Here is a 143,853-nt window from a genome sequence, read left to right as displayed (position 1 = left end):
AAAACAACAGAATGGGAAAGACTAGAGATCTCTTCAAGAAAATTAGAGATACCAAGGGAACATTTCATGCAAAGATGGGCTCGATAAAGGACAGAAATGGTATGGACCTAACAGAAGCAGAAGATATCAAGAAGAGGTGGCAAGAATACACAGAAGAACTGTACAAAAAAGATCTTCACAACCCAGATAATCATGATGGTGTGATCACTGACCTAGAGCCAGACATCCTGGAACGTGAAGTCAAGTGGGCCTTAGGAAGCATCACTACGAACAAAGCTAGTGGAGGTGATGGAATTCCAGTGGAGCTATTTCAAATCCTGAAAGATGATGCTGTGAAAATGCTGCACTCAATATGCCAGCACATTTGGAAAACTCAGCAGTGGCCACAGGACTGGAAAAGGTCCGTTTTCATTCCAATCCCAAAGAAAGACAATGCCAAAGAATGCTCAAACTACCACACAATTGCACTCATCTCACATGCTAGTAAAGTAATGCTCAAAATTCTGCAAGCCAGGCTTCAGCAATATGTGAACTGTGAACTTCCTGATGTTCAAGCTGGTTTTAGAAAAGGCAGAGGAACCAGAGATCAAATTGCCAACATCCTCTGGATCATGGAAAAAGCAAAAGAGTTCCAGAAAAACATCTATTTCTGCTTTATTGACTATGCCAAAGCCTTTGACTGTGTGGATCACAATAAACTGTGGAAAATTCTGAAAGAGATGGGAATACCAGACCATCTGACCTGCCTCTTGAGAAATTTGTATGCAGGTCAGGAAGCAACAGTTAGAACTGGACATGGAACAACAGACTGGTTCCAAATAGGAAAAGGAGTATGTCAAGGCTGTATACTGTCACCCTGCTTATTTAACTTATATGCAGAGTACATCATGAGAAATGCTGGACTGGAAGAAGCACAAGCTGGAATCAAGATTGCTGGGAGAAATATCAATAACCTCAGATATGCAGATGACACCACCCTTATGGCAGAAAGTGAAGAAGAAGTAAAGAGCCTCTTGATGAAAGGGAAAGAGGAGAGTGAAAAAGTTGGCTTGAAGCTCAACATTCAGAAAACGAAGATCATGGCATCTGGTCCCATCACTTCATGGGAAATAGATGGGGAAACAGTGGAAACAGTGTTAGACTTTATTTTTTTGGGCTCCAAAATCACTGCAGATGGTGACTGCAGCCATGAAATTAAAAGACGCTTACTCCTTGGAAGGAAAGTTATGACCAACCTAGATAGCATTGAAAAGCAGAGACATTACTTTGCCAACAAAAGTCTGTCTAGTCAAGGCTATGGTTTTTCCAGTGGTCATGTATGGATGTGAGAGTTGGACTGTGAAGAAAGCTGAGCGCCAAAGAATTGATGCTTTTGAACTGTGTGTTGGAGAAGACTCTTGAGAGTCCCTTGGACTGCAAGGAGATCCAACCAGTCCATTCTGAAGGAGATCAGCCCTGGGATTTCTTTGGAAGGAATGATGCTAAAGCTGAAACTCCAGTACTTTGGCCACCTCATGCGAAGAGTTGACTCATTGGAAAGAGCTCTGATGCTGGGAGGGATTGGGGGCAGAAGGAGAAAGGGGACGACAGAGGATGAGATGGCTGGATGGCATCACTGACTCGATGGACATGAATCTGAGTGAACTCCGGGAGTTGGTGATGGACAGGGAGGCCTGGCGTGCTGCAATTCATGGGGTCACAAAGAGTCGGACAGGACTGAGCAACTGAACTGAACTGAATAAAATAATAAAAAGAGAAAAAATCAAAATTGTAAAAAATTTCAGTCAGCCAGGCAACACGTATTCATTGAGCCCTGGCTATGTGTAACGCTCTGAGCCAGAGTTTGGGAGCTTTGGTGCTGAGGGGGAGATAGATAATAGACAAGGGTGCAGACCCGCTTGTTTCCACATGTGATCAGCACCATGAGTAGATTTGAGAAGGTGTGTATGCTCAGTTTTGTTTGATTCTTTCAGGCTCCCATGGACAGAGCCTGTAAGAATATTGGAGTGGGTTGCCATTTCCTCCTTCTGAGGATGTTCCCACCCAGGGACCAAACCTGCATCTCTTGCGTCTCCTGCATCGGCAGGTGGATTCTTTACCACTAGCATCACCTGGGAAGCCCAAATGAGTAGACTGAAGAGAGTGATTTAGTGAGAAGGACTGGGGCCAGGGTGGGGAAGCTTCTTGAAAGGAGATAGTGGGAAACAGTTTCTCTGGGCTGAGATATGCAGGAGGGGAGAAGGCAGCCTTAGTAAGGTCAGGAGGAAGAGGTGACGATGGTCCAGGCAGTAGGAACAACAGGTCACAGGTTGAGAAAAAAAGTAAGCTTGGGCTGTTGAAGACAGAACAGAGGCAGGCTGGCTGATGAGAAGGAGAGGCCAGGAGCAGTCTAGGAGCGCGAGGAGACGACAAGACGACTTGGGAGGGAGGTGGTTCCCGCTCACGGAATGCTCAGAGGCTGTGGTGAGGAACCTGGATTTGAACAAGAGATGTAACATAACCTGATCTTTAAAAAGTTTACCGTTCTGTAGAAGGAGTTTTGAACAGGGTGAACAACTCATCCTAGGCTAACTTTTTGGACTAGGAACTCTGTCAGGACAGAGAGAACTGGGAAGACTGGTCACGTTAAGTATACAGTAGATGTCAATCTGGGTTCACATTCAGATCTTCAAGAATTATTGTTCCTAGTTGCCCAGCCTGATTCTGCCTTAAGGCCCTTCCATCCTAACAGGTCATTACTGACACTTCTTCCCTTTTCAGGACCATGAGGGAACCCTTATTAGGCACTCAGAAAATCGGCCAAGGGCCTCCAGTTGGCCTGGTTACAGCACATGATCGTTCAAGACAAGGATAGTCCTTTTGAAGACTCTGCCCCGAAGAAAGTCCCCCTTGGCACCTCAGGCCCCCAGGTTATCTGATCTGGTGACCCCCTCTTCCCTGGAGCCTTGTCTGGGCTGCTCACTGCTCTCAGCTGCCACCAAACTGTCTTTTACTTCCCAGTCTGGAAAAACCTCATCTCTGGCTCTGCTACTGGATCCAGACATATTCTCTAGCCTCCAAAGCCTCCAGCAGAGAAGCATCTGTGATTCAGGCTCCCACAGATACAGACATTGTCAGGCTGCTTTACAGCTTCCCTTTAATTCCAGGACCGTGGGATTATAAATCCTATCTACCAGCTTGAAAAATGATACGCCAGGCAGGGGAGTGAAGCAAAGAAGGGGAACATAGAGAACTTATTGGTAAAATTTTCTGCCACGTGTGAAAACAGAGAAAGTTAGGAAGTTATCGCATGTTCCAGGCAACAGAAGATGGTAGCTTCGGTTAGACTGATGGCAGTGCGGTTGGGGACCCTTGTAAGGGACCCTTATAAAACATATTTTGATGATAGGACCGGCGATACATACTACTGGAGATGGAAGCTGAGGGGACAGAAGGACTTAAGGATCACAGCTTAAGTAACCCTTTTGGTTTGAGCATTTGGTATCAATCACTTCCGATTTGGAGACTCGGGGCACTTGACCACACACCAAACAAGAGTGGAGAGCAGGTCCCGTATTTCTGCCACAAGTGGGAAAGCTCTGGAAGAGGGGTGGGAAATGGAAGTCCATCCAAGGGACGGCTCTGTCACATGACGGGGGCGGTTACAGCCAAGAGAATGAGCTGCCACTGGCAATTTTCTAGCTTGGAAGCTCTAAGAGGCCTTGGTTATATTTGTCTTCTGGAATGTGTGCCGGACACATGATGCAAGATAATGAAGACACAAGCTGCACTTTTCTCAGAAACACACCAAATGCACTCAGATCTCTTCAAAGAGTTCAGGAAATAAACACGATTTTAATTACCCATTACAACAACAAAAAAGAAACTTTCATTGTAAAAGACAGGGCAGTGGGAAATTTTCTTTTGAAATTTTTTCCTTCTGATTTTAATAGGACTTAGCCGTTGGTTCTTTACTGAGTCCTGAGCCATTGACATGCTGGTTTTCTGGAAAGAAGGGAAAGGAAAAGAAGGAAACAAAAAACCTATTAAAGAATTCCTTTCCCCCCTCCTCCCTGAAGAAAATTCAACACAACAAAACAACAGAAAAATCAAAGTTCTGTTTTAAAATGTGTCCATGGCCCTGGGGCTGGGATTCTGGTCATTGCTTGGAGAACATCCCACAGAGTTGGGCTTGGGGTCATCAGTGCGAGATGGGGAAGTAGGGAATTAAGTCAGCCAAGGGTTTGGGGGGAAATAGAGGACTTGGGAGAAGGGAATAGGGAGGGAGGAGCATGGGAAAGTGGGAAGAGGGCTGGAGGAGTCTCAAATCTCACAGCACGTGATAGCACGCATTAATCACTACCATATGCAGACCATCAGCTTGCAGCACAGGCTGGAGGCTGGCTTTTTTTTTTTTCCCCCAGAGAAGCCCTATTATCGTGGAGTCCAAACTTCAAAGTGCTGGCAAAACAGAGGGGTGTTTATCAGTCTTCCCTGAACAGGGATTTCCTCTGCAGGGCCCCTGTCAGGAGGGAGAGTCTCTTTACAGTGATTTGTAAGCCCAAAATATCAGGGCGAGGAATTCCCTGGTGGTCCAGTGGTTAAGACGTGCTTCCACTGCAGGAGGCCCAGGGTTCAGTCCCTGGTTGGAGAGCCTCGTCTTGGCTCTCACAGCGCCATGTCCCTTTCTGCTCCAAGCTCCAGCCCCGTCTCCCCCAGTCCCTGGCCTGGGCTGCCCACCCCACAGCAGCCAATGGGTGAGCAGCCTTGTTGGATCCTGGCCACGCTACTCTGGAGCATACTCTGGTCTCCATCCCCACCCATCCCCACCTTGTCATCACTTCTGCTTTAAAGTGTCTCCCCTGTGCCTGCAGGAGAGAAGGCTGGGACGCATGTCTAATCCACGGAGCTGGACTTTAAAGTAAAGGCTCTGTACACACCATAAAATTTTAAAATATGTAAGATGTAGAGTTAAATTTAAAAACTGGTCTATTTCTTTCCTACTCCATAACCACTCAGTTCTTCTCTTTGGAGGCAACCGCCTTCTCCCCCATAATAATGTCTTGTGTGTCCCTTAAGATATATATTACATATCTACAATCATAACCACATACATTATTTTAAAATTGTTTTATAATAGTAGCATATTGTACTGTCTGTAGCTGTTGTTATTTTTCCCACTTAGTAATGTATCTTGGAGATATACTCATTTTAGTACATATAGACCTGTGTTTTCTTTTAATGGCTTCATAGTATTCCATTCATACCTCTGATGGTTAATTTTATGTGTCAATTTGTATGGCCTATGGGGTGACCTCATATTTGGTCAAACATTATTCAGGATGTTTCTCTGAGGGTGGTTTTGGATGGGATTTATATTTAAATTGGTATACTTTGAGAAAGCAGATTGCCTTCCATAATGTGGGCGGGCCTCCTGCAATCACTTGAAGGTCTGAATAGAACAAAAAACTGACCTCTCTTGAGCAAGAGAGAATCTACCAGCAGACTGCTTTGGAACTTGAACTGCAGCATCAGCTCCTTCCTGGGTCTCCAGCCTGACCGCCTTTGGACTTGAGCTGCAACTTCCCAGTTGCAGGCAACTTTTTCAGGTGTGCCAGCCTTCTTCATCAAATTCTGGACTCATCAAACCTCCACAATCATATGAGCCAATTCCTTAAAATTTAAATCTCTTTTTATATGTATCCATATCCTATGGTTCTGCTTCTCTGGAAGACCTGACTAATATGACACTATGATCTATATAACCAGGCCTCTATTAATGTATAACTATTACGGTACACTTAGCTTTTTCATTGTTCTGCTATTACAAAGAATGCTGCAATGGATATCCTTGTATGTATGACATTATGCACATGCCACACCCATGTTTTAACCACTGTGGTATTTTGTTTCAGCATAAAGGAATTTAGAAAATCTTCCCCAAGCAATAGCCGGGCTAGCTGGAATAATATCTCACTAAAAATCTTATTCTGAATGTCATTAGTCACTCAGTTCAGTTCAGTCGCTCAGTCGTGTCCAACTCTTTGCAACCCCGTGAAGCACAGCACGCCAGGCCTCCCTGTCCATCACCAACTCCCGGAGTTCACTCAGACTCAAGTCCATCGAGTCAGTGATGCCATCCAGCCATCTCATCCTCTGGCGTCCCCTTCTCTTCCTGCCCTCAATCCCTCCCAGCATCAGAGTCTTTTCCAATGAGTCAGCTCTTGGCATGGGGTGGCCAAAGTACTGGAGTTTCAGCTTCAGCATCATTCCTTCCAAAGAAATCCCAGGGCTGATCTCCTTCAGAATGGACTGGTTGGATCTCCTTGCAGTCCAAGGGACTCTCAAGAGTCTTCTCCAACACCACAGTTCAAAAGCATCAATTCTTCGGCACTCAGCCTTCTTCACAGTCTAACTCTCACATCCATACATGACCACAGGAAAAACCATAGCCTTGACTAGACGGACCTTTGTTGGCAAAGTAATGTCTCTGCTTTTGAATATGCTATCTAGGTTGGTCATAACTTTCCTTCCAAGGAGTAAGCGTCTTTTAATTTCATGGCTGCAATCACCATCTGCAGTGATTTTGGAGCCCCCCAAAATAAAGTCTGACACTGTTTCCACTGTTTCCCCATCTATTTGCCATGAAGTGATGGGACCGGATGCCATGATCTTCGTTTTCTGAATGTTGAGCTTCAAGCCAACTTTTTCACTCTCCTCTTTCACTTTCATCAAGAGGCTTTTGAGTTCCTCTTCACTTTCTGCCATAAGGGTGGTGTCATCTGCATATCTGAGGTTATTGATATTTCTCCCAGCAATCTTGATTCCAGCTTGTGTTTCTTCCCGTCCAGCATTTCTCATGATGTACTCTGCATATAAGTTAAATAAGCAGGGTGACAAAATACAACTTTGACATACTCCTTTTCCTATTTGGAACCCGTCTGTTGTTCCATGTCCAGTTCTAACTGTTGCTTCCTGACCTGCATACAGATTTCTCAAGAGGTGGATCAGGTGGTCTGGTATTCCCATCTCTTTCAGAATTTTCCACAGTTTATTGTGATCCACACAGTCAAAGGCTTTGGCATAGCCAATAAAGCAGAAATAGATGTTTTTCTGGAACTCTTTTGCTTTTTCCATGATCCAGAGGATGTTGGCAATTTGATCTCTGGTTCCTCTGCCTTTTCTAAAACCAGCTTGAACATCAGGAAGTTCACAATTCACATATTGCTGAAGCCTGGCTTGGAGAATTTTGAGCATACATTAGTCACTAGGGAAGTGCAAATTTCAAGCGTAATTAAATATTCCCTTATACCGACTAGAATGGACTAGAATGGTTAATTTAAAATTATAAAGATTCACCAGAGTAAGTGTTGGTGAGAATGTGAAGCACTGGACCCTCCATACCCTGTCGGTAAGAACAGAAAAAATTTACAACTGCTTGGTAAAATAGTTTAGTAGTTTCTTAAAAGGATAAAAATATACTGATGATACGACCCAGCTACTCCATTCCTAGGAATTTTCCCAAGAGATAAGCAAGAATATATCTACACAAGGACTTATACACAAATGTTTGCAGAAGCTCTATTTGTAATAGCTACACACTGGAAACAATCAAATGTTCATCAGTGGGTAAATAAACATATTGTGGGATAGCCACACAATGGATATTACTGAGCAATAAAAAAGAATGCCCTACTGATTTATACAACAACAGGGATGAGTTCCCTCAAAATTATGAAGAGCGACAGCAAACAGACAAACATGTGTAAGTACTATTACCCCATGTATACAAATTTCTAGAAAATGCCAATTAATCTATACTGACTGAAAGAAATCGCTGGTTGCCTGGGACCTGGAGGTGAAGTAAGGAAACTTCTGGAAGTTATGAATAAGTTTGCTGTCTTTTCTTTTTCCTCCAGCAACATTGGGTCTTCGTTGTGGCATGTAGGACCTAGTTCCCTGACCAGGGATGGAATTCAGGGACCCCTGCATTGGGAGGTCAGAGTCTTAGCCACTGGGAAATTCCAAGTTCACTATCTTGATTGTGATGATGGTTTCACAGATGTATACAAAGGTCAAAACTCATCAAACTGTATACTTGAATATGAACATGTATAGTTATTATATTTCAATTATATTTTAACAAAGCTATAAAAATCTGGAGTGTCAAAAGGTAAATAGCAATGTTTCCTTCCTTTCCGTATTGCTTCTAGAACTTCTTCTCTCTCATGTAAATGAATGCCTCAGGGAAACTAGAAAATGTTACATACTCAGAAAGGCAAAAGGGAAAACACATTCAGGTGTTTCCAAATGATCATGCCCAGTGCGTTCCATGTTTATACTGTGAGTAAGCCCCCAACCCACACCCTGCTCATTTCCCAAGAGACCTAAAAGTCCGGGTGAGCCACACCATGCTGTGGTCACTGTGAGCTGTCGAGCTGGCAAAGCTGAGACCAGCTGCAGAATCTCCAGAGCAGGAGATCATTGCCAGCTGGGAGGGCAGAAAGGATGCCCGAGGAGCTGCAGCCCCTCCTTACTCCAAGCTGAGTTCTCTTTGCCTGGCTGCAAGATGTGGGAGGAGACACATGAGTCAGTGCCCCAGTGCAGGCTGCAAGAAGAGGCCAGCTGAGCGGCCGGGGCATGCCTCATGCTTGGCAGCCAGTGCGGTTGCCCTCCTGCCTGGCCCAGACAGGCCCCCAGCAGCTGCCCCAGGTACAGGGCTGGGTGCCAGCTGAGCAACTAGAAGCTCCTCTTGCGAAGCAGCTGGTCCCTCCTGCATGTCAGCACAGCCAGAAGCAAGAAGCAAACAGATGCTCTGAATGAAGGAGGAGGAGCAGCAGGCTCATCTTCGAGGCGGCACACTGGGGAGGAAAGTGTTACTCGTTCAGTCTTGTCTGACTCTTGGCAACCCCATGGACTGTAGCCCACCAGGCTCCCCTGTCCATGGAATTCTTCAGGCAAGAATATTGGAGTGGGTTGCCATTTCCATCTCCAGGGGATCTTCCTGACCCAGGGATTGAGCCCAAGTCTGTTGCATTGCAGACAGATTTTTACCATCTGAACCACCAGGGAAGACCCACACCAGAGAGGGCCAGGAGCTTTTTCAAAGTCTTCTGCTCACTGTAGCTCAGTAAGGCCATGCCCCCATGGCCTAGGATTGTCCGAGAGCAGAAGAAGATGCGGGGAAACTTAGCTTGTCTTATATGTAATTTTCACTGACACTCGCTGTTGGTGCAGGGACCCCTCACTGCTTATCCCAGCTCACTCCTAGCCCCTCATTCTCTAACAGAAGGATCTGCTGGGTTCACCGTGTTTCTATTGGATTTCAGAGGACAATATTCTCTGTTTCATAAACTGTACAAAAAAAGTTGACCTGTCCTGCTCACCCAACAGGGACAAACAGTAATGGAATCTGCATTGTTGGCTACTCTTTAAAATTACAGTACTTAGCAAGTTTATATTTAATCAAATAAAGAGAAAGATGCTTATAAACTCAGATCTTGAAAATAAAAAGGCAATGGACTCTGCATTCTTCAGTTTCATTTGCCCAAGACCCCTTTCCAGTCCCTGACTCCATGGTGGTGGTGGTTTAGTTGCTACATTGTGTCCAACTCTTGCAAATTGGACTCCCAAGGATGGTATAGCCCGCCAGGCACCTCTGTCCTTGGGATTTTCCAGGCAAGAATATTGGAGTGGATTGCTTTTTCCTTCTCCAGGGGATCTTCCTGACCCAGGAATCTAACCTGGGTCTCCCGCATTGCAGGCAGATTCTTTACCGACTGGTCTATGCGGGAACTCCCTAGATTTCATAGATTCTCCTAATTTGCCGGATTGTTTTAGCTCACAGACCCAGGAGCCTTGTGTTCGCTGGAGCCTCACATACTTGGCTTGTTGTTGCTGTTTAGTCACTAAATTGTGTCTGACTCTTTGAGACTCCATTGACTGTAGCTGGCCAGGCTGCTCTGTCCATGGGATTTCCCAGGCAAGAATACTGGTGAATGCATGCATGCTAAAGTCGCTTCAGTTTTGTCTGACTCTTTGTGACCCCATGGACTGTAGCCCACCAGTTTCCTCTGTCCATGGGATTCTCCAGGCAAGAATACTTGAGAGGAATGCCATTTCTGTCTCCAGGGGATCTTCCCGACCCAGGAATAGAACTCGAGTCTCCTGCATTGGCAGGTAGAGTCTTTACCCCTGAGCCACCAGGGAAGCCCACAAGCTTGGCTATGCTTGGCTATTCGTCTTCACTGTAGGTGTTCAAGAATAGCTGTTAAACTGAGTGGTGAAAGTGGCCAAACACTCCATTCTCAGTAAGATATATTTAGAATCTGAATTTAATCTACCATTAAACATAACATCTGGTGAATGAAACGTGCAAAAAGTCCCAAGATCAAGTACTGGATCAGGCACAAATACAAGTGAGGGACTGAAGAAGCAGCTACAAGTTACTGACCAAAACACCACTCTTCGCATTCTCAATTCGGCATCTTTGCGTTTTTCTTTCTTTTCCCCCGTTGTTTTTCATCAACTTGCAATTGATTCCAGCAGGGCAGTCCAGCACACAGACAATGCTGTGAAAGTGTCTGAAAAGCATTTTTTACTGCATGTTTTAGTTGCCAGATGGAAGGCATGCAGGCTTGAGGGGGCCCAATAAGGAATCATTTAGCTACTCAAACTCTTACATTACAGGAGAAGTATTCTAGTATGGTTTTGAGGTCTCATGCTTAAAAAAAAAAAAAAAAAGAAATCACAGAGAAAAATACCGTGGGCCTCTGGGAGAAATGTGAGCCTGGGCCTGCTCTGAGGCTGCATAAACGGTGGTTATGACCATGACTAATCCGAACCCCACACAGGGCTTTGTAGAGTGCGTCAGCTCTCCTTGCAGCTTGTGAAATCCTTGCTTAGAACTGAACCCTTTGGGGAAGTGGAAACTGACCTGAGCGGGAGCAGAAAGCTGCTGTGGGTCAAGCCACACTCCTGCTTAGAGACACCCCGTGTCATGAAAGGTCACAGTTCTGGACAACTCATACTCATACCAGATGCCAAAGCTGGGCAGAATCAGGTTTGCAGAGCTTCACAATAGATGCTTTTACAAGACTAAACAGTCCATTTATATATAATTCAAGGTTGATGACCCTGTTGCTGGATTGCCCATCCATCAGCAAACGTTTATCAGGCTGGGCTTAATGCTAGGTGGTTTGGCATATGAAAAGATTTACAGATCTGTCCTGGCCTGCCAGGAGCTGTCTAGCTGAGGTGGTAAGATAAACTTGTACAGGGATACTGGACAAAACCAGACTGGGTATGCACGTGAGTGGAGCCCTTTGGAATTGTGCAGCCATGGCCACTGTGGTCAAGATGGGGGAGCCCAGAGGAGAAGATCCCAGTGGTCTGGGCCAGTCTGGGAGGGTGGTTGATCAATGCCCACATCCCTCCTCGTCCTCTCTGTTGCTGGCAGTCACTGACAGTCACAGAGGGTACGAAGCCTGGTGATAGGCCTGGTGAAGCACCTTAAGAAGAAGGGCACCAGCATGACAGGCAAGCCGCCTCTACATTCATGCAGATTTCCTTGGGCTCTTCACTGCATTGTCCCATCATGACCGGCTGGGCCCTTGGCAAATGCCTACCAGCGGGCTTACCAGGGCCAACTCTCCATCATGCTCAGTGAGGCCTCTCACCACTTTCCATTTCTCCAAACAACTATGTGATATGAGGAACAAAAGTAATGCTAGCTTTTCAAGCACCTCCTTTGATGATTGATGCTTCTGAACTGCGGTGTTGGAGAAGACTCTTGAGAGTCCCTTGGACTGCAAGGAGATCAAACCAGTCAATCCTAAAGGAAATCAATCCTAAATATTCATTGGAAGGACTGATGTTAAGGCTGAAGCTCTGATACTTTGGCCACCTGATGCAAAGAGCTGACATTTGAAAAGACCCTGTTTCTGGGAAAGATTGAAGGCGGGAGAAGGTGATGACAGAGGTCAAGATGGTTGGATGGCATCACTGACTCGATGGACATGAGTCTGAGCAAGCTCTGGGAGATGGTGATGGACAGGGAAACCTGGCGTGCTGCAGTCCATGGGGCCGCAAAGAGTTGGACACAACTGAGTGATTGAACTACGACCCCTGATGATGCCTTTCCAGAGAGGAAGATTCATCTAACAATTGTGCTAAAATTTTACCATGATAGCTTAATTCCAAAGGAGTTAAGTGACACCCTCCTTGGCTCCCTTTTAAGGAATGCCAATAAGGAGGTAGGGATGCTTAAGTAGCTATCACCTTGGTGTGAATTTTTTGTTCAGTTTTGCTGCATCGGTAGAAACTCAGTCTCTAGGAAAGGCTGATGGGCCTCTCCTCAGGTCTGCCTGCCCCGGATTTTATTGGAAACTGTGTCCCCTGAGAAGCCCTCTGCTCTATGTTTGAAAGATCGCTAGCAGTCACCAGCAACAGGGCAAAAGGCATGGGACAAATTCTCCCTCACAGCCCTCAGAAGAAACCAGCCCTGCAGACACTTCAGTTGCAGACTTCTGGCCACTAGAGCCATAAGACAATCCGTTTCTGTTGTGTAAGCCCCTTGGTTTGTGGTTCTGTGTTACAGCAGCCTTAGCAGACTACATGGCTCCTCTGCTTAATTTGTGTAGACCCCTTCTTCTGCTACTCTGAAATTAATCAGTTTCTAGGAGGACTGCTGCCTTTAGTCCTGCTCACCCAAGTCTACCACCTCCTCCTTTCTGGCTTCTGTCCGATTTTAGCTATTCCTAGAAGCCCTGATTCATGTCTTGGAGGCTGTGGATCTGCTTCCAATTTTGCTGAACGTCAAGTTCATTGATTTGGTCATCTCTGATGCTCTTGTATGACTCAAAGGAGGAAAAACAGCCAGTTGCTAAACCTATGTCACCATGTTCATCCCAGAAGTCCTGAAGCTGCAGATTTAACTCCACAAGTCCAAGTAATGAGTTCGCCAAGCACATGGAAAGTTATTTTCCCACTGTGATAATCACATAGCACTTCTCATCTTCCTGGCACTTGGGCACCACTTAACAATGACTCCTTCTAATATGTTGGAGCAATTCAGAATAAAAATCACACATTTTTATTTGCCTAAATGAGATAATTACCAATATTAGGAGACAAGAAATACTTGAGGGATGGAAGCGAATAATTAAATTGTGGTATAAATATTTCGAGACCTGATGTGCCTTTGTTTTTATGACAGTGAAGAAGTTAAAGCTTCATTAGGAAGCAAATTTTATTTCTCTTTTACAGGTGAAAAACAGATTCTGACAAGAAGGTTCTTGTCCAGGCAAACAGTGATTAGCCAATAATCTATACTGAAATTAATGTGAGAACTGTATAAACTCAGAGTATTAACAATTTTGAAAATTCTTAAATCTACTTTCCTTCTCTATTAAAAAAAAATTGCTGATAGCAGCACTTGGTACCTCAAAGGCATCATTCCAAATACCAGTAACCATTGTCCACTGTGCTGGATAAAAGGCCTAGGTCAGTGGTTCTCAAACTTACTGGTTCCAGATCCCTTTATGCTCCTAAAAATTATAGGGGACCCCACAGGGTTTTTGTTTATCTGGTTATAGCTAGTGATAGTTACCATATTGGAATTAAAATTGAGAAAAATTCAAAATATTTATAAATTGATTTAAAAGTAACAATAATAAATCCATAAGATGTTAACAACATAGACAAAATAATTTTATGAAAAATAACTATATTTTCCAAAATTAAAAAGAAATAGCAAGAATAGTGGCATGTTTTATGTTTACTTACGTATTTCTCTCGTATATTTAGATAGCAAAGATACCGTACAATTTTCTATATATTATTTTCTAATGATATCTATAAATATCATTATTTATCACTCAATTTGCCCTTAGTTTATTCAACTTCTTTGCAACTATTACTTATTCCAAAGCTCAGTTTTGTTTGGGGTGGAGGGGAAATGAAATTGATTCATCACATAGCTTAAATGTTCTACTGACTTTTACTTATAGTCTATGAAGCAGAATTCAAATTTCCAGATTTGTTCTTGCAGGTATATAATAAATTCCTTAAGTAGTACACAGATTAATATACAAGGAAATAACAGTTCTATTGAACTGCAGTCTTTGGGCAGACCACTATTTCTTTAAAGTAGTTGTGTTGTTTTAAAGACTCCGTCCTCTGTGATTTCAACAAAACCACAAAATGTGCCATGTGGGACTTTTTAAAGATTCGAATGCCATCCAGAATTTATAAGAAAAAACCATTTGAAGTGATGGTTATGGGAGTCTTTTGAACAAATGAAGTTCGTTTTGCAATATTTCAAGAGAATATTAAAGGAAAGCAGCTGGGTTCTATTTTATTAAGGAGTGCTTCCAGCCAAAAATTTTTGCCCATGAAGGGGGTGCGGGGACAGACAAATTTGAGTATTCCATCCATATTTTTCAGATGTCTCACAACTGATAAAACAGTCTAATGAGGAGACTAGTAGGGATTTGAACTGATGTTTCACTAATCCTTTTATTTCTGGGATGTAATGAATACGTCATATTACAGATTCATTCATCTGCTATGAATGCTTTTATTTACAGTCAGATTTTTCTTGGTAGAAGTCTTTAAAAATTATTCCCTTCAATAGTGCTAAGATAAGAAACATAAACTGGAATCAAGATTGCCGGGAGAAATATCAGTAACCTCAGATATGCAGATGACACCACCCTTATGGCAGAAAGTGAAGAGGAACTCAAAAGCCTCTTGATGACAGTGAGAGTGGAGAGTGAAAAAGTTGGCTTAAAGCTCAACATTCAGAAAACAAAGATCATGGCATCCGGTCCCATCACTTCATGGCAAATAGATGGGGAAACAGTGGAAACAGTGTCAGACTTTATTTTGGGGGCTCCAAAATCACTACAGTTGGTGATTGCAGCCATGAAATTAAAAGACGCTTACTCCTTGGAAGGAAAGTTATGACCAACCTAGATAGCATATTCAAAAGCAGAGACATTACTTTGCCAACAAAGGTCCGTCTAGTCAAGGCTATGGTTTTTCCTGTGGTCATGTATGGATGTGAGAGTTGGACTGTGAAGAAGGCTGAGCACTGAAGAGTTGATGCTTTTGAACTGTGGTGTTGGAGAAGACTCTTGAGAGTCCCATGGACTGCAAGGAGATCCAACCAGTCTATTCTGAAGGAGATCAGCCCTGGGATTTATTTGGAAGGAATGATGCTAATGCTGAAACTCCAATTCTTTGGCCACCTCATGCGAAGAGTTGACTCATTGGAAAAAACTCTGATGCTGGGAGGGATTGGGGGCAGGAGGAGAAGGGGACGCCAGAGGATGAGATGGCTGGATGGCATCGCTGACTCGATGGACGTGAGTCTGGGTGAACTCCGGGAGTTGGTGATGGACAGGGAGGCCTGGTGTGCTGCGATTCATGGGGTTGCAAAGAGTCGGACACGACTGAGCGACTGATTTGATCTGATCTGAAAAAAAGTATAACATAGAAGAGCACATTTTAACCAGAAATTGTGGTGTGAAAAGTCAAATTAAAATAGCATGTAATGAAATAATATCAGTTGGGGTGGGAGTAGGGATGAAGTAGACATAGGCTTATAAAATCTTCAGGGAAGCTTAGAGCAGATGTAGAAAATCCTTTCCAGGGAATTAATATAATTTAAACAGCATCTATTAAAAATATAATTAGTGTGACTTCCCTGGTGGTCCAGTGGTTTAGATTCTGCACTTCCAGTGCACGGGGGCAGGGGTTCCATCCCTGGTATGGGAAACTCAGATCCCGAATGTTGCATGATGGAGCCAAAAAACAAAAAAAATAATAATAAAATAAATTGGGGTTTGCTTTTAAAAATGAAAATATATAATTAGCTCTTTATCTCATACTACTTTACAAATAAATTTCTAATCAATTATAGCTAGTACTTGGGCTTTCCTGGTGGCTTAGCAGTAAAGAATTCGCTGGCAATGCAGGAGACACCAGTTCGATTCCTGGGTGAGGAAGATCCCCTGGAGAAGGAAATGGCAACCCATTCCAGTATTCTTGCCTGGAGAATCCCATGGACAAAGAGCCTGGTGGGCTACATTACAGTTCATGGGGTTGCAAGAACTGGACTTGACTTGGCGACTAAACCACCACCACTATAGCTAATATTCACTGACGGCTGACCCTAGGCCCTGTTGAAAGGCTTAATGTGAATAAAGCCATGAAATCCTCACAATATTCCACTAGAAAAGTATTATTATCTTCTCCATTTCATAGTCGAGGGCAGGGTTGGGTCCTCAAATCCCTGGGCCACGGACCAGTACCAGTCTGTGGACTGTTGGGAACAGGGACTCACAGCAGGAGGTGAGTAGCGCACAAGTCAGTGAGCAAAGCTTCATCTCACAATACTGCCTGAGCTCCACTTCCTGTCAGATCAGCAGTGGCATTAGTCTCATAGGAGCACAAACCCTACTGTGAACTGCACATTCGAGGGATCTAGGTTGCATGCTCCTTGTGAGAATCTAAAGCCTGATGATCTGAGGTGGATCTGAGATGGTAATGCTAGCACTAAGTGACTGCAAATACAGATTACCATTAGCAAAGAGGTTTGACTGCACAGAGACCATAATAAATCAGATGCTTGCAGACTCATATCAAAACTCTATTAGGGAGAGGCAAGTGACAATTAAGCTGCATCTGGTGGCAGGCTTGACAGTGGAAAGTGAGTTGCTGTACTTCAATTGTACAGCTGCACGTGGTTGGCAGGCTTAAGAATCCAACACTTTTTTAGTCCATGTGTGGCCCACCCATTATTTTGTTTACCACTTCCATCCATGCCTCTCCAGCACTGTGTACTTGTCTCAGTCACAGTTTTGGTAAGTCCATAAGCTAACCCTAGCCAAAATGAGTAAAAGACAAACATTGCTGAAGAGGTTCTTTGAAAAGGAGGAAAGACCCAATGGTGAGACAGCAGAAGAGTCTAAAACTGCCAACAAAAAGAAAACTGCAGTTTAAAAGAAAATATCCAGAGTCCTACTTAAATTATGGCTTCATTGCAACAGGTGATTCACATTCTCTAAGTCCACTTTATACAATATGTGGTGACTGGCTATCCAATGAAGCCATGAAATCTTCACAACTGCTTTGCCACATGAAGACCAAGCACACTGTATTAGAAGACAAGCCTTTGGAGATTTTCAAAAGGAAAAGGGAAAAAAAAAGGTGAACATGAAGAACAGAAGCAATTATTGAAGGCCACCATGGTAAAGAATCCACCTGCAATGCAGGAGACCAGGGTTCAAAATCTGGGTCAGGAAGATCCTCTGGAGAAGGGAATGGCAATCCACTCCAGTATTCCTGCCTGGAGAATCCCATGGACAGAGGAGCCTGGCAGACTATAGTCAGTGGGGTTGGAAAGAGTCGAACGCCACTGACACACACACACACACACACACACACACACACACACACACACACACACACACACCACTTCATTAGATGTGTCTGTATGGAGAGCATCATTCTTAGTGGCGAACTATATGGCTAAAACTAAGAAACCTTTTATTATTGGTGAAAAGCTAATCCTGCCTGCTGCTAAGGACATTTGTTGTGAACTTCTGGGAGAGACTGCAGTTCAAAAGATGACATGTGCTCCTCTTTTGGCTAGCACCAGAGCTTCCCTGGTGGCTCGGATGGTAAAGAATCTGCCTGCAATGCAGAAGAGCTGGGTTTGATCCCTGGGTGGTGAAGATCCCCTGGAGAAGGGAATGGCAATCCACTCCAGTATTCTTGCCTGGAGAATCCCATGAACAGAGGAGCCTGGCAAGCTATAGTCCATGGGGTTGCAGAGAGTCAGGCATGACTGAGCGTGCACACATAGCTAGATGAATTGATGAAATAGCAGAGGATATTGAGGCACAACTGTTGGGATTAACGAGTCACCGTGGTATGGAATCCAGGTTAATGAGTCTACAGGTGTTGATAAGAAGGCAACAATACTTGTTTTTATGTGACATATTTTTCAAGAGAATGTGCATGAAAATATGTCATGTGGGCTTTTGTTGCCACCAACCCTACAGCTGCAGAACTATTCAAGTCTTTGAATGATTACCTATCAGGAAAACTGCACTGTTCATTTTGTGTTGGAGCAGATGGAGCGCTGGCTATGACTGGACAGCTTTCTGGTTTCACTACGTGCTTCAAAGAGGTCACTTCTGAATATGAGTGTACACACTGTGTCATCCACAGAGAAATGCTGGCTAGCCATAAAATGTCACCTGACCTTAACAACTTTTTGCAGGATGTGGTTAACATTATCAACCACATTAGAGTGTATGCACTTGGGCTTCCCTGGTGGCTCAGTGGTAGAGAATCTGCCTGCCAATGCAGGAGACACAGGTTTGATCCCTGGTCCGGGAGGATACCACATGCCATGGAGTGACTAAGCCTGTGCGCCACAACTATTGAGCCTGTGCTCTAGAGCCTGGGAATCACAACTACAGAAGCTAGCATGCCCTAGAGTCTGTGCTCCACAACAAGAGAAGCCACTGCAATGAAAAGACGGAGCACCAAAACTAGAGTAGCCCAGGCTTCCCGCAACTAGAGAAAAGCCTGCACAGCAACAAAGACCCGGCACAGCCAAAAGTAAATAAATAAAATAATAAAAAGTACATACCCTTAACTCATGTCTCTGTTCATGCAGCTCTGTGAGGAGATGGACGCAGAGTACACATGTCTTCTCTGATACAGAGAAGTGAGAGAGCTTTCTAAAGGTAGATCACTGGCCAGTTTTTGAGTGACAAAGGCTAATCCAGAGATTTCTTTTAGAAAAACAGTCACCACTGGCAGCACATTTCAGTGACACAGAATGGGTTGCAAAACTTGCTCCCTTGTGTGACATATTCACCCTGCTCAGGAAACTCATTCTGTCACTTCAGGGAAGAGTGACAACTGCCTTCAAACTGGCAGATAAAGTGGCTGCATTCAAAGCCAATTTGGAATTATGGGGCTAATGAGTGAGCATTGGGATTTTTAACACGTTTCAAACATTAGCAGAGATTTTTGGAAGACACTGAGCCAGGGCCTTCTTTCTCCCAGCTGGTGCATGATCATCTATCACGGCATTCCAAAGAATTGGAGCTTTACTATTCAGCCTCAACAGACCCCTGAACTGGGAAGGAACGGGTCTGTGACCCACTTGTGAATGTCAGGTGAATCGACTTTGTCTGTGCTAGAAAAGGATCAACAGTGTGCAATTGCAAATAACAGTGGCCTTGAAAGTATGCTTGAGACAACTTCAAATCTCCAGACATTCTGGATTAAAGTCAAGGTGGAATATCCTGCTGCTGCTGCTAAGTCGCTTCAGTTTTGTCCGACTCTGTGCGACCCCAGAAACGCAGCCCACCAGGTTCCCCCGTCCCTGGGATTCTCCAGGCAAGAACACTGGAGTGGGTTGCCATTTCCTTCTCTGATGTGTGAAAGTGGAAAGTGAAAGTGAAGTCGCTCAGTCGTGTCCGACTCTTTTCGGCCCCATGGACTGCAGCCTACCAGGCTCCTCCGTCCATGGGATTTTCCAGGCAAGAGTACCGGAGTGGGTTGCCATGGCAACGTACTCCAGTATTCTTGCCTGGAGAATTCCAGGGACAGAGGAACCTGGTGGGCTACAGTCCATAGAGTCACACAGAGTCGGGCATGACTGAAATGACTTAGTATGCATGCATGCATCTTTCTGAGCCTGGGTTATGTGCAGTAACAGCAACCAAAACAAGATTATGGAGTAGACTGGACTTGAGCAATACACTTTGGGTGTCACTGTCTCCCATTATCCCCAGATGGGAGCATCTAGTTGCAGGAAAAGAAACTCAGGGCTCCCACCACTGATTCTGAATTATGGTGAGTTGTACAGTTATTTCATTATATATCACAATGTTAACAATAATAGAAGTAAAGTGCACAATAAATATGCGATTGCTGCTGCTGCTAAGTTGCTTCAGTCGTGTCCGACTCTGTGAGACCCCATAGATGGCAGCCCACCAGGTTCCCCCATCCCTGGGATTCTCCAGGCAAGAACACTGGAGTGGGGTGCCATTGCCTTCTCTGAAATATGCACGTGAATCATCCCAAAACCACCCCCTCACCTCTGCACTATTGGTCTCTGGAAATATTTCCTTCACAAAACCCGTCCCTGGTGCCAAAAAGGTTGAGGACCACTGGTTTTAAGGATGAAATGATTGAAAAAAAAGTGATTAAATCCATGCATAGAACACAGTTAGGGTTATGGAATTTTTTTTTTTTTTGGAGCATGTGGAATTATTATTACTCCTTAGTAAGTGGAGAAATGTCATAATTTATTCTGAGTTAAATTGCTACCGCTGCATTCCATTCTTCACTGTAGCTTGGCTTTAGTATGGCCTCCGAGAGAGTTTGAGAGTATTATCCGAACTAGGATAATTGTCTGCAGACAATGCTTTCAGTGTCGCAGAAGTAAACAAGCCTCTGCTCTTCTAGAATTTATATTTAGTGAGGGAAATAAATAATCAACAAATCAATAAATAATTTCAGGCAGTGTTCATTGAAACCTTGCCCATGTAATAAACTTTACACTAAATTTACTGTGGTTTTCAGCTAAGAAAGGCAGAAGGGAAGGCATTTCTGTTTCCTAAAAGGAAGTGTATTTTCCGAAGAATAAAACATCTTTTCATAAAAAGATAAAAGTCCTAAGTCTCATACAGACAAAAAATGAACAGTGTAAAACATTTTATTTACTCATTAACGAGGGGATCAGTGAAATTTTATAGAGTCGGTTTAAAGGACAATGTAAAGTACCCACTTACATCATTCAAATCAGGATTGGGAAATGAATTTACAAATATTTTTTCCAAGGAGGGGGATTCAATATGAAGTTTAAAGGACAAGAGTTTCTCTTGCTATCAGTTAAAAACATTTAGAGTTGAATAGATGTTGCTTGAGAAAAATACACACAACCTAAAAGCTGAGAATTATCTTTTATTTGTTGGACTTAGCTGAGGATTGAAGCCCAGGAGACATTCTCTCAGACAGCTCTGAGGGCCTTTTCCAAAATGCAAACGGAGGAGCCAAGATACACAGGGGTTTGTTTTTTTTTTTTTGAGGGAGGGGGTAGGGGGCGGCGGGAATCACTGATAGCAGAACACCAATAGATTACTGCTAGTTAAAGATAGATCAGATAGCCCAGGCCAATGAATTAAGTGTTTTTCCATGTATGGGAAGATGCAAGAGTCTGGACTTACTAAAACTACTCCCTTACATCTAAGCCCAATAGCTTATTTTCCTCCATCCTGAATCCTGCATCACTGGTTGTGGCTGCAAAGGCCACACTTGGTTTGAGGGCCGCACTTCACCGCCACAATAGCCTCTGTTTACTTAAATGACAATTATGCTCTCTTGCCATACTTGACTGCACAAAAATGGAGAGCTCCCCTAGATTCAGAATACCCAGAAAGGTGAGCCAGACTATGGCTTGTTTTTCATGGAAGACACCCAGGAACCTCAGTGCATTTCATTATGTTTCACAATTTTTCCTTATAAAAGTCACTCTATCTGTAAACACCCAGCAGCTCAACAGTTCTGCCTTATGTTTTCTTCAATTCTTTTCTTCTCTGGCAGAGTAGCATGGTATTTCTTTGCTCCCAACAAAGAGGTGTCAAAGAGAGACAAAGGGGTAGGCTAACATTTGATCCCTCTAAATAAAGTTCAACTTACGCAGCCAGGAGGGCCCCAGAGCAGGGTTTAGCCCCACCCCCTTCTCCACAGGCACCTCTCCTGGCCAGCCCCATAATTGAGCTATGACGCAAAGGTCACGTGAGCAGCCGCGGTCCCGTGATGCGTTCGAGCTGTACGTGGCAGATTCACTCAGACAAGTCCTCCCTGCCCGGTTTCTTCCACCTACTCCATCTAGACTTTCTTTTTTCCCATTAAATGCCTCTCACCTCCTCGCTTTCACTTCGGGGAGGGTGAATTACCAGGCTCCCTCTCCAACCCGAACTACCCTAAGCCCAGGAACCAGCCCTCGCCGTCTAGTAAGAGGAGGGGAATCTATTAGCGCCGAGGCGAGTTGCGGCTCTGATTGGGTGTGAGATCCTGTCAATCTTCAGGCTTTTCCAATCAAAACCCGCTTCCGCCTAGCTTCCCGTTCTTCCATTGGCCTGAGTGCGAGGAAGGCGAGGAAAAGCGTAAATCGAGCTCTCGCGGGAACAGCGCTTTGCCCTCAGTGCGCAGGTGCGAAGGCTCTTGGCTTGGGGGCCCTGGCAGGGGGCGGTCTTGAAGACGCGTCGTTTGGTTTGACCTCAGTGACGGAGCTCTCCGTCTTCAACCGCTGGGCGGAAGGCGTTTGTTAGGGGCCCGGCCAAGAAAGAGGCCCTCGAGGTTCCTGATGGTGTCCATGACTTTCAAGCGGAGCCGCAGCGACCGGTTCTACAGCACCCGGTGCTGCGGCTGTTGCCATGTTCGCACCGGGACGATCATCCTGGGGACCTGGTACATGGTAAGGGCGGGCGAGGAGGGAGGGAAGGGGCCATGGTGGGGGGAGGATACGCCGGAGGGGGAAGCGGGAGAGACTCATATTTGACCGGGAGGATCCACTGGGAGGGAATGGGGCGGGAAGGCCTCGGGAACCTTCTTTTTAGTGGCCTCTTAAGTTTGGAGGGGGGAGACTTGTGTCTGGGAATCGGAGTGGGGGTGGGAGGGACCAGGGAAATTGTGGGGGTTTTTTTAGGCGAGAATAAGAGGAGAAAAGTGGGGGTTGGGGAAGGCACAGGCGTTGCGGCCTAGTGTGGAGGGGGCCTGCGGGAGGAGAGAGCTCGACTTTGGTGTGGTCAGTTCTGGAAATGACCAGGCTGCGGGATCTTTATGTGTGCTTCCGTGATCTGAAGGAACTGCCCCCCACCTCCCCACCCTCCGTCAGTGCTTCCTGGGAGTTTTTTCTTTTTACCCCCCTAAAGGAAAGAATTAGGAACGCACCTTCCGAGATGCAGCCTGGTTTTAAACATTATTGTTTTACCTGAAGGGAAGGCAAGAGATCCAGTTTAACACAGTTGTCTCTTGTTTCTGGAGCTTATTTGTTACAGTGTGTTTGGGATGTAGGCAGACAGGTCTCTGTTGAGAGTCTGGAAATTCTCTTGGAGGTAATACCTTTGGCCAGTATTTACTTACTATCTGCCTTTTTCCAAATGCAGTAGGTTTTCTCCTGCCCGCTGGTGAGAAGCTTTTCACCACAGACCCATTCAGGTTTTTGAGACCTTTGTCTAGAACCTGCTGTGTTTTGGTAACGTGCTAACGTTCCCGGGGGGGTGGGGGCAGGATTTGTGTGATTCTGTGTCATAACCAGGTTGACAGTGTTACTGATTGGTGGTTCACTAGCAATGCTGTTGTGATTTCTTAGCACCATCTCCACTACTATTCATTTTCACTAAAGCTCATGATTTGTAAATACAAGATTCCATTTAGGTAGTCTGGGGTTATGATGACTTCACAGAAGTTTTGAAAAACTACTCATATTGTCGGCTTGGTCATCTTCGCTAATGACTTTGTGATTTTTAAAGTTTTTATTTGTTTTTGTTTTGAGAGGTTGTGGCATAAGTGATAATGCAGTTTCTGATAACTTTGTGAACTGCAAAAAAGGAAGAACTTTATCAGATTTTTTTTTTTTTTTGCCTTTTTCTGTTCTCATTTCTTCTGAACCCAGAGGTTCCATTGAAATTATTACTGTTTGGTAAACAGCTGATGAGAATCATCTTCAGTTAGGCAGATATAGTTTCATGCCCACTCACAGGGGACCTGAACTCCACGTTACTCCTTATTTACATTTTTTTTTTTTTTTAATCATCTTGCTTCATTAATGTGCATTAAAAACAAAACTTGAATGGGTGGGCTTATTTGCTTATTTCTAAGCTTATTTTAATATTTCCTCTACTTTTATCTTCAGAAACATTGCTATAATTATGTCACCTTTCCCCACAAAGACCCTCACCCCTTTTGTATTTTAACTGATTTGTAATACTGGACATGCATTATATTTCTAATTTTGTTCTTCATTTTTTTAAAGGGCTGGGTCTTATGTTTCTTTTGTTTGTCCTTAGCTCTGCCTTCCCTAAATGAATAATTCAGATCTTTAGGGTCCTCAAGCCTCTTATTCAGCCCTGTTTCCCCCATCCCTGGAAGATGACCTTCCCTTTTACTTAATTGAGAAAGAGTCCAGCAACCTGGGACTCTTCCATGCAAACTTAATCTTCCTGTTTCTTCTCAGATCCTTCCCTCCATTCACAGAACAAAGGATTTCTAACTCCTTGAAAAGAAAATAAGCACCATCTCAGTTTCAGCCATCTGAATGTAATTGGCTGTGTTTCTTTCCAAGGCAGGTATTTTTTTGATGCTCTGGACTCTGTTCATAAAAAAGAAAGGAATAGCAAGCAAAAATGGGAGTTATAAACCATGAAACTCAAAATGCAGAGAGAAGGATTTTAGTAAGGGCATTTATTCTCTCAAAATAGGGAACAGGGAGTTTTACATCTGTTTCCCACTGGAGGGACTTGATGTGAAAACATTTTGCACAGAGCTCTGTTTTTCCATGCTTTTAGTTTCATAAAAAGATCCCATAAACTATTCTTTCTTTGCATGAATTTTTCTAGTTCATGGAATATAAAATGCTGCTTACATCAGTTCATCTGCTTTAAGAGATCTGTTGCTCATCTACAGTGCAAATGGCTGTGGTGCACATAGAAACGAAGTTACAGGGACGTGTGTTACTCATCTTTTGTCTTCCTATCAGCTGCTACACAGAGGCTCTCAAGTGTTTTCTTATCTTGACCGTGGCATCTGCCCTTAAGATACTGATGGCATAGCAATGAAGTTTGGAGCAAAGATATGAAAGTGCAGTGTCAAGGAACGAGAAGCTAATCAGTAATAACAGATTCAAATTAGGTTAAGGGTTCAAAAAGGCCATTGGTTTTGTTGATTATAGTATTGCTGGTGATGTTCAAAACTGTGGCTTCGGGATCCTGGCAACATAAAGACATAATTTCTGCCTAGTTGGGGAGACAACATTTAAAAACCAAGACCACCAAGACACAAAGAGGACTTGTCCAAACAGAGCACTTTTGTTTTTTTTTGTTTTTTTTTTTTGCCAGAAGCTTCTTTACTAAGAGTGAGTGAAGTCCAAGTACCTTGTCAGGATATTCTTCTTCCTGTATTCCAGGTGGGAGAATATTTATGATTCTCCTTGAGGTTGCCCGGTGCTGTTTAGAACCTTGGGTGCAGTCCTCAAGCTCCTGTTGGTTGCAGATGCTGTAGCAGTAACTTTCTGTTGGATACAGTGTCACTGCTTTCTAGCATCTGCTTCTGCTGAGGTCATGTTAGGTGATTGCACACTGTGTACCAAAGGGTTAATTAGTGAAGTGAAGTCGCTCAGTTGTGTCCGACTCTTTGCAACCCCGTGGACTGTAGCCCACCAGGCTCCTCCGTCCATGGGATTCTCCAGGCAAGAATACTGGAGTGGGTTGCCATTTCCTTCTCCAAAGGGTTAATTATATGGTAGTAAATAGTGCAGAAGACACAGAGAAGCCAGAGTCAGTTACTATATGTACCAGCCCTGAAATGCTAGCCTTTGGCATTTAGATTTAAAGAAGCATGTTTAGCTTAATGCTTAGTTTAAATAATAGGGAATTTCAGAATGAGTTCCAGATTAAAGTCTGGTGTTCATAAATTGTTTTTTCTATCATTTAGTGAAAAATTTGAAGCCAGATGATTTTTAAACAACATTTTCTTAGGTTGGAAAAGGCCATTGGTTTTGTCGATTATAGTATTGTTGGTGATGTTCAGAAGTGTGGCTTTGGGATCCTGGCAATCGAAGGAGATATAAGTTCAGATGTTTATTGAATGGTTGAAAATGAGCTTTAAAGTCTACAGCAGCAGTGTCCTCCTTCATGGTTGATGGTGTACTACAAGAAGGCATTTAGAGCACTGGTTAAAATTGTAGGTCTTGGAAAGGTGTAATAATATATGGCTAATTTTTTATGAATATCTTCACCATAAACAGTCTAAAAGTGAGGTAGCTAGGGAAGAAGTGAAGACAGGCTCCTCAAGCTGTATTCCTTCCCAGTCCTCACTCCTGACTCCTTTAAATCAGTATGGCTTATTTATATTTCAGAGTTAGTATGTTTCCCCAGACTTTTTAAAAACTTCATTGACAGAAATCTCAAATATACAAAAATAGTGAAATAGTATAAAAGCCTTTCTTTTACTTATACAACTTCAAGTACTAACAGCCATTTTGCCAATTACAGTTAGTTTTGTAATAGTTCAGTAGTTTCCTTGGCGAAGCTTCCTTGCTTCCCTGCCAGAAGAAGCTGGTTTCCTCACTGTTTATCTGGAAGAATTACTGCATACCTCTTGTGTGTGCTTATTAAAAATACTAATTACACATTTGAATTTTTCTCCCTACAACATGATATCCTCTTTGAGGGAGAAAGATGCTATGCCTTTCTCTATAAAATGTGTGTGTAATAGTAACTTATTAGAGCATTTGAAGTATTCATTAGACCATTGTTAAATGAATTGTCTCCTCCAAAAATAGTAGGAATATCTCATTCGTAACCGCACAAAAGGGTAAACAACTGTATGTGTACATTTAACTACATATACATTTAACAGCATTTTTAAAGACAGTCAGTTTTGGTTTTTATCTGATGACAGCTGTCTGCTGACTTGCCTGAGACCCTTATCAAGATGCCCTAAGACATTGTTCTAATTATAGTCTGAGCATAAGTTGGGTTGTGGCAGAATATACTGTGGGAAAACTAAAGAATAAGGATTAAAAAAAAAAAAAAAAAAACCAGTCCTCAGGAATCTTCTAGGATGGGTGTGGCTGTGAAATGAGAAGCAAAGAGGAATTACTCTCCTGGGGCTGCGTGCTTCCAAGGATCTGATCCTACTCCTTTGAAACAAGTGAAATGTGACACATCTGTTCTTTGTGATTGTTTGTTTACTTAAATAAAGTGTGTAAAAGTCTTATAACGCAGACCATATTGTTTATCCCAGTAAATGCAGTACCCCTTCTGCATGGATGTGTCCATTGCCCTGGCTGTTGACATATGTGCATATTGGCTGCATTCTGTACCACTCCGTGTGACTAGATTTAGAAGTCAGTCATTATTTTAATTACATTTTTGCAAATTTTCTTTCCTGAATGCAGTAAAAGGGAAAAATGAATCAGGAATAAATATGCTGGAGTTGTTTGTATGTAGTTGTTCTGTTCAGATTTTATATTACAAGATCACAAAGTTCATCTTATGTATGTTTTGAAAAATGCTGCATGGAACTTAGAAATACCAGTGGTAATCAGAAGTAAATAGAATGGAGTCTGTGAGCATAGGATAGGTGCTCAGGGGTGAAAATAAGATCACAGGATGAGTTTTCCAGTTGAGTGCTTTAAAATGTTACATTGAGGTGCTAATGAAATATAATTAATCAGTGAAGAGTTGAAAAATCCTTTGAGCTTGTAATGAAATAGTGCTGAAATTTATCATTTCTTGCTTCTTTTGATTAGACCTATGATTTATTTTGTTTAATATTCAGAGAATGACTCACAATGAAAAGAAACTTGAAGTGTCACTAATACTAGAAGATAATAGTGGGTGAGTCTGTGACTTACCCATGAAAGAGAAGAAAAGATTTCTATAAATCCTATATGTGATGCAAATATTTAAGAAAGGAAAAATAAACTTCTGAATATTTTTGATGTGTCATTTCCTTCATTTAGTAATTGAGTTTGCATGTTATTTTTCACATAAATATTTTTCATTCCCGTACAGAGCTTTTAAACTATGACAGTATTGTGCTTAGTAAAGAAGGGTTTGCTGAATTGTTTTTGAACTGATTTCCATGCACAGAATATACGGTGTCTTAGTAGAGATATATGTTCAATAGTTAATTCACCTAATTATATTAGCTCATAAACCACCTACCCTGTCCAAAACCCACTGCAATAAAAATGGGCAGTTAAAACATCAGCTATCAACTGGGGAGTCACCTTGAAAATATGATTGTCTCTTACAAGATCTTTCAAGTGTTGAAGGATGAAATACCTTGCTTTTGAGCAGTGCAAGGAAAAAGCATGTACCTGAATGTATTTAGAGAGTAACAAACATTTTGTGGCCTTCAGTTCAGTTCAGTCGCTCAGTCATGTCCAACTCTTTGCGACCCCATGCCAGGCCTCCCTGTCCATCACCAACTCCCGGAGTTCACTCAAACTCACATCTATCGAGTCAGTGATGCCATCCAGCCATCTCATCCTCTGGCGTCCCCTTCTCCTCCTGCCCCCAATCCCTCCGAGCATCAGAGTCTTTTCCAGTGAGTCAACTCTTCGCATGAGGTGGCCAAAGTACTGGAGTTTCAGCTTTAGCATCATTCCTTCCAAAGATATCCCAGGGCTGATCTCCTTCAGAATGGACTGGTTGGATCTCCTTGCAGTCCATGGGACTCTCAAGAGTCTTCTCCAACACCACAGTTCAAAAGCATCAATTCTTTGGCGCTCAGCCTTCTTCACAGTCCAACTCTCACATCCATACATGACCACTGGAAAAACCATAGCCTTGACTAGCCGGACCTTTGTTGGCAAAGTAATGTCTCTGCTTTTGAATATGCTATCTAGGTTGGTCATAACTTTCCTTCCAAGGAGTAAGCGTCTTTTTATTTCATGGCTGCATTCATCATCTGCAGTGATTTTGGAGCCCCCAAAAATAAAGTCTGACACTGTTTCCACTGTTTCCCCATCTATTTCCCATGAAGTGATGGGACCAGATGCCATGATCTTCGTTTTCTGAATGTTGAGCTTCAAGCCAACTTTTTCACTCTCCTCTTTCACTTTCATCAAGAGGCTTTTGAGTTCCTCTTCTCTTTTCTGCCATAAGGGTGGTGTCATCTGCATATCTGAGGTTATTGATATTTCTCCCAGCAATCTTGATTCCAGCTTGTGTTCCAGTCCAACGTTTCTCATGATGTACTCTGCATATAAGTTAAAGAAGCAGGGTAACAATATACAGCCTTGACATACTCATTTTCCTATTTGGAACCAGTCTGTTGTTCCATGTCCAGTTCTAACTGTTGCTTCCTGACCTGCATACAGATTTCTCAAGAGGCCGGTCAGGTGGTCTGGTATTCCCATCTTTTTCAGAATTTTCCACAGTTTATTGTGATCCACACAGTCAAAGGCTTTGGCATAGTCAATAAAGCAGAAATAGATGTTTTTCTGGAACTCTCTTGTTTTTTCCATGATCCAGCAGATGTTGGCAATTTGATCTCTGCTTCCTCTGCCTTTTCTAAAACTAGCTTGAACATCAGGAAGTTCACGGTTCACGTATTGCTGAAGCCTGACTTGAAGAATTTTGAGCATTACTTTACTAGCATGTGAGATGAGTGCAATTGTGCAGTAGTTTGAGCATTCTTTGGCATTGCCTTTCTTTGGGATTGGAATGAAAACGGACCTTTTCCAGTCCTGTGGCCACTGCTGAGTTTTCCAAATGTGCTGGCATATTGAGTGCAGCACTTTCACAGCATCATCTTTCAGGATTTGAAATAGCTCCACTGAAATTCCATCACCTCCACTAGCTTTGTTCGTAGTGATGCTTTCTAAGGCCCACTTGACTTCACATTCCAGGATGTCTGGCTCTAGGTGAGTGATCACACCATCGTGATTATCTGGGTCGTGAAGATCTTTTTTGTACAGTTCTTCTGTGTATTCTTGCCACCTCTTCTTAATATCTTCTGCTTCTGTTAGGTCCATACCATTTCTGTCCTTTTTCGAGCCCATCTTTGCATGAAATGTTCCCTTGATATCTCTAATTTTCTTGAAGAGATCTCTAGTCTTTCCCATTCTGTTGTTTTCCTCTATTTCTTTGCATTGATCGCTGAGGAAGGCTTTCTTATCTCTTCTTGCTATTCTTTGGAACTCTGCATTCAGAGTTTCCTTTTCTCCTTTGCTTTTCACTTCTCTTCTTTTCACAGCTATTTGTAGCCTTAGCTTATGGTTTATTTTGGAAAGATCTCAAAACAAGAGTTGCTTAGGAATGGTTGTAAGTGATCCTGTAGTAGTAAGAAGAAAGATGTTTTTAAAAGAACCAGATTGGTGTCCTAACTCTGTCCTGTTATCACCTCAGTGAGCTTAACACATGGTATTTCACTTTGCTGAACCTTAGTTTAACCGTCAGCAAATGAGCATAAGTCATACTTTCTTCACAAGGTTGTTGTGAAGAATAAAGTCAAATAATATATGTAAATTTACTTGATTTATAGTGTGTCTTTAGAAATCTCAATTGATTCCGAATTAGGTATTGTGACATTTATCTTATTTAAAAACCTTGGGCTGCTTGTCTTCGAGAATGTGAAATGCCTTTAGCTGATAAACGTATTTATCATTCAGGGTGGACAGGAGAGAGCTCCATGATAGAGATTGTTTAAAACACTATTGATAAAGAAGCTCAGATGTCCCTTGAAAGTATCCCATGTTCACGAAGGGAAGGAAGGCAGATGCTGTGGACTTTAGATAGGGAAGCCTACTCCAGTTCTTAAATCATTAGCAGGGTTGTTTTGAGCACTTAAAGGAAGTGGTGCCTCTTGGGATAACTGTGTAATTCACTAATAACTAGAGGCATAAAGAATCTCCTTTTTGAATTGGAGTTACACCCTGGTAGACCAGGGAAATTCACCAGATACTGGTGATGGGATTTCAGCAAGATGTTTGACAAAGTCTCTAGATGTTACTTTGGACCAGATAAAGACTTTATTTGAAAGCTGCTGACCAATGGGAAGAGAAGAGCCTCTATCTGGCAGCTTGTCCTCAGCCCTGTTCTCTTGCTAGTGACTTAGGTGGAGAATCTCATTAAATGATAATCATATTTTCAAATGCAGGAAGCTGAGAGAGTGTAAATCTATCCATAGGGTGTCAGAATTCAAACGGAGAAAATATTGATATGCAAGAATGTTATAAGATGAAATTTGCAGATAATGTATAAGGGCTTACGCTTAGGCCCTGAATCCAGCTCTACAGGTAGATATAGGTGGTAGCTTAGCAGGATCAAGTGTGAAAAAGAATTGGGAGTTTTAGGAAGTCACTCATGTGACATTCCAGTGTTCTTGCCTGGAGAATCCCAGGGATGGGGAGACTGGTGGGCTGCCGTCCGTGGGGTCACATAGAGTCGGACACGACTGAAGCGACTTAGCAGCAGCAGCAGCATGTGACATTTAAAAGATTTATGCAGCCAGTGCATAAAAGAACCAGACTGTGTTAATTGAAATTTGTTTCAGACACGTTGATTGAAATTTGTTAGTTAGGATGTGGGAACTGAGATTCTGATGTGCTGTGATCAGATTGCTCTTCTCTCATTTTACTAGTTTGTTGAGCAAAGTTGGCTTAAAACTTGGCATTCAGAAAACTAAGATCATGGCATCCAGTCCCATCTCTTCATGGCAAATAGATGGGGAAACAATGGAAACAGTGAGAGGCTTTATTTTGGGGGGCTCCAAAATCACTGCAGATGGTGACTGCAGTCATGAAATTAAAAGACACTTGCTCCTTGGAAGAAAAGCTGTGATCAACCTAGTAGCATATTAAAAAGCAGGGACATTACTTTGCTGACAAAGGTCCATCTAGTCAAAGCTATGGTTTTTCCAGTAGTCATGTATGGATGTAAGAGTTGGACTATAAAGAAAGCTGAGTGCCGAAGAATTGATGCTTTTGAACTGTGGTGTTGGAGAAGACTCTTGAGAGTCCCTTGGACTGCAGGGAGATCCAACCTGGATCCTACAGGAAATCAGTCCTGAATAGTCATTGGAAGGACTGATGCTGAAGCTGAAACTCCCAATACTTTGGCCACCTGATTTGAAGAACTGACTCACTGGCAAAGACCTGATGCTGGGAAAGACTGAAGGCGGGAGGAGAAGGGGACGACAGAGGACAAGATGGTTGGATGGCATCACTGACTCGATAGATGTGAGTTTGAGCAAGCTTTGGGATTTCGTGATGGACAGGGAAGCCTGGCGTGCTGCAGTCCATGGGGTCACAAAGAGTTGGACACGATTGAGCGACTGAACTGAACTGAGGTGTTAGAGGAGTACTTATTCAGAAGGGATAACAAAATATCTCAAACCATAGACTAAGACCAGCAGGCGGAAGTTAAGTGATGTAGTCAAAGTCTTTTTAAGCATTTGAGTGTAGCTCAAGAGGAAATAATTCCTTACCACTGTACAGGAGATACTGTGGAGAGGCCTTAGACTTACCTGATGGATCATTAACATAGCTAGACATGGAAATTATATTTATCTGATAGATCAGCTTCTTCAAATCCAGAAATTCTGAGATAGGAGTATGAATAAATATGTGACTCAAATGAGCAATTTGTGATCTCTCATTTTTCATTTTGGTGTCTTTTTATTCTGTTTTATTAATATAGGATCAGTCCAACATCTTTTCTCTGAAATGATTAAGTTTATACTTTATGAAATATTTAAAGTATTCTTAAAGTCATATTGTGTATTTTATCTCACAGGTAGTCCCCATTTTATGTCTTTATTACTTCAGGGAAGATGTTAGTTAAACAGAGGACGTCTGAAGATTGTGTTGGGGACTGCTTCCTGATTAATAATATAGTCGATAAAATGTTATCTTTCATAGGTGGTCAACCTGTTGATGGCAATTCTGCTGACTGTGGAGGTAACACACCCAAACTCAATGCCAGCTGTCAACATTCAGTATGAAGTCATTGGCAATTACTATTCGTCTGAGAGAATGGCTGGTATGTTTTTGGTTGAAACTTTAGCCTGCTAATCACACACACACACCTGTTAGGTAGAGGATTGATTGTTGTTATACTTGCTGAGGCACAAAATGTGTTTGCAGGCTTTTCAAAAATACTCAGAATTAAATTTGAGCATTTGTAGCCAGAAGATCTAGTGGACTGCTAGGAGATTTCTGAGAAATATGCATTGTCCGCATTGAAATACTGTGGAAAGAGGAGGGGAGAAGAAATTAGAAGACTGAGTCTTTGAGGGTCAGCTGGTAAGTGTAGTAGAGAATGAGACATTTGCTCATGGAGCACAATCCTACAGTAAAATATAGAATACGAATTATTTGAATATTTGGTGGTATCTTTTGCTCAGGGTCTCAATTCTTAATATATTTTTATTGTTTAGATGAAGATTTGACATTGGACTTTATTTAGAGTATTCCTAGAACATTCATGGAAATTACTTTTTTAAAATTATTTGTTCCCAATAGTATTTTTATTATTTATCTTTCTCTAAAATGCAAGTTTAATTTTATGTTAAAAATTTAATATTTGAATAGAAAATTATGCTTCAGACTTTTCGGTGTGAACAGTTTCTTCAGAAAAATGTTCCCAGTTCACATGTGTTTTATATTTGTAATATTACAGGATCTTAATTATATTTTTAGATTAGCTTTTGTTATAAACTCTACACATTTTTACATTATGATCCTCTCTTATCTGTTAATGAAGTGTTTTTTTTTTTTTTTTAATGGTTATTAATTCAAATGATTACTGTCCTCAGGCCTAACCTATTTCTTACAGCAGGTAGAGTTTTGTGGCCATCAATAATACATTATAGTATGATGACACTAACAGTTGTTCATATTGTGTTTTTTAAAGTGTTTTTGTTTTGTTTTTACATGAGTGTCCTAGTTTTACTTTCAAACATATATAATCTTTTAATTTTGTTGTCAAATTGATAACAGAAATAGCAAGAATATATGGAAACATTCCTTCTGGCATTTGATTTTTTTTTTTCCTGAATAAATCTGTTTTTAATTAAAAACCAGAATAGAACAATAAATGTTAGCTTCTGATGTTGATATTTTTTTTGTATTTATAAACTTTAGGCTGTAAAATTTTACTGAATCTGCTAATGTCAGCATTTTCCTTTGTCATGTATATTGCTCTTAAAATTGAGGTGTAGAAAAGATTTATGGTTACTGAGATTTTTGTAGGTCTGTGCAACTGGCTCTTTAGTCTCAAGTTTATTGTGTGTTGCATGAGTGTTGTCGCTGCTGCATAGAAAATCACATTATTCATTATATCTTTGTTGACCATATTCTACTGAAGCCCTCAGTTCAGTTCAGTCACTCAGTTGTGTCCGACTCTTTGTGACCCCATGGACTGCAGCACGCCAGGCTTCCCTGTCCATCACCAACTCCCGGAGCTTACTCAAACTTATGTCCATCAAGTTGGTGATGCCATCCAACCATCCCATCCTCTGTCGTCCCCTTCTCCTCCCACCTTCAATCTTTCCCAACATCAGGGTCTTTCAGATGAGTCAGTTCTTCGTATCAGGTAGCCAAAGTATTGGAGTTTCAGCTTCAGCATCAGTCCTTCCAATGAATGTAAGCAAATATAAAAATACATAGTTCTTGGTGATACAGTAGTTGGTATTTCTTTGGAAGGTAAAATTTGACCTTCCCACAGACCCGGTGTTGCAAAGGTAAGTTAATTTCTGATCACTGGCCTGATAACCAATTTTTTAAAAAATGAAGTTTGTGATTAATTATTTTTAATCAGCCAAACAGGCTGTAACACTCAGTTTATACTGCAGCATATGCAAACTGTTTTTCAAATAGGAATTTATCATTACTTATACTTACCTGGGGTCGCGAAGAGTCGGACACGACTGAGCGACTTCACTTTCACTTTTCACTTTCATGCATTGGAGGAGGAAATGGCAACCCACTCCAGTGTTCTTGCCTGGAGAATCCCAGGGATGGGGAGCCTGGTGGGCTGCCATCTATGGGGTCGCACAGAGTTGGACACGACTGAAGTGACTTAGCATAGCATAGCATAGCATAGCATACACACCTGGGAGATGGGTAAACACTTGGGATCTCCCAGAGGAGGTTCTGAATATGGTGCAAATCTGAGGTTCTTTGGGCATTGAGTCCCTCATGTTTTGCTTGCTTTATTGATTCACACCTACTGGAGTATCCCTTGTTCCTGGCATTAAATGTGTTTTGCACCCACCACTCCATCTCTCCTCGGTTTTGCTCTTTGTTGCTCCAGTGGAAGACCTTGAGCTTCACTTTAATTATTTCAGTATTTCAAGAAGTTTAAATCAACTCGTAGTCTTCCAGTAACGGATTTTTGAAAGCTAATTGTTTGAATTACACATTTTGCTTTCAAGTTTGTTTATATCTGAATTCTTCCCTTTGAGAACCATTGTGTGCTGCAGCAGGGAAGTTCTTTAAGTCTTTAACATTTAGTTGTCCTATATCCTCTAGGAAAATTTAGAGAGCTCTTCTTAGTTCAGTGCCAGATACTGATGCTGTTTGTATTGCCAAGTGACACAGTGATACGTAACACTTACCCACTAGTGCGAACACTGAGCAGGTAGTCTAATCATTCGTTATTAGTGCCTTTCTGGTTCTTGATATCTAGCCAGAGCCAGAGAATCAACTTTAGACTCTTACAGTGCTAAGAAGCTCATCAGGTCAAGTGTGGGTGCTTTTTGGTTTGTTTTGTTTGAGATTACATGAGCACTTTGTGAAAAAGTTTAGTGGACGTGGATTAATGTAGAGAAAGGCAGCAACTCAAGGACGGATTGAGGACCAGAGAAGAAAATAGACCTGGATGTAGCAGAGAAGCCACGGTGAAGGGATTTGGCGCAGGGAGTTTGGGTGTTGAGGTGGGAAAGGGGCATTGAGGGAGAACTTGACTTTCAGGTGATTTATTTTATCTTAGGCAAGAGGGGGTGTCTGTACAACTACGTGTTTAAACAAATACCAGCCTTTTGCTCCAGCTGAACCCTGCTTATCTCACAAGACTCAACTTGTGTTATTTCATTTATATTTTTTCCCTGATGCTAAAGGCAAAACTAATTGTTTTTTTGCTTCTGTTGTAGCACTTGCCACATTGCATCATAATTATCTGTTTGCCCATATTCAAAACTTAGACCCTGGGCAGGGATCTGTCTCTGGCAGAGTACCAGGTTCACGTGCTGTCCTAAATCAGTGGCCATGAGTCGTAGCAGTTTAACAAATAAGAAAGAGCAAAGGCATGAATTTCATAAGCTTCATTACTTAATAACATTTTGTCATAAAGAGTCTTATGCTTTTTGTTATATAAGTAGCTTAATTAGATTTTTGCTTCTGTTTTCATAGATAATGCCTGTGTTCTTTTTGCCGTCTCTGTTCTTATGTTTATAATCAGTTCAATGCTGGTATACGGAGCAATTTCTGTAAGTATTCTATACTTTTCGAGTTTTGACTTCACTGCGTGGTCCTTAGTCATTCCGTATATGTGATGTGATGTTGTGGTTATTTTTTCCTTCAGTATCAAGTGGGTTGGCTGATTCCGTTCTTCTGTTACCGGCTTTTTGACTTTGTTCTCAGCTGCCTGGTTGCTATCAGTTCTCTGACTTATTTGCCAAGAATCAAAGAATATCTGGATCAGTTAGTAAGTGTGTATGCTAATAAAACTTAAAAAATTTTTCTTTGTTGAAAACCAAAATCACCTTTTGGGTACTATTTTTATTTAATCTACTATGTTTTATTTATTTATTTTTAAGCGTTTTAAAGTATCATTACTACTGTTACTGACCATATTGAAACCAAAAAGATGAAAATAGAATATCTTCTTACATACCATGTGAATAATGAAATATTAAAAGTCCCTAAAGATGGATATCATAGAACTTCAGAAGTAGTTCAACTTTTGGGTGTATGAAAAGTAAATAAATAATTGGACTGTGTTTGGCAGTCGTTGGAGTTGTGCTCATTGGCACTCATTGGCACTGTCAAAGACAGTACCTTCTCTCTGTAGCAAATATGTGAGTGCCTCCTGTATTCTTCACTCTATTCTAGGCAAACTGTTGGTGTATGGTGTATAAACATAACTTCCTTCTCTTCAAGGAGCAAACCATGTATTTGGGGAATCAAGACATGAAGATCTTATTTGTAATAATAAAGTAGGGCTGTCTCGTGACAGCAGGCAGTGAGCAGAGGTTAATGCTGTGGGATGGAGGGACGGGGAATGCTGTGGCCCGAAATAAGGTCTGGTGGATGGAGGTGTGGGATCCAGATAAATGAAAATTAATTTCAAAAATGCGTCTTGTAGGAATTTTATTGAAACCTACTGTAGAGAGTCCATTTTGCATACTGCAAACTTATTGTTCGTTCATTCGAAAAAACATTTATATTGATTGCTTCCTGTGTGCAAGGCACTCTGCTTGAGGGCTCTAAAACTCCCTTCTGCTCTGCCTATTTGTCCCTGCCTTTTTTTTATAGCCTGATTTTCCCTATAAAGATGACCTCCTGGCATTGGACTCCAGCTGCCTCTTGTTCATTGTTCTTGTGTTCTTTGCCTTGTTCATCATTTTTAAGGTGAGTTACCGACTATTTGGTGGGGAAGGGGGGCATTTGGATTGTGAGAGTGTCCTTCCAGACCTTCTTGTTGCCCGTGTCTCCTCATAGCTCTCCTTATTCTAATATGGTAGAGATAGCTCCAGGGAATGTCTTCTGTCCTTTTTAGGCAGTGGTTGGAGATAACCAGGATTCTTCTTGTCTAGGAACATCATGTTTTTGGACATGGTTCATGGTTGGGATTGAAAATCTCTTAAAATTCCCAAAGTTCAGAAATAGAATTCCTTCTGCAGCATCGTGGTTATCACACGTGAATTGGAATCCCAGACTTGGGTTTCTCTGTAAAATAGTGGTAATAAAGCTTGTGACATTTAAGTGAGGGCACGTAGGGAAAACTCCTGGCCTGTACTTGGTCCAAGTGGATGCTGGTTCCCTTCTCTGGAGAAAATGCAGGGAGAGCATTATAAGACTCCTTAATTTTAGAGCAGGTAAATTTAAATTAAATTTATAAGTTAAAAAATAAAGTTAGTTGCTCAGTTGTGTCTCACTCTGTTCAACCCTATGGACTATAGCCCCCTAGGCTCCTCTGTCCATGGAATTTTTCAGACAAGAATACTGGAGTGGGTTGCCATTTCCTTCTCCAGGGGATCGTCCCAACCCAGGGATCGAACCTGGGTCTTTTACATCTCCTGCACTGGCAGGCAGGTTCTATACCAGTAGAGCCACCTGGGAAGCCTTAAAAGAAGAAAAAGGCAATCGCTGCCAGTGGCTTCACAGTGCAGCCGCATTAAAACTATAATTTTACATACAGTTGAGTTTGGTGTATATGTAAATTTTGTTTGTATTCCTTTAGGCTTATCTGATTAACTGTGTTTGGAACTGTTATAAATACATCAACAACAGAAACATGCCGGAGATTGCTGTGTACCCAGCCTTTGAGGCGCCTCCACAGGTGAATGATCTTTTATGATATTAAAGCTTCACTAGCCATTATTGAGAATTCCCAAAAGAATAATCTGAACCTTGATTTTCTCTTCAGTGCTGTAACTGTGGTTTAGGGCACGAATAGCTTAAATCTGCAAGTTTCAGCATTTCCCAGTTGGAATCCTGGGTATGTGAGCTGGAGACACTCTGTACTGCTCATCTCATTCCATCTGGCCAATGGTTTTGACTCATGATCAGTCTCCAAGTGTTGCATTTTGAGGGGGAGACCAGTCAGTGAACAGCAGTATGAGCGATGCCAGGCTCTTGGTTTCTGGAACTTCTGAGGATAGGGTACCATCAGCTGAAGCTTGTGGTGTTTTCCAAAAACATCCATAGGATCCAAAGGGGAAGCTGACTTTCCTGTAGGGAGAAGAATGCAGTACGTTCCGTGAGTCTGTTGGGAGGCCTCCTTCTTAGACCCTCTAGTTGCTGCTGTACTGTCTTCCAGGCTTCCAGCATGTAGAGTGTATATGGCCCATGTAGCGTCAGCCTGTCACGTTGGAGTCACTTAGCTTAAAAATGCCACTCTTTACCTAGGTATGCCCTTCACCTTAGAGCAGGCGATACAAGTGCTTGATGCTTTGACTATAGATTCTGATAAAATACAGCCTCGTACTGGAGGGTTCCTGTAGCAGGGTTCAGCGGGCCCTTCACCGAGATCCTCCATTCTTGAGGTGACTTGGCCTGGCTGCTTTATCAGTCACAGTGGAGCAAGGGAGGGCAGTACATACTGCCTATCAGGGTATCCTGGTGGCCTCAGGGTCTGTTCAGAAGCAAAATTGTCTCTGCCTTCCCTTCTTAACTTCCTCTTCTGTTATCCTCTCTAGTGATCTTGGATCAGACACATCCCCTGCAGGTAAAGCTCCAGGTTATTAGTTATCTCTACTCCAAAGAACTATAGTTGACCCTTGGACACCATGGCTTTTAACTAGAGAGTCCACTAATACACAGATGTTTCTCAGTAGTAAATACTACAATACTTACCCAGTCTGCATTGAGTCCATAGATGTGGAACCACAGATACGGAGGGCTGACTGTGCAGTGTTGGCACCTCTAATGTTCTCATTACTTAAGGGTCAGGTATCCTGAAGAGTCAGGTGTACTTAGCTAACAGTTTCTTTAGCTCTCCTCTGTGGGTTGGTATACCCCTATTTAAGGTATTAAATCTGAAAACAGTTATTAAGGTAGAAATTTAAAGGAGAATTAAGTCCAATATAATTTTTTCTTGTCTCTTTTCAGTATGTTTTGCCAACCTATGAAATGGCAGTGAAGATGCCTGAGAAAGAACCACCACCTCCTTACATACCTGCCTGAAGAAATTCTGCCTTTTTCAATAAACCCTATACCAGCTTTTTGTCTTGTTCATTTTACAGAATGCTGCAACACAGGGCTCATCATACTTGTTTGATACAAAGTTCATTTTCCTTTGTTTAAGCATTTATTTTCAAACACTAACAAGCTTTTTGGATAGTATTAAAAGTCAGATTTTGTTGTTAAGTATGTTACATTTTAGTAGTTTTTGAAGACAATCTAGGTTAAGCAAGAGCAAAGTGCCATTGTTTGCCTTTGATTGGGGGTGGGTGGGAAGGGGGCATTCTCTACACATATTCTTTTTTAACTTTGCACTTTCTTTATATAATAGTTTGCATTTTGGTTATTTGCTGCCCTGGATACTTTCAGGAAGAATGAATTAAATATTCAGGGTGAATGAGTTCAGTTTAAGATCTAAAGTTTTCAGCTATGAAAATACGAAAAATATATAACATTTTAACTTGACTGTGGAAGATGATGGTTGCATGTTTCTAATTTGTATGTGTTTCCATCTTTGAGATAAGATGCTTTAATAAATCTCTTAAATATTTATTGTTGTTTTTAATCTATTACCCTTTTTTTTGTTGAAACCCAGCATTTTCCATTATAAGCAACTCAGACTGCTGCAGATTTTTGGCACTTTGAGAACAGCCATAGCCAAGCTTGGTGGACCCAACCTGGCGTTGTTTTTCTCCTTGGAATGGGAATGGTGGACCATTATGGCCTGTGATCACTACTTCATTCAAGGCACATTTGTCTTTTGGGAAAGGACAGGGCTTAGACTTTATGTAGAGAACAGTCATAATATTAATCCTAATTATTGCCCCCAGGAAGGGGAGTCCTATGAGATCTGTGTTCCAAAGACTGAGCTCACCAGAATATACATTCTCTGTGCATTGTAAGCACGTTTGCTGTAATGAAAGAGCATGGACTGTAGCATACCAGGCTCCTCTGCCCATGGAATTCTCTAGGCATTCCACTGGAGTGGATAGTCATTCCCTTCTCCAGGGGGTCTTCCCAACCCAGGGATTGAACCCTGGTCTCCCACATTGCAGGCAGATTCTTTACCATCTGAAAAAAGATAAGCCCAGGGAAGCCCATAAAAGATTTATTAGTACATGGAAAATTCTGTGAATTGGCCATTTTCTCTGCTGCTGCTGCTAAGTCGCTTGTGTCTGACTCTGGGCGACCCCAAAGACCGAAGCCCACCAGATTCCCCCGTCCCTGGGATTCTCCAGACAAGAACACTGGAGTGGGTTGTCATTTCCTTCTCCAGTGCGTGAAAGTGAAAAGTGAAAGTGAAGTCACTCAGTTGTGTCTGACTCTTAGCAACCCTATGGACTTCAGCCTACCAGGCTCCATCCATGGGATTTTCCAGTCAAAAGTACTGGAGTGGGTTGCCATGGCCTTCTCCCATTCTCTGATCATCTGACAAATGAACTTCCAGTAAACTGGCTTTGGAGAATGACTTGTTGAGTTGGCCTGCCTCCTTTCCTGGAGTACTTACCTCCATTACAGTTCATGTGAAGTGTATCTGAGTCTCTGTTAATGAACAGCTTGGCAATAAGGCCTTTTTTTGTTCCATCTATAGCACTTAATTCAATGACCTACACAAACCGGAGGTGTGGAGGGTGGGGTGCAGTGGGATGTTCACTGAATGAAACAATTTGTCTCCACAAAATTTTCACTGGTAATAGGTTATTTTTAGTATAAATTTCCGTCAGATCAGTCATTCAGTCGTGTCCCGACTCTTTGCAACCCCATGGACTGCAGCATGCCAGGCCTCCCTGTCCAGTACCAACTCCCGGAGTTTACTCAAACTCGTCCATTGACGGTGATGCCATCCAACCATCTCATCCTCTGTCATCCCCTTCTCCTACCTTCCAGTCTTTCCCAGCATCAGGGTCTTTTCAGATGAGTCAGTGCTTCGCATCAGGTGGCCAAACTTTTGGAGTTTCAGCTTCAGCATCAGTCCTTCCAATGAATATTGAGAACTGATCCCTTTAGGATGGACTGGTTGGATCTCCTTGCTGTCCAAGGAACTCCCAAGAGACTTCTCCAACACTGCAGTGCAACAGCATCAATTCTTTGGAGGTCAGCCTTCTTTATAATCCAACTCTTACATCCATGACCACTGGAAAAACCATATCCTTGACTAGATGGATTTTGTTGGCAAAGTAATGTCTCTGCTTTTTAATATGCTGTCTAGGTTGGTCATAACTTTTCTTCCGGGGAGCAAGTGTCTTTCATGGCTTCAAATTTCATGTCTATAAATTTGGTATCATCTAAATGTGGCCACACCACACTTAAAACATTTAATTTTTTTTAAAGATTATTTATTTTGGGCTGTGCTGGGTCTTTGTTGCTGTCCACAGGCTTTCTCTTGTTTCGGCAAGTTGGGACTACTCTTCGTTGTGGTGCTCAAGTTTCTCATTGCAGTGGCTTCTCTTGCAGAGCACAGGCTCTAGGGCTTTAGTAGTTGGAGCCCACAGGCCTAGCAGTTGCGGCTTGCAGGCTCTAGAGCTTGGAGCTCAGTAGTTGTGGAGCATGGGCTTAGCTGTTCCAAGGCATGTGGGATCTTCTCTGACCAGGGATTGAACCCCTGTCCCCTGCATTGCAAGGCAGATTCTTAACCACTGAACCACCAAGGAAGCCCCCATGCCTACATTTAAAGCATGTTAAAAATGAGACCAAGAAACTTCTCATTGATAAACTGTACATTTTATTCCTTCTGTTGGATGGTGTACCAATCGCCCTGTTTTCCAATCTGTGACTAATTTGTTCAGTCATCATGGAACTTTCTTTAAGTCTAATCGTTCCAATGTTCCTTGTAGGCAAACGCTAAATGTGCCATTTTCAGGTCTCCTTTTGCTGAGAGAAGGAATATGTTATAAATAAGCCCAAGGGTTGAGTGAAAGAAAAAGTCGTAATTTTGCTTTTCTGAGGTTGCTTTGTTTTTTTTTTTTAGTAAAGTCATGACTTTTAAGTATGAGAAAATAATTTACTAGCAGGAGAATGTTGCCACCTAACATGGAATAAGGACACGTGAGAGGCAGAATGGTGGAATGAGCACAGGATCTGGAGTCAGAAAGTTGAAATTCAATTCCTCGTGTCACCAAGCTATTACTCTCTCATCTTGGGAAATTTAACTGGGATCTGAGCTTCAGTTTCTGCATCTGTGAAATCAGGAAAATGCAAATTCCTGGCCTACGGACTTCTTGGAGTTGTTCTTAGGATCAAGTGAGGTAACAGACATGGAAAGGTTGGCAGTTATAAAGCACTGTGCAAATATTATCATGAGGGGCTGTGTTGAGCAAGGAATGGGTAAAGGAAGGCCTGAAGAGGAAGTATTTGACCTGGAAACCAGAAAAAGAGTAACTGTTTTCTGGTCTGTTAGAAAGGAGTTTTGTATCTGTCATCATTCAGTTAGGTAGCTCAAAATCCGAACACGGCATCAGGAAAGCTGATTTATATTCCTGGCCCTCCTGTCAGTTGAATGAAATAAGTAAATAACTTTGCAAACAAGTGACTGCCCAGATTTCCATCTTTCTCTGACCTTCTATGACTTTTTCCCCCCAACAGTTAATTATCTTTTAAAGAGAAAAATAATTTTAAAACTTCCAAATATACGCATTTAGTTATCAATTCTAGTGCTCTTCAGTCTGTTCATAGGTACACATTTCAATTTGTTACCATTCTTCAGCCAGAGGACATGTGTTTTTTTTTTTTTTTTTTTTTTTTTTTTTCCAGCATGGTTCTGCTGCTGCTGAATTCTTTTGGCTTTTGCATGTCTGAAAATGTCTTTAATTTACTTCTGTCTTCAAAAGCTATTTTCCCAGGGTATGGAATTCTAGGTTGTCAGGTTTTTTTTTCACTTGGGACTTTAAAGATGTGGCTGCCCTGTCTTTCTGGATACATAGTTTCCACTGAGAAAATTGCTGTCTTCCTTAACTTTGTTCTTCTGTATGGAAAGCCTCTTTTTTTTTTTTTTCCTTCAGGTAATTGGAAGTTTTTCTCTATCACTGATTTTGAGCAATTTGTTTATGATGTTCCTTGATTGTACTTTTTTTTTTTACATTATGTACATTTTTTTATGTTGTGTGTGTGTTTTTTTAAACTTTTTATTTTGTATTGGGGTATAGCTAATCAGCAATGTTGTAGTTTCAGGTGAAAGTGAAGGGACTCAGCCATACATATACATGGATATACATGTATCCATTCTCCCCCAAACTCCACTCCCATCCAAGCTGGCACATAACATTGAGCAGAATTCCACATGCTATACAATAGGTCTTTGTTGGTTATCCGTTTTAAATATAGCAGTGTGTACATGACCTTTCCAAAATCCCTAACTATCCCTTGTGTGTGTTTCTTGTGGTTGGGGTTCATTGACCTTGGATCTGTGGGTTTATAGGTTTCATCAAGTTTGGAAACTTTTTCAGCCATTATTTCTTCAAATATTTCTTCTTGTCTTCCCCTCCCTCTCCTTTGAGGATCATACCTGGTTGGAAAGATAAAAATAGACTTCCTATAGTGATGTGATTTGAGATAAGCCTTGAGAATTGGACGTATATGAACCTGTGAAGATGTGGGGTAGATGACTTGATAACTTATTTAATACAAAAAGCTCAAGAGGGGGAAGTGGAAACCAAACCTTCATGTCTGTGTGGCTGGAAGGATCCCAGTATCACTAGCAGAAATGAGGAGAATAAAGGAGAGGAAGTTCATTAAAGAGGAGAGGATAAGTTCACTCCTGGAAATGCTTGAGCTTGGGGTACTTTTGTGATCTGTGAACAGAGAGTAGCACAGGCAGGGTAATTGATGGAGTTCTACTTCTCAGGAGCAGGATTAGGACAAGAGACCCAGATTTTGGAATTTCCCTGGTGGCTCAGATGGTAAAGAATCCACCTGCAATTTGGGAGACCTGGGTTTGATCCCTGGGTTGGGAAGATCCCCTGGAGGAGGGCATGGCTACTCATTCCAGTATTCTTGCCTGGAGAATCCCCATGGTCAGAAGAGCCTGGTGGGCTACAGTCCATGGGGTTGCAAGGAGTTGGACATGACTGAACGACTAAGCACAGCACCAGAGGAGTGGTAGCTGAAACCACATCAGATGAAATTCCTGACATAGATGGTACATAACCAAAGAAGCCCTAGTCATTCAGATTTCCCACCCCAGCAGTTTATTCTAGGGAAAGAACAATAAATCATCACAAATCTGTCATCTGGCTCTTCCATCTCTCCTTTTCCCCCTTTATCTCAAGACCAGCATATTCCAGATTGAGGCTGCCCCTTAAGTTTGAGTGCTGGAATGAAGATGTAGATCTATGAAAGACACATAACAGAGCAAGAAGTAAATTTTTGTTGCTAGAAGACCCTGAGGTTTTGGAGTCATTCGTTACCAGAGCATAACCGAGCTTGAGTGGAGTGATAAAGAAATAGTTTCTTAGAACTGTAAAAACAAGAGAGCAGTAGTAAAGTGAGTTTTTAAAGGAAGCTATGCATAATTAATGGCACCCCACTCCAGTACTCTTGCCTGGAAAATCCCATGGGCGGAGGAGCCTGGAAGGCTGCAGTCCATGGGGTCGCTGAGGGTCGGACACGACTGAGCGACTTCACTTCCACTTTTCACTTTCATGCATTGGAGAAGAAATGGCAACCCACTCCAGTGTTCTTGCCTGGAGAATCTCAGGGACAGGGGAGCCTGGTAGGTTGCTGTCTATGGGGTCGCACAGAGTTGGACACGACTGAAGCGACTTAGCAGCAACCCATAATTTACTCCCTAACCTAACCAAATAGGTTTACCCTCTACCTATGCCTACCTGCAAATGTGCTGAAACAGACCATTACAGTTCATGTTGCTTCTCCCCCTGCATTTCTTCAGAGAAGGAGCCTGTGGTGGAGGAACACCAACTCCCCCGCTAGAGGAGGCCAGAGGAAGGGCCTGTGCAGAGCCCTTGTCCAGCACAGAGCGGCTCTTGTCAGGCAGCGGAGTGAAATGGAGCAAAGCCATTTCCTCAGCATCCTTCGACTCTTGGAAAAAGTAATGCCAGGTTATTTCTTCTCTGACAAGTAATCTATCATGCCTGTTTACTATCCTGCCAAGGTAGGGCTAAATATCAGCCCTGTTCGTGAACTTTTATTAATATTTCCTGAAATCGTGGTCCCACTGTAGACTATAAACCTGCACACAGTGAGGGAGAATTTACAGCAATTCAACAGTGAACAATGCAGGCATCAGCTCTGTGCTCCTGGAGCCTATAGTTGAGTGGGGTAAAGAAGTAAATACACTATATATACATATATTGGAGAAGAAAATGGCAACCCACTCCAGTACTCTTGCCTGGAAAATCCCACGGACGCAGGAGCCTGGTAGGCTGCAGTCCATGGGGTCACTAAGAGTCGGACATGATTGAGCAACTTCACTTTCACTTTTCACTTTCATGCATTGGAGAAGGAAATGGCAACTCACTCCAGTGTTCTTGCCTGGAGAATCCCAGGGATGGGCGAGCCTGGTAGGCTGCAGTCCATGGGGTCACACAGAGTTGGACACGACTGAAGCGACTTAACAGCAAGAGCAGCAGCATATACATGTGTATATAGTACACTTTATATATATGTGAAACACACAGATATTGATACTGTATATATGTATATATACATGAAACACAGGTATTGATACCATAATAAATTGGAAAGGAAGAAAGAGTAGGAAAGAATCTAATTAAAACAGTTTTTCAAACTGCTGACTGGGAAACAGTGAATCATGAACTCTGTTTAGAGGTTTATGACCAGATCTTTTTTTTTTTTTAAATTTTATTTTATTTTTAAACTTTACAATATTGTATTAGTTTTGCCAAATATCGAAATGAATCCGCCACAGGTGTACCTGTGTTCCCCATCCTGAACCCTCCTCCCTCCTCCCTCCCCATACCCTCCCTCTGGGTCGTCCCAGTGCACCAGCCCCAAGCATCCAGTATCATGCATCGAACCTGGACTGGTGACTCGTTTCATACATGATATTATACATGTTTTAATGCCATTCTCCCAAATCTCCCCATCCTCCCCCTCTCCCTATCAAGCTACCAACGGTATTCTTCACAGAGCTAGAACAAATAATTTCACAGTTTGTAAGGAAATACAAAAAACCTCGAATAGCCAAAGCTATCTTGAGAAAGAAGAATGAAACTGGAGGAATAAACCTACCTGACTTCAGGCTCTATTACAAAGCCACAGTTATCAAAACAGTATGGTACTGGCACAAAGACAGAAATATTGATCAATGGAACAAAATAGAAAGCCCAGAGATAAATCCACACACATATGGACACCTTATCTTTGACAAAGGAGGCAAGAATATACAATGGATTAAAGACAATCTCTTTAACAAGTGGTGCTGGGAAAACTGGTCAACCACTTGTAAAAGAATGAAACTAGAACACTTTCTAATACCATACACAAAAATAAACTCAAAATGGATTAAAGATCTCAACGTAAGACCAGAAACTATAAAACTCCTAGAGGAGAACATAAGCAAAACACTCTCCGATATACATCACAGCAGGATCCTCTATGACCCACCTCCCAGATCTTTTTTTAAAAAAATGAAACAGAACTGAATGGACATGAATAAAGCAGATTAATTAGAGTCTGTCACATGTGGTAAGGGTAAACACTGTTTCAGGAAACTACTATTTCTGTTGTATATAACACTACTAGATATTTATGTCGCTCTCAAATTATGATATAAAATGTAGCTGTTACAGTGGATAGTTGGGCTTCCCTGGTGACTCAGTTGGTAAAGAATCCTCCTGCAATGCAGGAGACTGGGGTTTGATCCTTGGGTCAGGAAGATCCCCTGGAGAAGGAAATGGCAACCCACAGTCCATGGGGTCGCAAGAGAGACACAGTGTGGTGACTAAACCACCACCAACACAGTGGATAGTAGTAAAAATAAGTTTGAAAAAACTAAGATATAGGGATGTCCCAATGCCAAGGCCACAAGGTGGGAACAAGCTTGGCATCCCCAGGACAAGGGGAAAGCCTAGTGTGGTTGATGCATGGAGAGAAGAGTACAGTTTCAGATGTGGTCAGTGTGGTCAAGGAGGTGGCCATGCAAAGGAGTTTGGAGTTTATTGGAAGTGAAGTTGCAAGGTTTAAGAAGTGATCTTAAGGTTACTATGTGGAGTGTAGATATTAAAAGGCAGCAGTCTGAAAGTAGGAAGACCACACAGGATCTGTTGGGACTCACGTTCATTGCCGTGTTTTACCATCCAGCTCAGCAGTGACCTGCTTTTGGAAGCCTTCCTGGTTTCCTCAGGCTGAGCCAGTCTCTCCTTGACCTCAGTATATTTCCTTAGACAGGTACACCATTGATGCTTCTGTCTCTACCCATGGGCTACGAGTTCCTGGAGGGTCCCCTGGGTGGCCTCCAGCCCTGTGCTGCCACCACCATCACCCCTGGGGGAGGAAGTGGGATGGAGGAAGAGCCTTTGAAGCCTGTGGTACAGGCTGTCCTTCCAGCTCACAGAGGGCTCTCTGGGGAATGTATGTTTGACTTTCTATTCCTGGTAATATAAGTTCAAATGTTTAGGATGTTTGAAGTTAGGATGAAAGTATTTCTATTTACGCTGCTAGCATCTGTGAGTTTTTTTTTTTTTTTTTTTAAGGAGAGCCCACAGCAAAACTTGGGTTCCCTGGCTGGGGAAGAAAATGTAGTTGTGAGGAGCTAGGGGAAACCCTTGAGGTGGGCAAACCTGGATGGAGCTGGACCGTAAAGCCTGGGCCTCCTGAACTGGGAGCTTGGGGGTCAGGAGGGCGAGTTGGGGGTCGACCAGGCCCCGGGTGTATGGCCAGACAGAAATTTCGAGAGGGGCAGAACCTGGCCAGGAGGCAGCGGACCGAGCCCACCAGTCGAGACCGGAGCAGCGGCGGGCCGGGTTCGGGCACCGCGCCCCTGGCCGACGGGCCCCAGACATTCCAGGTCCGCCGCGGGTATGCCCTGGACCAGGCGGCCCGCTGCCCTGGACGGGTTCGCGGGCTGGGCCTAGGCCGAGGGGCGGGGCCTACGGCCGAGGGGAGGAAGGACCCCAGGCTGCAGGGCGGGGCTCAAGGCTGCAGGGGCGGGGCCCACGGCCGCGGGACCTTTAAATTGGCCGCCCGGGCGCTGGTCACCCGCCAGCCACTGACCCAGTCACCGATCGACGACCCACCGACGGACACGGGCAGCAGCGCGGAGCCCACCATGCCGCGCCACCTCCCGGGACTGCTTCTCTTGCTCTGGCCACTGCTGCTGCTGCCACCACCCCCCGCCGCCCCCAGCCCCATGGCCCGCCCGGGCTTACGCAGGTTGGGGACTCGCGGCCCAGGGGGCAGCCCCGGACGCCGGGGCCCCGCTCCTGCCGCCCCCGCCAGCGTGCCCTACTCCGGGACCGGCCAGCCCGGCGGGGCCCGCGGCGCAGGTACACGGCCTGGGCGGGAACGGGAGAGGGATCCCAGACCGAGAGGGACAGGAGAGGGTCTCAGGGAAGGACACCCGCTTGGAGCGAGGGAGATCCTGGACCAGGGCCCGGCGGGCTGGATGGGTGGGCAGGCGAATGTGGAGTCAAATAAGGAAAATCCTTGGTCACCCACCAAGTATTCCCTTCACCCCAGCCCAAGCCAGACGTGGTGCAGGAGACAGATCCCCTCCCCTGCGGGACAAATCCTGTGGGGAAACTGAGGTCCAGAGAAGGGAAGGGAGATGCCCAAGGTCCCTCATAGCCAGGGCTAGACTTCCCTTCTCCTGAAGCTCAGACTCCAGCAGCTGCCCCCTGAGACTTGGGCAGAGAGGATGGGGCAGCTGTGGGAACAGGTAGGGGTGCCTCACAGCTCTCTGTCCCAGACCCCGCCTCTTGTTCAGCTTAGTAATCTTTCCCTGAAATTCTGCTTTCAGTTCTCTGGCTGATTGCACCACAACCCCAACCTGTGCTCTCTTACATGCTCAAATACCCAGGACACTTTGGGTCTTTGGTGAACAATCGCAATTCACTTGTGGGTCAGTAGTTGATTCTTGGGGCAGAGGAAACCTCTTAGAGAGCAGAGTTGGAAGGTGATCCAACACAGCCCCTGACAGCACATACAGGGGAGCCGAGCAAGGTGAGAGAATCCAGCAAATCAGGGTCAGAGCCAGGAATAAAGCTCGGGGCGCAGATATTCCAAGTGTGTGTCTTTTCACTGCTTCAGGCTACCAAGCTCTTAGTGTGGTTTACATAGGATTTTTTATCTTCATTACCAAAAAGTCCAGCATCAGAGTTGTTAAAGAGAGGCAGCACCAAACCATTTTCTGGATGTCTAGTCTCATCGGCCAGTGATGCTTCACGCCCCAGGTTGATTTGTGTTGTCCACAATGCACCTTTTGAGTAATGTTGAGGAAAAACAGAAAGGATTCTTTCCTGCATCAGCTCCAGTGGGCTGGATTTGCTATGGCAAGAGCATTGTCATTGAGACAGGGAGTCACAATGGTTATATACAGCCTGACCAGTGGGTTGCTTCAGGTCAAGAATGAGGATAGGGAAGAAGTCTTTCTCCTAGAGATTATTTTATCTCTGGTCTGATCCACATTCCTTGGGGAAGGGACTAGAAAGAAAAGGAAGGATTTCTTATGGGGTAGTCAATGTTTCCCCTGAGCAGCATTGGTCCTTTATTACTTGAAATAAAAACCAATATTAAATGATAATTCTTTAACAAGCACCATATTCCACTCTTTTTCAAATTCTTTTCTTTTTGCATCCAGAAATTGCTAGGCTTTGCTATGGACTTTTATTTCTAGCGGAGTTCTCAGAAATTGACAATTATTATGAGTAAGGAAACATTTTTGGAAATTCAGATTCTCATTTTCTTGATTTCTAAGTGCTGTTATCTAGAAAAGGGGAGTGAGATTCAAAAACAATGAATGCAAAGGGGGTCTGAATCAGGAAGTAAGCAGATGCTCACAGAACGTCCTGCCAAGCCCCCTGTATTTTCTATTCCTGCTGTAATAAATTACCATGAATTTAGTGGCTTAAAACAGCACACATTTACTGTCTACGAGTTCTGTAGATCAGAAGTCTGACACTAGTCTCTCTGAACTAAAATTAAGGTATCAGCAGGGCTGCTTTCCTTTTGGAAAGATCTTAGAGGAGAATCCATTTCTTTGCCTTTTTCACCATATAGAGGTGACCCTCATTCCTTGGCTCATGACATTTTCCCTCCATTTTCAAAGCCACCAAAGGCAGGATGAGTCCTCACATGTCATCTCCTAGATCTCCTCTTCTGCTTCCCTATTCAACTTTTAGGAACCTTTGTAATTATATTGGATCCATCAGTATAACTGCCCCATCTCAAATCTTCAATGGAATCACACTTGCAGAATCTCATTTACCTTGTAAATAAACATACTTACAGGTTCTGGGAATTAGGTCATGGACATCTGTGAGGGGAGGGTATTATCTTATCCTGCCCACTACACCCCTGTAACCCCCATAGATGATTCCCTGCGAAAAATCAAGTGAAGAAGGAAAGGAATCCTGCACATTTACTTGCAAGAACGTAACCTCAACATGAGTAAAGACACCATTTGGATGTTAGACACAACACTGTCAGATACAGGGTTCATATCATATGTAGTTTTCCTTTTACTCAAATTATGCAAATACAGCCAGATCCATCTCCTGGAAAGATTTTTCTTCTTCTTTGCTCTCAATGCATGGTAATCAGGGATGAAATGAAATTCTGAAGTTTTTTTTTTTTTAAAAAAGAATTAACTCCTTTTGACTTAGCTAAATATATGACGTGTAGCATATTCAGACTGATGACTCAACATCACCAAGCAAGATATTTACTAGGTACTTGAGATAATGTTAATTTTGGTGGCAGAAAATGTTGCCTCAGAGAGGTAATCATGCAATGAAAAGTCCCTTTGGGCTGGGAGTCTGGAAACCTGGAGTCCAATCTATATTCTATCACTTTCTAGCTCTACACCTCTCTGTACAAGGGTATAAAAGCAACTCTAACTTGCATCTCTAATTGCATCTCTAACTTGACAAGGTTGTTGGGTTGAAATCCTGTGTTATCTAAAGTGTTATTGAAAGTAGGATTTATTTATTGTCTTAATTAATACCTCTAGGAATCAGGCTGAAAGCAAGAGGATATTTACCAGTTGTTGTTGTTTTTTAAACTATACGGAGGCATAATTCCTATTGCAGACAGGGCTTTTCTGTCATCAACTGCTTAGCTAGGAATTTAATTTTGAATAAATAAATACCTACACTTTTTCCCCTTACACACTGAGTAAATTGCTCTCTTAGAGTTTCATCAATTTCCAGCCAGCCTCTTATTAGAAAAGGAAAGAACCCTGAGTGACATTTCATGCCAAAGGATCTCATTTTGTTTCAGGGCTTGGGGGTGTGTGTGTGTGTGTGTTTTGGGAAAGAAGGAGGAATGGCTGCTCTCTTGGATTTGATTTGGGTGGCTAGGAATGGAGAAGGCAATGGCACCCCACTCCAGTACTCTTGCCTGGAAAATCCCACGGGCAGAGGAGCCTGGTGGGCTGCAGTCCATGGGATCGCTAAGAGTTGGACAAGACTGAGCGACTTCCCTTTCACTTTTCACTTTCATGCATTGGAGAAGGAAATGGCAACCCATTCCAGTGTTCTTGCCTGGAGAATCCCAGGGACGGAGGAGCCTGGTGGGCTGCCATCTGTGGGGTCGCACAGAGCGACTTAGCAGCAGCAGCAGGAGAGGGAGGAGTATAGAACGAGATTAGACGGGGAAAGGATAAGAAGGATGTGCTGAAAACAAAACTGTATTGTGTCTCTACAATGTGCTAGGTCCTTTTGTGTGGGAATGATACATGTTCCTGGAGGGCAGGTAATCTGGCTTATTATGATTATTATTTTTGTAGCCCCTTGGTTTAATACACGGTGAAAGTGAAGTTGCTCAGTTGTGTCTGACTCTTTGTGACCTCATGGACTGTAGCCTACCAGGCTTCTCAATCCATGGAATTTTCCAGGCAAGAGTACTGGAGTGGGTTGCCATTTCCTTCTCCAGGGGATCTTCCCAACCCAGGGGTCAAACCAAGGTCTCCCGCATTGCAAGCAGACACTTAAAAAAAAAAAATATTTGGGGAATGAAAAAATGAAAGAGAGGTGACTAAGAGAATTTGGTGGGGGCAGTAGTATAGATACCAGGTCAGAATCTCTGCTTCTTGAAACAAGACATGCTGACAAAGACAGATCTCAACGTGGACCAGACAAAGTGGTCACCCTTCTTTCTACTTTTCAAGGTTTAAACTCAGGGCTATTTGGACCTCAGAGTTCACTAAACATGAGTGAATGACCAGATGGAGGGAGAATTTAGGGCTGCTCTGGAGAAGGAAATGGCAACCCACTCCAGTGTTCTTGCCTGGAGAATCCCAGGGATGGGGGAGCCTGGTGGGCTGCCGTCTATGGGGTCGCACAGAGTCGGACACGACTGAAGTGACTTAGCAGCTGGAGCAGTTTTCAGCACATTGAAAGTGGAGAAAAAGAAGGAAGTCACCAGGAGAGCACCGGAGTGCCTCGCCCCACAGTCTGCCGTTGTCTGAAGGGCTGTGAGGCTTGAGCAGGCAGTGGAGGGGGCATTGAGGCTGCCCTGAGTTCAGTTCAGACAGGGTTCAGGGATGGCCAAGGTGCCCAAGAGAGGCCTGGAGTCCATTCATTCCTGGGCGTCAAGAGGAACCTTTGAACAAAACTTTAAGCAGAAGGATGAAACTTTCCAAGTGAAAAGTTCAGGACATTCAAATAGGGGAGTTCTTTGAGGAAATGTCACACCTCTATGTGAATTCTCGCTGGGGAATCCTGAAAGGCCTCAGTGCTTTCAACCACCAAAGGGAGGGTGGTCTTCAGGAAGACAGCAGAGAGTGGGGTATCTGGGGCCAAGGATGCTGGTCGCAACATTCCCCTTCTGACTGTGATCCGCTCACGGATTAGCCATGTACTGTTCCCCATGCCCTTCTTTGCAGGTGTTTGCAAGAGCAGGCCCTTGGACTTGGTGTTCATCATCGATAGTTCTCGTAGTGTACGGCCCCTGGAGTTCACCAAAGTGAAAACCTTTGTCTCGAAAATAATCGACACTCTGGACATCGGGCCGATGGACACGCGGGTAGCAGTGGTGAACTACGCCAGCACCGTGAAGATCGAGTTCCATCTCCAGACCCACTCGGATAAGCAGTCCCTGAAACGAGCCGTGGCGCGGATCACGCCCTTGTCTACGGGCACCATGTCAGGCCTGGCCATCCAGACGGCGATGGATGAAGCCTTCACAGTAGAGGCAGGAGCTCGAGGGCCCTCTTCCAACATCCCCAAAGTGGCCATCATCGTGACCGACGGGCGGCCCCAGGACCAGGTGAACGAGGTGGCGGCACGGGCCCGGGCGTCCGGTATTGAGCTGTACGCCGTGGGCGTGGACCGGGCCGACATGGAATCCCTCAAGATGATGGCCAGCGAACCCCTGGACGAGCACGTTTTCTACGTGGAGACCTATGGGGTCATTGAGAAACTTTCCTCTAGATTCCAGGAGACCTTTTGTGGTAAGTCTTTGCTTCTAGTTAGAAAAGATGTTATAGTCAGACATCATGTGTCCGAAGAAAAAGAGATTTATTCTTTTCTCTTTGGTGCAAATTTTATGGAAAACTTAAATATAAGCAACGTTTTTTTGGTATGTGACGGTTTTTTTTTTTTTTCTAAACTTAAGCATACTTTGTTGGCTTAGGAATATAGAGCTGCCTTATGTATAAGTTGGTTTGCTCATAAAATCTTCCTGTTTGCATTAGAAATGTGAAGTTCTGGAAATATCCAGGGTAAATGATCCTGCTGTTCCCTGATGGGGTCAGAAAAAAATACAAATAAAAAACCAGACACCTCTCTTCTCCCCTCTGCCCACCGCATTTTTTCCAGATATTTTCTTTAGTTTTACCATCTCTAGATTTAACAGAACTCTGCTTGTTTTTTTTTTCTCAGAAGACAGGGACTGCATCTGTCCCTGGAAAGATTGGCTGGCTTCTTGTCCAGCATAAATGTCCATTGGAGTGTATACTTAGCAAATACTCCAGTTTTCAGATTCGGCTGTTTCTCTGATTATTCCTTGTGGAGGAACGGGATTAAGAACCACGGAGACTAGGATTTCAGCTCATTTTTGAGATAGCAAGATGTAGGCTATTTTTTGGTTCTTTATTTTAATGTTTTAAGTTTTAAATTATTCTGCTACTGCCCTCCCTCTCCTTTCTTCCTTTAGGATGGAGTTTAAATTAAATGCTGATTTAATTAGAATTTTTAGCATGAAACAGTCAAACCCATGAATATGAATCCATTCAAGGCTCAGTTTTATCTTTAGTCACTGATCAGAATTATGAATTTGTGGGACTCGAACTTTTTAATTTTTACTTTTAAATTTATTTTTTGTTTTTCTTTAAAAAATTTATATCTTCCTTTGTTTCTATCTATATTCATTTTTTTAAAGTCATTTGGAGATAATCTTTCAAAACTTTGTAGAATTATCCAAGCAGATGTGGACAAATTTCTAGTTCAGGTGAATTTTAAAGTGTATATAACTTTTGCCATATAATTTATCCTACATTTGTTTTCTCAATATGTGTTTATCGATCACTGATGATACAAAGATAAAGGTAATCCCTGCCTACCATCAAGCATAAGTCTAGGGCTGGAGCTGAGACAAGCAAGTGAACCAATAATTATTGTTGTCAATTTCAAGGAGACTTTATACATAAATGAAAGTGAAACTCAGTAATCAACAGTTTGTCAGGAAATGGGAGATGAAGTCTCAGTCTGGAGCGAATTCTGACCTCATCTCAGCCAGACCTGGCAGGGGGCCTCTTGTGTTTCCTGCCTTAGGACACTGGGTCTTCTCAAGCTGTCCTTGGCTTTGGTGGCATCAACTTGGCAGTCATTGGTTTTCCAAAAGAAAATAGCTTTCTTTCTCCCAGGAAACCCCTCCTGTATTTGTGGGTGAGAACTTTTCCATGAAGATGCTGTTCTGTGGCAAGGTTGGGCCTCAAAGCTAGCACCTGGGGAAGGGCTTGAAGGACATAAAGTAACAAGTGGTGAGTGGCCACCTTTTCATCCTGGTACAAGAGACCTGCTTGTTCTGGGGGAAAAATGTCCTGTCTTTGGAAAAAAAGACTGAGGGGCAGCTGTTGTAGTCAACCGACTGGAAAGATTATTCCATGAAAAGGCCCTTCTTGGAAAAATATTAGCCTTGTCCTGTTGCTAGAACTGTGGGGGCTGGGTGAACTGCCACAGGGATGCCAGCCTCCTCCAACAGGCCTCCTTGGTTTCTCAGAAATGACCAAATTCATGATTCTTTTTTCAAAACATGTCGCTTGGGAAAAAAGTCTGACATAAAAATGGCTCCAGGAGCAAAAAGATGAGGATGCCATTTAGCTAATGTGTTGTGTTCTTCTTTTTCTTTTACCGACTCGTATATAGCAGATGGAGAAGGCAATGGCACCCCACTCCAGTACTCTTGCCTGGAAAATCCCATGGACGGAGGAGCCTGGTAGGCTGCAGTCCATGGGGTCGCTAAGAGTTGGACAAGACTGAGCAACTTCCCTTTCACTTTTCACTTTCATGCATTGGAGAAGGAAATGGCAACCTATTCCAGTGTTCTGGCCTGGAGAATCCCAGGGATGGGAGAGCCTGGTGGGCTGCCGTTTATGGGGTCGCACAGAGTCAGACACGACTGAAGCAACTTAGCAGCAGCAGCAGCAGCATATAGCAAATGGGGCTTCCCTGGTGGCACAGATGGTAAAGAATCTGCTTACAATGCAGGAAACCTGGGTTTGATCCCTGGGTTGGGAAGATCCCCTGGAGAAGAGAATGGCCACCCACTCTAGTATTCTTGCCTGGAGAATCCCTGGACAGAGGAGCCTGGCGGGCTATAGTCCATGGGGTCGCAAAGAGTCAGACATGACTGAGTGACTAACACTGTCACTTTCTTTTTCATACAACATATGAGTTTAGACTCCTTGCAGATATGAGAGTCACGTGTAGATACATTTGGGCTCAGGAACCCACACCATATATTTAAAAGGCAGTTACCTGCATTACCCTCCACCATTTGCATGTTCAAACATGTATTGGTACCCAAAGAGTGAGTGGATTCCAGGCCTAGTGCAATGCCTGGGGATGAATTCTGTTTAGACTCACACTATAAAACCCCTGGAAACTGGCTTCTGATTGCAGTGGGACAACTAGCTTGTAGAACTTCAGGAAGTACAATATTGTTCTCTTCTTGCTGTTGGAGAGCAAAAATCTTTTTCTCTGTCCAGGTGGATACATTGGATAAAACCCTGAATTGTCTGATTCATGTAACTGGTTTTAGCTCCAAATTCAAAAATCCCTTTCTCCTTTGAGAAACTCAACCACAAGATCTATGATTTTAAATTAGTAGCATTCCTAGTTACTAATTTAAACATTACTAAGAGTGGGGCAGAAATAAGCCAAGGGCAGAAAACAAATAGTCAATTTTTAGAGTGAACTAAAGATGGAATTGGAGAGGAATGTGCAGAGCGATTTTTTTTTTTGACAAGAGAGGAAGTATCTGAAATGCTTCTTATGTGTTGACGCTGACTGTTGTAAATTTCCTTTGCACAGCTCTGGACCCATGTGCACTGGGCACACATCAGTGCCAGCATGTGTGTATCAGTGACGGGGAAGGCAGGCACCACTGTGAATGCAGCCAAGGATATTCCTTGAACGCTGATAAGAAGACATGTTCCGGTGAGGCCTGCTTAAGGGACAGTGGCTGACAGGGGCATATTTCGGGACTCACTCCCCAAGACTTTGGACTGGCCTTATGCTTTTCTCTTAACTGCCTTGTGGCAGATTTACTGTTATCAACAACTTTCCTTGAAAAGTAACATGAGGAGGAAAGTGAGATTGATAAGAAGACATGTTCCGGTGAGGCCTGCTTAAGGGACAGTGGCTGACAGGGGCATATTTCGGGACTCACTCCCCAAGACTTTGGACTGGCCTTATGCTTTTCTCTTAACTGCCTTGTGGCAGATTTACTGTTATTAACAACTTTCCTTGAAAAGTAACATGAGGAGGAAAGTGAGATAATACCTAAAACAATCTATTACAGCATTTATGGCTTGTTTTAGAGAGAAGGGTTAGTAGGGGAAAAGGACAGAACTCTTGGTCTTTTGAGGTTTTGGAATTTTTCCTGGATTTCATTTAATTAAATACAAGCTACTTTTACCTCTCTGTAACCCTAGATGCTCATGGAATCTAGAAGTGGAAGAAAACTTAGGGAGGTTCTCACTCGTCTGCTGTATGAATTACTCATATACTGTCAATGAAGAGTACAAATTAGGTCCATTTTGTTAGATCCTAGAAAATAATTGTTGAGAGGAATAAAACTGAAGAGATCATTTGACTCAACCTGATCATTTTATAGAAAATGAAATTGAGATCCGTCCCCGCTGCCCCAAGAAGGGAGAAGACTTACCCCTGTAATGGGGTCTGTTAGTGAAAGAACCAAGATCAGGAAGTGAGTTCCAACCCTCCCATCCAGTAGGCATCCTCTTGTGTCAGACTGGCCCATTTCATTAGCATTGTGTGTGTGTGTATGTGTGTGTGTGTATGTGTGCATGGATGTGTGTGGTGTGGCCCATAGTTATTTGCTTACCATGTTTTCCATCTGTTGGCATTTGTCTTGGTTGTCTTTTGATAGCTATTGATAAGTGTGCTCTTAACACTCATGGCTGTGAACACATCTGTGTGAACGACAGAACTGGCTCTTATCATTGTGAGTGCTACGAAGGTTACACCTTAAATGAAGACAGGAAGACGTGTTCAGGTAAGTGGGGGCAGGGGCTTTACTATTGCCTCTCTGTTGGGGGGGTCATCTCAACAGGGAACTTGATATCTTTTTGTCTGTTGCCATCTTGGGCTTTTCCCATTTCTTATGAGACAAGTTAAAAATGGCAGTATGTTGTCTCGTGACCTACCTGTGTGAGTGTGTTGTTCATTTCCTTCTCTGTCCCCAGCCCTAATTGTCCTCTCCAGATGCTGAAGACAATTTAGTTAAAATCAAATAACAGCCCACCAATTTAGTTAAAATCAAATAAAAATAAAAAAAGAAAAGCAGTAACTCCGCAGTGGAGAGACCTGGCAGACACCACTTCCACTAAGTCATCAGAGCTGATGTCACCGGCAGCGACAGAGTGACGTCATGCTTCTCCTGTCGTCACATGACACACAGTGACGTCATGCTTCTTCTGTCGTCATGTTCTCAGGGCACAACAACATTTCTGTGGTTTTCTTGCTAAAGATTTACGATCATGAGGAAACCTCAGACAAACCCAAACTGAGAGACATTCCAAAATGAGAGATGTTCCATGAACTAATTTTTCAGTAGTTTTCAAAAGTGTCACAGTCATGAAAGGCAAAGAAAGACTGAGGAAATGTCCCAGATTGGAGGAAACTAAGGAGATGTGACAGCTTAAAGCAACGTGTGAGCCTGGATTGGAGCCTGGGCCACAAAAAGGCATTTGTGGTAGAAACACTGGCAGACTTTGAATAACGTCTTTGGTTAGTTCAGGGCATCGTATCAGTGATTAGTTCCCTGGTTTTGGTCATTACTTATATAATGATGTGCTTATATAGGATGTTTACATTTGGGGAAATTGGATGAAGTGTAGGACTTCTCAAAACGAAAAGTTCACAAAGATAAACAATAGTTTAAAAATATCATGTCGGTAGAGAGAGAAGTGCACAAAAGTGCAGTTTGGGTCTTGAGTTCTGATGCTGTTCTGAGTCAGTTTATCTCCTTTAGACTCAATTTTCTCATTTATTACAGGAGAGGACTGAGCTACAGTTTCTTCAAACGTGGATTCTGTGTCTTTCTGAATCTAGTATAATTAGTTCCACAACTGTTGGAATCCCTCTGATTCAGCATAAATACAGCAAATCTAAAAGGAATGCTTTAGAAAGTATTTATGAGATACTTAGATTGTAAAAGCTCAGTATAGGGGACTTCCCTGGCAGTCCAGTGGTTAAGACCCCATGCTTCCAATGCAGTGACTGTGAGTTCAATCCCTGGTCAGGAAACTAAGATCCCATATGCCACATGGTGAGGCCAGACAAACAAACAAACCAAAAAAAAAAAAAGACCAACAATATAAACTCAGCATAGATTATGAAAAGGAGTAGGGGAAAATAGAAGACTAAGTATTGTGTGTGTAGGAGTTTGTTTTACTCAACTAACTTCTAGTAAGAGCAAATATTACTGATGGCTTTGAGTGGTTTCTAGTAAGTTCTCCTTTTTTGCATTGCTAGCTGCAAATAAGATTTCTACATATGGGTAATAAAAGACCTTTCCGCATTTAATTTCTTTTCTTCTGGACTTCCACTTGGCAGCTCAAGATCAGTGTGCTTTGGGCACGCATGGCTGTCAGCACATTTGTGTGAATGACAGAGCTGGGTCCCACCACTGTGAGTGCTACGAGGGCTATACTCTGAATGAAGACAAAAAAACGTGTTCAGGTAAGGTCCACTCAGTAAATTCTTTCGTATGGGACCTTTTCTACTGCAGTGAAACCAACTTTCAGTTCACCATGAGAGAGATTCTTAAACGTAAGGGAAGCAGTTGGACTTCAGACATTCTACCATGCTTACAGACCAAGGCACACACTGCTAGGCGGCAATGAGCTCACTAGGTTTTGCAAACATAGCTCACTTCAGAAGATTACTGGGTAATGGGCAGGGAGTGGGGGATATAAGAAAAGCTAATTGGATGTACGGTCCAGGAAAATTTTATATCTCTGAAAAGCAAATAGGAAACTTTGGAGGAAGTCAGTGGGACAGTAACTATTTGGTGTGATAGGCTGAACTGATCTTTTTCCAATTAAAACTAGACCTGGAACTTTTCTGTAGTGTTCGACTTAAAGCTGGATCGTTTTTAGTGAAGGAGGCTTTGTAAATGACTGAATTAGACCCACACAGATCTTCCAGTAAGTTTGAAGCAAGTCCTTCCCTGACAGTTTCTAGATGATCAATCTTGGGTGAATCTGAGGCTTATGACTTGGTGAGGGAGCCCGTGCCAGAACTGCTAATCCTCATTAATTTGATTTAAACTCACTGGGAGAACAGAGTGGCATTTATAATGTAAAAGCAGTCCTCTGAGAAATTCCTAACTCTCAAGGTGGTGTTTAATTTTGGCATATTCAGTATTTTTTTTTTTTTTTTTTTTTAGATTTTATGTATACTCTCCTCTTCCTTGAGGAGGTGTAATATGTGACCTTTTCAAGAGAGATTAAAGGAAGTGGCACATCACCAATCGCCCTTTAAAAAAGAATGAGATCAATAAAACAGTACTGAACCCCTATTTTGTTCCCAGGACTGTGCTTAGCCGTGTGAGCATGTAAGGAAGCATCAGCTTCTGCCTCTGAGTTACGACAGGTTGGGTGCAAAACCAAAAAAGCGTCATTTTTTTTTTTTTAAAACATTGGAGGATAATTGCTTTACAATGTTGTGTTAGTTTGTGCTGCACAACAACGTGAATCGGCCATAGGGATACATATATCACCTCCCTCTTGGGCCTCCCTCCCACTCACCTCCATCCCACCCCTTTAAGTCATCACAGAGCGCTGATCTGGGCTCCCTGTGTTATATAGCCGCTCCCCACTAGCTATCTGTTTTACACATGGTGGTCTATATATGCCAATGCCACTGTTTTAATTACTCCCGAACCAGTACCTGAAGAAAGCAGCGACTGGTAGTGAGAGTCCATAACTAAGGAGAGGCTAGGGGTGGCCGAAGGGCTGGGACTGGAGGAGTGGAGCGGGTATGGGCAAGGGGAGGGGCTTGTGTCAATTTGTTGAGGTGGGTGGGACTAAATCACAAGGGTGGGACTAAGTCCCCTGGGTGGAGAGGATTCAAGGCTGCTCTTCTCTGAAGACCTTCGAAAAGGAAACAAAATGCATTTACATGTAAACTAACAGATATTATGGAATAAAATGAACCACTTTATTAAAAAGAAGAAATCAAAGGAGATTTTCAGTTAAGACAGATTTCAGTTAAGGCAGCAGTTCCAGGTAATGGTTCACCCACGTTCTTCAGTGTCTGCTGGGTGCCATGTGCTGTCCCAGGCATTTTAGCGACAGTCACACATTTACTGATCACAGCAAATTTACTCATAGCAACTGAGTTACTTGCTGGTGGTCACTTGGCTAGTGAGTGGGAGAGCCAGGATTTGAACCCAGGCACTTGATCTGGTGGTTCGTAGTTCTCAAACACTGAGCTACACTGTCTCATGGTGCAAAGCACATGACAGCAAAAGGAGATAGAAAAAGAAAGATGCGATGGTGGGAAATCAATATTTATATATTTTACAGCAATAATGGGTGCCGTGCTAAAACTGGGGTACACAGCATGGGGCAGATCCCCTCTACTGGCTTGCCTTCCCCTCGCTGGGCAGTGGGAAAGCTAGTAAATTAACCGTGGGGCCCCAGATCGGGGGCTGAGGGCTGGAGGCATGTCCCCTTGTTATCTCTGGAGTCGCTGCTAAGCTGGGCTGAGGGAAAAAGAAATGCTCTGCTAGCAGGCATTTTGCTGGAAACATCTGAATTATAGTAGTGAAGGGAATATCAGTGTGAAAGTTGGAAAGACGTTGTGATTAGATTATCTAGGGCCTTCTGTGCCATGAAAAGCTCTTTTATAGGCAGTAGTGAGCTATAGATGAAGGTGAAAGAGGAGAGTGAAAAAGCTGGCTTAAAACTCGACATTCAAAAAAACTTAGATCATGGCGTCTAGACCCATCACTTCATGGCAAAGAGATGGGGAAACAATGGAAACAGTGATAAAATAAGCAGACTTTAAGAAAATCAACCCCAAATATACATTGGAAGAATTGATGCCGAGGCTGAAGCTCCAGTACTTTGGCCACCTGATGCAGGGAACTGACTCATTGGAAAAGACCATGATGCTGGGAAAGACTCAAGGCTGGAGGAAAAGGGGACGACAGAGGATGAGATGGTTGGATGGCATCACTGATTCAATGGACATGAGTTTGAGCAAGCTTTGGGAGATGGTGAAGAACAGGAAAGCCTGGCATGCTGCAGTCCATGGGGTTGCAAAGACTCAGACACAGCTGAGTGACTGAACAACAATAGTGAGCCATGGAAAGTTTGGAAGCATGCAATGACACTTAAGAGGAGATTTAGAGGGGAACAAATAGTTTGACTCCTGTAATGGCCGAGAAGGACCTATGAACCCCAGGAAGACTTTGCTCCTTGTACTGTATTTGTGACAGATAAAAAATACATTCTTATCCAACCATACACATCATCAGCACCATCATCATCGTTATTATTTTTCTCTCTGTGTGTGTGCATGAGCTCGCAGGACATTGTTTTCTGTACCACTTTAAGCATCAAAGACAGGCCCTCGGTCAATACAGTCTTTTTTTGTGCAGCATAAAATTTAACTCCGTGTGTGAGTAGGTCCCTAATAATTTATTTTTGGTAATGGTGAAGATGATCCATATGTAGCTGGAGAGCTTGGAGGTGTTATGGAAAGGCCAGAGGTAAGTTCTGGAATAGAATTAAGATGCAGTGCAGCCCTCCAGGACTGTGGCAGTGAAAAAAAGAGAGGCAGAACCCAAAATATTTGCAAGAAATAGCAAGAAAAGGGCTGTGGGGGAGGGATCAGGAAGAGGCTCCCTCCTTCTGAAACATGGGAGACTCTGATGACTGAAGGATTCATATGTGCCCACTTTGGGACCAAACCAAAGCTTCTTTCTCCCAGAAGTCTGTGTCGTTTCCGATTGTAATTTGTGAATATTCTCTCTCCTGCCCCAATCCTGGCCAGTTCTTAACCAGTGTGCCCTGGGCTCTCATGGTTGCCAACACATCTGTGTGTATGATGGCAATGCCTCTTATCACTGCGACTGTGACACTGGCTACACTTTGAATGAAGACAAGAAGACATGTTCAGGTAAAGATGGTCCCTTTAAGCCTCATCCATGCACTTAGACAGGAGTGAGCTTTCCTGTCTCCAAGTCGGAAGTACAGTTTTGAGTCTTGCCTCTTGGTCGGAATCCTCCAGTGGTTTCCAAATGTCTTCAGGATGGAATGTTTCTGCTTTTCCACCAGGCGACCTTCCTGCCATTGGTTTTTAAAGGAACCTCCACCCTGTTCTCCTTAGTGAACATTTTCATTTCTTAATGAAGACACAGTATCACAGGGAGATGGTCTTTATCTCTGCATTCTTGGCTTCTCCCTACATCCTGTTAAAACATTTTAACTTTGTATCATGGAGAATTTCTGATCATCACAAAAGCATTGAGAACAGTAGAACTCTCATATAACCATCACCTAGCTTTGACAATTGTAAACTTTTCCTCAACATCTCTGTTTCTTCTTTGACACATCCCACAGTCTTTCCTCCTCTTTCTGTGTGCTCTTACATCCTTTTATCTCCTAGAACACGCATGTAGCTTAAGTCTTAAAAATAAAAGTATTGAATCGTCGATTTCCCGATTTCCTATGATTTCTGATTAGCTGTAACGTTCTGTGTACTGTCACTGCCTCCAGCCATTGAAGAAGCACGAAGACTCATCTCCACAGAAGATGCTTGTGCGTGTGAAGCCACTCTGGCATTCCAGGATAAGGTCAACTCATATCTGCAGAGACTGAACTCCAAACATATCCTTTTTGGAAGGATTTCTGCTTCTGCTTGAAGCCAACCTAGGTCTTACAATGGACATTTGAGGACATGTCACAGGATAAGGGCCTTATTCATTAAATTTTAAGATGAACAGTAGTAATACACAGCCTTGATTTTTTAAGAGTTCTTTTTAAATATTTTAGGAGACTGTTACATCCATTTTTATTTGCATGTGAAAGCAGTGTAATTATTTTTCCAGTGCTTTTCCACAGCAGTATAAGCTCCTGCTGCTAAGTCACTTCAGTCGTGTCTGACTCTGTGCGACCCCATAGACGCCAGCCCACCAGGCTCCCCCGTCCCTGGGATTCTTCAGGCAAGAACACTGGAGTGGGTTGCCATTTCCTTCTCCAATGCATGAAAATGAAAAGTGAAAGTGAAGTCACTCAGTCATGTCCAACCCTCAGCAACCCCATGGACTGCAGCCTACCAGGCTCCTCCATCCATGGGATTTTCCAGGCAAGAGTACTGGAGTGGGGTGCCATCGCCTTCTCCGGTATAAGCTCCTAATTGAGCTCTATTTAACCAGGGCTATCATCCTGATTCCTTAATAGGACTTTCTTACTCAGAATCTGTACAAGACCAGTCAGCTGATGAATGGAGTGTGATAACTCAGATGATACACAGTTATACACTTTGTTTAGCCAGGTGGTCAAAGAGCAGGTTTCAAAATGTAACATGGTACCACCTCAGAAACTTTCAAAAGCAGTTCTTTAGCCAAAGGAGTAATTCAGGAAGAGTACTTTTTCTTAGTCCAGCTGAAGTTAACAACACTGTTCTCAGGGATCTTTGAGGAGTATTCAAACTGTGATAGTTACCGAAAGAGTGTGTGCTTGCTGCTCAAAAGTCAGTAAACAGGCCAGGTTGGTGGAAAGGAAAGTTTGCTTTATTTCAGATGCCGGCAACTGGGGGTGGTCAAGGGGTGAGAGGTTTTATAAACAGGGCGTGGAGGGCTAATGCAGAAACAGAACAGTCATCTCTAACAGTCATCTTCAGATTGGTCCTCGGTGGTTTGACCAGCATCATCTTGGTTGTTTTAGGTACACTTAACCTTCTCTTCCGAGGTCCATTTGTTCTCTTTTCTTTGTGGCCAGTTCTCTGAATTGTGGCAGCTTCTGTCTTGCCTGCAGTCTCGTCATCAGGTAGTTAACTTCTTCCACCTAGTGTTTTAGTATCAGTGAGACAGTTCACAGGATATGGCTCAGAATATTATAACCCTTGAGAAAGAACTGAAAGTCCCTGACTGTGCTTAATGACTATATTATTTAGTCTTTGACTGTTTTCGTTTCCAAATTTCTCATTTCTCTGATTAAGCTTATTCTTGGACTGAAGTTTTCCACAGACAAAAGGCAGGCAGAGGACATGGTAAGGGGGCCAGGACCAGAGGGTTCAGCGCTGTTCAGCAGGGCTACCTCAGAGCTTGCAGAGACATTCGAGGGATGTGAGGGGACACAGAGCATTTTAGAGGACCCTGTTTCCAAATCCTTCACTTCCGTAAATTGATCTGCTTACAATGCAACTTGGGGTCAGTTGGCAGTCTCTTTTCCCATCTCTCACTTCAGTGCCACCAATCTCTTAACTTTACACAAGAAAGGGATATCTCTTGCTTACCCTGAATTTTAATAAGGTGAATTTCTTGGAAAGGTAAAATCTCCAGAGAGCCAAATAAAAGGACAATTCAAGTTTTTTTATTTATTTTTGGCCATGCTGGGTCTTTGTTGCTGCACACAGGCTCTCTCTAGTTGCACTGAGAGGGGGCTGTTCTTGTGGTGCATGGGCATCTCATTGCGGTGTCCTCTCTTGTCGGGGAGCCTGGGCTTTAGGGTACACAGGCTTCAGCAGTTGTGGCTGGGGGCATCTAGAGTGTGGGCTCAATAGTCGTGGTGGGCAGGCTTAGTTGCTGTGCAGCATGTGGAATCTTCCCGGACTGGGGATCAAAACCCATGTCCCTGCATTGGTGGTGGATTCTCAACCATTGTACCAGCAGGGAAGTCCCTCAACAGTTTTTTAAATTAAGGTTTCATAAACACATCTCTCCCAATTCGTTCCATTAAGAGATACCTTTCTAATTAAAATTTACCTTTTATTTTTTAATGATTTTATCTCAAAATTTATAATTTATTTGTTTGGATCAACTGTATGCCCATCATAGTTGTAATGATAACTCAACCAAGGTGATTAAAAAAATTAGAGCCTTTGGTCAAAAGAAAATTAGTTTAAAGGTGATCTAGACGTAAACATGTATGTGCTTGTTGTCTGTATAAAGTTTATGTCAGAAAGTGTAATAGAGTGATCAAGAACAGATTTTCAAGATTCAAGTAGAATAAAATTCTGTGGAAGCAGCAGAAAGGGAATACAAATTTAAGGAGATATTTTATTTTAGAAGAACAGTAGTAGTAAGAATTCAGTATGTTATTAATATTACATAGGATACATTTAAAAGATTGGTTTAAATTTTATTTTAAAACATCAATATTTATAATACAGCAAAATCGCATACTTTGTTACATAAAAGTTATGAAAATTTTCATATAATTTAAATATGCACAAGGTATTACTCGTCAAAATTATTTTAGGGGACAGATGAACAAAAATGCTTGAAGACTGCCACTTTATATCCTGCTCTCTAAAGAACAAAATATCTGAGTTTTAGACACATTAGATTTTTGGTGAGAAAATTTCACTCTTTTTGTTCCATTGAGAACTTACATTTTTCTTTTACCTTGTATTGAAGTGTCTTAAAGTGTGTTTACATTTTCTAATGTCTAAAAATATGTGGTTTTGGCCTTAACAACTAGTCACTCGATGACATTTTGGAGAAGCTGCAAGCAAATGAATATGGACAAGTACATCGTTAAACTACTCAAATGTTTTACCTGGAAATAACGAGCATTTGGTGTAGTAAATACTTCGGCATATTCAAATGTTCCTGCTACTAATCTGCCATTACAAATGCTTGAATGCTACCGAATCTTCTGGTGAACCAGTGTCATTTTTCTAAGGAAATAAATGTCCCTAATTAAGTGCAAATTTTAGTGTCTCTAAAGCTATGACTGTGAAATAGTTGGTAGAAAATACAAGAAAAGTTTTCATAATTTCTTTACTTCTTTACTAATTGAGCCATTTAATTTTAAAATGTTTGTATTAGTAAGATAACCATACTTAAATTGCAAACTTTTCATCTATATTTTTTTCTTGATATAGTATAATCCAGTCTTGTTACTTTAGAGTGTAACTTGTAGAGGGTATTTACACATAAAAGTTCATATAATTAAATTGAGATGAATATAATTTAGAACTATATCGCTAACACTTTTTGTTTTTTCTCATTTTTGCCAGGGTATTGTTGAAGCTGTGATCAGGAGATTGTAATACATATATCTAAATATAGTTAACAGATTAAGTGAGCTGTTACATACCATTTTTAATTCATTCTGATGTTAGAACGAGACACACACAGCTAAAGACTTAGTTGTGAATTAAGTGTTAAACTATTTACCAAGAACAAAAAATTCTAAATTTACTTGTTTTACTTTAGAATCCAATCAATAAAATTATAAAATTATATATTTATAAATATTTCTATAACATAATCTAATGTTTTTTAAATGTTAATGATAAGCCTGTTTTTTTCACTTACATATTTGATAAAATTTGTTTTCACCTTTAAAGCTTATAACTTTTAGAAGAAAGTAGTTCTTTAAATTATAGACGATTCATTCTTTTTTGGTTTATGTTGTCTTTACTGTAATAAAAACATCAATATCTATATACTATTGTCATGATTTTTTTTTACTTATATCAACTTTGCTCATGTATTTTCTTAAATTAAGCTGAATTACAATTATTTTGAAAATGAAACATTTTCTTGTCAATGAAACAATGTCATGACTCATCCTATAATTTAATCTCATGCTCTCAAAGTTAAAATTTTTTCAGGTTAAATAGAAAGGTTTTGATCAAGAATATTGTGGGAGAGGGAATAAAACAGAATTACATAAATTCAGATTAAATAATGATGAGGGTACATTAAAATAAAGACCTGAAAAGAAACCCAGAAACAAAAAAACAAAAAGCTAAACTGTCAAGGGAAGAAATGAAAAATTAACACATCAAAGGCAATAAATATTATATGAAACATATAATGTTATTTGTCAACATTTTTGAAAGGACCTGACATACAGCAAGTGCTATCTTCCAAACTTATTTGAGCACACAATCAGTTATATTAATATATCACAAAGAAATGGTATTTACAGGGTAATAAATGAGAGCTCATGTACAAGAACTATGGAAAGGTATTTAGAGACAAATTTTTAAGGGTGTGACCATCAGTAGCTTCAATTAAACATGCCTTAAACTTAACCAGTTGGTTAGAATCCCCCTGGCTTAGAAAACTGATTTTTGTTTCCTGAGTCCAGTATAGGGAGCCTGTGATCAGGTGCCAGAAAACATATAGGGATGTAATCTGGTGCTGAAAAAGATACACATACATTTGAAAACAAATATGTATTACGCAAATATATTAAGTTTAGTAAGGATTTCTCAGGGAGACCTATTTTGTGCATTTGGCTAGGCACAATTGGCCAAAAGGAACATCACAGGATATATAAAAATGGCCTTGGAAGCAGACAGGAATGTTGGGATGAAAAAAGCATATTGGCTCATTTAAAGTGTGAGCACCAAAGTAAAACAATTTAAGACTGAAGAAAGATCTGATTTTAGCTCCAGTTTAGATCTGACAGGAAAGGCACTAGGATTTATTGTCAATTTCCCAGGATGCTGAGACAACAGACTCAGGTCAAAGGATTCGAACATTATTTGCTGGGGATGGGGAAAGAATTCAGGCGGGGGAAATTAGATAAATTGGAAGGACTGATGTCCTTTTCATTATAGGGGACTGGAATGCAAAAGTAGGCAGTCAAGAAACACCTGGAATAACAGGAAAATTTGGCCTTGGAATACAGAATGAAGCAGGGCAAAGGTTAATAGAGTTTTGCCAAGAAAACCCACTGGTTATAGCAAACACCCTCTTCCAACAACACAAGAGAAAATGCTACACATGGACATCACCAGATGCTCAACACTGAAATCAGATTGATTATATTCTTTGCAGCCAAAGAAGGAGAAGCTCTATACAGTCAGCAAAAATAAGATTGGGAGCTGACTGTGGCTCAGACCATGAACTCCTTATTGCCAAATTCAGACTTAAATTGAAGAAAGTAGGGAAAACCACTAGACCATTCAGGTATGACCTAAATCAAATCCCTTATGATTATACAATGGAAGTGAGAAATAGATTTAAGGGACTAGATCTGATAGAATGCCTGATGAACTATGGAATGAGGTTTGTGACATTGTACAGGAGACAGGGATCAAGACCATCCCCATGGAAGAGAAATGCAAAAAGCAAACTGGCTGTCTGGGGAGGCCTTACAAATAGCTGTGAAAAGAAGAGAAGTGAAAAGCAAAGGAGGAAAGGAAAGATATAAACATCTGAATGCAGAGTTCCAAAGAATAGGAAGGAGAGATAAGAAAGCCTTCCTCAGTGATCAATGCAAAGACATAGAGGAAAACAACAGAATGGGAAAGACTAGAGATCTCCTCAAGAAAATTAGAGATACTAAGGGAACATTTCATGCAAAGATGGCCTCGATAAAGGACAGAAATGGTATGGACCTAACAGAAGCAGAAGATATTAAGAAGAGGTGGCAAGAATACAAAGAAGAATTGTACAAAAAAGATCTTCACGACCCAGATAATCACAATGGTGTGATCCCTCATCTAGAGCCAGACATCCTGGAATGTGAAGTCAAGTGGGCCTTAGAAAGCATCACTACGAACAAAGCTAGTGGAGGTGATGGAATTCCAGTGGAGCTATTTCAAATCCTGAAAGATGATGCTGTGAAAGTGCTGCACTCAATATGCCAGCACATTTGGAAAACTCAGCAGTGGCCACAGGACTGGAAAAGGTCAGTTTTTATTCCAGTCCCAAAGAAAGGCAATGCCAAAGGCAATGCCTCAAACTACCGCACAATTGCACTCATCTCACATGCTAGTAAAGTAATGCTCAAAATTCTCCAAGCCAGGCTTCAGCAGGACGTGAACCGTGAACTTCAGATGTTCAAGCTGGTTTTAGAAAAGGCAGAGGAATCAGAGATCAAATTGCCAACATCCACTGGATCACCGAAAAGGCAAGAGAATTCCAGGAAAACATCTACTTCTGCTTTATTGACTATGCCAAAGCCTTTGACTGTGTGGATCACAATAAACTGTGGAAAATTCTGAAAGAGATGGGAATCCCAGACCACCTGACCTGCCTCTTGAGAAATTTGTATGCAGGTCAGGAAGCAACAGTTAGAACTGGACATGGAACAACAGACTGGTTCCAAATAGGAAAATGAGTACGTCAAGGCTGTATACTGTCACCCTGCTTATTTAACTTATATGCAGAGTATATCATGAGAAACGCTGGGCTGGAAGAAGCACAAGATGGAATCAAGATTGCTGGGAGAAATATCAAGAACCTCAGATATGCAGATGATACCCCCCTTATGGTAGAAAGTGAAGAGGAACTAAAAAGCCTCTTGATGAAAGTGAAAGAGGAGAGTGAAAAAGTTGGCTTAAAGCTCAACATTCAGAAAACAAAGATCATGGCATCTGGTCCTATCACTTCATGGGAAATAGATGGGCAAACAGTGGAAACAGTGTCAGACTTTATTTTTTTGGGCTCCAAAATAACTGCAGATGGTGACTGCAGCCATGAAATTAAAAGACGCTTACTCCTTGGAAGGAAAGTTATGACCAACCTAGATAGCATATTCAAAAGCAGAGACATTACTATGCCAACAAAGGTCTGTCTAGTCAAGGCTATGGTTTTTCCAGTAGTCATGTATGGATGTGACAGTTGGACTGTGCAGAAAGCTGAGCGCTGAAGAATTGATGCTTTTGAACTGTGGTGTTGGAGAAAACTCTTGAGAGTCCCATGGACTGCAAGGAGATCCAACCAGTCCATTCTAAAGGAGATCAGTCCTGGGTGTTCTTTGGAAGGAATGATGCTAAAGCTGAAATTCCAGTACTTTGGTCACCTCACGTGAAGAGTTGATTCACTGGAAAAGACTCTGATGCTGGGAGGGATTGAGGGCAGGAGGAGAAGGGGACGACAGAGGACGAGATGGCTGGATGGCATCACCGACTCGATGGATGTGAGTTTGAGTGAACTCTGGGAGTTGGTGATGTTGGCCTGGCGTGCTGCAGTTCATGGGGTCGCAAAGAGTCGGACACGAGACTGAGCGACTGAACTGAACTGACTGACCTTCGTTTGACCAATGGGCGCCAGCCTACCAAATCCTGTAAAGTACCTTTCCTTTTCACAATGTTGGGATTTGGGGCTTACACAACACCCCATCCTTACGACCTCATTTGAATGGGCGCCCTTACTGAGCTGGTACTGAAACCTCAGTCGAGTTCCACCGCGACCGTCCGAGGTCGAGGCCGGTCCTCGGAGCCCGTCCGGACCAAGGACACCTGAGGCTACGAGGCAGGGAACTAACAGTCGCGGCGCCGGCCGGGTCCCTGGGCAGGAAAGCCCAGAAGCAAATCCACCAGGTCCAACACCGGTTTGGGCCCGCGACAAGAGCTCTACCAGCAACCCCGACGTCCGCGCAGGCGTACTACGCCCGGCGATGCGAGGGCAACGCCGGAAGTGTCCCTTCGGCGCCCCGGATGCGACCGGGAGGCGGCGGTTGCCAGGGCGACGAGAGCTTCCCAGAGCCGCTGGTACTCGCGATCTGCAGCTTAGAAGGTTTCCCGTGGCGGGCTTTGACTGCTGGGGTCGTCCTCTCGGGGTTTCCAGGATGTTCTTTTACTTGAGCAAGAAAGTGAGTTTCCCAGGGTTCGCCCTTGCTCCTCCTCTGGTTTCTCAACCTGCAGGCGATTCCGGCATTCTGCCCGAGAGGCTATGCGTAGTGATCCAGCCTTCGCCATCCCTTCTTTCACCTTCCTGCGCGGTCCAGCCTCGGACTTCCCTTTGCCGGTCCCTGAGCCCACAGAGTCCTTGGCGGAGCCAGCCGCTCTCTCGCAAGATCTTTCCCATTCCTGCCCCTGGTTAGGTCCTTTTGGGGGGGCCCGCAGGGCAGATCACTGTGTGCGTCCCTATCTTTCTCTACTTCACCTGTTGCTCATCAGATGATTTAAACTCGTTGGATCATCACGGGCCGCTGGGCGGGGAGAAAAGTAATAAAAACGTAGGCAAAGTGTGTGTGGAAAGGGAATAAGGATTTGGAGGTAGAGTTTTATGCCTGCTTTACCTCCCCTGCCTTTTAAAAATCCATCAGGTCATCCTCATTGGGTTTCTTTTTGCAGTCACTGCCCTTCTTCTGTGGGCAGTTCTTTGTCTCTTTCCCAAATGGGCCCCGGGCAGTTCAAGGGACTATGCTTATTTTCATAGTTTCACATTTCTGCAAGACCGTTTCTTCTGCAGTCTTCATCTTCCGTAGACTCACTACCAACCCCTTCGTTAAAAGTTGTGAGTGGCTGTGGTTGCTTTTCAGGTTGCCATGTCCAATAACGTGAAGCTGAAATGTATATCTTGGAACAAGGACCAAGGATTCATAGCATGTGGTGGTGACGATGGATTACTGAGAGTTTTGAAATTGGAGACACAGACAGGTAAATGAATGCAAGCCCAGATGTTTGAACATAAGGGAAAATCATTTGTTCAGAGAGATTTGCTTATGGTATTTGTCAGTATGCAATTCTAATTCTTTCAAAAGGAAAAAAAACCCCAACATTTTGGGGTGTTCTAGAATATTTTTGTAAGGAAGTTCAGAAAATATCGAATGTAAACCTCAGATGGTTTTTGCTGAAATTATCGCTGGCAAATGAAAATGAATGAAGGATGAAGACTAAGTCATTATATTGTCTTGTGCCATGTTTGTTGATTGTGCTGTATCATTAGGAGTCTAATAAAAATGACGTGAGTCACCTTTTCAGTGAGGTCACAGAAATCTCACATTTTGGCAGCTTATTTACAGGCCTGTGTTCTTTCTGCTTTTCAGATATGTAAATAATTACGCACTTAGTTCTCAAGAACAGAACATGGGATTAAAAAAATTGTTTTATTAAGAAGTCTCTTGTGTTTTACAGCTTGATTTCTCTTTTTCTAGTTCTGTGGAATCATAGCACACAGTTTCACATTTCTTTATTATCTAGTGTTGCTCTAGGTTGAAGAGCTAGACAATCCCTGATCTATATAGGAGATCTGGATAAGGAGATTGAATTGGAACCTGAATTGGAACCTTGGCTCTGCCGTAAGACTTCTGAATACATTTCAGCAAGTTTCTGAATATCTTTGATTTTAGTCCAGTCTTTTGTAAAATTTGGGTTTGAACTAAGTTACATTTTGGATTTCTTACCAGCATTGCTTCTCAAGCTTTATCAGGTATAGGAATCATCTGCAGAGGTTGTTAAAATGGATTTCTGGACTTAGCCCCAGAGTAGAACTGGAATGGGGTCTGAGAATTTGCATTTGTAGTGCTACTGGTGTTGCTGGTTCTCAGACCACACTTTGAGTAATACTGTTTTACAGCTTTGAAGTGATAGTTGTAAATATTATTAAGCACTTTCTATGTCTAGGGTGTTTAACCTTTACCGTCTAATTTGACCTCACAGTAATCTTGAGAGGTAGATATTTCAGATGAGGCAACTGAGGTACTGATCAATGAATAACCTGCCCAAGGTCACATGGGAAATAAGCGACACAGCTGAGATTTTAATAAAAGGAATAGAAAAGAATTTTACTTCAGCCAAATGGAGAACTGTAGCCAGGGAGGCGGTCTCTCAGATGATTCTGAGAAACTATTCCAAAGAAGATGGTTTTTAGCATGGTTTTATCTCCTGTCCGAACAAAGAATATCAGACACAACAGGGAGGGTGCATTCTTTTGAGGAATTTATTTGCTTCCTACGCAGTGAGTCAGTGTGGCTTTGGCTTCTGGGAAGGGAGCCTCATCATTGAAGGAGTACTAGCACTGATGTCCCAGGAAGGGCAGCATGGACCTCTGTCTTTAGGATGGACATTCTTTACTTCTGGACAATGCACACTTTTCTTTGATGGTTAAAGCAGATATACAAGTTATGTTTGATAGCTTAAAAAACACACTGTTCTAGTTAGCATGAAGTTTAAGTTAAATAATGTATAAACCATTTTGACTTTCCCATACTGCAATATGTGAAAATTTCTTCTGTCAAAACTTAGTTTGTCTCAATTTCAAACCTCATTTTTAACCACTACATGGAGGGCTCATGGACGGCCTAAGCAAAGAGAGAATAGTTGTTTTGATGTGCTAGATTAATTATATGAAAAAAAAGCAGATTTGGAAGGTAGAGACTTATGTACCAATTTGAGTTTGTCTTCTGTTGCTTAGTAATTTAATCTCTCAGTGCTTTAGCTTTCTTAACTGTCTTAAAGGAAAATAACTTTTGTCTGTGTTGCATTTCTCAAATACTTACAAGTATATGCTCATATGTGCATGTACATATACATATTTTGCCTAAAATATGTAGGAAGTTTTAGTTACATTAATAAATGGATGTATTATGCTTAATATTGAAGGCTTGTCAAGAAAAAATTACTTCTTTTCCTTTTATACACTTCTGATGAAATGTGGTTAGAATATTCTTTGAAATTTGTGAGCAAGATGAAAAATAGATTCTTGAATGGCTTGGAATATGGAGTTAATTATTTGTTTTAAAATTTAATAATGAGTGTAAATCATGTTGAAAGAGAGAAATATAAGAAATATGGCTGGATGAGTCTTTAAAAGGTCAGTCTATTGTATCACAACTATTGTTATTAAATACGATAATAATAAAGTAATAAAGTTACTGTTACTCCAGTAATCATCACCAGATATTGATTGCTGAGTACATTTGAAACACTGTGATATGCTGAAGATGTGGCTTTGTAAGTGCCATTTTGGTGGTTGGCTACAGAATAGCTAGATTATTATCATTCTTCCATATAATATAACAGTCGTCTACATCAGTAAAATACCTACTATAGCATTATTTTAATGGCTGTTTAGTATTCCATTTTGTTGATATATATAATGATTTATATATCCAGTTCTAGTGTTGGATATTTAGATGTATCCACATAAGTTGTCCCAACAATATCTTTGTATCCAAAGATCTTTGCTAAAGATGTTTCTTTGCATGGACCTTTAATTACTTTCTAGCATACAGTTCTAGAGGTGGAATTTACTGGATCAAAGGTCATGTAGATTTATAAAGGTCCTCATATGTTTAGCCAGTTTACCTTCTAGAAGGCTTGCATTGCTTTGCATTCCCTGTAGTGGTATTCCCAGTTTTCACTCTTGCTTTAGAAGGAAAGGAACTATTAGAACCGATAGAACCAGTGTTTGTCCCCATCTTGTTACCTCAGGTTAAGATGGAGAGGTAGGTAGTGTTCTCTCACAGGCCACCTTTCACAGGTTTTGCTGAAGCCCACCTCCTCTTGCCTTCTCAGGGCCCTTATTCCTTTTTAATTCTCTCTCTCTTTCCTTTTGAGTATCAGTCTGCTTTCTCCTTCTTTTCTCTCCCTTGCCAGCCACTTTCATGTTACAAAGCTAATGGGCAGCTTTTTGTTTTTTTGTCCTTATGCACATTTGACTGGTTCTTGAACTGTTGTTTTTTCAAGAAAAGAGAGAATTGCAATGTTTTAAATTATTGTTATACATATTGCTATCCCCTCCTTTATTTTCTTATAAGTTCTCAGTCTCTTTTACCAGATTCTCCTCTAACTGTTGGAGTTCCTGAGAACTTGCTTCTGGGCTCTTTTCATTTCGCATTCTCTTTAGACTTATTCTTTCATTCCCATGGCTTTAAATGCCCTCTGTGGAATGACGATTCCTAAATATATCTCTCCAGCCCAGTCCTGATTTATCAGACTTGGACATCTCCTCAAGAATCTTTCACAGGCATCTCATACTGAACTCTTGACCTTCTCCCGTTTATCTTCTCTCACTTGTCTTCATTTCAGTAAATATCTTAAATTTCACCCATTTGCTCAAGCTAGAAGCCCACTTCTTCCCCCCTTAACATCATCTTCATCAACAACCCTATGCTTCTGTCTCCAGATTATCGAATCCATCCTTTCCCTTTGTCCTCTTCTGCCCCTCCAGTCCCAGCCACTATCATCTCTCACCTCAACTGGTTGAGAATCAACTTCATGGTTTCTTGCCTCTTTCTTGTGTGATCTTAAAACAAAAACAAAAACAAAAACAAAAAGAACCAGGTCATGTCATTTCCTTTCTAACAGTCTTTAAAGGGACGCCGGCTTGGGCCAGAGTTGCTTGTGGTGGAATTTGAGAAGGGCCCTGACTGGAGATGGCATCTCTTGCTCTTCCTGCCACTGCTGCAGACGGCGCAGTGTACTCATCTTCATGAGAAGAAATATTGCCGGAAAGCAGGCATTTGAGTCAGAGAAGAAGTGTTCCAAGACCATCCAAACCACCTGTGTAGCCATCTGCACAGCCCTCCAGGAACTGCAGGCAGTGGGAGTATCAGCTTTCTGACGTGCCCATGCAGTGAGATTGACACTCAAAGCTTCCTGCCTTTGTTCTAGGAATGTTCGTAATCCAGACCAACTCCATACTTAAAGAATGTGCTGCGAACCCAGGCTCCAGAAACAGCAGGTCAGGGGCCCATAGCTGTACCCGTGGATGTGTGCATAGTCACTTGTAGCCAGTCATGCAGCGAAGCCAGGCAGCTGAGTGATCCTGCCTGGGAGTCTGTAGAGCCTATAGCAGCTCCTTCTCAGAATCCCACCATCTCTTCAAGTGTTGCAAAAATGTCTTCTTCACATTTCAATCCTGCTTGTCAAACTCACCGTGCAACACATAATGCGAATTTCTCTTGCAGTTGGGCTGCTGACCACTTTCATGAATGCAAAATGTGAAAACTGATGTTAATGAACGTCAGCCAGGTTTTCCCAAGATGAAAGTGCTCAGAGACTCGGTGTGCTTGGTTCCTCGTTTTCTGAGCAGGGTCTTCTGTTTTCCTCTGTTCTCTCTCTCATTCTCAGTGACTTTATTACCGTTAACCTTTGTAAATCCTTTGGATCTTTTGAGCTTGTGGGAGATACTTTGAATGGTTTGAATTGCTGATTTCATTCCAAAATTTCCCTTCATGGGTTTCAAATGCCTTCTTTTATTGGTGCCTCCTTTCATCATGCCTTTCAAATCCAAGGGTTATTGATGCTTTGAGAAGAATTCTGTCAGTATTAACAGATGCTTGTTCCCATGCCAGTTTGTTTGCTTATTGGCTGTGGGGAGTTTAGTAATGTAACTCCGTGGAGTCTTGAAATCTTGGTGGTTTTACTTGACCTCACTGAAAACTTTTGAGTTTTTTTGTTTTGGATATCTGAGCTTTCAGACAGATTTTGCAGATATTTTCTGCATAATAAAGTTCTAGAGTTACTGCTAGCAAAAGACAATATTTAGATGTGGAAACTATTTGTTCACCATGTAAAGGAGAATTTAAAAAATGTATTCTCATGTATGTCAGAATATGTTTTGTGAAGAGGCTACACTTCATGGTTTAACAAATAGAAAACATGCATGCAATGCAGAATTTTGAATTCAGACCATGTAAGCCAATGGAAGGATGGAACTGCTTCATCAAACTTTCAAATATGTTGGGTCTTGCAAACCCTTAGAATCACGTATCACTAATTTTACTTGATTATAGTGATTGTGACTATAGGCATTAGAATGGATTTTCAGTGCTATAAGAAATATGTTTTTATGAAATGTTTTTAGAACTAGAATAAGGCTTAAGTGTGTAGGTACATTTTTAAAGAGATTCAGTGAGTAAGAGAACCCATTGTTAAAAAAACAAGGTTCAACCTAATGTGTATGTCAACATTTATTCTATCCTAATTGTTTGAGAAATGATTGTGAAGTTATATATGTGTATTCTTGTTCATGTTACTAAGACAGTAACTAGATAGTTAGAACCAATGGTTTTAGAGGAACTCAGATTTTTTTCCCTCTGAGATTGTTTTCAGAATAAAGAATATATTTCATAGTAATTTTAAGATACATGTTATCTGAAAGGAGAATTTTCTTGAACTTATAAAAATTCCCATTTTCACATATTCTTAAGATTTTCATAAATTAGTATTTTTAAATGAATGCTTCAAATGGTATATTTTACATGTGACTATCAGATTTTCTGGGAGAAGGAAATGGCAACCCACTCCAGTACTCTTGCCTGGAAAATTCCATGGATGGAGGAGCCTGGTTGGCTACAGTCTGTGGGGTTGCCAAGAGTCAGACACAACTGAGCTACTTCACTTTCTTTCTTTGTATAGTTCCTTTTGGAGGAGGAAATGGCAACCCACTCCAGTGTTCTTGCCTGGAGAATCCCATGGACGGAAGGGCCTGGTGGGCTACAGTCTATGCGGTTGCAAAGAGTTGGACATGACTAAGCAACTAACACACACACACACACACACATACACACATGTCAGATTTTCTAAGTGAAGATTCATTTACTGAGAAGACATTTTATGTTACTATATTCTGGATAAGAAAGCTATGCTACATATACACAATGGAGTATTACTCAGCCATTAAAAAGAATACATTTGAATCAGTTCTAATGAGGTGGATGAAACTTGAGCCTATTATACAGAGTGAAGTAAGCCAGAAGGAAAAACACCAATACAGTATACTAACACATATATATGGAATTTAGAAAGATGGTAACAATAACCCGGTGTACGAGACAGCAAAAGAGACACTGATGTACAGAACAGTCTTATGGACTCTGTGGGAGAGGGAGAGGGTGGAAAGATTTGGGAGAATGGCATTGAAACATGTAAAATATCATGTAAGAAACGAGTTGCCAATCCAAGTTCGATGCACGATACTGGATGCTTGGGGCTAGTGCACTGGGATGACCCAGAGGGATGGTATGGGGAGGGAGGAGGGAGGAGGGTCCAGGATGGGGAACACATGCATACCTGTGGTGGATTCATTTTGATATTTGGCAAAACTAATACAATTATGTAAAGTTTAAAAATAAAATAAAATTATATTACTATATTCTTCTCTGTAGTATGATTAGTAATCCAAGAGAAAAAGTCACTTCAAATAATAAACAGCCTTTAAAGGCTTACATTGCACTTTGGATAACAAAAACTTTTCACTGCTTCTTGCAAAGACTTCAAATTTTTTTCTATGCCTATCACTTCTGCCTCATCTTATGCCATTCTCCCCTTATGAACTATATAGGCCTTCTTTCAGTTTGCTAAAGGCTCTAAAATTCTACCCAGGGGCTATTGCATTTGCTGCATCCTAGCCTGAAATACTTTGCCCCTTTCCGTAACTGGCTTGGCTTTTTCCAGTTTATCCCTTGGTCTCAGCTTAGATACCATTTCTTCAGAGCTCCTTCCTTGGTTCTTCCTCCCTCCAGTCTAAATTAACTCCCCCTCTGTTTCTTGTCTCTTATTATGCTTTTACTTTTCCCAGTTGATAATTTTATATATGGTGGTGGTTTAGTTGCTAAGTCATGTCTGACTCTTGCGAACCCATGGACTGTAGCTTGCCAGCTCTTCTGTCCATGGGATTCTCAAGGCAAGAATACAGAAGTGGGTTTCCATTTCCTTCTCCAGGGGATCTTCCTGACCCAGGAATCGAACCCTAGTCTCCTGCATTGTAGGTAGATTCTTTACCAACTGAGCTGCAATGGAAGCCCAATTTTATATATATGCATATGTATTTATGTGGGTGTGTGAGTGTCTATTTAATATCTGTCCCCTCAGTACACTATAAGCTTTCTAGGGGGAAAAGCCTTTTTTTCATCATTTTGTATTCAGAACCTTCCACAGTGCATAGCGGAGTGTAGACATTCAATAAATGTTTGTTGAATGAATGAATGAATGAATATGATTCTGCAAAATCTAATAAAAACTAGTTTCCCAAATCTTTGCTTTTTGATCTCACTTATGCTTTAGAGTTTTCAATCTAAAATCATAAATACTTCTTTTTTGTTGTCTTTTGGGAAGGAATAAGTAGCAATAATAATTACTAATTATATTTAATATGCTAAATAAAGTATTCTTTTATACATCTTGCTTTATTTCACCAGAATAATATCTTGCAAGGGGGTACGTGTTTGTCCATGTTTCTACCATGAGAAAAATAAGTCAGAATAAGGCATTCTTTAAAATATTATTCTAATATTATTTAGGAATAGGAAAAAAGCAAGAAATGTCAAAATCTTATAATCTGTCACTTTTATATATTTGCCATAGTATGTTTTGTTTTTGTTTTTTCAGATGATACAAAATTGAGGGGTCTTGCAGCCCCTAGTAACCTTTCTATGAATCAGACTCTCGAAGGTCATAGTGGTGAGTCATGTAAATTTTTAAATCATATTTGAATAGTATTTTTAACTATTTAGAACCGCTTGTGTGTGTATGCTTAGTCGCTCAGCCGTGTCTGACTCTTTGCGGCCCCACGGATTGGAGCCTGTCAGGTTCCTGTCCATGCGATTTTTTAGGCAGGAATATTAGAGTGGTGCCATTTTCTTCACCAGGGAATCTTCCCGACCTCGGAATCCAATCAGAGTCTCCTGGAGCCAAGGGGTCCAGTCCACATTGCAGGTTGTTTCTTTACCCGCTGAGCCATCAGGGAAGCCTTAGAAATGACTTGTGCGTGCGTGCTAAGTCGCTTCAGTCGTGTCCAACTCTGCAACCCCAGGACTGTAGCCCACCAGGCTCCTCTGTCCATGGGATTCTCCAGACAAGAATACTGGAGTGGGTTGCCATGCCCTCCTCCAAGAAATTACTTAATGCAAAAATGTCATTGTTTAAATGATGGTCTTATTTAAAGTAATCACTTCTGTTTAGCCACAATTTTGCAAAAATGTTGTTTTAAACAATGGTCTTATTTAAAGTAATCATTTCTGTTTAGCCATAATTTACATGGCCTAGAGTCATTCAACAACTTTCACATGATTAAATAGCATCTTCAATAGGTATGAAAAAAATAGCTATTATTTTATATATTAAAAATACTATCTGTCTATGGATAGGATATCCTCCTCTTTAAGAGTATGTTTTATGGTCCCAGATTAATGTAGACTGAAGAGACATGACACCTGAATGTACTGGATGATGCCAGACTGGATCCTGAAATGAGAAAAACAGCTATCTATCATGGACATTATTTGGACATTTGATAAAACTTAAATGTGGACTGTGGGTTGGAGATAATAGTGTATGTGTTAAAATTTCTAATTTGTAAAACGGTTTTGAAAGAGAATGCCCTTGTTCTTAGGAAATATACAATAAAGTATTCAGGGATTAAAAAACTAAAAAAACGCATTTGTTCATATAACCCAGAGGTTTAAGATATGCTCAAGAGTGTGTTACTAATAGAATAGAAAACAAGGTGTGGTGCAGGGGGAGAGATTCAGAGACATCTCTTTGACAAATACCACCCCCTCTAAAGAAAAAAAACAAGTACTTGGTATGATGTCCTTTGGGCATCATAGTCCTTGGGAGTCAGGCTAATTGGGTAAACCTTACTTACATTTGTATCTGTCATCAGATCTATGGCAGCTCTTATAGCTGATCCTAATTGGTCCCTTAGCCGGCATAAAATAGGAATAAACATGAAAATTAGTATTAGGCATTGTTGTAGAAGCAACTGATAATACTAACTGTGTTCTGTGAACATTTTTGAGTAACTTTAGACTGGTTAATTGCCCAGAAATGGTACTGATTTTAACATACTCTCGGCATTTATTATAAAAATATAAATTTAAAATTAATTGTAGCTTCTTTTTGCTTTTTTAGTTTCTAAACTGTTTTTATAAATTTTTAGGTTCTGTTCAAATTGTAACATGGAATGAACAATATCAGAAGTTGACTACCAGTGACCAAAATGGGCTTATCATTGTTTGGATGTTATATAAAGGTATATTAAGACAGCTTATTTAATCTTCCACAGATTGGAGTTTGGATCACAGTAGTTGAACGGAGAAATAACATCTTTGAAATAGACCCTTTTTAACCAGCAGTAGGAGTTCACGGGGGGTGATATTTCCAGATTTATGGATTCCTACTTTTCCCTTTAACCTTATTTCTTTTGAACTGTGACCGTGCATTAAGAAAGTGAATTATGTGACTGTTGATTATCTTCAAACTGAGCTTAGACTCTTGGCAGAATAGTTTCTGCTTGAGATAGCTCTTTTTTTCAAGTTTCCAATAAGAATTCATTTCTCTGTGGTCAGTGACTGGAGTTAGTTTAGTAGATAAAAACACATTTATGAAGAAGTCAAAAGCAATAATTCATTTCCTTTAATGAGTCAATTAGCTTCCTTTTCCTTTATGGATATAGATTTTTATCTCAGCTCTGACTGCTGGCTCCCCATTTGTGCCTTTTGCCCAGAGTTGAAAGAATCAGAGAAAGATTAATTTAGGTGTATCACTGTTACCAGAAAAATAACTCATAATACATGTTCTCTTGAGGCCTGTAGGCATCATCTTTGAATGAAAAGGGTACCTTAGCTCATGTGTGGTTTTAAAAATGCTTAGGGTATATACCTTTAAAAAATTCTTAATTAAAATATGCTGTAGTGCACAAACTCATCTATTTATTTTTAAAGTTTATGTCTGTGTATGTGTGTGTGGGGAGTAGAATGTGAAGGTACACGAGATTAGAGTAGGTCCTCTCTGAGCCTCAGTCTTGATGGGTAATGCCCTGTTCTGATTAGTTTTTCCATGTTACTTAATTACTTGCTTGGCTTTAGGCCAGACTTGTATGTATGGGAATGTAATAAAGCCTTTTAAAGAACAAAAAGAAAACAAAATAGCCTTGTGATATGCCTCACATTTGATTATACCTTGAGACAAGTCACATCTCACTTCAACCCCATGTAAGTAAATACAAGAACGTTTTTGTCACTCAGGTTTAGTGATGTGATATCACTAATGTGACGTGAGCTTAAAATTTTTTTCAGTCTTCTAGTTTTTACATAATACGCTTACATTTAACATGCCTACAGTTAATCATTGGAGAGTTTGGGTATACTTACGAAGTAATTGTGGTTATTCTGTTTTTTTCCTTGCTTATTATCTGAGGTGCACTCAAGTGGGAAAAATCAGTCTTTGAGAAAAATCACTTATTTTGGCCCTTTGGAAGCAAATGAAGTTTTATTTTTTAATTGATAGAAAAAAAGAGAAAAAGGATAGGCATTAATTGTGTTTTCTGTGATAATCTTTGAAGCAATTATTAGTAAAGGCATGAGTTATTTTTTTCATCTTGTTCTGTTGGATTTGAAGATTTTGTAGTTTAATGTCTTAGGTTGTGGAAAACTTTGCAGTTATTTGTCCCATCGTCTATTTTATGGAAAGTTTCCAACTCTGAAGTACCATTTATCAGATGTGAAAGTTTTGACTTGCCATTTGTTTTCCTTTGTGAATACAGGCTCTTGGTATGAGGAGATGATCAACAACAGAAATAAGTCAGTGGTTCGAAGCATGAGCTGGAATGCTGATGGACAGAAGATCTGCATTGTATACGAGGATGGGGCTGTGATAGTTGGTTCAGTGGATGGTAATGCGTTTTGCACCCAGAGCTAAGGTCAAGATTTACCTGAAGTTTTGATATTTAGAGGTTTAAATGTTATCATATGTTAGCATTCTGACAGAAAAATAAATACGAAAAGAGAAAATAGTTGCTGTACAATTTGATGACATAGAAGAACCACTTAAGTCTTACTGTTTAGTCCGTAAGTCGTGTCTGACTCTTTTGCGATCCCATTGCGACCACATGGACTGTAGCTCACCAGGCTCCTTTGTCCATGGATTTCCTAGGCAAGAACACTGGAGTGGGTTGCCATTTCCTTCTCCAGGGGATCTTCCTGACTCAGGGACTGAACCTGTGTCTCCTGCGTTGGCAGTCAGAGGGACTAAATCAGAATAGGTAGAGGGATTGACTTTAGATTGGTGTCTTGTTGGGGACATGTCTTCCTTTGTATTAGGAGGCAAAGCAGAAAAATAAGTGTGGATTCACTTGTGTTCTGAATGTTTGAAAGTAGGAATGGGTTTTTTTTGGAGAAAGCTTTTATTTTCTTTCCAAAGTAAAAGGTGAATTCTTCTGCTAATTGGGAGTAAGGTTCTGAGTCAGAATTTAGAAGAGAAGGGAGAGAGTTGGAAACAGCTGCTATTTCAAATGCTTAGTAGGGTGTTTGGCACATAGTAGGTGCTCAGTAAGGATCTAATGACTGAATAAATTAAACAACTGAATGCGGTGAAGAATGTGAGAGCCCTTTAGGGAAACAAAGATTTCTAGAGCAGTTGTTAGAGAATCGTGACTTTGAAATTTTAGTGAAATAATTATGTTTTATGTTTGTTTTAGGGAATCGCATTTGGGGAAAAGACCTGAAGGGTGTGCAGTTATGCCATGTAGCATGGTCTGCAGATAGTAAAGCCTTACTTTTTGGAATGGCCAATGGAGAGATACACATTTATGATAATCAAGGGAATTTTATGGTATGTGTATATATACTTTTGTTTTTACAACTTTGTATGCTTATCTTATATATCATTTTTATATGTGTACACACATTTATTCATTATGATAATTTGTGTAATCAAGATAGTCTTTAATTCAGGTTTTTTTTTTCCTGAATTTGTTTTATTAAGAAAACATTCTGTGTTGCTTCAAGGTAAATTAGTGCTTTTAGTTCTGATTTTCTGATAGCTGGAAGGGACAAAACTGCAGTGTGTCGAAACTGAGGAATGATGGGTAGGATGATGTGAAGTTAACCTTTGTGTCTTCTAATTTCCAAAGCCGAAGTTTACATGAGATACCAAAGATATTTTTTGTAGCAAGGTATTAAAGCTTGTGAAAAGGATGGCAGGCTTATACAGTAAGGGACAAAAATCAGGTTCTGGAAAGAAAGCAAAATAGAATAGACTAGGATAGAATCTCAAGGAAAGCTCTGGCTTTGTGAGATCTAGCTGTGGCAGACCTCTGACCTTACTTATGGCAATTTGTTTTTAGTCAGGTCAAGACATCACATGAATCCACTCAGTGGAAGTGATAATAACCAGTATCTACATATTGCTATTTGCTGTTTGACACTTTGCTATTTTCAAAGCACTTTTGTATACCTTTGATCATTTGAGTCTCACAAAACTCTATGAACTTTTTTTTACTTTTAATCCTCATTTTACAAATTGGGAAAACTGAAACTCAGGTGAAGTGATTTGCCCATGGTTGGTGAATCAGTAAGTGATGCAGCTTGCATTCAAAACCAGATTTTCACATTTCAGTGTTCCTTCTGTGATAATACTCTATTCACACTAATTGTACTACTGTTTTCAAATATAAAATACTGGCTCACTGATTTTATTTAGGTGAAAATGAAGATGAATTGTTTAGTGAATGTCACTGGAGCAGTCAGCATTGCTGGAATTCATTGGTACCACGGCACAGAGGGTTACGTGGAGCCAGATTGCCCCTGTCTCGCCATCTGTTTTGACAATGGGAGATGCCAAATAATGAGACATGAGAATGACCAAAGTATGTAGTTTTTCTTTTTTTTTAAATGTGGAGAATTAAAAAAATATTTAAAAAATTGTTCTTAAGATTATAAAAAGTTCTCTCGGCTAAATATTTTACCATTATTCCTTTTTTTTTGGCCTAGATCCTGTTTTAATTGATACTGGCATGTATGTAGTAAGTATCCAGTGGAACCATACTGGCAGTGTCTTAGCAGTGGCAGGCTCCCAGAAGGTCATCACTCAGGATAAAGATGTAAACACTGTGCAATTTTATACTCCATTTGGTGAGGTAAATGTCTCATTAAAGATTTTGTCTTTCTTTCTTTCCATTTAAATATGCAGTGAATAAGGTAGGGGAAAAAAGAATGGAGGAAGGGATATACACTTGTCACTTTTTTTTGAAAGGGACATTTTAAATAAAAATGATCAACTATTAGGTGTATTTCTTTGATTAATATCCTCATAAGCCTTCATTTTATCATGGAATTTATTTTATAATCTTTACATTTAGAAAACCAGATGTTTCATGTAAGAAATCACTGGGGAATAGTTATTGAGAATATTTTCTCCGTAATATGCATATGCATCTTTTTCACAGGTGGTTTTTGAGTTGTTTTTAGTGTAATTTAGTTGTTTCAGATTAATTTTAGGGGGTTTTAACATGATATATTAAATGTGGATAGGTATTAAATATACATTGCAGTCTGTCCTTCTCCCAAACTTCTGTTTCAATCTGTTGTGAAATAATTGCTTATTTTAAGAAAATCTATCTTAAGAATGAATCATAGGTGTTACTACATTAAAAATAAATACATTTTAAAAAATAAATACGATCCTTCTCAGTATTATTATTAATAAATTTAATTTTCAAAGAGTTTTCTTAAAGCAGTAGTAAATATCAAATAGGAGAATTAATATGTTATACACTTTAAATTATTTAGAAAGTAAGAATTTTGTCACTAATATTAATAAGTATTTACCTATTTTATTTTCTAACCATAGACTATACTCGGTTTCTTTTGGATATCCTGTTGGTTTTTATAAATTCATCACAAACTTCAATAATTTCTATTTTTGGCTATACCAAAGTCTGTACCAGTTGTTTTTACTATGTTAGTATTTTTTTTTCTGTATTTTAATAATTTCTGTCAGGGTAAACAGTGGTGTCAGAAGATGCTGAAGGTTACCTAGTAGAATGTTCTCTAGAGTGTAGGCGGTCTCTGTTCATTATCAGCTAATAATATTTCTGGTAGATGCTAAAAGCTAAGGAAAAACAAAAGTGCAGTTCTCAAGGTTCCTAAATAATTAAAAATCTGAATTCTGGTTATCTCAGTATTTATAGCTTTCTTTTAAATTCATGTTCTTTGTTGGTTATTTCTATCTGTTGCCATTGGCTTATTTATCACTGTATTATTCAGCTTATTTTTGTTAGTTTAGTCTTCTCTAGGTAACATGCATTCAAAGGCCCATATGCTTTATCTTGCAAATCACCGTGTTATGTGTTAAATTGAAAACTGTAAGTGGCTTTTGGTATACTTGTAATTAAAAATATCTAGCCTAGTCCTCGGGGTATTTGGTCACAATATTTTTTGAATAAGTGAATATATAAGGTATTTATTTTTGGATCTATGTTATTAGGAAGAACTTGAAAGGAACTTAACTAGAGATGTCAACTTAAGGAAAACCTCAGGGAAGAATTCACTTTTGATTCTGAGGGCTAGGATCTTCTGGTCTTTTCAGTGTGGTCTTAGCTATGGGAGGGGATAACAGAGTGTGGGGTTTGTAGTCTGGCCTGGCTTTGGCTTTGAACTCTGTTTCTACAGTGCTGTTACACTCAGAGAAGTTACTTAACCTCTAAGACTCAGCTACCCTATTTCCTCAAGACTCTACTGTAAACATTAAATGAGGTAGCAGTGGGAAAATGCCTACCGCAGTGCTCTGTGAGTGCTCACTAAAAGTCAGTTGTTCGTCCTTGCTGCTGCCACCACCTGCCATGTTGGCAGAGTGAGATGGCAGCCTTCTTCTCACAGTGTGGGTGTCAGTACCAAGAGTCATGTTGTGAGAGCCTGTTTGTTTCCTCTGGCTTCATACAGGCAGCAGGACAGATAGAGTGCACCCTCCTAGGTTAAAACTATGCCCTCCCCCAACCCATTGGATGCCATGGCAAATGGAGTTTAATATATTACATTTGATTTTAGAGCATATCTGCTTAAGAATGAGGGATACCAGTATAATTTATTAAAATTCTGGGGAGTATACTGTTTTGTGAAATACACATAGATTAAAAATGTTTTCTTTCTATGGCCACATTAAAAAGATCTTTGTATTCATCTATTCATTTGCTAATTTAACCTTTAAGTATACTGTCAGTATACAAAGAAATTCATTTGATTACATTATACATTTATTTACTTGATAGATTTTTTATTTTTTTGTACTTGTTTACCAAAGAATCTATTAAGGGATAGGGAAATAAAAGTGAATATGAGCAAGTTAGTGCTGTCAAGTAGCTCACTGTCTAAATTCTCTGGAACCACAGAGGGAGGCAAGAAGGCAGGAAGTAGTATTTAAGATGTGTCTTAAAGGGTGAATAGGAGCACTCCAGGAGGACAAGGAATAGTTGGATGGGAGAGGCTTGGGGGAAAGGATTTCAGGCAGAAGAGAGATTATATGGGCCAAAGGAATGGAGGCAGAGTAGTTCCCTCACGAGGAGAACACGGTAACTATGGTTAACTCGTAGAGTATTGAGCCACAGAGTTTTGGGCAAATGGGGGAAAGGCATTGTATACTACTCCAGAAAGTGTGATGGTGGGTAGCTGCTGATTTTGAAAAAGTATTAAACATTTTTAAAAGCAGACTAGGATATGATTGGATTGGTGTTCCAGAATGATAATCATGGTAGCAGGGATTGAATTGGAAGGGTGGGAATGAAAGAAGAGAGTAAAGGTAAATTGTAGTTAGGAGGCTACTAGATAGTTCAGTCAAGAAAGAAGGCAGTTGTGACGAAGGAAAGGAGTGAAAGCAAAAGGCTGGGCGTCTGGTTGGCTGTTGAGGGCTGGTGGAGGCCGAATAAGAGGTGGGACTTAAGGACTGAGTTTACTAAGAAGCACAATTCTTTCCAACCCTAAATTGGGATGCATCTTAAAATCAAAGTTGTCCTATTTTAACTTGCAGCAGTGTGTTTTTCTTTCCTAAGTTGGACATAAAAATAAAGATGCATATTTAAATCTCTGGCATCTTAGATTTGATGAAATTTGATACTGAATTCTTTGGCAATAGTTTGTTAATTTCTCCTATCATACATTTGTTTTTCATTATAAAAATGGAAGGAAACTGATTTGAAGTATGTAACAACCTTTCATAAAATAATTTTTGTACCACTTTTGATCTCTGTGAAGTGATAGGTGATATTTTATTTAAATTGTGATACTTTAGGTTAAATATAATTATTTTTTTCAGCATCTGGGTACTTTGATGGTTCCTGGAAAGCAAATGTCTGCACTATCTTGGGAAGGAGGTGGACTGAAAATTGCACTGACTGTTGATTCTTATATATATTTTGCAAATATTCGACCTGATTATAAGGTGAGTATTAAGAGCAGTTGTGAAAAAAAAGATGTTTTTTATTATATAATTTTATTATGGTTGAAAGTATAGTCTCTGTATTTTGTATATATTCATAGCCACTTTGTTTTAGAAAGCAGCTGAAAGGAGGCTTTTCAGTGTGAACAGCGTAGAATTAGTAAACTAGTAAACTTTTCTGGAATACTATATATAGAGAGTACCAAGAGTGTCAGCGTGCCGTGTGCTCCCCGAAGCAGTAGTAAAGACAATGATAATAATGTTGACACTGAATATCAATTTATCCAAAATTATGTATAAATTTGTCGGGAGAGGGAAAGCTCTAAGTTCTGTAATCAATACACATATGATATGGAAATCAAAACCAAAACAGTTTTCAGCTAAAAGAGTTGTAAATGGCTACCCCGAGGAGGAAATTAGGCAGAGGGGGTCCTGCATTTTGTTTTGTGTTAAATAAACCATGCAGAATTATTTGACTATAAACTGTGTGCATATGCTACTCTGATAAAAAACAAATATAAAAATGTAGATGAGAGAAAAAAGGCAAAGCAACTGTCTTTGAGTTTTGGCTTCAGGACTTGGAATTGAACTTCAGAAGGGATCACTCTTGCTGTAGTCCCCCACACGGCTATTATTGACTATTGAAAAATCTGAAACTTTCACCAGTGAAGCTTAAATCTTACAAATTAAAATGAGGAAAGTTAAGCCCAATTTATTTTTGCAGTGCCTTTTTTTTTTTAAACTGTGTTTATTACTTTTAGATTTGTTATTTTAGTGAGAAGAGATATGAAGCTGAATATTCAGTCCCTCTCTTTTCTATTTCTAAAGGATTACTTTTGTCAGCACTGATAAAACACATACCTGCAATATTTCTAGAGGAAGAAAATATAATAATGTGACTTTCCCAACATTAATTGCTATTTCTCTCTCCTTTCTCTTCCCTCCCACTTCCCTCCTTCTGTTCCCTCCCTTTCTTGCTTCCTTTCTTCCTAGTGGGGTTATTGCTCAAACACCGTAGTTTATGCTTATACCAGACGCGACCGTCCAGAGTACTGTGTTACCTTTTGGGATACAAAAAACAATGACAAATATGTTAAGTATGTGAAGAGTCTCATTTCTATTACTACCTGTGGGGACTTCTGCATTTTGGCAACAAAAGCTGATGAAAATCACCCTCAGGTAGGTGTTCCTTGATATCTTAAAACTTAGATGGGTTTAGTACTTGGCTGAATTAGGCTCTAGTTATCTATCTTCTCAAGCATAGCCTTTCTACTGGCAGGTACAGAAAGTATTGGGTCTATTGGCCAGGTCTGTCTAGACCTCTGTTTGGAGAGTTCTGTGGCTCCATTGGTTCTCTGTCCCCTGATTTTTTTTCTCTGATCAATTAATCCATTGGCAGTTTATGCTGACTGGTACTGAAGCTTTTGATCTATGAAATATATTTAAAATACCACAGTCCTTTTCCAATTTAAAATTCCATAAATAAAAGTGAAAAACCAGATGTCTAGTACAAAGGCTCAAGAAATGTAACAATGGCCATTTATAACAATTTGAGTAGTTTTGACATTCAGAAATGTACTTTTATGTGGAGTTATATTGCTTTAAAAGTCAATGTCTCATAACATAAAATATGTAATATAAATAATGCCCTTTAAAAAAGCCTGCTAGCCATTTAAATATTTGCAGAAGTATGCACATTTTTCAAAAAAGGACTACCAGTGTCTTTGATAAACTGTTTTATCCCACTAAAAAGCATAGAAGTTTTAGTTGAAAGCAGCCATTTGAACAGTCACACTTGGCTCTGTTCTCTCCTGAAACTCACTGAAACAAAGGGAAAGGTATTTTTTGCAAAGCCACAAGCCCACAGGGACCAGAAAGGGTGAGGAAACAGCAACATAATTTTGGAGTTTAGAGAGTAGGGGGATTAGTGGTAATTACCTTAGCAGACCCAGGAAAGTGGAATCCTCTCTCCATCCGTGGAGAAAGGAAAAAAGCAACCAGTTTGTATCACAGAATCCCAGAGACATGAGATTTGATGGTGGTACCTGGTAGGAGAAAGAGAGTAAGCAGGAGAGTACTTTGGGGGAAAATAAAAAGGGTGTATAAAGAAGCAGATTTCTAGATTCCCTCCTTCTCTGAGCCCCTGAACAGCTGCCCTTCTCAGTCCCAGGGAGATTGGTTTGCTCTCCAGAGAGGATACAGAAAGTCTCTGCACTGAGGGGCACTAAGCATAGGGAAGGGTAGAGGGACTCTTGCTGAAAACAGGGCAGTTAAATGGATGCTACCCCAATCTTCTGTTCCCACTTGGTTCCAGAACAGATTTCATGGGATCAGGAATCATACTAGCATTTGACTTGTCAACTTAAAATACTTTGGAGAATTGCTTTCAAAATTCTGAAGGAAAATGTTTTCCGACCTTGAATTCCATACCTTAGGTAAACAATTCTTTAAATATAAGGGTGGAATAAAGACACTTTTAGATGTACGAGATCACCGAAAATTTACCTTCTGAGCTTCCTTAACTTCAGAAGGGACTTCAGGATATGGTTCACCAAAATGAAAAACCAGGAAAGAGGAAGAAACAAGGTTACGTGACGAGCGTGGTGAGGAGTGGTACCAGCTGACAGTTCTGCACGTGCTGAGAGAGTGGATCACCAAAGCAGAGCAGGCCACGCAGCTCCAGAAGAAATTCAAGATGAAATTAATACAATATTTAGTGTGGTTGAGCTCCTGAGGGGAGACATACGTAGCTGGGAGATAATGGGGGACTTGAGTTAGTATGAAATACAGAGAAAACTAAGCAAAGAGAAGAAAAATAAAGGCTATTATCCACAACAGGGAAAGCAAAATATGCTTGAGAGGAAAATAAAATCATGTTGTACCTGACTCAGCTGTGAACAGCATTTATGGAGTCAAAATAATGTAGTCCCTGAATTTTTAAAAAATTAAAGTTGTTTAAAAATTGAACTGTAATAATACCAGTGTAAGCCCTAAGTTCTGATATAACGAAGTTCTGGTGGAAAGATGGAGGGGTGAGAATGTGAGATGGGAGGCTGGGCAAGAAGGGTGACAGACGGGCGCGTGCTTAGCTTTCCCGGTGGGTGTGGTGCGTGGTGTCGCAAGGTGAAACAGAGTGAAGAAGCAGCGCTGTAAACACGTCACTTACGCTTGTGCAGGTAAATACCGAACGAGTGAATTACAGGAGCTGAAAGTAATTACTCTTGGCAGCAAGAAATGGGAAGTTGGGGGGATTTCGTAAGAAGTCTTATTTGGTTCTTTAAACTATGAGCTGAGCATGTGAATGATAAGCATGTAAAGCACTTGTATTTTGTGGCAGTAAATAAGTTTAAGCAGTGGAAGAGTAAATGATGATATTTTAGTATAATTTTTACCATTTAGTTTATGTTTATGAAATTAAACAAGTTTTGAGACACTGAGAAAAGAAAGCATCTGTGCATAAATAGAACATTGAGAATGGGCTTGTTTGAAAATATTATTCTAATCAGAAAAACATCTGTATAAAATAGTATTCTTAGTACTAGATATGGAGAAGATGCTAACAGCAAAAAATGAAATTATCATTAGAATTATCTTATGTAAAGTATACATTATGCTTGATTATTTTTCCTAATAGGAATCATTGATAATTATTTGTGTATATTTAACTTAAAAATAGCATTTTAAGTTATTTTCAGTGGGTTGGATAATGTTTTTTTTCCTGAATTAACTGAATTTTTCTGAATTTCTCATGTCATTTATATATTGCTTCAAAGGAGGAGAACGAGATGGAAACATTTGGTGCAATGGTAACAAATTAAATTAGCCTTTATATAGCTGGTTATAGGATAAAAATGAGTTTTGAAGTTACAGCTGATCAGCAATTTTAGAAATATAAATAATGAAATGTAGTCAGTGTACTTGTGTTTCTTAAATGGTCTCTTTAAAACCAGTGTTCCACTATATCTAGAAATCAGCCTTAGTTTAATTTTAGTTTGTATTTCTTTACTTTTGTGCTATAGATTATCTTTGCTATTCTTTGTATTTAATTTTTATCAATTCTTTCTATGTTAGTGATACTTGAAAAATAAATAAACATGCTTTGTTAAGCGTTATTTCTTTTATTGTGCATAAGCAGCAGTTTTGATACTTTCTGTTTTATTTGTTCAGTTTGTTCTAGTTCTGTGTAATTCTATTGGCACACCTCTGGATCCCAAATACATTGATCTTGGTAAGGAAATGTTAATGTTTACTCCATCTTTATTCAAGTCTTATTTGTAAACTAATTTTAAAATGTAACAATGGTATTATTAACTAGGATGTTATTCTCTAAAACAAGGATGAGCATACTTCCTAGTGTGCTTGGTTCAGGTTTGGTACCAGTCTATGCCTGTTGTCATAGTAAAATCATTAGTAATGTCCCATTTCACTCTCAGAAGGATCCTGCTTAGTACAATAATCATAAGTTTACTCCAGAATTCACAATAATCTCATGACTGCTATACTGCCATTATTTGCTTTTAATGGGAAATATAATTGTATGAGGATTGGATCCAATGTGATGATTAGTATGTAATAAACTGAGGATTATAGAAAGAATTTTGCCATGAAACCACTCTTATTACTAATAAACTGCTTGTAAATACCTCTCTTCCATAAAGAACACTTTAGCTGCTTGTGGAAGAGAGTTTTGCCTGTTCAGATTTTTCTGATGAAATCAGTCTATTAATAGGAACAACATAAAATATTTTCCTGACTTTTTGTTTTCAGAAGACATTTGTTGCTTTAGATCTATCATGCCCTCTAATAGTTCTGGAAGTAACCACAAAAGTTTCCAAATCTTATTCTTAGTATTTTGTCAAAAGTTGTTACCAAATATTTTATTGCCATTTCACTATAACTTCCAAAATAATGTTTTTTAAGAGCATGCTAGTTTATTGGATATGGTGTTAGAAAAAATAGGTATCAAAAATTGAAAACCCATTGAATTATTGAATTATTTTCTCAATCTGAGAATTAATCTTTTTTTTTTTAAGATTTCACATTGAGCCTTAACAATCAATTGTTGAACTCTGCCTTCTAAGTATTTTGCTAAGGACTTTGAGTGATACAAGCAAATGTAAAACACACTTGGTGGTTTTGTTGCTAAGTCGTGTCTGACTCTTGTGACCCCATGGACTGTAGCCCACCGGCTTCTCTGTCCATGGAATTTTCCAGGCAAGAATACTGGAGTGGGTTGTCATTTTCTTCTCCAGAAGATCTTCCTGATCCAGGGATTGTACTGGGGTCTCCTGCAATGCAAGCGGATTCTTTACTTACTGAGCCACCAGTGAAAAATACTTAGCTGGTCTCAAAGATTTTATACTCTATGTTTAGGGCCTTGGTAGCTGATTTTTCTTTTCTTTTTTTTTTTTGGTAGCTCATTTTTAAGCATTGAAACTTTTCAGCTTCTTGTCTTATGTTCACTGTTAGGTTTGTTTATATGTTTCTCTATATTTATATATGTACATTAATGGTAGTATTCTTTGTAAATGTTAGTATTCTTTAGCTTAAAATTGTTGCAGACTCTTACCACATGAATATCTTCTATTTATTAAAAATGTGAGTCTTAAATGTAAAGGATAAATTATGTCAATCTTCAGATTATATGTTTTTTCTTTTTAATATCAAAAGTGTTAATATAGAATCATAAGGATGATAGGGTTAGCCTCAAAGTAATTTTAATCACAGGCAGTCTGTGTTTTAATAAAGCCAGATGTAAATCTTTTACCTTCAAAAAATGGCAAATGCTTGAGGGCATGATTATTTGTATTTTTGAGTCTTGAGACTTTTTTATTTTGCGGTCTTGCTGGCTGAAATTTTAACAAGCAGTTCTTTCACTGCTCTGCAGTAAACCCAGCCAAAGACTCAACATTTTTGTTTCATACATATCCTGTAAAATTCCTTTTTAAAGTTTTTATGCCAAATTTTCATGAGGACTGGAGGCTGAAGCAAAAAAAAGTATTTAACTGATATTGTCCTAGGAAGTATAATTTTTGTCATCTACTCTTCCTGAAAGCCTCTGCAGAAACTTTGAAAAAGAACGTTGTATATTATTATATATTATATAAAGTTTAGTTTGTAGGGTTCTGTTGTACTATACATGTAAGAGCCAGATACCATTTGGGGGACCTCTTCTTTTAAGCCCTCAATTCCTTCTGTGTGCTTCTGTCCAAAGTACTTACTCTGCACTGTGATTATTGATTTTCTTGTCTATTTTCCCTACAAGATTTTGAGCTTCTTAAAGATCTGTCTACAGTGTTTCATTTCTGTATCCCCACTGCCTACCACGGTGCTTGCCCAGTAACAAATGTTTATTGAATGTATAAAAATATTTAAAAGAGAATCCATTTATTTAGCAAACCACCAATGAGCATATACTGTCTCAGGTACTGTACTGGGTACAAGGAGTGATAAGAAGTTAATTCTCACACTTCCTGTGGGATGTCTAAAGACAGAATTAAAATATAGTTCATCTATTGAACAGTGACTCTTTCTCCCCGGCTGTGTGCTTGGTATTGTGCAAGGTGCTGGCTGAGTGGATATCCGTGCATAAGGACGTTAGGGACACGTCCTCTACTTACAGAAGCTTTCATTTGAGCTGAGTTCTGAAGGGTGGGTATTTCTTTGAGTGACATTTAAAGAAGAGGAAATAGCATTTGCAGAGGAATGAAGGCATGAAAAGTGCCTGAGAAGTACCAGCTGCCTGTGCCGCAGCCATGGTGGGGAGAGCACATAAGGGCTTTCTCATCTTGGCCTGTAGCTCATGCACTAAATCTTCTGTATACCTCTTCAGCGAGAGGTGACGATCAAAGTCATTCAGTGCAGTTTCACTTTACCAGCTCTTTAAAAGGCCGAGAAATGAATAGGTAGGAAAGTGGGGGAACATTACGATGTAGACATTTATTTCAGGTCTCGGCATTAAAATATAATGTTACAAGCAGGTTTTACTTATATGTGAATTCCTAGATTGTTTTAAATTATTTTACATCGTTGCTTGGCTACTGACTACTACCTGTTAGTGTTAACAAGGTTCAATTATTGGAAGCGTAATTACTTTCTTTAACATTTTTTTCCAGTAATCTTTATAGAGATTTCAAATTTTTTTTTCCAGATATTGAATAGTTGAGAAGGACATGGACTGCTTTTATTCTGGCTGTGTTTTTTTCATAAAATATTGTATCTATTATAATATGTGGTCGTCTAACTTTTTCCTAGAGGCTTAGTTCCAGGAAACTTAAGAACTAAACTACCTGGATGGGATAGATAATAAATAAAGATCTAGCATAATTTATGTAGATAGCATTATCTATGCATATGAATTTGCCAAAATTACTGCCATAATGATTCAGAAGAACACATGTCATATATATTTTTGTTTTTTGTTGTATTGACTAGTGAATATATAAAGTTTTATTATAAAAAGCAAAAATAATAGCAACCACATCTAACAGTTATTAACCCTTAAGGAGAAGCAGTCTGCCATAGTGGTCAAGAACACAGACTCTGGAACCGGATTGGCTGTGTTCGTGTCCCAGCTTCTGTTGTTTTTCTAGTCGTGTGACTTCAGCGAGTTATTTAACCATTCCATCCTTCAGTTTCTTCATCTGCTAAGTGGGGATAATGATAGTGCCCACCTTACAGGGTAGGTATGAATTATGTATGTGATACATTAATTATATACGAATGTAATTACATAACATACCTGGCATAATTTTTAGAAATTCAGTAAATACTGGCATTTAAAATTACTATTATTAATTATGTATTCTGTGCCAGATACTATACTATGCTTGTATTTATTTCTCTCTTAATCCTTCAAGTAGCTCTATAAGGTTGGTAATATTATTATCTTCAATTTACAGTAAGCAGACCAAGGTTCAGCTGGAATAAGTAATTTATCTAAGGCCTCCATGGGGCCGCAGAGTCAGACATGACTGAGCGATGGACCATGTACACAAACTTAAAGCAAGTGCCTGTGATTTGAATCCAAAGTTTGACTTGCTGTGAACCACTAACTTTTAAATTTTGAATTCAGCTAATAATAAACTTGTGATTATTTAGGCTGTATCAAAAAAAGGCAACATGACTATAATTTTTAATTGTAGCTAAGCACTGGTTAAAAATGCTTTTATATGCTTTCTAATAAAATTAGAAAGCAGTTAAGGTTTGTGAACTTACTTCATATCACACTAAAGGCATAATAGTTATTTGTGTCAGAGTATCCATGGTAGAATTTACTGAATATTTAGCAGGTATCTTATGATTTAGTGCAGATGGGATCAGCGAAAGTTGAGCAAAACCTGGACGTGGGCTGCTCCTTCGTCTCACTCAGGGCTCCCCCTGAATTGGGGCTCTGCCACCATTCTCAGGACTGCCTTCCAATCAGCTGTTCTTTAAAGGAAGGCTTCTTGCTCCCTCTAGAGTTTGATAGCAGTTGGTACACATTTTGAATAGAGAAATCGTGACAATTTGAATAGAGAAATCGTGACAATCGTGAAAAAAATTTTTTAAATATAATTCAACTTACTGAGGTATTTAGCATATAAAAATTCTTGTATTTGAATCTCAACTTGTTTATTCAATTAACACCATACCATCAGTCTAGTTTCTAATTTTTTGTTCAGTTCCTATGTCTCTTACTGCCTTAAATGTCCTTTATTTGGACTGTGGCAAGAACTCCCTGGTGGCTCAGACAGTAAAGAATCTGCCTGCAATGCGGGAGACATGGGTTTGATCCCTTGGAGAAGGGCATGGCAACCCACTCCAGTATTCTTGCCTGGAGAATCCCTGATGTACAGAGGAGCCTGGCGGGCTGCAGTCCATGGGGTCACAAAGAGTTGGACACAACTGAGCGACCAAGCATAGTACACAGCATAAGAACTCCATAAAGGTAGCTGTTATTAACACTTTCCCATTATCCTGACTTTATTAATGATTACTTTGTACAGTGTTTGTGAATTGAAAAATATGTTTTGTACCATTTTAACTGTGAATTTAGAAATTAGGTACTAAAATGAGCTTTTAATGAGTTTTTTGTTTTTCTGTGTTTTGTGTGAATGTGTGTATTTCATTTTATATTGTTTACTTTGTTTATTTTTGCTTGACTAACCTTGGGCAAGTTATTTTATATCTTTAATTCTCTGTTTCTTTATCTGTTTATGATGGATTTTCTATTTCATCAAAGGGTACACGGTGGAAATTTAATTAAATATTCACTAGGAAATGGAACAGATGAAAAGATGTTTAAGAGAATATATTCTTAGTGAGAAGGAACTTTGAAGAATATCTTTTTCTAAATTAATGATGGGTGTATACCTAGGAGTGGAATTGCTAGGGCATATGGTAATTCTATATTTATCATTCTGCAGAACTACCAAGCAGTTTCTCAAAGTGGATGCACTGTTTTACATTCCTACCATTTCTCCACATTTTTGCAAATACTCATTATTGTCTGACATTTTGATTCTAGCCATGCTAGTAGATGTGAAGTATTACTGTGATTTTGATTTGCATTTGCCTCATGGCTAATGATGTTGAGCCTCTTTTCATTTGCTTAGTGGCCATTTGTATATCTTCATTGGAGAAATGTCTATTCAGATGCTTTGCTCAATTTTTAATTGGATAATAATAAATTATCCAATTTATTGTGATATATTATTGTTATAAGTGTTATTTGGACATTCTAGATTTAATTCCCTATCATATATTTGATTTTCAAATATTTTCTTCCTTTTGTGGATTGTCTTTCGCTTTTTAGATGATGTCCTTTGGAGCACAAATATTTTAATTTTGATGAAGTCCAGTTTATCTCCTTTTTTTCTTTTATTGCTTGCATTTTTGGTGTCATATTTAAGAAATCATTGCCTAACCCAATGTCACAAAGGTTTATACATAAGTTTTCTTCTAAGAGTTCTGTAGTTAGGTCTTTGATCCCTTTTGAGTTGATATTTTTATATGGTCCTATAGGCTTTTGACTCTTCTGATTTCTCAGACTGTGTTTGGAATATTCCGTCTGTAAAATAAGGGGTTGGATTCATGATTGCTGAAGTCATTTGCGGCACAAACCTTTTGTGATTCTAATTGTAACCAAATTGTCTTTCTGTTCTTTTTAATAGTGCCATTATTTGTTACAATGACCAAAACCCATGTGATAGCAGCTTCGAAAGAAGCATTTTATATCTGGCAATATCGTGTGGCAAAGAAGCTTACAGCATTGGAAATTAATCAGATCACCCGGTCTCGAAAAGAAGGGAGAGAAAGGTATATCTTTTAGTGCACATTTTTTAGTGGCTCAGCCATATCACATTTAAATCAGACATAGCTATTTATAAATTGTCATGCTTGAGAACCATAAATTGTTTTGATTACTAGAAATAATATTTTTCCATTAATCTGAATATCTTTCAGATTTGTGTGTTTAAATTTTTTAAATTAGTTTTACTTCTGGCTGTACTGGGTCTTTGTTGCTGTACTCAGGCTTTCTCTATTCGCGGCAAACAGGGGCTACTCTAACTGCAGGGCATGGGTTCTCATTGCGGTGGCTTCTTTTGTTGTGGAGCACAGGCTCTCGGACGTGCGGACTCAGTAGTTGTGGCTCACGGGCTTAGTTGCCCTGTGGTACGTGGGATCTTCCTGGAACAGGGATCAAACCGGTGTCCACTGCATTGGCAGGTAGATTCTTAACCACCGGACCACCAGGGAAGCCCTATGTGTTTAAAGAGAAGTAGCATGTGGTATAATAAAAAAAAAAGCCTTTAGAGATAAAGACCGGAAGCCTATGTTTTTATAAGGAATGGCTATTCTCACTCATCTACTCTCGTCATATTACAGTTGTTAATGCTACAGTGAAACGTGATTATTCAATTGAAATCTAAATGTCTAACCAAAACTTCATTCCTAGGGTTAGTGGTAGAAGTTTTCCCAGGAAAGTGGGATGATTCTATTGTCATAATCATCACAGGAGAGGCAGGTCCTTAGACACAGATATGGAGAAAGTCTATAGGTGGGCAGAACTGGTCCCTCACCTTCTTTCTCCTGCCCTGGATTCCAGGGGCTTGGGGGTTGAAACTATTTCTTAGAAGTGGGGGTAAAGACGACTCTACCACATGGAGAAATTAGGAGCCCTGATGGAGGGATTCTTTGTACTAAGTATTGCAGTGCATTTACTGTGTTTTGTAAGTTACATGGTCTCTGTTAGTGATATTCCATGTCTGTTGCTCTGTTGTTGTTATCCTGAGCCTTTAAGCAAAGCATTTGGTTGAGTAATTTTAACCTGATGATTCTTAATGAAAGCACAGGCCTGTGTTGTTGTTGGTGGGCAGCGAGCAGACTTTTCAGAAATCTCAGGTTGCTTTTTTCAAATCATTTTCCTTCAAACATACTTGAGATCTTAATGCAGTCTTCCCTTCCTTTTATGACTCATTTGTGTACTAAGGTAGGCGATACAACCCCAGTAAAAGTATTTTGGATATATGAATTCATGTGGAAGCAGAAAAAAAAAACCAAAACAGTTGAAAGAGAGTCCGTGTTGTCTTCTTGGTAGTCCTGAGAGACTCAATGCAAATAACTTCTGGCCTCTTTGAGGAGAGCACGTGGTAGACATAGCGGTAATAATGAGAGACCTGCAGTTTGTGGGGAGAAGGTAGATCTTAGGACAAGGTTGGGGAAGAAAAGTCTAGCCTCTCCACGGAGTGAGTGTCCTCCGTGAATGAGCTAAAGCGATTCCGGCTTTTGTTTAAATAAAGAAGGCATCATTTCCTTATATTTCTGTCTGGAATATAATTGCTAGTTTTAATGACTTTGGACCAGTTATCTCTGAACTTCAGTTTCGTCATCTGTAAAATACAGCTGGCGATGGTGATAAGAGCCAGCATTGATTGAGTACTTCTTGTTACTTCTTGCGTGCCAGATACTGGTGCATCTTGTCAGTACTCATATTATTCCTGTTTCACAGGAAACAGACAGAGGTACCCAGCTGGTAAGCAGAGATGGGACATCCTGCCAGGTCTATCTGGCTCTGAGCCCCTTGACTCAAGATTAGCCTTTCTTGTAGTACCCTACTTGTTTTAATAAAGGGATTTGGGTCAGGTGATCTCTTGAGAGACCTCCTATTCTAATCTTTGACTTTTACTTTGTGACAACTAAGTAGAGTTATTAACTGTATGTGCTTAATGGAAATGTATTAAAAAGTAGAAATACGGTTATCTCTAAACTGGTATACCTTTCTGTGTTTCATGCAGTTCTGTCACCTGTATTTATTTAACATTCAATCTCCTTATTATATTGATGAAAATACAAATGTGACTTCAATTTAGCAGTGATAAAATTTAATGAAATTTTAAAAGTAGAAAATGGCTTAATTTCCCGTGATTATATTACAGCTACAATGTCTCAAACCCCTTTTTATGGATCAGGCTCTGTACATGTGTGCTTTACAAACATCATTTAATTTATGCCTCTCAGAAGTCCTGCAAAGGGCAAATTGTTAGCCTTCTTTTACAGATAAAGAAATTGAGGCTCAGAGAAGTTAAATAATTTGCACAGGGCCTCAGAGCTACTCAGTGATGAGGTATCTCTGTTCCTCCATTCATTTTAATGTTTTTTTCAGCAGACGTTATGGAGCGCCTGACAGTGTGTGGCAGGCACTAGAGATGTAGTTTTTGCCTCTAGGAAAATCACTGCCTAGTGGGAAAAGCAAGTAAGCTAGCTGTGATACTGTGGTGTGAGTAAGTGTTACAGTAAAGGTATCCAAGAGACAGTACACCTGACGTGGTGCCTCTTTATAACACAGGAAGCTCAGGGGAAGGTTCTTTTCTTCAGAACAAAAATCCCATTAACGAGAGCTTCCCAAATACACTTAAGTTTTACTTTTATTAAGCATATCGATAAAAAGGAAATTACGGAGAAACAACAGAGACACTTGGTGCTTTAGAAGTTGTTCCTGACAAATGTTCCTTGGGAGAGTAAGGGAAAATATCTTTTGCAGCTTATTGAAATTCATTGGAAATCTGTGATTCTATGTCCAGGTATAGTTTTGGCCCAGCTTCCAGGAACATGGAACTTGCATAACTAGTAAACACGTGGTCGGTAGTTTCTGCCTTTATAAGGTTGAGCTGTGTCGAGAACTCTTTAAAATAATCAGGACATTAATATTAAATAACAGTATTCATTGGTGTCATCCAATCCTTTAATTGTTCTAGAGATCATGAAATAGTATAAACCTTACTTACACTGTCATTGAAATTTGAATTTTTTTTTTTCCAGAATTTATCATGTTGATGATACTCCTTCTGGATCATTGGATGGTGTGCTTGATTATAGTAAAGCCATTCAAGTAGGTGATTTTATTAGTGCCAGCAAATGTTAATATCCATAGATTTGTAAATACTGTGATTTTATTTTGAGACATGAAAAAATTTATTTCCAGTGAATAGCATATTAGTCGAGTAATTTTTTAAAAAACTTCTATTCTGATCCAACTTGTTCTAGATCTGCTATGTTTTCTTCTTTTGATTAAAAAAAATTTTTTATTTTGACACAATCTTAGGCTCATAGGAAGTTGTAAAAATAGCACGTAAAACCGCTTTACCCAGCTTCCCACGTGGTGACGTCTTATGTAATGGTAGTGTAATATCAAAATCAGGAAACTGACATTGGTAATGATGCGGTGAACTAGACTACAACTCAATTCCTTATTCAGTTTTCACTAGTTTTTACGTGTAGTTTTGTGTAACTTTATCACCATAAAGGAACTTGCCTAATGCTACTTCTTCATTTTTATACTCACTCTCCACCCCCATCCTTGTCCCCTGGCAATCACTAATCTGTTTCCATCTCTATAGTTTTATCACTCTGAGAATGTCTTATGAAGAGAATCATATAGCATGTCACCTTTTGAGAATGGCCTTTTCTTTTTAAAGATCCATCCAGGTTGTAACAGTGCCATACCATTTACCCCTTCTTTATTTTGGCATATGCTGGTCCTCATGCTAAACGTTCATCTTTTACGACTAAGCTCAAGTGTTTGCCTCTCCTCCCATTTTGGTGTAAGTTTAGGCTCCTCCCTCTGTGTTCTCGTAACTCTCGTGTTTACCTCTACTCTGATCACACTGTACTGTTGTTAGGCGCTGGGTCCAGTGTTCCCCACTAGACTTTTGAGTAATCCCTGAGGGCAAAGATTACATCCGAGTATCTCCAGTGCTTCAATGTCTGTCACAGAGTAGGTGCTCAGTAAGTAAATAGTGGTTAAGTTAATAAATATATAGCTGAAGTATTCTTCTTAGTGAATTGCATACCACCTTATACCAGATCAGTCATTCAATAAATGTTTAATAAAGAGTAACATTGATTTATTTTAGGGCACAAGGGATCCGATTTGTGCCATAACTGCATCTGATAAGACGTTGATTGTGGTAAGTGGTTAAAAAAAACTTATTCTATGAACAGTAATCTTTTAAGTGGTGAAAACAGGGCAAAGCAATATGTTTTGGATTTGAATCTCATCTTGTGGGCACCTCAAGTTTTACTAGGTCCAACAAAAGAAATAAAGTTTTAAAGATTGCCTCACAAATTGTTAATCATTTGCAAAAAATAACTGTGAAAGTAGTAGACTCGTGGCCAGCTGGGGAGAGTCTGTCACTGGGTTGAATGAGCCCTGTAAAGATTGGCCAACGTGCAATAGATTGGACGGTGGCAGTAGGTCTTGGAAAGTTTCCTCTCTATGTAGCCTGCTTTGTTGTGTACTAGAGAAAGTGCTTTGGCTCAGCTGTTTTCGTAAGACTTAGAATGAAGAGGTAGTGTGTTTGCTAGCCAATAAAATAAAGAAGTCTGTGGCAAATTTTTGCTGAATTTTTCAAATAAAATCAGTGTATCAATGTTATAGTGTCTCTTCTTGAGCTCTGATATTTGAAAATAGTGATTTTAGAAATAAATGCTGAATATAGTCAAGCTGGTAGAGTCATTAAATTTGAATTATGTAAATAGATCCTTGAGTGTGTATATTCCAGTTCTAGTTACATTCTTTAGACATTAGCTAAGCTTATGGGGGGAAAATCTTAAGAACATAGTATTCATTTTTCTCACCAAATGAATTTGGTGTATGTTTTAAGCAGTTTGTCTTACAGTCAGCTCTGTGGAGAGTCTTTTCTTTTTATATTCTTTGTTACATAGCACGTTTTTCGGTTGTGTTGTGATTCTGACATTTGCAGGAAAAAATAAAAAGAAAATGCAAGTCAGATCAACCATAGAAGTGGACTTAATTCCTAAATGAGAGAGTCTCCCTATAAGAAACACTCAGACAGTTTTAATACCAGCAAAAATTTTAGTGGTAAAAATACCTTCTGCATTGAAAACTTTCCACTGTTGAAATATAAAGAGCTTTTAAAACCATGACGTTTTCAAACTCAGAGTCATAGGACCTACTTTTTCAAAAACAAAATCTGATTGCATACTTCAGTATATTAAATCTTTTAAAGCCTGTACCTGTCTTTTGCACATTAAAAAAAATATCTGCCCTCGTTACCAGTCCCTTGCCCTTCCCAGTCTTCCTGACAGGCCCTCTGCAGAAGCATGCTCAGAGGAGACAGCTGCTCCTGGCAGAAAGGGAGAGGGAATAGTGGGCTGAGGGTAGCCTCCTGTTTTTCCCCATTGCCATGGCCCAGGCACGGTAGGATTTCAGTCTGTTGCTCTGTTGATTTGTCAGCCTTAAGGCTTGCAGAGTTGCATGGAAACTTACCTTCTGTTCTGTGTTTAAACACATTGAAATAGTACTCACTGTATCACTGCTTTCTGATCATCACCTTTTGCCATGATCTGGTATCATATAGATGGCTACAGGATGACAACATAGACTTTCAGTGACAACTGTATTTGTATGGTGGTCTTATATTTATTTTTCATGTATATGAAATTTAGTTCAGTAGGTGCTGTATATGTTAGCTTTCAATGTACCCTGAATATTAACCTAGACAATTGTAAATAACCCTAGATATGTCTTCCATCTGATATAAGACTTGGTGTATTAAAAAGAACTAGGTTTCCGACTTTTTTTTCTTGGATATTACATGAAAAACATTAGATCATCTTTGGCCACTTTAAAAAGGTTTTAATTAAATTAAGAGGTAAATATGTACTCAGAACATGATCAGTATCAGAATTGAGAATTCACTGTGACACTACCACTTTGGATTTGAAGCAAATGTATGAACATATAGAGAGACCTGTAGTTGTAATTTAAAGTTATTATGGTAAATAGGCTTTAGTAATCAAAAATATTTTCTGTAGAGTCGTGAATCTGGCACCTTTCAGAGATACAGTCTTCCTAACGTTGGTTTGATTCAAAAATACTCCCTTAATTGTCAAGCCTACCAATTATCCTTGAATTGCAACTCTAGGTAAGTCTGAAAACTTTCCATAGGTAGACTGTCATCCACTGGGATTGTTGTATTTATGTAACAAATGCAAAGACGTGTGTTTGTGTTCAACTTGTATAGTCCAGTGTGGTTTTACTATACTATATTTGTATTTAAATATTATATTTACTAGGAATATATATACACACACATATATATATTATATGTTTTTCTCGAATTGGGCAAAGATGTTTTTCTCTAATTGGGCAAAATATAGAAATTCTACTGTAATATTTTAGGTTATTTGCATACCAGTTGCTTTAGTCCCTTGGATACTTTTTTCTCTCAAGGAAGCAAAATGGAAATGTTTGTTTCAAGTTAATTATTTAAAGCCATTTCTACCTTCTTCCTGGGTTCTGGTGAAGTTGTTTTGAAGAATGGTGACAGGTAATTATATTCATGAATGCGAGATTACTGTTTCTCCCCCTCCTCCAATTTCATTACTTGTAGCCGCCTTGCTGTCATCGACATCTTAGGAGTTCTAACCTTCTTTGACTTGGATGCTCGAGTGACAGACAGCACAGGACAGCAAGTCGTTGGCGAGTTGTTAAAACTGGAGCGAAAAGATGTCTGGGATATGAAGTGGGCCAAAGATAATCCTGATTTGTTTGCAGTGATGGAGAAGACAAGAATGTATGTTTTCAGAAACTTGGATCCTGAGGTAAAACCAAGAAACAAGCATTAATGGTACATAAATAATGAGCCAAAAACCAAAACCTGGACATTTCTCCTTTGTTTCTTCAAGAAATTTCTTAGTGTTGGCTGCATGAATTCTGAAAATAAATAGGAACATTTCTGTGGAACTCAAAAATATTTGGTCTTAAGTGGGATTAATGTTTATCTTTTAAATATTCTCTACTTTCACTGAAAGGTACTTTCTAAGCATTTATCTGTTCTATTTAAAAGATGGAACCATGGTCACTAACTGTATAGTCTTTATTTCTTCCCTTGCCAAAGTTTAAAAAAAAAAAGAGAATCTGTAGTCTTATTTACCAAAGTTGCTTAAGGCAACCTAACCAAAAAGTGGTTGTGAAATTCCTTTGCCCTTTCATTCTATTTTGTCTGTTCTGTGCCTACCTTTGTCTCATTTATATTTACATGAACTTTATCAGCCAGTAATTCATGTTCTTTTCTCATCCTGATAATCTTGTGGACGATGACTAATAATCTCCTCTCTCTGGTGTGTCAGAATGCTCCTTTCTCACTGATTTTTAAAGTTATATTTTTTGTTTTCTACTTGTGACTCACATCAACTGATTTTTAGGCACTGAACTTTCCTGTCAGTCTGCTCTGTAATTCTTAGCTATTGTGTTTGGGAATTCAAAATTTAAGTGGTAGCCTAAACAAAACATAATTAAGAAGATAAATCTTTTAAACAATTTTTGAATTATCTGTGGATTTTCAATTTGAAATTTTCAGTACTCCTATTGTACTCCTCTAGTTGGAGAAGGCAGTGGCACCCCACTCCAGTACTCTTGCCTGGCAAATTCCATGGACGGAGGAGCCTGGTGGGCTGCAGTCCAGGGGGTCGCTAGGAGTTGGACACGACTGAGCGACTTCACTTTCACTTTTCACTTTCATGCATTGGAGAAGGAAATGGCAACCCACTCCAGTGTTCTTGCCTGGAGAATCCCAGGGACGGGGAGCCTGGTGGGCTGCCGCCTATGGGGTCGCACAGAGTCAGACACTACTGAAGTGACTTAGCAGCAGCGGCAGCAGTGGAAATAATAAGAGATGACTTGATACGTGCTTTGTGGCAGTAACTGATGTTTGTTTGGACCTGTAGTTTCCTTCTTGGGAAAAAATTACATGCTGGGGCCTCTGAGCTACTGAAGATCTTCTGTAATAATTTATTTAGTGGTAAACTATTTGCCCTTTTATTTATTTTTTTTAATTTTTATTTTATTTTTTAACTTTACAAATATTGTATTGTTTTTGCCATATATCAAAATGAATCCGCCACAGGTATACATGTGTTCCCCATCCCGAACCCTCCTCCCTCCTCCCTCCCCATACCATCCCTCATTATTTTCAGTTTTAATATCCTAAATTATATCCTTATTTGAGTCCTACTCAGGATCTTTGGGTTGGCCAATGACCTGATGTAAATTGCCCTCAAAGGCTTTGTTAAAGCTTTTAGGTGTCTTATGAAGTCACTTAGTCATGACCGACTTTTTATGACCCCATGGACTGTAGCCTACCAGCCTCCTCCTACCATGGGATTTTCTAGGCAAGAGTACTAGAGTGGGTTCCATTTCCTTCTCCAGGGGATCTTTGCAACCCAGGGATTGAACCCGAGTCTCCCGCATTTCACACAGACGCTTTACTGTCTGAGCCACCAGCGAAGCCAGGTGTCTTATGGATCTTTGTAATTTTTAGACCCTGAGTAATGGCTCAAAGGGCTTCCCTGGTGGCTCAGATGGTAAAGAAATCACCTGCAATGCAGGAGACCCAGGTTCAGTCCCTGGGTGCAGAAGATTCCCTGGAGAAGGGAATGGCAACCTACTCCAGTATTCTTGCCTGGAGAATTCCAAGGACAGAGGAGCCTGGCAGGCTCACAAAGAGTCGGACACGACTGAGCAGTTACCACCACCAGTGGCTCAAAGGAAGGGCATTGCCTTTAACCTGTATAAGCCCAGCTGTCTTTCAAAGGTTTAAAGAAAACTTGACCTTTCCTAGAAACAAGTGTGGAAGTTTGGCAGGTAACCATGGGATAAACTTGAGGATGGAAGTGAAATACTTTTTGAATGTGAGGGTCCTTTATCCATTGTTGGCCCCACTTACACTGATTTTGAAATCATGTGCCTGGAGAAGTGAGAGGATTATGCCTGGCTGTTTATGATGTGTGTGCAGCACACATGGTGAGTCCAGGACCAGGGCAAATCTTTGCTTAGTGGAAAGTGTTTCTTAAGTAGTTTCAAAAGAACAACCTTTTATTTATTTATTTTTGGAGTTTGTTGTCTGGCTTGGCAAGTATTTCAGTTTTCTGTTAGATTCAGAGGTAGGTGAATTTCTTAAAGACTTAACCACTGACTGAATTTCTTTATAAACCATGCTAAGCTGTTGTTTTCATTCATGAGAACACTGGCTGGCTGTGGTCCCTGTTTGGTCAGTTACCCTGCTTGCCATGCCTCTAGCACATGAGGACATACTCTTCAAAACTGGACTTACTAGAACTCCTTTAGGACATCGTATTCTGTCCTAAAGGGACAAAGGGTCTTCCTATGCCATCCTGATCCTGCCTGATCACTCTCCTTACCTTTCTGTTTCTCCTGTCCTCTTTGTTTTTGGTATTATTTTTTATCCACAGATCATCTTTTATGACTTTATCTTTTGTCTGCCTTGCTTTGTTGAATTATCCAGCTAGAAATAAAAAATTTTCTAGTGATGAACCTTTTTATACAGGTATACTTGGTTTACATGTAGTACCAAAAGAAAGCCTCTAAAAGGTTCCTATAGTCTATAAGGAATATTTCACCATGTGTGCTTTTTTGTGAGTTAAACTTTGTTCCGATTCTTTCTGTTCATAAAAGCATACTATTTGCCTTTATGTAATATGATTTTTTGAGGAAGTGTAGGGATTTTATAAAGTTTTCTCATATAATTTTAATCAATTTCTACTTTTTAAAGAAAATATATATTTTAAAACCTAATAAACATATATAATATGCCTGCAAGAGCCTCAGTATTAAACTTAGACATATTAAGTGCAAACTAAATATGATTCAATATTTACTTATTTTCATCTTTTTAGTGTCTTCCTATTATTATAGTTTTTAAGTTTCTATTATATATGAAGCACTAACTTTCAGAGTTATAAATCTGATACATTATTGCATTTGGATTTTAGGTTACTTTCTATTTCTTTATGACTTTACACATATATTTTGAAAAATTTCATTCTTGAGTTATTTTCATTATCAGACATTATCCTATTCTTTTTGCAGTGTTCTTGGAGGTATTAGGTATATTGGGAGTTTATTTTTTTAATATAATATTTATACCTATTTTTTCCACTAGGGGTTTAGGACAGCTACTTTACATTATAATATGCATTTGCTCTACTTTATTTCTACAAGCCTGTATAGCACTAGGACAAGAAAGAGACATATAGCAGGTTCATGTATTTCCATGTTGGCAAATTAAATCTCATATAGGAAATGAATCTATCAACAATACCCTCGGGCTAATGTTACAGAGAACATACTTTTCATGGTATGAGACTTCTTTGATATATATATAAATATATATATACACATATATATATACTTAGATACAAATTTCATTAAGAACTAAATTTAATGTTACATGGAATGAATGAGAATTATCAAACCGTATAAACCATCTTTGGATTAATTCAGAAGCTGATGCTGGTATTCCCCATTAGGGAATTAATACTGCTTATATGAGGTGTGATCATCATCATATGGCTATGTAAGAGAACATCCTTATGTTTTAGAGATACATACTGAAATAGGAGTGAAAGTCATGATGTCTCTAGATTTACTTTACTTTAAAATACTTTAGCCAAAAAATTGACAGAAGTATATCTCCAAACTGTTAATATTTATATGATAGGTATGTGGGTGTTAATGACATTTTCTCTACTTTTTTGTTTTGAGAATTTTTATAATAAAATTTAAACTCATGATAAGTCAAAGAAGGAAAATTTTATACTTTTAAACATAACATTTGTTTTTGTCTTTAAAGGAACCCATTCAGACTTCTGGATATATCTGTAACTTTGAGGATTTAGAAATTAAATCTGTTCTTTTGGATGAGATATTAAAGGTACTTCTTATTAAAAAAACAGTTACATTTCTGTTGTTGGCTTGACTGGAATTCATTTTTGTCCTGGGCAGTATGGGGTGCTGGTGAGGAGTGTGGGTTGCAGTTCCAGCCTGCTCTGTCACTCACACAACCTTTAGACAGCTTCCTTCATCTTTTAAAGTTTCATTTTCCTTTCCTGCTTGTGAGCCTGCTTTTATCTCTATAAAATGTGGGCAGTAATAGGACCTTTCTTACAGTATTGTTATTTTGTAAGATAATGAGTAGAAAGCAGTTAGTGGAGTGCTAGGACCAAGAGCTCAGAAAGGGTAGTTAGTTGTCATTATTTTATGTTAATAACAGAGAACACTGAAGAAATATTTGATAATTTTCTTTATAGTCTTTTTCTTGTTCTAGAATATTTGAGTAACTTTTTGTTTGGAGGTCCACCTTCCTTCCATTTTTATTTTCAGGTTTTATAAAGTAATCTTTCTAAATTCCAGATAATTTTTGAACTTCTACTTTGACCTTCATTGAACAGTCTTTGAGAATTTTTTACTCTGAGAATATATTGCAAGTTTACTTTCATCTTATTCAAAGTGTTTATTTTCCTATGTACTATGTATGTTTTTTGGAATTGGGATAGTAGATTTTAAATTTCCAGAAATGTTCCATTTGATAGCATGTTTTCATATTTTAGTCTGATAATGTAAATTGCAACTCTTTTATTGTGATCCAGTCTTTTCTGTATATGATGACCACACAAAAGCAGCAGGAATGGCTCCCACCCCAAATTTTGTTTGCATGTCAAGAGTATTAACACCACAGACATACCAAAAGGGTATGGTAAGAAGATCTTACCTACATAGTGAGGTTTTTCGGGGAGAAAGGACAGCTTTCCTAAGCTGGTTCAAAATTGATTTGCGAGCAAGGAAAGGAGACAGGCTAGGGTTTTTTGGGTAATTAGAGGGTGGGGCTAGAGTGAGGGCTCCCATAAGTAGGTAGAGATATGTGTGGTTTGAAACTCCTGTGGCACCAAAGGATGGAACACTTAACACTTTCTTATCACCTTGTCCAGATGTGAGGCAGAAGGGGAAGGAGTTGGGGTGAGGCTTAAAAGCTCTCAGCAATCAAACATCAAAAAGGAAGGTCTGAAATTCTGTTGTAATCTAGATATTTTAACGATTGCATGTTAAATTGCTTCAGTTGTGTCCGCCTCTTTGTGACCCTTTGGACTGTAACCTACCAGGCTCCTCTGTTCATGGGCTTCTCTAGGCAAGAATACTGGAGTGGGTTGCCATGCCCTCCTCCGGGGGATCTTCCTGGTTTAGGGGTTGAACCTGTGTCTCTTAGGTCTCCTGCATTGGCAAACTGTAACCAATATGTGGAAAGATAGATTTGATATGATAGATGAAATAAACAGGAAAAATTTTATAAAAGTGGCATCATTGTACAATCTACTTTTTTAGTGTTCAATTTAATTTAAACAATGCGACAGTGAATCTGAAGAAATTGTAGAACTTCAGATAATTTTTTTTTTCCACCACAAATGTTGCCATTTTTCTGGGTTAAGAAAGAAAACTGAAAAACTAAAGAAACTAGTGAAATTAAAAAACTACTGCTTTTAAACTGCATCTTAATGTTTGATATTATTGATTGTGCACTCTAAAAGATGGTGTTCTTACATTTTCTCCCTCTTTCTCGCCTTTCTTCATTAGTTATATTGTTATTTTTACTTTGTCAAGATTTAGAATGTTTACATTTTGTTTTCTAACCCTATTTTTCCAGGTGTTTAGTCTTTTATTTGTTTAAATGAAAGCTACTGATCAGCCTTTTTCTGTATTTTCTCTGTGCATGAGTTCTTAATTTTGATTAATCTTTTAGTTGGCTGGATTTCATCATTACAGCATTTTTCAAGAAAGGCTCATAGTTGCTGATTGCCTTGAATTCTGGAATGCTTAAAAATGATTATATTGACACTTATGAAGAATTTTTAAAACACGTATTTAAACTGGTTCAATTCAGTTCAGTTCAGTCTGTATACTTTAAAACTCTTGATACACTGGGCAGTTTGTGTATATCTTGTACTAGGCTAAAGAATCACTGCAGTACTATTGGCTGGTTTACTGGTAGGGGTTGTTAAACTGAGGGAAACCAGCTGCTCTGTGACAATTTGGTTCTCTTCCTGACTTACCACATGCAAAGCCATAAAGAAAAGAATATTGTCATATCATAGTTCCCTCTGAGGCCTTGTTGACCCAGGAAATATTTATCTGAACTGTGGCTTCCTTCAAGCATACAGTTTTAAGGAATAACATGACTGTGGTACACCTAAAAATAATAGAATGTTATATGCCAATTATATGTCAATAAGATAGGAAAAAGAAATAACATGAGAAATTTCTTGGAGGAAGGAGTGCAGAAGAAAAAGGAAGGGAATTAACAGCTTTTTATGAGGTGTTTATTTGTTGTTACAACTGTACCTGATAGATATTTAGATCAGGAAGGTTCTTGGTAGATAAAATTATTTACCTAAAATTCATCTGTTCATGGATTCAGCAAATATTGTTTGGGAACAAGTAAAGACAGTTCCTGGCCTCCAGTAGAGAAGCTGGGGAGATGGACAAGAAATTCAGCAACTAAAAGAGGATTATGGAGAAGGCAATGGCACCCCACTCCAGTACTCTTGCCTGGAAAATCCCATGGATGGAGGAGCCTGGTGGGCTGTGGTCCATGGGGTCGCGAAGAGTCAGACACAACTGAGCGACTTCACTTTCACTTTTCACTTTCATGCATTGGAGAAGTAAATGGCAACCCACTCCAGTGTTCTTGCCTGGAGAATCCCAGGAACAGTGGAGCCTGGTGGGCTGCCGTCTCTGGGGTCGCACAGAGTTGGACACGACTGAAGTGACTTGGCAGCAGAAGAGGATTAAAGCTGCTGTGGTTCAGTCAGCAGGTATATTTCTTCAAAGGTCTGAAACAAGTGTGTGTCAGGTTGGTTCTGAGACTGAATAAGGTGAATAACACAGCTGGGCATTGTGCTCAGTGTTCGATATGGTATTATCTCATTTAATCCTCACAATGCTAGAAGGTAAATTTGATTACCATCCCATTTTTTAAGATGAAGAATTTGAGGCCTGGAGAAATCAGCTGGCTTGCCAGTGATACCCAGTTAGCAGTAGGCACAAGCATGATTTGACTCCAGGCTCTCTAGCTTCAGAGTTGGTGTGTGTAACTGTAGTGCTGGATTATGGGTATTTTCCAGAAAATTCAAAAGACCCACACATGGGAATTTCTTTTCTTCCCAGTTTTGCTCATAATATGATGCAGTTGTTCATTTTTTTTTTTTTTTTTTTTTAGACTGTAAGAAAGAAATACATACTCTAAAGGCAACTATTTGGATTTCTCTCTTTTCGTCTTTACTTTTAGAATCCAGAATATCCAAATAAGGATTATATCATTAACTTTGAGATCAGGTCCCTGCGAGATAGTCGAGCACTGATCGAGAAGGTTGGAATAGAGGATGCATCTCAGTTCATCGAGGATAATCCACACCCCCGACTTTGGTATTTAAAAATAAATAAATGAAACCTCATAAAGTATCAAGTGTAAAATCTCAGCCGTTGTCCACTACTCTGATACTAGATTCCTAGTGGGAATAACTTTCATTCTTGCTCTTCTTTTTAAAATACAGAAATTTAGAGGTGGAAATAGTCAACATAATATTAGGACTTCCCTGGTGATCCAGTGGTTAAGACTCTGCACTTCCACTTCAAGGGCCATGGGTTTGATTCTTGGTCAGGGAAGTTCTGCGTGCAGCTCAGTGCAGCAAAAAAAAGAAAAAGAAAAAGTTTATAAATTTGTTAAAATAATCACTTCCCACTGTGTTTCACTAGAAGCAATAGGTGTAGTAATTGAATTCTGATTCAAGACTGGTTTATCTATAGTTCACCATAGGCTTTTACTGTTTCTCTTTTTAATATAGGCGCCTGCTAGCTGAAGCAGCTCTTCAGAAATTGGATTTGCACACTGCAGAGCAAGCGTTTGTGCGTTGCAAAGATTACCAGGGCATTAAGTTTGTGAAGCGCCTGGGCAACCTGCAGAGCGAGCCCATGAAGCAGGCAGAGGTGGCTGCCTACTTCGGCCGGTTTGAGGAGGCGGAAAGGATGTATCTGGATATGGACAGAAGGTAAGTGCGGAAGGTGCAGGTCTGGACTGCTCCCAGAATCTGCATTTTTTTTTTAAACAAATGAGGATTGTAAAATACACTAAATATATCACACCATTTTTTTTAAAAAATAACTTCAGTTTGGATTCCAACCCAGACATTCAACATGACCTTAATTTATGCTTTGTAATTCAGGGGCAGCTTTCTTCTCTGTCTTTACGTAATGTTAATGACTGGCCATGGGAGATTTTTTTCATTTGGTAGGGGAAAAACCCATGTAACTACAGAGACCAGGGGCTTTATCATTTATTGTACCACTGTTATTTAGGTTCTCTGTTTTGGTTTAGGTCATTATTTAATTTTCTGTTGTCAAGGAGCATGAAATGTAATTCCAAGGTATTTAGGGATTGAGTTTTACTCTTTATATGTCATTTTTCTTTATATAAACTACTGTATGAACTTCATTTCAGCTGTGAACATTATATCTAGTTTTTATTATTTGTACTTTCAGGAGATTGCTAATAATACAACTTAAGCTTTGAAAAGAAATATTAAACATGTAAACATGAAATAAGCTTGATCATGTCTAAGAAACTGATGAAAAGAAATGATTATTATTGAAGAGATTATTTTGCCAAGTAAATTGAAAGCCTAGGAGAATAAGAGGCAGAAAAGTGTTTCTTTTTTCCTGTTGCAGGTTCTCCCCATTGCCTCTTCCCTGGTCAGGCTAAATTTCTAAAATGTTTAGAGTTACCTTATCTGTCTCTTCATTGCTGTGTATTCTCAGTATCAGAGAATTGAACCTAGCACATAGCAGGCACTTGCTAAATGCTTGTTGAATGAATGAATATCTTTTTTTTTTTTTTGTAGAGATCTGGCTATTAGCCTGCGGCTGAAGTTGGGAGATTGGTTTAGAGTACTCCAGCTCCTGAAAACTGGATCAGGTGACGCGGATGACAGTCTCCTTGAGCAAGCCCACAATGCCATCGGAGACTACTTTGCTGATCGACAAAAGAGGTACGTCACCTATCTGGACCCCCCATCCATTCATTCTGCACTTGAAATTGTAGCTGCCTGTGTAGAGTACTTCCCTCTGAAATAATGCCAGGGAAATGAAGACCATCCTTCAGGTCGCAGAATTCACATAGCCCTAGTTACCATGGAGGAGCAAGGGATCCTTCCAGTTGTCAGGTGAGCATTGTAAGACTTTGGAATTTCAAAACTCAGAAGACGTATGCTTTAGCACTAGGTAGCTTTCTACTGTTTGTTTGCTTGTTTTGTTACAGTAGCTTATTTTCAGAAATCATTGGCTTTTATTCTGAAACTATCATTTTGATCAGTATGCTTACTTATATATGTCAATGTTTGAAAATACAACTGTGTCAGAGTAAAGCAGTATTTCTTGAGAATATTCAAAGAATATTGTAACTAAAATATGCTATGCAGTCTTTTTTTGGTTTTTCAATTTATGTGCTTCAAAGATATTTTATAACTAAAGCTGATGATTAGAATAATATTATACTAGTGCTGCCATTCTAATGAAAGAACTTTTTTGGTGAAAGTGCTTATTTATCAGGAGATTCACATTAGTTTAAAAGTTTTTCTTTTCTTTCTGTAGGTTGAATGCTATTCAATATTATGTACAAGGCCGGAACCAGGAACGCTTAGCTGAATGTTATTATATGTTAGAAGATTATGTGGGATTGGAGAATCTTGCCAGTTCACTTCCAGAAAACCACAAGTTGCTTCCAGTAGGATATTATACATTTCAGTTTTGGGAGTTGTTAGGTTACTTTATAAAGCTTTTCTGTTATAGTGAGGAAATGTACTTTGTCATATGGAAAATTAAAAATTATAACTTCACAGTTTCTAAGACGTGAAATGATTCTTTAGTTATTAAAACAATTTTCAGTATTACAGAATGCTTCAAAATGGAGAAGGAAAAAATCAATCATATTCCTACTATTTTAACATGATTACCGTCTTGTGTGGGGCTTGTCAGTTTCATAACATTGCTTTAAAAATTAGCTGAACACATGAAATACTTACAGATGAAATATGTTTTCAGAGATTGTCTTCAGAGTGATTTGAGGTGGGTGTGGGGAGTAGTGCGTGTGTATGTATGTTTGAAATTTACTATAAGAAAAGTTTAAAAAGATAGCTAGACTTTAGTAGATTATATTAACAACAAAGAATGTAACGTTTAAAAAAAGAGTGAAACTAAAGGCAGAGTTCTCTGTAACTTTGTTCTAAATTTTTTTCTTTGGGCTCTTTAAATTAATTGTTGCATAATTAATGCTGCTGCTGCTAAGTCACGTCAGTCATGTCCGACTCTGTGCGACCCCATAGACGGCAGCCCACGAGGCTCCCCTGTCCCTGGGATTCTCCAGGCAAGAACACTGGAGTGGGTTGCCATTTCCTTCTCCAATACATGAAAGTGAAAAGTGAAAGTGAAGTCGCTCAGTCGTGTCCGACTCTTTGTGACCCCATGGACTGCAGCCCACCAGGCTCCTCCGTCCATGGGATTTTCCAGGCTAGAGTACTGCGGTGGGTTGCCATTGCCCTTTCTGGCATAATTAATGGGGAGAGAAAAACTCTGACCATTTAGACATTAAGAAATAAAAAGCAATCCAGATAGTCTGAAATTGGCAAGTGTAGCCCAATGGGCATAATCATTTTTGTTCTGGTCCCCTCTTCCATTTTTGGCCTAGTTTCCTGAACAGATGAGTAGCCAACTTGTTTGGAACGTTGCTTAATAGAGGTATTTGAGAGCCCTGTGAGTGTGAGATTTCCCGTAAGCCTCTAGTTAATGACTAACACTGAGTATCACATCAATCCTTTAAAGGTATTTTTTACCCACTAGCTTGGGGCTTGCTTTGGGGCTTGGCATTTCTGTAAAGTAGCTACTGAAGTGAAAGAAGACAAGAGTTCGGTATCTTTAGAACCTGGTTGAAAATCAGATCTGTGCTGTGAGCCAGTGAAGCACAGATATTATAAAAGGTGATGCCTTAGCATCCTTTCTAGTTTGTACCCTCTGCCTCTATGTCCAGTTAAAAGAAATATTACTATGCTGTTTGCTGTATAGTCACTAAGTTGTGTTGTACTCTTTGCGACCCCATGGACTGTAGCCCTCCAGGCTCCTCTGTCCATGGGATTTCCCAGGCAAGAATACTGGAGTGGGTTGTCATTTCCTTCTCCAGGGGATCTTTCTGAGCAGATGCCTTAGTATCCTTTTTGGTTTGTAGCCTCTGCCCCTATGTCCATTTAAAAGAAAAATTATTGTTGCTACCAGTAATTGTAATATTCTTATGGAGTTTTATAAGTTGAAATGTAAGTGATTTCCTTGGTCTGTGAAATCTGATGGTAATGTTTTGTCCACAGGAAATAGCACAGATGTTTGTGAGAGTTGGAATGTGTGAACAAGCAGTGACTGCATTTTTGAAATGTAATCAGCCTAAGGCAGCAGTGGATACCTGTGTGCATCTCAACCAAGTAAGGAGCTGAAAGTCACCAGAGTGATGTTGTAAAGACTGTTGCCAGGACAAGGGTTGGAAAGCTTGAGACAGATTTTGTGAAAGGAGCCAGATATTTGTTTATTTGGTTGAGGACTGAGAAAATGTCAGAATTTGCATTTACCTCTTGAAGTGCTACCATTAAGGGTGACCACCTCATAACTAACTCAGTATGGGAACCAGAAAAACCCTGTGCTTTTAGTCTGGCAAGTTTTGTCTGGAAGTCATTTCACAATTTTCTGCATTTTATTAGGGTTGTGTTTTGTTTCCAAAGAAGGACCAGTTAATGGTCATTGCAAGAGGAAGGAATTGAGTTACTTTATCAATATTTATTTTGGCAAATCTATTTTCTTTTCCTTATAGAAAACATATATTTGATATTTTTAAGAGCTGGAATTTAACTGAAATGAAAATGCAGAATTGTTGAAATTGTTCACTATCAATGTATTCTTTTAAGCATTTTCTTAAAGTATTTTATAAAGCTCCATTTGCTTTATAAAAATAAATGTTAAATCTGATAGGATATTTTCTTAACTGAAATTCCATATTTTTTTACTATAAACAAATGTATCTTTTTCTTGCTCCTAGTTTGTGCAAAATTAGAATTATAAGATTAATATGACTATAAACTTTGATTCTTTCTTTTTCAGATGTGCTCCTTAAGCACATCAATCTTAGATCATTTGATTATTTTGCATGTTTAACTTCTAAAATTTATAATTCCTCTGATTTAAAAAATTTATATACCAGTTTTAAATTTTGATATAGTGTTTATTATTATAAATTTAAAGCTTTATTGTATGTATTTTTAGACGTATCGGACGGTAAATGCTTGGGTAATTGTATGTTGTATATATTTTCCCCAAGTGGAACAAAGCTGTTGAATTGGCTAAAAGTCATAATATGAAAGAAATTGGTTCCCTGTTAGCAAGGTATGCATCTCATTTATTGGAAAAGAATAAAATTCTTGATGCCATAGAACTCTATCGGAAAGCCAATTACTTTTATGATGCTGCCAAGCTGATGTTTAAGGTAATGTAATAATCTTGGTGAGTATTTGATTTGTTTTAGTTACCAATGTTTTCTTATATACTAAAGAATATATTTTCCATTCTTTGGAAACAAATATTTGTTATAGCAAGATCCCTCTCATTTTAGTACTATCATAGTATAACTATGTGTTATCTTAGTAGTATTACCTTTTACTAAAAAGGCTGTTTATTAATTTTAGCACCTTACTGATTCCTAAACAACTGTATATTTACTTAATACTGAAGTTAACAATTAGAGAATTTTCGGCTACTATAAAGTACAAGTTTCCGTAACTGGAAATTAAATCCCTTTGATAATAAATTTTCAAGTCCTTTTATTTATTTATTTTTTTAATTTAATTTTATTTTTAAACTTTAAAATATTGTATTAGTTTTCCCAAATATCGAAATGAATCCGCCACACGTATACATGTGTTCCCCATCCTGAACCCTCCTCCCTCCTCCCTCCCCATACCATCCCTCTGGGTCGTCCCAGTGCACCAGCCCCAAGCATCAAGTCCTTTTAAATGTGCAAGTTTTAAAGATGTTACACTTTTCATAGTAGGCATTTGGAGGGAACATGACTAGTTTGGAATTAACGTAAGCAAATTTTACATTCTGTTCTATTCTTTTACCATTTGATTTAATGACAAAGGAAAAATTTCCTTCTGAATCATTTAAACAGATTTAAATTCCTGGAGATATACCATGGTAAAGCCATCTTATCTCTAGGTACTTGAAAATTATTTAAAAAAAATCTGTTATATAAAATACTACCCTTTCAATGAAAGCTTTCTTCACTCTGACTTAATTATTTATCAGCATCTGTTATTTTCTAAAATTGTTTTGCAGTCTAATTCCAATGGCTAAATACTAAGGAAATAACTAATTACTTATCAGTACTAAGGAAAAGAAAATGTGTTTTAAAATATTTGTCATAAACGGATAGTACTTATATTCCACCCTACTGACTTTCCTCCTCTTTTTAGAGAATCAGATTTCAGAAATGAGAACATTTGTACAAACATAGATTAAGAAATATCTTCCCCCAACTCTTTAAATATTTAAAGATTGCAGATGAAGAGGCAAAGAAAAGAACTAAACCTTTACGTGTGAAGAAGCTCTATGTACTGTCAGCTTTACTTATAGAGCAGTACCACGAGCAAATTAAGAATGCCCAACGAGGCAAAGTTAAAGGAAAGAGCTCAGAGGTAAGGTGCAATATTAAGTAATGTTAAGTCATGTGAAGCATTTAAGGGAAAAAAACCCCAAAATGATCAAACTTATCTTTATGGATAGACCATTTAATGTATTTCTTTGCATTTATTTTCTTAAATGATATGAGGAAAAAGAATAAATGATTTAGAATTAGTACTCACATTTAGACATCTCAACTTGGAAATATTGAACATGATTTTTTTTTTATTAATCTGTAATCTTTGCTTAATTCCTTTCTTGGTAAATCCTTTCTAATCAGGGAGTTTTAAAAGCTTCCCTAGAAATATGTGTATTTTTTAAATTGTGAATGAGTGTTGTATTAACATAAAATTTAATCAATTCTGTTTAAAAATTTGATCATTTCTTGGGGAAGAGAATCCTTTCACAATATATCCGTATATAAAATCACCACAATCTACACTTAAAATATCTTACAATTTGATTTGTTGATTACACCTCAGTAAAACTGAAGAACAAATTTGATCATGTCAGTTTAACAAAGTATGAATTATAATAGAGAAGTCTGTGGTGACAGTTCTGTAATGATGAAATATGCTAATTTATTCATTTATTATTATTTATTTTGGCTGTGCTGGGTCTTCATTGTGGTGTAGTGCACAGGTTCAGTAGTTAGGATTCGTGGACTTAGTTGTGGTATGTGAGATCTTAGTTCCTCTGCTGCTGCTAAGTCGCTTCAGTCGTGTCCGACTCTGTGCGACCCCATGGACTTCAGCCTACCAGGCTTCTCCGTCCATGGGATTCTCCAGGCAAGAACACTGGAGTGGGTTGCCATTTGGAATCAAACCTGGGCCCCCTGCATTGGGGGCACGGACTCTTTTCCCCTGAAACACTAGGGAAGTCCCCTTCCCTAGATATTTTAACGTATAACAGTTTCAGAAATCATCTCTATTGGAAGGACTGTTGTTAGATTTGTGCTGACAGCAGATGCGGGTCTGCTTTATTTGTAGGCCACTTCTGCTTTGGCTGGTTTGCTGGAAGAAGAAGTTCTGTCGACAAGTAGTCGTTTCACTGATAATGCTTGGAGAGGGGCTGAGGCTTACCACTTTTTCATACTAGCACAAAGACAGCTCTACGAGGGCTATGTTGACACTGCACTGAAGACAGGTGGGTGTATTAACTCATATATGCAACATGTCTAAGAAGTCATAAATTGAAGATGAAGGGCAAACTCCTTCAAGTTACTCTTATATTAACTTCAATAACACTTTTTTCTTTTTTGGCCATGCCCTGTAGCCTGTGAAGATAGGATATGGTAATCAAAATAAATTATCTGAGCTGATAACTTAGAGACTCAGTTTCACTTCCTTTTTTCTCAAAGTTCTATTTTTTCAATAAGACAGACTGAGAAGCGATAATTTGTTCAAAGAAACACAAAGAGAAAACATATGATTTCATACTTCACTTTTTTTTTTAAACAAAAAGAAACATGATATTGTTTTGAGAATCCACAGAAATTTCTAACATATGTATATGGAACATATAAATGTTTTATATGTTTTATAAATATAAAACATATAAAATTATACAATTATAATATATATATTTATATTTATATCTGCAGTGTATTTTGACACCAATAATTTTTCGTATATTTCTAAGTGGTGCAGCCATGTGCGTCATTTGGTGGTGGTAATTTTTATAGGCCCTGAGCTGTTGGCTCGTGTTACAGAACGTGGTGGTCATGTGGTCTACTTCCCCTACTAGTTCTCTGATCACCTACCATTGTTTTCGTTAACTTTGCTAACATTCATGTGGGTTAAACTGAGCCAGCCTAACATTCTTCCCCATGCATGTTCACGATGGTGTGATTGCTTTACACAATCCAAATTGCCTTCTCTTTCCTAGCTCTTCACCTGAGAGACTATGAAGACATCATCCCTGCAGTTGAGATCTACTCTCTGTTAGCACTCTGTGCGTGTGCCAGTAGAGCTTTTGGTACTTGTTCAAAAGCTTTTATTAAACTCGAATCTTTAGAGACCCTCAGTTCGGAACAGAAGCAGCAATATGAAGATCTTGCTCTAGAAATCTTCACCAAACATACTCCGAAAGATAACAGAAAATCCGAATTGGACGGCCTTCTTGAAGGGTAGGGCCAATTGTAATTAGTAGATGTCATTTTTATATAGATTTTTATATCTAAATATCTAAATAGTGTAGTATAATGATGAAATCACTAAATTTTAAAGTGTCATACCTTAAATCCCTGGTGGCTCAGCAGTAAAGAATCCACCTGCAGTGCAGGAAATGGTTCAATTCCTGGGTTGGGAAGATACCCTGGAGAAAAGAAATGGCAGCCCGTTCCAGTATTCTTGCTTGGAAAATCCCACAAACAGAGGAACCTGGTGGACTACAGATCATGGGGTCACAAAGATTCTGACACCACTGAGCGACTAAACAACAAGCCACCTTAACATTGTACTCAAAGCCTATTTTCTTTAGTCTTAATAGTATATTAATGATTTCTCATTGCAAGAAAAGTTTTTATTTGAAATTTGCCTTGAAATGTTTTACATTGTTCAGGGTTTTTTTAGTATAATAAATAAGGTCTTAAGTGATTAGACATTTTAAAGTGTAATTCTTTCTCCTCTTATTTTTACAGAGGTGAAGGGAAACTGCCGACGTGTGTGGCCACAGGAAGCCCAATTACTGAATATCAATTCTGGATGTGCAGTGTGTGTAAGCATTGTGTCCTGGCTCAGGAAATAAATAACTACAACTTCTGTCCCTTATGCCATAGTGCAGTGGGATGAAGAACTGACAAACTGCATATACCGGGAGAGTTTATATAATAAGGTTGATTCCATATAGTTTATGTAAAAAAAGCAGCATCATTTCAGAGTTGTATTTTTATACAAATATGTATATATATATATATGACAGAAACTGGTTACGCCTCACTGTCTTCTGAACTTTGGGTCAGCTGTTGAGAAATCCATGATTGAGACAGAATGAGTAAAGAGAAGGTCATCTGCATGTGGTGGGGCAACTCTGTTAGGCCATTCTTTTGGATTTTCATAAACGGTAAGATAAAAATTAAGCTGTGAGATGTGAAAACACCAGACTGGCTTTCTTCATGTATCAGGAAATACAGCATCTTACTATCTCCACCATAGGAAGGGACTCCCACTCTTAATTCAAGTTTGAAATGAAGGGGAAAAAAATTGCTCAATGGCCAGGCTGGGATCAGTGCCCATCCCTGCAACAGTCCCAGGGTCCAAGAGGAAGGGCAGGGTGCACCACAGATGTCTACTCTCGGATCACTAATGGTATAGGCAGTGAGACATGGGTCTGGAAGAGCAGTAGTCTTATAAGGCTATGCTCTGGAAGTTGGAAGGACTGAAGCTGACCTCTGTTCAAGACAGAGATCAGGAACGGAAGAAAAAAAACAAAACCCAATAATATATACACATAGACATGTTATGTATATATATAATTTTGTGTAAAAATATAACTGAAATAATGATGCTGATTTTCATATATTTAGAAATTGACTATATTATCTGCCTATCTATTTTTGTGGCTGGTTATTATACTATGGAAATATTCCAAATAAAAAAAATTTTCTCACAGTGTCAAGGTTACTAATTCATTAAACATTTTTGATGGAGAGGGATGGGGAAGCGTGAGAATGGAGCAGAGTTGAATTTAGGGAATTGACATGACCTGTAGTAGGAGATGGTGTGTGTGTGTGCTCAGTCACTCAGTTGTGCCTGACTCTTTGTGACCCCATGGACTGTAGCCCGCCAGGCTCCTCTGTCCATGGGATTCTCTAGGCAAGAATACTGGAAGTGGGTTGCCATGCCCTCTTCCAAGGGATCTTCCCAACCCAGGGATCGAACCCATGTCTCCTGCACTGGCAGGTGGATTCCTTATCACCAGCACCACCTGGCAAGCCCAGAGGGAGATTAAACAATTGTAACACTGAAATGAGCTCTATTTCTAGTCATGTTTAAATAAATAAGCATTGAAAGTGTTCTCTGTTTTACTTTCAGAAGTGATAAAGAGGCATTTAAAGACTTTTTGCTTTTGTTTTTACAATTTGAATTGTTTCTAATAGCTTTTTAAAAATTTATTTTTTATTTTCATAGCTGCACTGGGTCATCGTTGCTGCATCCAAGCTTTCTCTAGTTGCGGAAAGTGGGGGCTACTCTCTAGCTGTGGTATTCAGGCTTCTCACAGCAGCGGCTTCTTTCGTTGGCAGAGCGCAGGCACTGGGGCTTGTAGGCTTCAGTAGTTGCTGCATGTGGGCTCAGTAGTTGTGGCTCATGGCCTCCAGAATGCAGGCTCAGTACACAGGCTTAGTTGCTCCACAGCATGCGGGATCTTCCTGGACCAGGGATTGAACTGGTGTCCCCTGCATTTCAGGACAAAGTCTTAACCACTGGACCAGCAGGGAAACCCTAATAGCTTATTTTTTATATCTTTTCCTTTTTACCCACTTTCTTAGTTTCATCTAAGAGATGGCAATTGGCATGTACTCTTCATAATATTGTGCAGAACACTTGTCTCTATTTATAATGATGTAAATTTATAGAAAACATCCAGTTTGTAGTTATAGTTTTAGCTGAAACATTGTCACTAAGCTGGACCTTTTATCTAAACAAGTCTTGGGTTTGGGAAGTGATTCTCAATAAGTACCTGTTTTGATTTACTGTCATTAATTTTAAAAAGAAAAACTGTTATCAGTCATGCATAATTTCTTACCTGTTAAAGATAGCTAATAATGTTCTCTATTTCCCATGAACTTACATCTTTTTATTCTGTGGCTGCAAACCAGACTTTAGCACTATTTTATCAAGATTATTTGCTGAACTTTGACATTTAGTAGAGGCAATAAAGAGAAATATACAACATTGTTATAGCAGCTTCAGTACTGAAGTTAGTTAATCCAAATGTGTTATGTTTTTGGTCCTTTAGAGACAAGTTAGGCATGCAGCAGATAGAGAATAGTGAGCTATGAGAAGAGGTTTGGAGCTTAAATGAGTTCATGTAGATAGTGGGTTGCTGTGCCTAGTTAAAACGAGAAGACCAGGTCTTCTAAGTCTCTGTGTTCATGTGCCTTGTGGGAAGTTACCTTGATATAATGGTAGCCTCCAAATACAGTACCAGGCAAGCCATTCACGGAACACAAAGGATTACACACCAAAAAATGATGCTTAAGTCACATGGTTTACTGAATCAACTTAACATACACAGTGAGGAACAAGGAGAAAGTGATGGGAGAGATTAACACTGTTAGTGAAGGATGCCAGTCAGGTACACGGATTCCAGTTCCCGACTCCTGAATTATGTACTGTTCTATGTCCTCACTCTATCTCTTCCTCACCAGCTTCCCCCAGTGGTGTGGCCAGGAAGAGGACCGCAGTTGAGATTGGGGAACTCTGTCAAGTAGAATGTGCCTGAGGCCAGTGAGGCACACTTGCTCTGAGGAGGAGGCAGGTTTCCCTGGTCCCAGCTGTAGGTGCCACTGGGACTGCTGAGCAGTCATGGATTCAGTTGTGTTTCCTGGGTAGAGGACAAGTGTCATCGGTGGGTAACTGAATCGAGACCTCACACATACTGAGCATGTTCTAAGCCTCATGCATACCCAGTGAGCCATGAATACTTAGTGCCTTGGTTACCTTTTGGATCTTAGCGCCTCATCAATACCAAGTATGCTGTGCTGTGCTTAGTCACTCAGTCGTGTCTGACTCTTTGAAACCCCATGGGCTGTAACCCGCCAAACTCTTCTGTCCGTGGGGATTCTCCAGGCAAGAATACTGGAGTGGGTTGCCATGTCCTCCTCCAGGGGATCTTCCCAACTCAGGGATCGAACCCCTGTCTCCCGCATTGCAGGCAGATTCTTTGTCATCTGAGCCACCTGGGAAGCCCAATATTAGGTAGAGTCACACAAATATGCTGTATTTACTTTGTATAACATATCTTATAAGTTTCTAACTTATCTAATTTTAACATAGTGTGTTTCATCAATCTCATTTGTTTTCTTCTATGACAAAATATAGTATTCCCCCAAATCAGAAAATAACATCCTAGAAAGACAAATATCGTATGATATTGTTATATGTAGAATCTAGAAAAATGATACAAATGAACTTACTTATAAAACAGACTCACAGACTTAGAGAACAAACTTATGGTTATCCGGGGGAAGGGTGGGAGAGGTGAGAGATAGATTGGAAGTTTGAGATTGATACCTACACACTGCTATATTTAAAACAGATAACCAACAAGGACCTATGTATAGCACAGGAAACTCTGCTTAATATTCTGTAATATCTAAATGGGGAAAAGTGAAAGTGAAAGTCACTCAGTTGGGTCCAACTCTTTGTGACCCCATGGTCTATACAGTCCATGGAATTCTCCAGGCCAGAATACTGGAGTGGGTAGCCTTTCCCTTCTCCAGGGGATCTTCCCAACCCAGGGATCAAACCCAGGTCTCCTGCATTGCAGGTGGATTCTTTACCAGCTGAGCCACAAGGGAAGCCCTAAATGGAGAAAAGAATTAAAAAAAAAAAGAATAAATGTAATATGTATAACCGGATCACTTTGCTGTACACCTGAAACTAACACAACATTGTTAACAAACTATAATATAGAATAAAATTTTTTAAAAAAGCAAATCTTCCCTAGGTTAAAAAAAAGAAAACAGCATCCTAACAAAGACATCAGCCCTAAAGGATATATCTCCTGTTAAAGGTAACTACATCTTCCCACAAGATTTTCCATTTTCAGGAATGAAACTATACTTCATCAATGAGAGAGAAATTTTCAGAGATGTAGGTTTAAGGATTCCTTCAGAACTGCATGTTCAGAGTTGTGATTTTTGGTCCTTGGTCCTACTGCCTGAATCTCTCTTTTTTCCCTTTTTCATCCCAGAAATCGGCTGAGAACTCTTAAGTTAGATTGTCGTTCTCCAGTCCTTCCTGTGACTTGTTGATTACATTCCCATTTGCTTCAATTCCAAATCAGCTATTGATTCCTCAGACTTTTCCTAACGTTTCTTTTGGAGCCTTCTCATTTACCACTAATTCCTTGCTACCTAAGCCCTAAAATTTTTCTTCCAACTAGTTATTTCAGACAGATTCTGAGTTATTGTCACTACCTCTTGGTCTGTTTAACACAGAAACCAAAACCTTTAAAAACAACCTCTCCTACCTTGTACACGTAATTATCACATATGTAAATGTATGTGTTTTTATATATACTTACACACATACATTGGAGAAGGCAATGGCACCCCACTCCAGTACTCTTGCCTGGAAAATCCCATGGACGGAAGAGCCTAGTGGCTGTAGTCCATGGGGTCGCTAAGAGTCGGACACGACTGAGCAACTTCACTTTCACTTTTCACTTTCACGCACTGGAGAAGGAAATGGCAACCCACTCCAGTGTTCTTGCATGGAGAATCCCAGGGACGGCGGGGCCTGGTGGGCTGCTGTCTATGGGGTCACATAGAGTCGGACACGACTGAAGCGACTTAGCAGCAGCAGCACACACATACATATACCCACATGCTTCATATTTATATATATATACTGACATATCTGTTTTAAGAGCTTATGACTACTTGGGATTTATATCTGTGAATGTTTTAGTGATCTGTCATAATGTTTTGGGGACAGATAGATCTTTGTCCTGCTTGAAAATGGTGCTAGAAAAAGACTCCCAGTACAAATTGACTCAATTGGTTTTAAATATTTAACATGAAGGAAATTTCCAGATAACTCTCTTCTGATGAAAGGGGCAAAGAGAAGCAAAATTGCCATATATAACAAATATGTGGAGGGAATTTGTATAGACAGAATGAGGCATTATGATGAATGTTCTCTTTCTGTAATAAACACGAACTGACTCCCTTTAAGTAATGCTTCTTTTTATTACAAAATTTGGCCTGAACATTACGTTAAGTTTCAAAGTAGCAAGGTAGGACCTGACTGACAAAGCTATACAAATAAGTAACACAGCATTATTGTCCTGCTATCATGCACAAATGCTAATTATATATATACATATGTTTCTGCTAACATATAATTTGCAATTATCTTTTTGTATTCTAAAAGCTGAGATCTTAGATTTTATGTGGCATTCAGTGAAAAATATAAAAATAAATGCTGAGGTAAAATTGTACTTATCCTGTTTTATCTGTAATTTATGATAACATGATAATTTGTCTTCTTTTGATTTAAGTATTTTGGTGGGGGTTGGGATGATGGGCATTGGGCTCCAGAGTGGATAAAGGGAGAAAGAGACGGGAGGTACAATAAAAGGTACAGATTATCACCTTTGCTACCCAGAGGAAAACAACTTAGGCAAATGTCTGGTGACTGGAGGTTGCAGCGAATAACTCCTTAAGAGGTCATCTAGAGTCCACATTTAGAAATGGGGGGAAAATTGTTACCAGACTTTTAATGAAAAATTAAGAGTTCCTAATTTGATGTTATAGCTCCAAAGTATTACTACTGTGCTTCTAAAATGAAAATAGCAATATTATGTTGCCCCCTACTGTTTATTCTTACCATTTTCTCAGTTCATTAAAAAAAAAAAAAAGAGCACTTAATAGTTTTTGAGTATTAGTTTTACATGTTCATGGTAGAAAACTTCAAAAGTACATAAAGAGTATACATGAGAAAGTAAAAATAGTCTTAACTTTTTTTTTTAAAAAGGCATTAATTTACATTTTAATTGAATTTAGAAGAAAAAACGGGGGTGAAACTTACGTAAATTTTCATCATAATCTCGTTTTTAAGATTTTTTCTAAAAGAAAAAGATATTAAAACAGTTACTACTTTATCTACTCATTTATTTGGTTATTCTACTCACAATTTAGTTAGTAAAATTTAGAAGAAAACGGAGGTATCTCTACACACCCACTATAATAGCTAGGATCGAAACTGACAAATGTTGGTGATGATACGGAGTAACTTAAAGGCCAATGCATAGCTGGTGGAAATGCAAAGTAGTACACCCACTCTGGAAAAACTGAAGTTTAGAAATTCTCTGTATATTCTGGAAATATACATGTACAGTGTGTGTATGTATCCCCCCCACCCCCATCCCCATCCCCACCCCCATTCGCTGTAACGAAGGGCAAGCTCCTTGCACCACCTGACCACAGCCTTAGAAACCAGTTTGGGACTACCAAGCTACTGCTTTTCTGGAGATCAGGCAAGCGGGACCAGCAGCTATAGCAGAAGCGCACTTGCCAAGGCTGCGTCTGCTTAAGCTTTCCTGAAATACCGGAGCGTTCCGCCAGGAGCGTCACCGATCTCGCGAGACGACGGGTCCTCGGAAGACACAAAATTCTTCGGCTGCTCTGGCCAAGGATTTTTGCCGAGTTAAATTCCAAGGTGCGGAAGTGCTGTGGGTTGTCGTCTCTAATCGCTCAGAAATCAACCCCCAGTTCCACAAGGAAAGCTAGGCCCCCAACCGCCATGGACGGGCAGCAAGGCCAGGAAAGTCCCGCAGCCCTAGCACTAGCCCAGGCTCATTTCAAGAAAGGTGAATACGCAGAGGCCGAGGCGCTGTACTCCGCTTACATTCGCCAGTGCGCCTGTGCAGCTTCGGAGGGAGCAGCACGCGGGAGGTAAGTATCGCGAGAAGTGGGGACAGCGGGGTCTCCGGAAGGTGGACGGCAAGGGCCCCGCTTTACTCGGCCTCTGGCACTCACCCGTCCAGCGGCCGGACGTTTGTTCTTTACAGAAAGGCGGTGAGGGAGCGTGCCTGGAGCTCAGGCCTCCGCACGTTGCTCCGGGACTCCGAGAACGGTGTCCCGACTCTATGTTAGCTGACCCGGAGTCTTAGAGCGGATAGGGCTTTTCCCACCTGTCACTTTAACAAGACCTGGTGAGGGCGAGTTGCCGCGCGGGTGCCACGTGAGCGCACAGCGTCGCGACTCAAACCGCACGACATCACAGCAGGTGCTCTGGGTTTTCACGTGTGAAAAGAAATTTAAATATGTGGAAATAGTATAATGAACCTCCAGGTGACCATCCCTGGGCTTAAGCATTGTCACTTCACCCAGGGGATCAGGTTATTCACCCAGGGATGTCTCAGAATACATTTCTAGCCGTTAAAGGATTTAAAAAGACGCAACCACAGTATCATTATTCTTAACGTCATTAATCCAGTGTCATTATTTGGAATTTTCCTGTTTGATCAATAAAAGTTGTTTGGCTGGTTGGTGTTTTCGCGGTTGGTTCAAGTCAGGATGCACGTCAAGTTTCTAAGCCTTTAAGGCTCCCCTTCATTTTCTCCCCTTGCAGTTTATTTGGTAAGAAGGATATCCTCACCAAAGGATATCCAGTCCTATGTCCTGAGACTTTCCCATATTTTGGATCTTCTGGATTTACCCCCCACCCCATGTCATTTAATATAGTCCTCTGTCTTATGCATCGCTTGTGAGTTGGTAGTTAAATCTTGAGGTTTGATCGAATTCAGATCCAAAATTATGGTGAGAATATTGTTATAGGTGTTGTGTACTTCTGTCAGAGAGCATGTAATATCTTTCTTTTTGTGATATTAGCAACCTTGATCCTGACCAGGGTTCCTGGCCTTCCCTAAACAAGAGAAATTGATTAAGCCAGACACGGAATTCAGGCAAGCTTTATTGAGGTCTCTGCTGCAGCAGAGCAGAGCAAAAAAACTAAGTTTCCCTTGCTTGCTTGGAGCAAGGGGTGAAGTTGGGATTGTGTCCAGGGGTCTTGAAGGCTGGTGGGGTGGCTTAGGTGGTTTGCCCACCTCTTTGGACCAAGGTTTTGAATGTAGGGGACATGTGAAGTACCCTGTTTCTGCTCCTGGCACCCTGTCTTTGCTTCCAGCACTTCAGAAGTGGCAGTTGGGATTTTATTTGGTTTGTATCTTCTTATCCATAACTGGCTCCAGCTGCAAATGCACTCAATTATTTTCAGTTCCTTATAGTTTTTGTATTTTGATGCTGGAGAAGACATTTGTCCAGGTGCAAACACTGCAGCAAATGGTCCTAAGTCCCAGCTCTCAGCCTGTCTCAACCTCACCTGCTCTGGCAAAGCATCTTATATTTACGCCTGAATGCGAAGCGTTTGTTGTACTCCAAGATTTGCCTTTGTTGTTCTTGTTAATGGTTCTTGTTGTTAGTGGTCCAGGATGAGAAAAAAAGAACAGAAAGGGGATAATGAGCAGTGTTTTTCTTGACAGTTTGAGTTGTCTGCTCTGTCACCCTCCTCCTTTCAGGGATTTGATTTTTTTTTTTGACCAGATGCCAGCTTGTGTTTTGTGTATGAGGCTCAAGAATCTTCTCCTGTTTGTTAAACTCACATGGAATTAAATCAGAAAAATTAAGTGGCTTTCTCATTTCAATAATACACCAGAATAATAGTTAATAGTTTTGAACAAGCAGTAATATGATACCACACCTTCCCCCCAAAATTATTAAACAGAAAATTTAGTTTTCTATTCTTGTTTCAAGCTGGAAGAATAGACTTATCTAGTAGGTTAAAACACTTTTTTATTTTTAAATTTTCATTGTAGTTGCTGCTATATAATATGTTAGCTGGACTGTGCTAAGTTGCTTTAGTCATGTCTGACACTTTGCAACCCTGTGGACCGGAGGCCGCCAGGTCCTCTGTCCATTGGATTCTCCAGGCAAGAATACTGGAGTGGGTTGCCAGTTCCTTCTCCAGTATAATATGATACAGGTGTACAGTATAGTGATTTACAATTTTTTAAGGTTATACTTCATTTATAGCTATTATAAAATATGGTCTATATTCCTGTGTTGTACAGTATACATTTGTAGCATATTTTATACCCAATGTTTTGTACCTCGTAGTCCCCTCTCCTTGTTTTGCCCTTCCCCCTTCTGTCTGTCCACCGGTAACCACTAGTTTGTTCTCTATGAGTCTGCTTCTTTTTTAGGCTGCAGTCCATGGGGTTGCTAGGGGTTGGACACGACTGAGCGACTTCACTTTCACTTTTTACTTTCATGCATTGGAGAAGGAAATGGCAACCCACTCCAGTGTTCTTGCCTGGAGAATCCCAGGGACAGGGGAGCCTGGTGGCTGCCGTCTACGGGGTCACACAGAGTCAGACATGACTGAAGCGACTTAGCAGCAGCAGCAGTAAGTTTTAAAGGATTTATCAGCAATAAGCATATTGATGCCATCTAGTATTGTTACAGCTTCTCCCTGGTGCATCTCAGCCTGAGAGCACAGATTTATTGTGTGGCAAATTTAATTTATGCCCCTTACCAGCATAAGAAAGAAAATCTGCAATGGTTTAGTAGAAGATTGCTCAGCATGCCTGCATGAACCTTCACATTTTCTTATAGTTTTTAAATTCTTCTAGGAGCTCCTGGTTAAACAGAATTCTATCATTTTCAACTTTCTTCTTTAAATATATCTTTTAGAGTTCGTTTATTTTTAAATAATGAGTCACTGAATCATTTTGAAACAGTATTCGCAATCTTTGCATGCCTGCCACTCTGAATGGTTTATAACATTTTCTTTTAATATCCAAAAGTGCAACCTTAGCCATCAACTTTATTTCTAAATATTTTTTCTTTGCTAAAGTTAGCAAGTGCAAAAAAAAAAAAAACAAAAACTACATTTGGATTAGGTAACTTGGTTATATTCCATTAAAATAAACACTATCATTACAAAAATCTCAATGTTAAAAAAATTTGGCTTTAACTGTTAGCCCATGTCTTTCAAATATGAAACAATTTTCATATGGAGAATAGGCTTTTAGAATTTGTTATAATGAGGTCTAATTCTAAATTAAATATCTGATGATCCTCTGATAATAAGACATCTATCACAAAGTTTTGAAGCTTAGAAATTTAATGATTAAAACCTTACTGAGTCCTGAGGCTGCATTTTACTTAAAACTCTTTACTGGGCAGCAGTTCAGCTAGTGTCATAACAGAGATCAGTGATTGGAGTGTCCCCCTTGTTCTCTAGGATTTCACAGTGGTGCTTGTGGCGTCCTGAAGTGTCTGTGTACCCAGTCTCTCAGTCCTAGTTCACAGAAACAGGCGTTTTCTAAATTGCAGTGGTTCCTCTCTACTGGTAGGAAACTTCAACTTGAAGGAGACCCCCTAGGCTGTGAGTACCCCTCCTGGCAGCAGCAGTTACAGTGCCTGAGATCTCAAGGATTAGGATGTTTAGAGAAGTAACTTTTTGTAATACTAACTGCAGTCACAAATATTTTCTGAGAACTAGATTTTGCTCTGTGGAGCTTAAATGAAGACTGACAGATGAGTTTAGCCTGCATCTTCCCTGTTTGGTTCAAACTTGAGAGTCCCCTTTGCAAAAAAGAAAGGAAAACAGAATCTTTCTGCAGAGCCCATTGAAGTTCTCTGTGTAGATGGTTGCCCTTTTACAAGTAGTATGTGGGGCTGTGTCGGGATGTGTCCTGTTGAGCTGGTGGTTGGTCAGAGCTGCCTGGATGTCTAACCCCTCACAGGAAAGGCTGCTTGCTCACAGCTCCTTGGGCAGCCTCCGGAACCCTCAGATGCAGAGCCAGTTCTGCACACTGGAGTCCCAGTGTGGACCTGAGCTGTGATGTCTTTCTAGCAGGAAGCCGGTTTGGCCTCCGGAGAATGTTGGCTGAGGCTGGAGGGAGGGCAGGTCATCCTCAGACAGCACACCTGGGGATCAGTGTCTTGGATTTTCACTCAGGGCTGACTTTTCTTTCTTTACTGGTGGAAAATGATTTCAAATCTCACTGTTTGAAGATCCTTAAAAAACTTGAGGATAAAACTGATGATTCATTTTATGACATGGCCATAGTGAACTTGGACTTTGGGCTGGCTTTCTCCCCTTGCTCATTTCAATTCTGAATTGTCTTCTTTGCCCCACTGGCATGTGCTTTAAACAATCATTTTAATATTACATTCAGCAAAACACGGTGACAATGAACAGGGGCTTTGACCACACAGTAAAATGAACGCACTTTTTAGATTGACATTGTAGTGCTAAACAACCCTGCAAAAGTAGACAGCAGGATTAAACAGAAACTGACGCCATGGCTTTATTTCCTTACCCTGTTTCTTCCGCTTGGTTTTGCAGTGTCGACACTGCATGTTACAGGCTATGAAGTTTGACAATACCCAAAAGAGAGTGAAAGTGGAAACGAGGGGTAACACTGTGTTTTTAATGTGAACTTTTTGTTTAAAGCAAATGCAGCCCTGAGGATTTGGCTACTGCATTTAACAACAGGGGGCAAATCAAGTACTTCAGGGTTGATTTTTACGAAGCCATGGACGACTACACATCTGCTATAGAAGTCCAACCCAGTTTTGAAGTTCCATATTACAACAGAGGCTTGATATTGTATAGGCTGGGTAAGAAGTTCTTTCTTCCCCCTTTTGTCTTTGACAGTATTTTGTGAATTCAGATCTGTCAAATGTTGTAAAACGGATGGAGTAATCATCCAGGGTGAAACTTAGGTGAAATTTAGTTTTAGAGCCAGGAACAAAGGAAGTGTACCTGAATTTATTTTAGGCTTTCAGTGGGTATTAGAGACCGCAGCAGGGCACTGGGGTGGGAATTGCAGCCGGGCACGGGAGTGAGAGCCATCCCATTACTTTGTCCCTGTGCGTCCCCAGCTGTGAAATGAGGGTAATGCTCCTGATCCACTGTGCAGCTTTTCTGAGTTACAACCTTTGAAGGCACTCATGCTGTGTTTGTGCTTAGTTGCTCAGTCGTGTCCCGACTCTTTGTGTCCGATTCTTTGGGACCCCATGGTCTGCAGCCCGCCAGGCTCCTCTGTCCATGGGATTCTCCAGGCAAGAATACCGGAATGGGTTGCCATGCCCTTCTCCAGGGGATCTTCCCAACCCAGGGATCAAACCGGTGTCTCCTGCATTGCAGGTGGATTCTTTACCAGCTGAGCCACCAGGGAACACCACTTGAGACGATATATAGGAAAGGGATTTTAGATTTTGGGACTACGGGGACTATGAGGATTGTTTCTCATTTAAAGGGTTAAAAATAATATTCATTTCCTATTTCTTAATTTTACTGTTATTACATTAAATAGGGAATATTTTATTGAAAGTTTGTGTCGATTTAAGGTATTTACCGGTTAAATCCCCGTAGGTAGCCCATAACTAATTTTAAGTATATTGTTCTATAAGGGTGTGCAAAGTTACTGTGGTACACACATCCGTATATCATTATCAAGAGGAAAAAATTCCTTTAGTAAGAGTGGTTGAAAGCTTGTAAATATAAAAGCAGGAGTATGTGTATCCAAACTTTCCTATGAATAATATATAGAAATACTCAGCTTTTTTTCCTCTTTTTTCATCCCCCCCCACCCCACTGTGGGTTCTTATACAGGATACTTTGATGATGCTTTGGAAGATTTCAAGAAAGCATTAGACTTAAATCCTGGATTTCAAGATGCTGTTTTGAGCTTAAAACAGACTATTCTAGACAAAGAAGAAAAGCAAAGAAGAAATTATTGAAAATTTTAACTCATGATCCTAATGGCTGGCATCTCCTTGTCTCTAATTGAAAGCTGATGTTAAACTGTTTTGATTTATATTTAAGATAAAGAGATTCATGCATCAGCACTGAAAGTTAAATGCTATACTTGAGGTAATTGACTTTAGGTTGAGTAACTATGTTGAGTAGGTATGCTTTTTATAAAATGTAAATAATTAATAATAATGTATAATTGTATCTTATTACAGTACAATGTTTAAAGAAATGTGTAGTATTTTCTTCAGGAAAACTGTTTTGCTGTTTTTTATTCCCAACTTTTTATTTAAAAATTTTTACCTCATCAGAAAATTGGAAGTATGGTACAATAAACACTTTTAAACTTTTAACTGAGATTCACCAGTTGTTAGCATTGTATCACATTTGCTTATTCTCTGTATTTAAATATATAACTTTTGTGCTGAACTGTTTGAAAATAAGTTGCAGATATCACCATACTTTACCCTTAAATATTTCGACGTGCACTAAGAATAGAGACAGCCTTCTTTATAGCCACAACACCATTATAATACCTAATAAAACTAATAATTCTATAATACCATCCATGCCCAGCCCATATTTGAATTCCCCAATTGTTTCCAAAATGTCTTGTGTAGATTTTTGTTTCTGGGATCTGGAGTCAGTCAAGTTAACACTGCGTTCTGTTGTTAAGTCTCTGTGTTTTTTAATCTACAATAGTTGCCTCCTCATTTTCTCCCCGTGGCATTTACTTTGAGAGTAAAGCTCTCTTATTTTATAAAGCTAGGCTAGCGAGACATAATATTGGGCTTAACAATAAACATCTTTCATGAGAGCCATTTGAAAGAATTCAACTTAAATTTTTTTTTTCTCTAGTAATCATCAATAAGGTAGTTAAGCTTTAAATATCAAGCATAGTTTTCTGTCTCTGGATAATGACAGTAATGTTCACCATCATCAACATTTACTGAATACTCAATATAAGCCAAGCACTGTTCAAACTCTGAATAATAAATTCTGAGTGGAATGGGGGTGGTTAGAGAGGTGAAAAACTGACGAAAAGCACTTAGAAAATAGAGGGCTTTTTGAAAATCTGTTCTATTTGGGTGCTGCCAGGGAACAATTAGGCTGTGATGAAGCTTTCCTGAACTGGGAAAAATTTGAAGGGAAAACAAGCCAGAGTCAGCCATGTCTCACCTACATTTGTGTGTGTGTGTGTGTCTTATTGTTGAAGTTTTGGCTTTCAAAAATTCAGATCCTGCATCTGTGAATCTCCCAAACTAGTTTATTATTGCTATGGAAAAATGGTTCTGGGGTGCAAATGGCCCTAATTAAGAGAAAAGAGTATGTTTGCCCAGTGTCCCCAGAGGAGGGTCAGAACTACGAAGTCATAACTACTGTGACTTTCTCAGATGCCATCGCCATTGTCAGCCTTCCAAGGGTTTTATTTTTTGTGGGTTTTTTTTTTTTTTTTTAGTTTAAGTGATCTCATAAAGCAGAGGACGTAATTGCCTCGTTTGTTGTTCATAAATACTATCTGGCCAAATACATAAAGAACCTGGGCTGCAGGTGAATGACTATTAAACGGAAATGAAATTAGAATGGAAACAAAAAGTCCCTTTCTGGGATGATTCACATTTTCCAATATGACTTATCTTTCTATTTGTTGGAAATGTCTTTTAAAGAATTTATAAAATTGCATTAAAATATAGAAAAATTCCTCTTAAGAAAACTTGTTTTATAAACATATTTTAAAACTTATTTTAAAAAAAGCAAAGTCCATAGAACTTGGGAGAGTTTAAAGCCAGTCTACCCAGAAAATCAAGTATTAGAAAAATGCTTCAGTAACTTTATTTTCTCTTGGCTTATATTCTCTTTTCTTTTCTCTTGAATGGGATTAGATATAATATAAAGAAAAAAAAACTTAAAAATTTGATTTGGTTTGTAGGGTTTTATTATTTGACATTTCTTCATCATTTATCAGAAAAAAAGTCACTGAAGTTCAGAATCAGCACTTGCTTATTTGGAACCCAAGCACTTATTTTCCTCAGGTTACTGGAAATAACTGATTTCCAGTTATTTTCTTTAAATTTTCCTCATTTATTTATTTCCTTGTTTATTTTCTATAAAACTTTAGACCTCACACATTCAGATTCTAAATTTCTGATTGAGTGAATAATACCTTTGTTATGTGCCTTTTAAAAAATATTCTGTTTTATGTTTGCTATTATTTATATTTCCCACATTTCAGTATCGGTTGAGCTCTTTTTTTTTTTTCTTTTAACCAGGAAAGTACCCAAACTATGCTGTTTTCCAGTTTTTCTCTTTGAAAACAAGGCAGAAAATTGTAGATTGTTATAGTTTGTTCTTTACAAAGTAAGGTAAGAGAGAATAAGTGGATATATATTGCTCTTGAGCTTAGAAAATTACTTTTAACTCTTCAAAGCGTGGAGCTATGGGACTTCCCTGGTGGTCCAAAGGTTTAGACTCTGTCCTCCCAATGCAGGGGCCCCAGGTTTGATCCCTGGTCAGGGACCTAGACCCCATATGCTGCAACTAAGAAGGTCCTGCATGTCGCAACTAAGACCCAATTAAATAGATAAATATTAAAAAAAATAACATGGAGCTGTTTGTTTCTTTCCTGAAATCTGGAACTGAATGAAGCATGTGAATTTCCTTTATGCTGGCAAACCATAGCCTACCTGCTGGATGAGCAAGCAAAATTTCCAAGTCAGCTTTTAGTCATTTTCTGTTTGCCCATTTCCAGATTTTTCCTGTTTTTTCCTCTTTCACTGGCCTCTCCCTGCCCCACCCACCACACTATACATAGTCTTAGTCTTCTGCCATTTTGCAGACGTTAGCCTGTTGCAGAGGACATACTGTATTTCAACCCTGTCATGCAGTGTAAATCAATCCAACGTTTACACTGACAATCAGTATTTCCAGCTCTGCCAAATCTAATCCCTCTTAAACATTTAACTCTATGTTTCAAGTAATTAAACCCACATCCTGTTTAACAACTTTAATTTGTCCTTAAAAATACTTCTTTTAAATGAAAAGCCATGAAATGAAAAAAAATTATGTTAATTTTAGTTGGAAAAATTATGAATTCCATTTTAGCCCAGATACCTAAATGCTTTTTGCAGATAGAAAAATATATCCATTGAGTGGTAAAGACAAGTTTATATGAGTTTCAATTTGAAATTACATAACTACATTTACAACAGTTACATAAACTTTGTTTCCTTTACTCATTTCCGCCCCCTCTGCCCCTGTGTCATTAAAAAAAATCATTTTATTGAGATGCAAAGTGTACACTTCAATGGTTTTTAAGTATGTTTGGAGTTTCTGCATTGTTCTTACATTTTTTCAAGCTTTTTGGGTCTTATGGTATTCTGGCAGGCAAACTGCATTTCATGAAGTTATAACACAGAAAAACACTTTTGGGCAAATTAAAGGCGAAGCATTGAGAGTGTTTCAAAACACCTAACAGGACACACACAGAACAGATGGAAGAGTCTTAAAAACTGCTGTCTCTTCTGATTGCATCCAAATAAGTAGCATGATTCCAATTTGGCTCATGTGATGTCCTCCGACTAGAAACTTGTGTGGAGTAACCAGGAGGTATGTCTCTGCCTGAAGCTGTGATGTTGAACTTTCACTTCTTATGGCATATTTATTTAATGTGTTTTGGTGAACAAGTTGTTATGTTAAAAAACAAATTACTGACAAACATATGGTGTAACTTTCCAAGAGCCAAGTGAAGAGGTAATGAAACAGTTGGTACGTGAGCTAAGTGTGTAATTTTAAAAGCTTCCTGATAAATGCTCATTGTCGTATTTTCTATATTTCTCAAAAGTATGACATTAAATTATGGGAAAGGGATTCCAGTTTAGAATGGCGTTTGAGGAGAGACAGAGAAGACCTAGAGAGATTGAGACTTGTTGAATTTCACATTTAATGTTAAGGGGACTTCAAAAAAAAAAACCAAACAAACCACTACATCATTTCATCCTTTATGAAAAGAAAGAAGGATGAGAAATACAACCTTTTTTTGAAAAACAAAGTAATTGGTAGGATACAAAAAATAGCTAATTGTTATTAAAGTAACAAGAAGATGAAAGGACATGTCCACATTGCAAAAGACATGATGAAAAAGAAGAAACCTACAGGAAAGCTGCAAAAGCAGAAATTATGACCTGTGAATATGCGTTTAACAGGGTGAAAAGAGCACTACAGCATAATGCCAGCTCTGTGTCTGTCAGCACGAACACGCACACGTCGGCGAGGTGACGAACGTCTCATTTTTCGCAGGAGGAAATTGAGGCTAAGAAATTCAGTAACTTGCCCAAAGTTATGTCCCAAACACATATGAAATTCAAAACTGCTGTTAATATCAATTAGTTTTTTGTTGCTGGTTTCAACGCGAAACAGATATGTGGATTTTGGTTTTTTTTTTTTTTTTTTGGTCCCGATACAAAATTGAAATTACTCATAAAATGTTTTAGTATCCATCAAGGTGGGTATCAAGACAGTATTAAAATATACTTAGGTTTTATATAGCATTATTATGATTCTAGAATTGCTTGTTGGTAATTTTCCTGCCTGATTGAAAACAGACACACAAGATGGTGAAAAGCAGATTAATATTAAAAGGAAACTCCATTTGGAAAATTGAAAGCCATAGCTGCCAATATGTAAATTTGTATCTTATGTTAAGAAAAAGTATCCAACATTTGTAAAGAAAGCAAAAGGAGGATTGCATAGCTTTTCAATATCATACTGAGCACAGTCTAGCAAACCCACCCACAGAGTATCTAAATTCTCCAGGGTTGCGTCTGTCTTTTATTTCCTATTTACTCTTAAAATTTTTTTTTGTTTATTTACTTTTACTTTTGGCTGCACTGGGTCTTCGTTGCTGTGCACAAGCTTTCTCTAGTGGGGGCTACTCTTTGTTGCCATGAGCGGGCTTCTTTTTGCAGTGTCTCTTTTTTTGTAGAGCACGGTCCCTAGCGTACATAGGCTTGCTCCATGGCATGTGGAATCTTCCTGGACCAGGGATTGAATCCATGTCCCCTGCATTGGCAGACAGATTCTCAGCCACTGAACCACCAGGGAAGTCCTCCCGTTTATTCTTGATTAGGACCCAGACCCTGTCAGGTTACACGTAACTTGAAGATTTTTCTTTTTTCCCCCAGAGAAGATGTAAATGATTTCAGTCTGGTAGACATGATAACTCTCAAAGTTATGGTTTTCTGGCCTGAAGGACATTACCTAGGTTTGATTTTAACCCAGTAACTTTATTCCCAAGTAAAGCTGGGATCTTCCTCATGGAAGGCTTTCATCCTCTTGGTTCTCTGGTTATTGAATTAAATAAACACTTGTCATGTGAGGGTTTGAAAGCACGCACTGGCACATCACTCACAGAAGAAGCGGAGTTCTCACAAAAGCTCCCTTGAGGAAACTTGTACTTGCTGTTTCCTCTGCACCCTCACCCCAAGGCCAGGCCCTCATGACCTTCAGGTCTTTGCTTCCTTCTCACCTCCTCTGACCACCACATTTAAAATGCAAAACCCAGGACTTCCCTGGCGGTCCAGTAGTTATGCGGGTCCCACCCCTGGTCAGGGAGCAAAGATTCCACCTGCATTGGGGCTAAAAAGCCAAATCATAAAACAGAAACAATATTGTAACAAATTCAATAAAGACTTTAAAAATGGTCCACATCAAAAAGAAAAAAAATCTTGAAGAAAAAGCAAATCCCGATTCTCACCTCACTTTATTTTTCTCTTTCTACCCCATCATGCGTTTTTTGCTTTTTTAGTTTCCCTGTGTTCTTAGCCCCCCGGGAAGGTAAGCTGTATCAGGGTGGGGATTTTGATATGTTTTGTTTACTGCTGTATCATCAGCACTAAACAGTGCCTGGCACACAGAACGACCTCAAAGATGTTGAACGGATAAGTGAATTAGTGATCATCAACTGTCAATTGACTTGCTGTTTAGATCATGCAGGTTCATTCCTGGCTGTTAGGTGTGGAGTGAGCAAGTGTCTGACATCTCATTTCAACACTGATCTTGAGAAAGGGCCTGATATACAGTTGTTTTCATTTTATTTGAAACAGCTCATGGTTCTAGTTTAATTTAGAGAAAGAAAGCTCTCTAAAAGACAAGGTTAAATTCTGCAAGGACTTTCTGTTTTAATAGGGCTTTATAATAGGGACCTGTTATGGGCTGACATGCTGAAGTCTTATGCATGGCGCTTGAGAATATGGACCCTATTTGGGGTTGTTGTGATGTAATTAGTTAATAATATGAGGTCATATTGGAGAGGGGCAGGCCCTTAATCCAGTATGTTGTTGTTCAATCGCTAAGGCTTATCCAACTCTTTGCAACCCCACGGACTGGGGCACACCAGACTTCCCCATCCTTCACTGTCTCCCGGAATTTGCTCAGACTCACGTCCATTGAGTTGGTAATGCCATGCAACCATCTCATCCTCTGTCACTCCCTTCCTTTTCTGCTCTCAATCTTTCCCAGCATTGGGGTTTTTTCCAATGAATCAGCTCTTTGCATCAGGTGGCCAAAGTATTGGAGCTTCAGCATCAGTCCTTCCAGTGAATATTCTGGGTTGATTTCCTTTAAGATCCAGTATGTTTGGTGTCCTTATAAGAAGGAGATTTGGATGCAGACAGACATGGAGGAGAAAGCCACGTGAAGACAAGGCAGAGACTGGAGTGATGCTGCCACAAGCCAAGAATTGTCTGGGACCACCAGAACTGAAAGAGTCAAGGAAGGACCTCCCCAGGAGGCTCTGGAGGGAGTGAAGCCCCACTGACATCTAGATTTCAGATTTTTAGTGTCCAGAACCGTAAGAGAAAAGGTTTCTCATAAGCCACCCAGTTTGTGGCACTTTGTTACGCTTGGCAGCCCTGGGAAACTAGAAGAGCACACAGTATATATCCGGTTCCATTTCTAAACCTTTTACACTTAGGCCTTCATGTTCTTGCACCCGCAGAACCCAGCTCTGTGGGAAGACGGGTGAGCATTTCATTAGAACCGGGGAGGGGAGGGGAGGGAAGAGAGGGCTCTTGTTCTCCTGTATGGTCATGACCCTAAAGGGCCCAGGACTAAGCTCCCTACAAAACAGGCTGGTTTGCCATGGCTGCCTGCAGAGAAGTTCACAACCACCCATGTGCCTTAGAGACACTCAGCTCTTGGAGAATAGAGGCTCCACTGGCTGGAGAATGGAAAAGAAAAGTGGGAGTTCCTTCAGGCTGCCAAACAACAAGCCATTACAACAAGCCAGGTGAGACGCCATCCAAGTTGGCGGAGCCGGCAGGATTGGGAGCCGTCTGTGGGGCCTGTAGAACAATAATCCTTTCCATTATGAAGACCAGCTGCCGGGAGACTTACTGGAACAGCCACAGCCTCTTGGATGTGGAGGGTGGGCTGGGTGAATGGAGCAAGGCGTCTGCGCATGGAGCCGCGAGCCACCATCTGTCACTGATGCCCGCATGTGACAATGGCCAGGGGCCACGTCTCTACCCCACCTCCCTGCCTCTGCTCCTGTGTTCTCTCCTGGAAAGCCCTCTTCCCCGCATTTGTTTAAATCCTGTTTATTCTTCAAGTCCCAACAACTACTGTCAAACCCTCCCCTGCCAAATCAGCCCAAACTCATCT

General features: G+C 40.0%; 4 protein-coding genes, 1 long non-coding RNA gene and 1 pseudogene across 7 annotated transcripts; 5 read left to right on the top strand and 1 right to left on the bottom strand.

Annotated features, from left to right (window-relative positions):
- Positions 1–22,222: 22,222 nt before the first annotated feature.
- Positions 22,223–40,208, top strand: LAPTM4A (lysosomal protein transmembrane 4 alpha). Its single transcript, XM_005895648.3, has 7 exons — positions 22,223–22,492; positions 32,672–32,792; positions 36,164–36,240; positions 36,336–36,458; positions 37,289–37,384; positions 38,217–38,315; positions 39,587–40,208. Exons 1-7 carry the CDS (start codon positions 22,382–22,384, stop codon positions 39,659–39,661), a joined length of 702 nt encoding a protein of 233 aa, XP_005895710.2. The 5' UTR covers positions 22,223–22,381; the 3' UTR covers positions 39,662–40,208.
- Positions 40,209–48,809: 8,601 nt separating this feature from the next.
- On the top strand, positions 48,810–68,058 carry MATN3 (matrilin 3). Its single transcript, XM_070380117.1, has 8 exons — positions 48,810–49,119; positions 53,679–54,245; positions 57,328–57,453; positions 58,409–58,534; positions 60,097–60,222; positions 63,547–63,672; positions 64,272–64,382; positions 67,204–68,058. Exons 1-8 carry the CDS (start codon positions 48,903–48,905, stop codon positions 67,257–67,259), a joined length of 1,455 nt encoding a protein of 484 aa, XP_070236218.1. The 5' UTR covers positions 48,810–48,902; the 3' UTR covers positions 67,260–68,058.
- Positions 68,059–72,144: 4,086 nt separating this feature from the next.
- WDR35 (WD repeat domain 35) lies at positions 72,145–124,263 on the top strand. Its single transcript, XM_005895646.3, has 27 exons — positions 72,145–72,281; positions 72,954–73,071; positions 80,749–80,820; positions 82,301–82,393; positions 83,906–84,034; positions 84,839–84,972; positions 85,843–86,008; positions 86,133–86,278; positions 89,449–89,574; positions 90,565–90,750; positions 93,739–93,799; positions 99,726–99,870; positions 102,874–102,943; positions 103,968–104,021; positions 105,892–106,001; positions 106,470–106,680; positions 110,730–110,810; positions 114,216–114,352; positions 114,772–114,975; positions 115,825–115,971; positions 116,573–116,705; positions 118,336–118,446; positions 119,334–119,498; positions 120,568–120,708; positions 121,684–121,840; positions 122,582–122,822; positions 123,336–124,263. The coding sequence occupies exons 1-27, from the start codon at positions 72,258–72,260 to the stop codon at positions 123,484–123,486; spliced, it is 3,513 nt and encodes a 1,170-aa protein (XP_005895708.1). The 5' UTR covers positions 72,145–72,257; the 3' UTR covers positions 123,487–124,263.
- LOC138989939 (E3 ubiquitin-protein ligase RNFT1 pseudogene) lies at positions 76,518–78,136 on the top strand (annotated as a pseudogene).
- Positions 124,264–124,733: 470 nt separating the features above from the next.
- On the bottom strand, positions 124,734–129,980 carry LOC106700838 (uncharacterized). Of its 2 annotated transcripts, XR_011466008.1 has the most exons (5): positions 129,876–129,980; positions 129,454–129,490; positions 126,358–126,596; positions 126,063–126,241; positions 124,734–125,090 (listed from the first exon to the last, which is right to left on the bottom strand). It is a non-coding gene; the product is annotated as an uncharacterized lncRNA (long non-coding RNA). The 2 variants fall into 2 exon arrangements; XR_011466007.1 differs by lacking the exon at positions 124,734–125,090 and having other exon boundaries at positions 125,110–126,241.
- Positions 129,981–130,167: 187 nt separating this feature from the next.
- Positions 130,168–139,161, top strand: TTC32 (tetratricopeptide repeat domain 32). 2 transcript variants are annotated; one of them, XM_005895645.3, is made up of 3 exons: positions 130,168–130,319; positions 134,890–135,056; positions 136,054–138,197. In XM_005895645.3, exons 1-3 carry the CDS (start codon positions 130,168–130,170, stop codon positions 136,179–136,181), a joined length of 447 nt encoding a protein of 148 aa, XP_005895707.1. In that variant the 3' UTR covers positions 136,182–138,197. The 2 variants fall into 2 exon arrangements, 1 of the variants encoding a protein (XP_005895707.1); XR_011466006.1 differs by lacking the exon at positions 134,890–135,056 and having other exon boundaries at positions 130,181–130,319; positions 136,054–139,161.
- Positions 139,162–143,853: the final 4,692 nt, after the last annotated feature.

Source organism: Bos mutus, chromosome 11 (assembly GCF_027580195.1).
Source record: "Bos mutus isolate GX-2022 chromosome 11, NWIPB_WYAK_1.1, whole genome shotgun sequence".
NCBI lineage: Eukaryota > Metazoa > Chordata > Mammalia > Artiodactyla > Bovidae > Bos > Bos mutus.
The sequence above is the reverse complement of the archived record's forward strand: the minus strand, read 5'-3'. Positions and strand labels throughout refer to the sequence as shown.

Excerpts from the sequence above, each read along its gene's own strand:
- TTC32 (XM_005895645.3), top strand. The coding sequence starts at position 130,168 with ATGGACGGGCAGCAAGGCCAGGAAAGTCCCGCAGCCCTAGCACTAGCC. Across the intron at positions 130,320-134,889 it reads GAGGGAGCAGCACGCGGGAG|CAAATGCAGCCCTGAGGATT; the intron begins GTAAGTATCGCG and ends TTTTGTTTAAAG. Across the intron at positions 135,057-136,053 it reads CTTGATATTGTATAGGCTGG|GATACTTTGATGATGCTTTG; the intron begins GTAAGAAGTTCT and ends GTTCTTATACAG.
- WDR35 (XM_005895646.3), top strand. The coding sequence starts at position 72,258 with ATGTTCTTTTACTTGAGCAAGAAA. Across the intron at positions 84,973-85,842 it reads ATAATCAAGGGAATTTTATG|GTGAAAATGAAGATGAATTG; the intron begins GTATGTGTATAT and ends GATTTTATTTAG. Across the intron at positions 89,575-90,564 it reads ATATTCGACCTGATTATAAG|TGGGGTTATTGCTCAAACAC; the intron begins GTGAGTATTAAG and ends CTTTCTTCCTAG.
- MATN3 (XM_070380117.1), top strand. The coding sequence starts at position 48,903 with ATGCCGCGCCACCTCCCGGGACTGCTTCTCTTGCTCTGGCCACTGCTG. Across the intron at positions 49,120-53,678 it reads CGGCGGGGCCCGCGGCGCAG|GTGTTTGCAAGAGCAGGCCC; the intron begins GTACACGGCCTG and ends CCTTCTTTGCAG. Across the intron at positions 63,673-64,271 it reads AGACAAGAAGACATGTTCAG|CCATTGAAGAAGCACGAAGA; the intron begins GTAAAGATGGTC and ends CACTGCCTCCAG.
- LAPTM4A (XM_005895648.3), top strand. The coding sequence starts at position 22,382 with ATGGTGTCCATGACTTTCAAGCGGAGCCGCAGCGACCGGTTCTACAGC. Across the intron at positions 32,793-36,163 it reads TTCGTCTGAGAGAATGGCTG|ATAATGCCTGTGTTCTTTTT; the intron begins GTATGTTTTTGG and ends CTGTTTTCATAG. Across the intron at positions 37,385-38,216 it reads CCTTGTTCATCATTTTTAAG|GCTTATCTGATTAACTGTGT; the intron begins GTGAGTTACCGA and ends GTATTCCTTTAG.